The 144,179-nt window shown below is 43.1% G+C and overlaps 3 protein-coding genes across 3 annotated transcripts; 2 read left to right on the top strand and 1 right to left on the bottom strand.

Annotated features, from left to right (window-relative positions):
- Window positions 1-57,369: 57,369 nt before the first annotated feature.
- ASCL1 (achaete-scute family bHLH transcription factor 1) lies at window positions 57,370-59,575 on the bottom strand. Its single transcript, XM_066184645.1, has 2 exons — window positions 58,814-59,575; window positions 57,370-58,614 (listed from the first exon to the last, which is right to left on the bottom strand). Exon 1 carries the CDS (start codon window positions 59,484-59,486, stop codon window positions 58,836-58,838), a length of 651 nt encoding a protein of 216 aa, XP_066040742.1. The 5' UTR covers window positions 59,487-59,575; the 3' UTR covers window positions 57,370-58,614; window positions 58,814-58,835.
- Window positions 59,576-68,435: 8,860 nt separating this feature from the next.
- Window positions 68,436-102,325, top strand: PAH (phenylalanine hydroxylase). The gene is made up of 13 exons (XM_066183929.1): window positions 68,436-68,591; window positions 72,698-72,805; window positions 82,758-82,941; window positions 88,284-88,372; window positions 90,591-90,658; window positions 93,010-93,206; window positions 93,555-93,690; window positions 94,625-94,694; window positions 96,104-96,160; window positions 97,170-97,265; window positions 97,586-97,719; window positions 99,871-99,986; window positions 100,570-102,325. The coding sequence occupies exons 1-13, from the start codon at window positions 68,550-68,552 to the stop codon at window positions 100,611-100,613; spliced, it is 1,341 nt and encodes a 446-aa protein (XP_066040026.1). The 5' UTR covers window positions 68,436-68,549; the 3' UTR covers window positions 100,614-102,325.
- Window positions 102,326-105,587: 3,262 nt separating this feature from the next.
- On the top strand, window positions 105,588-132,838 carry LOC136290343 (tyrosine 3-monooxygenase-like). Its single transcript, XM_066184689.1, has 12 exons — window positions 105,588-105,764; window positions 106,644-106,818; window positions 108,682-108,770; window positions 110,939-111,006; window positions 112,197-112,247; window positions 115,811-115,956; window positions 120,292-120,427; window positions 121,076-121,145; window positions 122,888-122,944; window positions 125,574-125,669; window positions 130,944-131,077; window positions 132,679-132,838. The coding sequence occupies exons 1-12, from the start codon at window positions 105,588-105,590 to the stop codon at window positions 132,836-132,838; spliced, it is 1,359 nt and encodes a 452-aa protein (XP_066040786.1).
- Window positions 132,839-144,179: the final 11,341 nt, after the last annotated feature.

The raw sequence follows: 144,179 nt of genomic DNA, 5'->3' as shown, positions 1-144,179 counted from the left end.
AAAAGGAAACTCCACTTTTCAAGACTGTTCCGTTTGCATCAGGCCGAAGTGTGTTTTCGACCGAACAATCACTTTCTGTGCAGACAGTGACAGCTCAATTGGTCCAAGGAGGGGGGTGGGAGGGGTGCTAAGGTTTTCTTTCACTTCTTGTAGCATTAGACCATGTCAAATGAGACAGTCGAAACAACCCGGTTTGTTTGTCTTGTGGCCTGATCTGGGGTGTGAAATATTAGGACAGCAGAAAAGTGTTTGCATCTCTCCACAGCTGGAGAACACCTCCCACACAGCTCCTGCCCTTTCCTCATTCAGTGGGGACCTGAAGACCACCTTTCTCTTGACAAAAGCTTCCCTGGGTGCCAGGTTTTCGGTCTTGGATTCTCTCTTGAGCATCTGAACAGATCAAAGGCATACTTAAAGAGCTTGGCTAAGTTCTCACCCTTACTTGGGATATAAAGTTGATTGAAGTAGGATGCTCAAGTCTCAGGTTATGCCTGATAGTGCTTTTTCACTTGATTCTTCCTTTCTATGTGTCATTTCCTGAATGCTATTACTTCATCATCATCTTGATTGAACTGCAAGTATAAACCAGTGCAGCTGGTGAACTTGAGAGCAGGGGAGGGAATCCACAACTTTGTGGTTATAAGAAACATGGAATGCCTCCATATTTGCTCTCTCTCCCCATAAAATGCAAACTATTCTCTTTTCACCCAGTGTCTGCATTACAACTTCAGTTTTTATGTCCTTTTCCTGGAAAAGACAGTCCTGGTTTGTCACCAAACCTACTTTAGTATGGAGTACGTATTGCTTGGGTTTTTCAGATTGCCATCACTAATTATTTTTGGAGGTTCTAGGCATTATTAGAGGCTGATAAAAGTCTCTAAGAGACCAGTCCTCCCACTATTTAAGCTATTCTCCAGAAAAGTCTTTCTGTCTATCACTACAATGGGAGACAATTGATCCCTCTTCTGCTCTGACTCCTGGTGACAGTAAACAGAAGATTGAACACAAACTTTTAAGAGTGCTCACAATCCTACACCCTGTCCTACATGGACTGTTGAATCTGAAGAGGAAATGTTTTATGATGATCCTTTGAGGAACATATATTTTCAGTAGGCCAGTCTGACTAGGACAGATGATACTGGTAAAACTTCAAGCGTAATAAGAGAACAACATGACCAGATTTTCTCCACTGATCATATTTACTTACCTTAATTCATGTAAACCTCAAAAAGGACGTGTAAGGATCTATGGTCTAGAGGGAGCCAACCCAGCTGGGTGTGAGGCAAAGCAGGCCCAGACACTCAGCAGCTGTGTTAGAAGGTCCACAGTCGAATGTGTTCTGTGGAGGATGATGTGTGTGGACCCAGCAGTAGCACTGCCCTGACTGTGGATAAATTGTTCCCAAACCCATGGCAGTTGTTGTAGACTGTGGGGCACTGAAGCGTGTATAGCTGTTCAGGGCTACATCAGCTGCAGAATCTCTGCACTGTCCTCCAGTGTATGATGCAGACATGACCATCATCTCCCATGTGACTTGGATCTTTCAAATCTAGTAAATGTGCTATAGATTATGGTAAGGACTTTTCCTGTCAAAAGCTGGGTGCTCCTTATAATTAGCCAGGTAAGCACTGAAACTCCATGAGAGACAGCTGGGGTAAAAAAAAAAAAAAAAAAAAAAAAAAAAGTAACAGTCTTGTATTTGAATGACTTTTAAGTAAAAAGGTTTTGTTTGTTTAAAAAAAAGCTGTAAATCACATCAATTCTTGCCTGTTTAAATCTTTTCTTCTCTGTCTCTATGTACTCTCCAGAAGATCATAAAGCCATTTAGATTGTGCAGTACCTGTAAATAGCTGGTGTATCATCTCACGGAGAAAAATAATGAATATTAGTATCTCTGTAGGAAAACTGTAGTGTATTTTAGCTCAGTATAATGGAAAGCCATTGACAGATGTAAAATCCCTCCTTTCTTTCAGAATTTCTGTATATGCATAAAATTTTTGAATTTTCAAAGTTCTTCTACTACTACTGTTGTATTATGTATTGAGAAATGACTAATTGGTGAAGAAGGTGGTGTGGAGCCAAAAAAAGCTAAACTACTGTGCTTTTGTGTTCATTGAAGGGAAAGAGTAAGAGGTTTTGAGGGTTTCTTTCAACTCGAAAAATGAAAGCAGAGCTTAACTACGCATTGTAAAAGCCACACTCTGAGACACTGGAGTTCTGCCCAGAGGGAACTGTCTAATTTTCTGAAAACTAATATTGTGAGTGTCCTTGCAGGAGGATGCTGATGAGATGGGTACTTGAACCCCTAGAAAGTTTTGATGACCTTGAAAGAAGTTGCCTCTTTATTGACTTATAGTGTAAGTAAAGTCAACAGATCCATTACTGGAAAAGTGTGAGAAGGGTGGCAAAAATTTCCAATATTCATACCTTCATTGTTTGTCGTGACATTTGGTTGGTCAATGCTCCACTTGCATAAAGGAAAGCAACCTCACCAGCAGCATTGGCATGTGTGAGGCATTTTTTTATTAAACAATTCTATGCATAACCCACTAATAAATAACACACATTCCTATTCCGTCCAGTTTTGGAAGTAAGAGTAGTGCTCAAAGTCTGAAAGGCCTGGAGAGAAATCAGAGCTCTGAAGGAAGGGGAAGGTCAGAGGTCAGCAATGGAAAATGGCGTGTATGTCTTCATTTTTAGACAGGTAGTTTTGGCCAGGTATCCCAGTTGGGATAGAGAAAGAAGATAACACTAAGTGTGCAGTTTACTCATGCTACTCAATGTTATGTCTTTGCACAGATTTTTTTCTTTTTTCAATTGTTAGCTTCATTTTGAAAAGTGACAGAGGATTTGGGATCTGTCCCATTTTGGTCAGCCAACTTGGCATAATGTAGTGAAGTCTAAATATAGCTGTAGGAGATGTTGCTCATTAGGCAACTGAAACCAATACACAAGATAAAAATATGTCAAATACTCTGTGGATTTAATTTCAGATTGAGCTACTCTCCCTGTATAGAAACTCCACTTCTGTGGTAGTTGCTTTTATTTACTTCCTACAACACAACAAAATTTGGTTTTATCTTCATGTTTTGTAAGTGCTCAAGTATTAGTAAATTTTCCGAGTGTCATAGTAGTGCTTGAAAGTTTTTCATGTCCAGCATTAAAACACTTATTTGGCTCTTCAAATGATGCTGGTTTGTAGCTGATGCACATCAGTGAAGCTGTGCCAGCTTCCTCCAGCTGAGACTTTGGCCCTTCAGTGCTGGCCTTTTAGCAGTTCTCTTATCACGATCCTGTTTGAACCATCCAGCCATACAGCACAAACTCTGTTAATGCAGAAAACCGGTACTGGGAAATAGAGAAAAAGAAGTATAAAAACCTTCGTGCTTTAAACCCAACCTTACAAAGGCGTTGTTTCTTTGGGCACTTTCTTTGAAAAGACTACCATTTCAAACAAAACAGAAGGAAATTAGTAGGAAGTGATTATGGAGACAGGAAATCTGAAAGCCATGAAACTGTAAATAAAGTGTTATTTGTACTACTGTACTTGGTGCCCTGCTTTGCATTCCCAGCACGAAATGTTAGACAAGGCTTTAGCACTAGAGCAGGGACCAAGTTGTTTGAATGTTTAAAATAAAAAAAAAACAACAAAAGAAGTAAAAAGGGCCCAACCACATATTTCACATGATTAAAAGTAGAAAGCCTTCTGGACAAATATTTGTATGGAATTCTTATGGACAGATTTTTATCTGAAACTTGAAGCCCCACAGCCAGTCTCCATCACAATTTGTTCCTCTCAGCAAAGGATGTGACTTGTTTAGACATCAAACACGTATCAAGTGGCTCAATGTTAGTATTCTGAAGCATCAGCTCTGAGGCAGGCGCCAGTGCTAACATCATTACACAACTCATGTGGCACTATGATAATCCAGTTCAACACTGCCTGCATTTATTGTTTATTTTTATCAGGCCTATAAAGCTCATCTTTTCCATCTGTCAGCATTATCTTACATGATCCATTAATACAGCTAAGAGGGATGCATTACAGTATGCACTTGCATATCCATTAATGAACCATCTTAACCTATAGTAACAGCAATGAGTGAATGAACACAGATTTTAATTGCTTCCATTATGATGTGTTTTCTTTGGCAGTGGTTACTGTCATACGAAAAGTTAACCAGCAAAGTTACTCCTGCCTTTCCAGTTGTTTGTATATGTGCATTCAGAAAATATCCCTTTCCTTTTCCTCAAGTGCCATGTATTGTGTTTTCTGCTGTAATTTCAAAATTATTTGCTCAAAGGGGCAATAAAGCAAAGCACTTGAGCAAGAGAGCACATATAACTCCAGTGTGATCTGAGGAAATGCTCTGAAGCACATGAACTTTACAGGAGTGAAGGTCATGTGTTTTCGTGTTGTGAGAGGCCTCTGAGTCCTGTGGAGAGGAACTAGCCCCTGAAAGGCAGAGGGTTGACAGAACCAAAACTTAAAGGGTGCTTGTTGCTTCCCATTTCTCTTCAAGCAGAAATGATTTCCCGAAACTGCCACAAGACTTCTGATTCTCAGTGATTTTTCATGTCAGGAGAGTCTGGGGGTAAAATGTGTAGCTTGATGTAGAAGGGACGCCCATTTGGAGGAAGCTCCAAGGAGTCTGGTGGTGAGACCTTCAGTGTGCTTAGTCTGGCACATGCCCACATGACAAGGAAATCTTAGAGAAGACACCAGCTGGTAAAGTAAGCTCTGCAAGCATTTAGCCAGGGCAGCAAGGATAAGAACAGACAGAACTGGACAGAGCAGACTAAAAGTCAACTCATGTTAGGAGAATTTAAATGCAGCTGGGTGGCTCACAATTACTGCTGGTACAATTTTAGTGGCTGCAGAGGCAGTTAAATGAATATTATGTCTCCTGAGAGTGTTTTGCACCAGGTATTGTCAGGCTTTTTTAAAACGTGGAAACAAAGCAAGACAAATGTGAGGTGGCTGAGCCCTACTTGCAAGTCATCACTATTTTCTGATGCCTTAAAATGCCTTAAAATCAGCAAACATCTCCTTTGCAAAGGGAGGGGGAAGGGAGGAAAGGAAAAGAGTGGAATGAAAATATAACACTTACTTTCCTGTGGTACAGTAAGAGTGTGTTGTATAACACAGAGACAAAAATATTTGTGGTGGCCTTTACTGATTTAGTGGATGTTCTTAAATTGTCTTCAATGTCTACTTGTGTATGGCAATGCCTAAACTACAGCTGTAATTTTTCGTGGCCTCCTTCAGCTTTCCTGCCCTAAAGCATTTTTCACCACCAATTTGATGTCCTTGTCAACTTCTTTGGGGAAAGCATTAATATTGGGGGGGGGGGGTGGGGGGGGTGGGGGGGTGGGATTGTTTTCTGGCTGTGCTAATCGGGTTTGTCTCTGCTTCCATCAGGGCTTTTTATCCAGCCTTCCCCCTGCCTCCCTCCTTTCCAAGCAAGGCAGCAATCTGTTCTTTTTAAACCCTTCATCATCTTTGCTCCCTCCATCTCAGTTTCCCCAGATTTTAGAGATTGTTGACTATTATGTAACAGATGGCCTGACAGACCTCCGACTCTTTGCAGTGATGGCTAGCTTGGCGCAGAAAATAGCAGCACTGGAGTAAGCATTCAGCAGCATAGACGCTCATGAATTTTAACTCCTCAGTGACAAAGGAATTCAAGGGGGTAAGAGCCAATCTATCAGTAGCCAAAGTAATTAGAAGACTTAGATGGCTCTCTAGTGCAGAGTATCCCTTCTCTGCTATGGGCTGTTCATAGTAGATTAGGATAGTCTATGTCCCATTGATCTCTAAACCATAACTATGCTTCAAAACAATGGGACAGCTTAATCCAGAAATTGAGACATTCAAGCAAGCATCAGTGAGGGCTGTTCTTTTGGCCTGTAATGAAATGTACTTTGCAGCATCAAGCTGGGACAATGTATATTGAGCAGAGTTATACTTTGATTTTTGTTTCTATTGCATTCCTGGTGATCAGGGGAAATCACTTACACTAAATGACCAATATTCTGTCTCTAAACATTTAATACTCGGGGAATTAGATTTCTTGCCCTCTTTGCATCTTCTATTTTCTTTGTTCTTTGTCATTCTTGCTTCTGTATGTATATTGAAAGAGTTCTTGTAAGTGACCAGAGTTTTGGCACCCTTGTACAGCTTTTTTGTCATTTCTAGGAAGTTTCTGAATATATCATTCCCTTTCCCAGAAGTCTAGCTGCTTGCCTTTCAGAAACATTTCTGTGTCTGACCAGTCAATGGAAGCTTTTTCTTAAAGCTGGGGAAAAGTGGAGAAAAGGCAGTTCAGAAGAGCAAAGAACATCTTTAAAGCAAATCAGTCAGATATACAAACCATAGCTGGTTTATAGAATTTTTAAGTCTAGACTAAATAAAAATAACTGGATTAAGTTACTTCAGAGGCACAAGAGCAAAAGTGCTTTACCAAAGTAGGGATGAGGTCAAATGAGCCTCCAAGGAACTGAAAATAAAGGTAGTCTGTTGTGACTGTGCTGTACCTTTAAGTCACTCTGCATAATCTGGCAGGGTGTGGCTGAGGTATGTGTTGTGTGTCTCCCACAACAGGGTTACCAGCCCACTGGGGCACATCCAGAGTACTGTGTCCTCACACCCATGCTCACAGCAGAGACTCCAGGACTACTTTTATCCAGAAATGTTTGAATTACCTTGAATAACCTTAATTTTCAGTAGGAACCTTACCATTTACAGCAGAGGGGAAAATCCAGGAGCGGTACACCAACAAATGCCTCCCATTTCCTCTCTTAGATGTGCTCTGAAATGTCTACAGATGAGAAATGGGCTTTCTTTACATGTTCCTGCAATTTAGGAATACTTGTCCCATTGGAAGTCAATAGTTGAAAAGTTTAATTCCAGCCTGTGAAGAGTTATAGATCACTCGGCAAAATGTGTGCTCAGCCACAGTTTGCATTGGATCCTAGTCCAGAGCTAGTCCACTGCCCCAAACACTGGTAAATTATGTAGACTATCCTGTAGGCATAAAATTCTTTTTGAAGGGCTTGATTACTCCTTTTCCACTGCCCCTACCCATATGCAGATGCACGCACTCAGACACCCCCCCGTCCCCCCCCCCCCCCTTCCCTCAGCACATTTCCAACCTTGAGTAAGTGCTGTAGTAGAGGGAGGCCCAAGAGACCTTCCATTGCACCTTTGGGACACAAAAAATCACCCCTCCCCATGACAAATCTCTGTGCAAGTGCTGAGTTTCCCCAAGGATGGTGTATCGAGGAGAGGAGGCACATAGAGGTCAGACAGTCTCTAAGCTCAGCAAGAGGTAACGATCTGACTAAATTATATGAGCTCTAGTAATGTCATTTAGCAGCAATAAGTCTCTGTTTTAATTAGAGTGACACTGTCCCAAATGGCCGTTTTAATAAGGTTTAGAGATTCTGGACACGGAGCTTTCCTGCTTTTGCAGGCCATAATAACTAGTTAGTTGTGCATAAGGTCAAACAACAATATCTGGTCAGCAAAGTCTTCATTTTACAAAAACAGCTTAGAATGGGATGAACAAATTATATGATTGTAAAATTGGCCTCTCCATCTCCACCTGTTGTTTATCCAAGTGGCACAGCTAAGAAACAACTCCCTGAAAAGGAACTGAGCATCCTGTTCTTTTGGGCTAAAAGAAACCTTGGTAAATATTCCAACTGGTTGGAGATACCAAGCAGTGACACGACCCCACTGTCGCAAGCACAGAGGAACCTGGCTCCCGCAAGAGCATTGGTCCCTCACGTTCAAGGCTGAGGTCCCTCCTTCAGCAGTGGGAACAAGGATGGCTGTGATTTGAGGGTCCAGGATGCAGGAGGTCAGGAGCTCTGCACCCAGCATGGGGAAGATGCTGAGCTCTCCTCTGGTGAGGTCTCTTAGATGTGAAGTTGAGAGTAGTGGTACTTAGTCCTTCAGGAAGGCGTCAGCTGGGAGCTGTAAGGTGTTTGAGAGGAAAAGCCATAAAATCCAACAGAGATAAGCTTAAGAGTAAAACCTGCAGTGTTACTACCCTTAATGGGACCATTCTGCATCTCAAGTGAAATATTTGGCATCTTTGAATCATAACCAGAAATAGCCGACTTTTGTCTCCAACTTTTCTATGCAAGTATTTTTCATGCAATTTTGTACCTTCTTGTTGTTGTTTGTTTGTTTTGCAATAGCACCTCCAAAAATCTTTTCATGTAATGAAAATATAAGATAACTATACCTTGAACTTTAAATAGTTTGGGGAATTTTTCTTATTGCTAATACTGGGCGGCCCACTGAGAAACACAGTAAGATAGAAGTCTCCTGCTGAAATCATATCAGACATCCCAGGATTTCTCTGACAGTACCCGTCCTATTCTGGTTTATTTTTGCTGGGCTGATGGTTACATTGCCATGTAACAACAACAATAATAATAATAATAATTAAAAAAAAATCTTTTTGCGTTATTTATTGTTGACTTTGTCTTGTTTAGACAAGCAAGTTTCTGAACTTTAGTGAAGTAAACAGATAGAAATAGCTGGCATCTAAAATCAAGAAAAGACAAGTGCAGTGCAATTCACAGCTTCTTTGTGAGTCAAATGTTCCAGCCCCAAAATAAACATCTGCAAAAAAAGGTCATTTTGATCGGCGCCACATGTGAAAACTACCTGAGGGCAAATAAATGTGGGGATCACGTTCTTATCAACTCTTTCTGTTAATAATAGCCTGGTCACTGGGGACAGTCTGTTAGTGTTGGCCCACTGGGTCAGATAAACAATCCCGAGTCTCTCCCTCTCTTCCCCCGCTGTGACCTGGCCCATCTGCTTCTCTCTGGCCATATGGTACAGAACTATGTGGGACTGGAGACATTATAGTTTTATGCATCTCAATGCTCCTTGCTTTCATTGAAGTTTTGCTGACATGACATTCCTTTGAATATTCCTTGACAAAAGTGGGATTTGTTTTGGTGTTGGTTTTCATCTCAGAGTATAAATGCACACCAAGGTTTAAATCAACAGACGAGATTTGTAACAGATACATCAGGTAGGTAGGAAGGCTGGCTACATACTTACTACCAGCTTACCTTAAATGAAATGTTATTTTCCTGATCTTAACCACAAGACCAGAGTCCAGCATATGCAAAAGAGCACAGTTTGTTTGTTTTTGTCATAAATAAGCTCAGTCTAACAGACTGCCTGAGTGCCACGGAGGAAGCACAGTCTGACCTGAAAGCTGGAAGACTGCTTTAGAGAAAGTGAAGAAATTAAACCCCCTGGGACAAACTGTGCATAGATCAGACATTCCCTCTCCTTCTCTAGATGAGGCAAGGGGGTTTCTGGGATGCTGCAGTTCTCTGCCTTGCTGTTGCTGAGGTCTCAACCCCAACCGCTGCTCATGGGGCCTGTCAGCCACGCTCTGGCAGTGCTGGCCCTCAGAGATCTTCATCTGACCAGCACAATGGGGCCTCAGGGCCTCCCTGAAGGAGCCATCCCATTTTCCAGTCAGTCCCTGTGTACGGAGAACACACAGGTAGATCCTCCACTGAGGACATGTCACAAAAGTCCAATTAGGCCTAATGAGAGCTCAGCTCAGGCATCAAAGGAGGGAGAGACAATAGCAAATGCACAATATTCCTCCTCAGTGATCCCTTTACCAAGAGGAGGATGTAATTATTGTGTGGGTTTTAACATCATAAAGCCTATATGTTCATCCTGCACCCAGCATCCTGGGGTTCCTCTCTGCTGGGGCCTCTGGACATTGCAGCTACCACATGCATGACAGTGGCCTGAACTAGAAAAGTAAAATGGATTATTGTACAAATATTACTATAACAAGCTGATTTACAAATTCTCTGAGGCACGTACTCAATGGCACAGTTGTCTTTCAGTTTCTGTAAAACTTCAAATAGAAATAAACCTCCAAAAAGTCAAATCCATATCTATGTTTTCACCTGCTTTGTGTTAAGTCCCACAGAATGTGTCGTGTAAAGCTCCAGAGAATTATAAAATCAGTGATTGTCTTCAGAAGCATACAAGATTTAGGCTCTGTTTTCACTTCGTCAATCAATCCTGTTATTTCACAGTTCTAGGGAGGTGCCTAAAATTCGTTCATTAAAAAAATTAGAAATGTTATGACAGGCTCTACAAATCTAGAGATTTATTGTCTGAGGCTATTTTTAATGCCTAGAAATCAGAAATTAAAGAACAGATTTTCGTGGGACATCTGAAAATCCAGATGTGGTTGAGAGTCTCAGTGCTGGAATTTGATGTAGATAGGCTGCCTTTCCTGCCAGACAAAGAGCCCGACCACCTGCTGCCTCTGTAAAATAGATCCCCAACCTCATGATGTCAGAGTGAGTTTTGCCATGTCCTGGCCCAGCATTTAGTGGATCAAAATGTGTAAGTCCATCACCCTCTGCTGCTGAGTCTGTGTGTGCTGGAAGGATGCTAGCAGGACTGTGGAGAGAGAAAGGGTAAATAAAGAGGGAGAAAAGGAGGCAGCCTCATCTCCCTCTCCACCTGTTGATCAGTGAAGCAAGACTCTCACTGCCTGAAAAGTAACATTATTCTTTCTATTAATATCTTTCTGATTCCTCTTTAGCTGGGGAAATTTCACACTTAGAAATCAAGGATTAGAACCTACTAAGCAGAATGTCATTTCACAAGTTGTTTTGCACCCCAGTAGTGATTGTAGAACAATGCTTGCTGCCCTGCTGCTAAAGGGAGAACTATATTCCTCCCACAATCCTAGGCTTGACTGTCATTTACCTCTTTTCCCTTTGGAGAAACTAATACTCTGGGTCTAGATTGCATGTTCTGGGGAAAGCTTTCACAGCCTGATTTGCAAAGGAAAACATCAACAAACCCTCCACCCACCCCTGAACCCCCAGACCCACACCCCCCCACACACCCCCCTCCCCAATCTCCCATGACAAAAATTAAAAGCAGATAAGAATGTGACACATTTATTGAGTGATAGGATAGCATTTGCCATGCCATTGTTATTTCCTTTAAACAGGCTATTCCTTTCAACAGAGGTGAGAAGGGAAGAGATGAAAGAAAAAAATTGTTTACTTGGCAGTTGCATTCAGTGCTGCCTCAGAAATCCTCTGGACCAGGGACTTCTTGTGTTAGAGGCTGTATGGAGGTGTTTTAAGATTGATAGAATGTACTGATGTTATATTGTATGGATCATATCAGAGAATTCTGTAAGAAATATGAATAATTGCTGAAGTGAGTTGCTCAACAACCTGCAACAACCTTGTCATAGCCATGATCTACCTCCCTCTCTACAGAATCTTTGTTAAAATGTGAAAATAGAGTTATAAAAAGTTTCAGAATAATGTGCTACTAAGAGTTTATCTAATCTTATGTTTCAATCAAGAAATTTATTCTTAGTTTGTAGTATGACATATGTACACGTGTTCCTATATAACTTATTGTGGGACTAAAGTGGCTATTGCAGTATGCTTTTCACAGTTTAAGAAGACATTCTAACAAAACCCACAAGGCCAAATGAAAGTACAAATGTTAAATACTGATCTTCACTATTCTAATCACAGATGCACGTTGCTTGTCTCACCACTTCACTCCCTGGTGGGAGAATTTTCATAACTGCCCTGGTCTGTAAGTGTTTGGAAGCCATACTGTGTATTTTTGAACCAGTTTATACTATACTGTATCCTATACTGTGCATAGTCTATAATAATCTTCAGTGGACAAGATTTCTTGTAGGAAATCAGACTCTTGCTAATCCAATATCCTGATGCAAGGAGGGGCCATATATGTTGTTTCACTGAATGATGCAGCCAGCCGAGGAGCTGTTGATTAGGATATAATCTGCTCTTGGAGAAAGGCTTTTCCCAAACCCATGGTAGGGGATGATGCCCTAAAGCTAGAGTCCATGTCTCATTCTGACTTTTTGCTTCTAATGCTTGGTAGTTTGAGTCTGTGTTCTCTTCCCAGATTAGTACTGAGTGACCAAATGAACAAACCAGGGGTTTGAGCAAGGTTGGAGTGAAGTTGGATTAGTAGATTGTGTTAAGTACCGGGGAGAGAGACTGATGAAGGAGCACAGAAAATGGGTGAGTGGTGGCTTCCTTATGGATTCATTTACAAACATGTTAATAGAAGAGGGATTCTTTTTACTGCTCTCATTTCCATTTTCTAATATGAACTTCTTTGTACAAAATCTGTTCTTAATGCAGGTTTATTTGCATCCTCACACATAAAAATCTCTATTACTGCCTCAACACACAGTCACGATTTCTTACGGTTTGTGAATATAGGAACAAAACCAAAATCAACTAGACACCCATCATGTACAGTACAAAGACCAAGATGGGGCCCGAGTTTGAACTTGAGCAAAGCTGAGTAATACTAGACTGTTATCTTGTCATTAAGAATTGCTTTGAGTCCCTATCTGTTCAGCAACTCTAATTAATGATCATTTAACTGTACTGTCAGCCCTGTTTAAATCTGAGTGTTGCCAGTTGCTTCCTTCATGTGGGCAGCCAATAGGTGCTGGGGGAGTCGTTCATGCATAGCATTGTCCCAGTGGCGCTGGGCCTATAGCATCCCAGTTTAATAGGGCATTCAGGGCTCATTAGCGAGGAAACACATCAGGAGTGACCGCTCTACTGCCACACGTTGCAACTAATAGCCTCCCCGAACAGAATCGTTTCTGTTTCTGCTCACTTGTTTTTGAATCCTTTCAATGTCAACAAGTGGTCATGTCGGCAGGAGCCCGCCATTCTCCCCAACAGTTTTATCCGTTGCTCTCCTGAGCCAGACTTGTGTCCTCCTCCATTGTTCCAGCCACAATGGAGCCTGAGCAATCACAAAGACTTCACAGCCATTCATCATCAGCTCACGAATTCTGGGGTTGAGATTACCCGCCAAACTTTTGGGCCATCGTTTTGGCATAATGTGTGAATGCCCATGAAATACAAATAGTTTCTGAAGTTTACACTTTTGTTGCAAATGCATAGGATGGCGGTGGGGGGGCTGTGGTGAGGGGACTGGTTGGAGGGAAAGAAGAGGAAATAAAATCCAGCATTTCTCTGGCTAAAAATAGACAAGATCCTGTAGAGGCAAGATAAGAGACAATGAGATTTCTGCTGGAACAAGAGGTGTAGAAAGGAGCAACCAGGGAAATGGAGGTGTGTCCAAAAAAAAGTATAATCACACTTTTGGCTCACAGATTTGGAAACAATCCCTTGGCTTTGGCAAAGAGGCACGGGCAGCTCTTGCCTTGCTGGGGTCCAGGAAGTGGGCTCCTGGGTGAGCTCCTCTCCTTCCATTCATGGGAATAGCCAGCATTTTTCCTGGTTACTGGAAGCACCAATGGCAAAACTCTCCCCAGAAGCACACACCTGCTGCACGTTATTTGTATTAGGTTAGCATTTAGTCCTTGTTGTGCTAAATGGAGAATGAATGGATGCTTCACACCTGGAAACATGAGATTTGAAGATGTAGTGGTTTTACCACGGTCATGGCAGTAAAGTCAGAGATGAGAATCAAAGCTAAAACATGCATGTGTTTGCATGTTGGTCAGTTTATTTTATGTATTACTTCTATGGTGTCATGTTCTTCCCCATGTCTCCAGTGGCCAGGCTGAATCCCACCTGCTTGACTGCTAGGCAAATCAGACATTCATTTATTGTGTCCTGACTACACCCAGACAAACTGCATACACCCCAAGCATCCTCCAAATGATCCACTTGGGATGATGCAGAAAGCGTGCACTGTGGCCACAGTGTTTAACAGTGCCATCAGAAGCTAGCTGGGCACATGGCAGAGGGCTTACTGCACCCTTCCACCTCTTCTTTCCCATGTGCTCTTTCAGGCAGTTCACATTGTGTTGATTTTTCCTGAGTCAGTATTAATGGCTAAATTCCAGTTGAAAGAAATAGATATAGAAATTTTTGGAAACATTTGGTAATACCTGTGAGTACCCTACAGTCTCTTCCGAGTCATTTTAACATGCCAGGAAGTTACAAGGAAGTTCAAAAGTGTTCATAAGAAAAGTAAAGGTGATTTTTTTTGTCTGTCACTGAAAAATTAGGTTTTCCACAAACCACAATAACCAAAAATGCTTTTCAGTGCAAGCACTGAGAAATGGTCTCCTATTCCATTTTAAACTGTGTATCAACTAGAGACTTCTCCTTTTACCTCTTGCAATAATCAGAATGGGAAAAAATATGCCTGCCTTTACCCTTTTTTTCCTAACAGGTCAGTATCCACATTATGGCCCAGATTATTATAAAAGTACCAAGAAACATTACATGTGTATCAAACACATTTCCTGACAAAAGTTCTGGGTGTGGAGCTGAAGTGGTCTCCAACTTCAAAGGTAATGGAAAACACTATGAACATTTTTACACCATGTTTTATGTGATCATTGCCATTCAAAACCAGTCCACAAACCGCTGATTGTGTAAGTATTGTGTTTCCGGTTATCACATTAAGATCTGCAATCACAAAGGACTGGCTTTGGAAAGCGGGCTGTGTGTGAGATTCACGGCTATCTATTGGAGAGTTACACCCAACAGATACTGCAGCAGGGCAGGTGATTCTTCTTGCCATGCTGCATTTCGCACATTACTGGTGGGCACAGGGATCACTAATTGTCATGTTTTGCAGACAAGGTAAGCAGGAGAGCATCACAACAAGGAATCTCAGCAGGTTCAGGTGTAGTCTAAGTGCGTTCCAGACATCAGGACTTTATTGGGCATATCCATGTCAGCACAATATCTTTAGGGATTCTTAGAAATACTAGACCAGGGACCCACCTGTTCCTGTTAGGCAGGGGTTAGGCATCAGCTTTGCAGAATTTATGTGCACTTGTGTGTAGTGGAGTAATGGAGTAACCCTGACTGTGGTAAATCTGAGGGAGTTTTGGCCTCAGTGTGTTTTCAGGTACTTGTCCCAGTCACTCTTACCAGGCTCATAATGGTATACATCAATTCAAGCTTTTTGAGGACAGAATTTTTCTTTATTCTTTTCTTTCTTTCTCTCTCTCTCTCTTTTTTTTTTCTTCCCTCTGTAAAGCAGCTTAGGAAAGAGGTAACTGCTCCGCTCCTTTTCACAGTCAAAGCAGGATATTCTGAACAGAATGTTAACTAGACTCGGGGCCAGACTGAAGAAGGATTTGAACGGTTTTTGATCTGGGTTTTTCACTTCAGGATCATAAGTAATAATATAAAGGGGAAAGTGTATCTGGAAAATTTATAGATATTATACTTTGAAGTTACTTTAGTTATCCTAAGAGTTGGAAGTTTTCTGTAGGAGAAGGGAAATCATGCTGTGTAAAAAATATTACTTTTTTCTCTTTTTTTCCTCTTGTTGTTGAATTTTGCGACAATTTTATGAGACTGTTGATTAGTTGAATGGACTTGAAGGCTTTGCAATTAAAAATGTTCCAGGCTGGGTAGGCAAAGCAATCTGGTATTCTTCACAAAGCTCCTCCCTGAGATGCATGTAACACTCTACAGCAAGATACCAGACCTCTTAAGTTTGTTATATATGCATCTATATGCATCTGCCTAAACATAAACTGCTCCTTTGCTTAAAATTCTGCACTTTATGATGAGGTTTAGTTATTCTGAAAGAGAAATTCAGTGACATTTATGTGAATGCCTAAATTTGTGTATTTGGAGCATGCGTGAGGACAAAGTGGTAAACTGAAATACATGCTTGCCTCAAAAAATGGAGGTTTCTCACTAAAAAAAAAGACTTTTATTCATAGCTTCTAAAATCACATCTGAACACGTAATGTTTCACAGCATAGAGAGATGATGATTGGAAGTTGTTTCTTTTTTTAAATATAACTTATCATGAAAGTAGCTTGGAGGGAAGTATTCTGAACTACACTGAGCAACTGATTAGGAGTAAGCTTTGTCCCTGATGCCAACCACATCAGTGAATGATATTGATTTCTTGTACCAGATACCACTCCGGTATTTCAAAATGCCACATCTGAACTGTGGCTTCTTGTCATCAGCAGATACATTTCTCAGTGGGGAGTAAGCAGACTGAGCACCTGATATCTGACATAGGTAAGTAAAAATCCAAGTCCTCTGTTTCTCAGTCTTACTTTGCATTCTGCATTTGCCTGCAAGTGTTATTTTTAGGCCAAAAAGTTATATCTAGCTTGAGTCAAATCAAGATCTCCTTAGCTCTGTAATCATGCAGAAGTTCATCATATGTTCTTTTATTTCTTTGCTTCACATCTGAAACTTCTGGGTTTAAATAGTAATATTTATGCAGTGGGGTAACCTTAGATATAACAATAGTACAAGATAGTTGAAGAGCGGTTGTGAAATGGAAAGCTTTGGCTTCAGTAACAGTCCCAGGGAACTGATGAAAGGGTTAATATAATGATCAAGCATTATGCAACCCACTTTTCACTGCTGCATGCTCCTCTGAACATGGGAGATTGACGTTGGTGCAGAGATCTACGGCTTCAAAAGTGAAAATCCTTTCACAATTTCTAGGGATGTGATTTTGTGACTTGAGGGTAGTTCTGATTATCTGGTGAAAAACCAAGTGAGCAAAACCAAACCCTATGTTTTAGTGCAAACTTTCTGGTGTAGTTGGTACTTTTTCTTCTTTTCTTCTTTTTCTTAGGGCAAATGACTTAAAGAATAGCCTTTCCTTGTTGATTGCTCTACCATTCATCGGACAGCATATGGTTTTTGTCTTGGGAATCATCCAACATGTCACAAAGGCAGTGATACTGGACAGTTACTAGGCAGCTTTTGTATACTTTGGGGATAGGGGAAGATGGTATTTTAATAGATTTCCTTGGGGATCTCTTAGAAGGGTAATTTAATTGTTAAAATCAAATTTTGGGCTCCTGTCACAAATCATTACCTTATCTTTCATCCATCTATTCCCTTGTTGTTCAAACTAATAAAACATGCACACTGCTCTCCATTCATGTGACCCCCTTCATGCGTTTTTAACTGGTAACCCTGGTTAATAATGGGTAGGTGGTCTGTTTCTAGGTGAGGATATTTTTGAAGGAATGGATAGTTTCTCTAGCTACCACATCGACAAGGGTGGCAACACTCATTCACTCAAGATTAAAAGCTATAGAACCACATAAGTGTTGGTGAAATTCAAGCAGGAAAATGCCTCAAAGAGGAGGATGCAACCTGGGGCACTGCCTCAAATATTTGCATTTTGGACTCTGGCAGGCAAATCTGGGCAACTGAGTCACTGGTGAAGTGATCTTGAGACCCTTCTTGGTGAAGCCATTTGTCACCACTGCTGTGGTAGCATTTAATCAGTTCCAGCTTTCACTCAGTAAAGCTCTCAGAAGACAGATCACTGAATTTTCTTGCAGCTGTTTGATTGAGATGATCTAAGATGAGGTGCATTGGGATGGTGGGAAACAGCCTGTGGTCCCACTGCTCCAATTGCTCCTCACCCGATCCAAGCAATGTGCCACCTGCAGAAACATATTCAGGCAGCACCACCATCTATCCTTCCCCAGTCTCTCCATCCTCTGTAGTTTCTCTCATTCCTTCAAGAACTTGCAGCTCCCTGCTATCACTTTGAGTGTTGCAGCTCTCCTGAGGATGCAAAAGTGAGGATCTTTATTCCAGAAATTCAGACAGTAAAGAGACAGGGATGGGGGATGAGGAGCTCTGAGCTGGGAGAGACCAGTTAAGGCAGGAAAAAATGAGTAGACAGCAGAGTTGGGGCAACATACCCTATGAGGTTACTGATGTAGTCTCAGGGTATCCTTAAACCTTTGCTAAAGCTCAGCTGACCTTCAAACTTCTTAAAATTTGGAGCTTCTGCCTTCTAGTCACCCCTTGAATTTAGGAGTAGAGAATGGAAATAAATAATGCTTATTTTTCACTGCTCAAACACATTGCTCAAATGTCTCTGATTGTGTGAGTGATTGGGTTAAGTCATTGTGATTATTTATAGACAGGGTTTCTGAGCTTGGCCCAGCTCTACTTTCACGGACATAGCTGGAGTTTTAAAGAAAGGAATCACTGCATCATTCCAAAGTCCTCTTTAAGGCCCAGTGTTCCCTTTGCAGGCAGTACAAGCAACATCCATCCCTGCTGTTAAGTATTTACCATCTTAAAAAGCAAAAAACATAATATTAAGGAACATCAGGTCCAAAAATAAAAATTGTGTGTGTTCAGACCAAGGAGGTAATAGGCAGCAGCTGCATGCTCTTTGCTCACTCATTTATTTGCTACGAATCTATGGGTACTTGTTTTTCACTACAACATCCTTCAAATTCTGTTCCCTTTCTTCTTGAAAATATTCTTTTGGCTTTGTGAGCTCAGAAAAATTGTATTTAGAAACACAATGAATGACTTAAATAGCATTTAGATAAAACCACTGTCATCCTAGAATGAGAACCATTGCAAGTTTATAAGTGGGCTTCTAAGAAAGAGGGATTTTTTTCCTAGTTACTTCTGTGAAAATGGGAACAAATCTAGTGTTTTATGCACTCAGGACCTGATGCCTGCTAAGTGCAGTTCTTATACGTTTCTTTATTCCCAGTGCTAAGAAAACCCTAGCTTTTTTATTTTCATGTTTCATCAAAAATGTTTTTCTGGAACAAACCAAAACAAACAAAACCCAACAGGTCTTTTGTTGGTTGCTCCACTTCCCAAAAGGGTCCAGGGCACTCAGTGACACAGCATCTGTCTTAGATGCTATTGAAGGCATTCAGCCTCTAAATGCTCTTCCACTGACGTTCTTTTATGCTGAGGTATTTGAAAAACTTATACAACGGGGCTGGAGGAAAGAAGAAAGGCATCTTTTGAACAGGGTGGAAAATATTTAATCTTCTCTCCACCTTATTTATCCCTTAAATTCTCAGAAACTTGTCTGTGCTGTTTTTCTACTTTAGGGAAAGCCAATTATCCATGTATCTTTATTAAAATTGATGTTGGTCTTGCTATTAACAACAGGTTATCGGAATAAAAATAAAATCCTGTAGGATTTTAAATTGAAAACTGGCTGAGGTCTTCAAGCCCCAGTGTCCTTTAACTAAATGTGTTCAGGATTAGACCCTAGATTTGTGCTGCTTATTTCGAATTCTACGTTCACTACTTTTAAAGGAGAAAATGAATTAATGCAATTTCTTCCTTAGCAGAGCCTGTGGACTTTTGGTCTGTTCAAGACTGTCCCTTTAAACCATCTGAGGTGTTTATTTTGTGTATGAAGAAGGACTTTACTGCTCTGACTAACGTCATCCTGGCTGTGTGTAGAAATGGGGTGGGTGTGTGTGTACGTGTGGAAAGAGGAAGGCCAATTGTTCTTTTTGTTCTTAAAAACCAGTGTTCCTTTTTATAAAGAGATTTTACTGTAGCCCTCTGTATTCTTCCTCATTATAGAGAAATCCAGTGAAATTGTATCTATTTCCTCAGACTGCTGTCCTAGTTACCTTAACACCACATGGGCAGTAGATGTGCTAAATCAGAGGGGGTTATTTTTTTATCACCTTTGTGGAAGTGTTTGTTCTTGTATTTTTTATTTTACTTCACAAAAAGAAAAAAAAAACATAAAGAAAGAAAGAAAAAGAAAAACTTCACAGAACAGTAAACCTGAGACATGGATTCGAATGCCAGACAGTTGAATGAACAGGATAATCGGGTATTTTTTTTGACAGGTGCGACAGCCTGCCTATGACTGGCATTATAATCATTACCATTTTAATAAGGCTCTAATAGGGGGGCCGATAATTCAATGGGGTGTGAGGATCCTAATTCAACTCCCAATCCCACATGAATGTGCTAGAATTTGTGGGCTTTGTTTTCCTCTTTTGTACCCCTGAATGCAAATAATTACTGGCTATAGATTCAAAAATTCTTAGAACTGGAAGCTAAATTAGCTCTCCTAATACTGCACAAGAATGTCAATACTCAGGGGGGGAAAAAAGGAAGTAAGTGGTTTTTGGTTGTTTTTTTTGTATTACGCTTGTGGTACTGCAAAGGTTCTTTAGCTTAAGTGGTTTGGTTGGCAGTGTGAATAATACCAGCACTGTTTGTAAAGGACATGCAGCTCTCTTTTCCCTCGCTCTCCCCAAAAGGAAAAGTAAATATATTTGTCTGAAAATAATTTCTGGAATATCATATGCTGCTTTCTACCTGCCATTTTTGTTGATGTTGCCTTGCTCTGCTCCAGATGCGTCTGTCCTCTTTGTATTGTTTCAGCAGAGGCAAGTGGTGTGTTCAGGATCTGTGGCTGTGCTTTCACTGGAGCCTTCTGGGCACTAAAGCAGTCCGTTTATCCCATTCACATGATCCTACAACACAATTTCAAATCGTGAGGCAGCACCCCACACTGGGGTTTGAAGCTGAGTGCTGAAGGTACCCTGTGGGTGCAGGAGCTGCTCAGCACCTGAGAAAAGTGTTTCCAAATGTAAGAGAATACACCAATCTCTGCTTAGGACACCACTTACAGTTGTGTTTAATGGCATTTGAGTAGCCATTTTAAAACCCAGGTTAAGGGGTCAGCAGCCCTCCTTCCTTGCCCCTACTGACTCCTACCACGTGTCTGACTCTTGGGATGCAGGACCAGGTAAGGGGAAATGGACTCCTCTCTCTGTTAACAACCAAGCAGAACAAAAAACCCTTTTTCTTTTTTTTTTTTTTTTTTTTTTTTTTTTGTCTCTGCTGACCTATGCAATGAATTTTTCTATTAATTTGTCATCAATAATGCATATTATTATTTCTAACTAATGACCAACACTGCTACATAGGACAAGTCTTTGAAAAATTGAGAGGGACATTTCCATATAACCCCATGCAGCTGGAATCAGCTTCTCCCGCCCACTGTTTCTGATCCTAAATTAGCTATGGAATCTTGCCATGCTTTCAGTCCTCTTTCTCTTTCTGCACATGCATTGCCTGATGTATAAGAAATACGAGCAGCACTTAGTGTATAAGGGAGTAAAAGATAAATAAAGGCACTTTATATCATGTAAGAGTGGAAAATGACTGAGGTGGACAAACCAATCTGTGAAATCCAGCCTGAACCTTTGCCCCCAACTGAAATGCAGAGTTTTGGAGCTTAGCCAAAATCTGGTTAATCTTTCTCCCTCTCTGTCTTTTAATGGTATTTATGGTTTTGCAGCACTTCCTGGTTTCATCTAGGTCCAAAAGCAGGAGACTGAAATATCATCGAAGAGGCTATTCACAGTGTTTCCAGCTGGCTAGGACCATGGAATGAAAGATCTCTCACAATCAGGTCTGTTCTAGAAGGGCTTCTGCCCAATTTCTATCCTGATGAGGTTCTGATGAACAGCCAAACTGTTAGAAAATTATCCTAATTAAATTGAAACTTTGAAATTATGCCCATCTACAAAATAACTGACATCCTTCACCTGATGAACCTGCGCACAGAGAATTAACTTATTAGGTTTCTTTTTTTCCTTTTTGTGCAGAAGATGTTTTTTTTTTTTTTTCCCTTGACCTTGGAAGGCTCCACATGGACCTGATGTGTACACAGGCTATTTGTGCTCCTTTTGGAATAATGGTTTTTTTATGCATATCAAGTTTTCATGGACACTAAGATGCAAACCCAGATAGTTTCTGGTTTGATTCAGACATTGAAACAACTTCTCAATCCTGTGGTTTCTTTGAGCAGAAAATGACAGGACTTGGAAATGATGTCTGCCTTTCTGCAAGTGCTAGAAAGAATATATGGAGGCCTGTTTCCCATTGCACATGGTTTATTTTAGGCTGGATGCTGTTACAGAGCAATCTGAGATGCTGGGACAGGCTGTGAGGAGCAAAACGTATAGATGGAGATGGTAATCTTTCCCTCTGTTTTAGCTTACCTTTTGCTGCCATTTGTGGTTAATTATTGTTCCTGTGTGACGATTTTCCTAGTTTGGCTAAAAAGATTGTTGAGAAGTTTGTGAAGAACCAACTGAAGATGTTCCTCTTCTCCTTAGGCCTTATTCAATTCTCTGGGGGCCAAGGTAAAATCCAGTAGTTTGGAGACGACCTTGAGAGTATCCAAAGCTCTCCCTGCTGACTAGGATCACATAACGTGGTTGACTTTCTTCTAGGCACTGATCAATAACTTTATTCTTCTCTCTTAGACTCCACAGGAGGCTGTGCTAGACTGGCTCCTGTCTGGCAAGTGCTGTCCTTGGGAACTCTCTCTCTGACTGAGCAAATGTTCCAGAAAAAAATTCACAAATATTTTAAAGATTCACGATGGATGTGTACTTACTTGCTATTCCGCTTTTCTGTTAAATTTGCTACTGTTATCATCACTGTATCATCACCAGTTCCAGACGTGGGCCCAGAACTGAGCATGGCTCTTGGAACAACTGTCCTGCCCCAAAAAGTTCAGCAGTCTGAGAAAAACACAACATGCTTGAGGAACATAAGGGAAAAACATTTTTCTATCCTGAAAAACTGTTTCTAAATTTTGATGATTTGCTTAGGCTATTGAAAAGAGATTACAGGGTAATTTATCATGTTTTCTAGCTCGACACGTGCTCCCTGTTGCCTTTCTGAGTGAAATTTCCTCTTGGGTGATGTTTCAGCCATTGCATCTACACAAGACATTGAGGAAAATGCTCCAGTGGGTTTAACAAGAGTGGCTATCAGTCTGAAATCCATGAGTAGAGACCCAAGCCACCAGGACTCTTCCCACTTGATTCCAGCCCAAATGAGTCCAAACCCGCTAAGAAACAGAGAACAAAGAAAAGCTTTGCCTTCTCTGTTGAGGGACAAAGCAGGAGGGAAAAAGGGATGTTAAGGTGCTGAATTCCCTTTCCTTAATAGGAGCTAGGGAACTAGACAAGATTTAATTTTGTTGTTGTGCTTTTAATTGGGTAGCAAACTTTCTTGTATGTGGAAGATAAGTTAGTTAAAGTTGTCCCAAAAAAACAAAAAAAAGCAAACACCACCCAGTTCATAGCTTTTAGTAATGTCACCCAGATCCAAAGGGTTTTGATGCCACAGTCGAAGGAATTATTTCTGCCTATGTCACAGGTCTGCTGCCTGATTCCAGCATTTCACTTCCCTCTGCTGTAGCTTGCCCTTGTCAAAGCAAAATCTGATACTGAACTGTCCCTCAGCAGATCTGTTCAAGGTTGATGAAGTGTTTTGGAGAAGGGGCTGCTGCTAAAAAAGCTGCTGTAAAAGTTTTCACCATTAGCATTCACTTTGATGTATCAAAAGTAACCATTTTCCCTAAAGTGCTGGAAGTTTCATTGTGTGAAGAATTTAGATTAACATTAAATACAGAAGGTTTTAGAAATCATTCACCTTGAAAACTGGCAAAACTGGCATATTCACAGCAGAAGTGAAAGACGTGTTTTATCTGTGTTGTCCTTTGTAATTATGCTGCTGAATAACAGGAGTATTATCACACCAGGGTTTGTGCCAGAGGATTACCCAAAGTTTTTCAAATGGGATGGTAAAGTGGTGCAAACAGGTGCATAGACAAAGAGCAAAAAGAGGGGAGGAAAGGGAGAGAAAGAAAGCTGAAGCCTCATAGTTTCAGCCACATAGCAAAATTAATGGTTTCTCTAAGTGAATAGCATAGCTAGATTACTACTGAACCTGTAAAATTAGAGGAATGGGTCAGATTCTTCATTTCACTCCTGTTTTAACTTAGGCAAAGTAGGCCACTTCAACTGTGCTTTACCTAAAAAAAAATCTTTTTATTGGAATAATTTTGCAGTGGATAAAGTGACTCATAAGAAGAATGACTCTGAAAGAAGACTCTGAAATTCGCTTCTCAAGAACTCCCTTTGCAAACTGGATGCTGCAAACTGGGATTTCTTTTTGAATGTTCCACGTGTGTGTATCCAGACAGAGAGAGGAAGGCATTTCTAAATGAAGTTAAAATATCTTTACAAGTAAAACAGTCAACGTAAACACATGCTTATTATATTTTGGTGTCGCTTTTTTTTGTATATATTTGTGTTTTGATTTATTTATGTACATTAGAGTGAGATGGATATTTCTTAACCTCTTCAGAAAATAATGGTGTACATTTGCACAGTTCCTTTGCAAGATTAAACTTGGAGAAAGTTTTTGGTTCCACTTTTGAGTATGAAACATATCAAGAGATGCATTTCGGTATTTACTGTTAATTACCACAAACCAACCTGTTAAGGTTTTGGATATTGACATCTAGGATAATCTGGAGGGGGGAAGAATGGCACATTTGGATATTCTGCCCTCTTTCTTGAATGGTAGCTTTGGGAACATTTTGTGGTGGAAGGAAGCAATACTTCAGGAATTTGGGTCACTGGGGAAAGTGGCCCTTCTCAGATTTCTGTGTTACCTCTGTCTGCTGGCTGTCACTGAGAACAGGGGAATATTTTAGCTTATTGATTGCCCTGTTTTTCAGGTAAACCTCCAGGCAACTATTGGCTGGTTACTGCTTTGGTCCCCACAAGTATCTGTAAGAGTAATCGGGGGGTAGGAGGGGTCTGGGATGACATAGTTTTGGTCCCCCTGACTAATGCCTACAGTAGGATTTCTATGATTCCAAGCAGGACTTTGAAGGCATCTATGGCTTTGTTTAGTAATTAGAATGTGGCAGCCTCTGAAAGGAGTCTCCTTAGAATATTTGCTATAAAGATTAATCAGTATAAATATCTGTAATTGCTGGTCTCTGGATCACGTGGTGAGGGCAAATCATGGGCTTCATGGCTATGCAAATAAACAGCAGCCTTGCAATGCCCCATCCCCTCTGTTTTCCTGTCGTCTCTGTTCTTGTGCATCACTAAAGGGCATTGAAATTGCACAAGTCAGTCCTCTCTGTGGGCTTGGTGCCCCGCTGGCTCACAAGAAAAGGGCCAGCGGGGAGTTTAGGGGCAGCAGAGTACACATGTATGTGCTCACTCCACATGCACGCCCTGCCTGTCAGCCCAGCAAGACCCGTCACCCTTCTGATTGTTGTTTTGATCCCACTCCTTCAGCTGACATGCTCCGAGTCCTCCAGCCTGGGCTGTGAAGGACTGACACTCTCCTGTCCCAGGAAGAGCCCTGAGATAGCACACACAGCAGACTTTGTGGTCAATCAGATTCGGTTTCTATCTGAATTTAAAGCGGTGGTTTTGACTTGATGACAGTGACTAAACATCGTTATCTTACATTGTCTGTGTCATAACATAGCCAAGGGGAGACATCTGAGACCATGCCTAGGTTTAGAGGAACTCGCAAATCAGAAATTCATTCCCTTAGAGTTACTTTTTCATTTCTGTGTATGCATGAGAAAAAATAGCACTTCTTTATGTTTTAGAACAACTTTACTGAAACAAAAAGTTTTGATGCTATCAAAACAATTCTTTTTCCCTGTTCTTAGTAAAACAAGCAAACAAAAAAAATCAGTAAACTCAGTTTTGTTGATAGGGTCTGTCTTGCCTAGTAAGAAAGTATTTGATTTGAAAATTCAGGGTAAGTCTAGTTACATGGTTCTCAGGACAGTTTCTAGTGGGTGAATATTTCATGATCCTGAAGGTCAAACTCTGCAGGAAAATTTGTGCTTCTTGCGTGATAATGCAGTAGCTGGGATCAGCAGAAGTGTACAACATAAGACATTCTTCCATTACATATGGCTGGCAGCAAAACTTGCCAAGCAAAGTATTTCTGCCTTACTGCTTTGCCTGAAGTTTGATCCATGGATATGGCTATGGTGATGTTCTTTTGTATTCCTCCTTTTAGCCCTGCTCCCTAGGAAGCAGTGCATGATTAAGCTCGATACAGGTCTCAATTTTTTGAACTTGTCTGCTTGGCTAGAAGAGAAACAGTGAGATGAATATTTCTTACTGGAATAAAGCCTGAAACCTAATCTCAACTGTACTATTACTAGCAAAGGATCTAAAGAGGGGTAAGGAAAATGCAGATTCAAGTCTCCTGCAGGCCTGCTGGGACAGCATCAGGTTCCTTTGACCTCTTGTGGGGCATCATGTCTTTCAAGAATGTTCTACTAAGAAGGATGACAGTAAAATGGAGTTTGTTGTCAGCCTGAGAAATTCACTCCTAGTGTTTTCTGCACTATTTCATCTCATTTCGTATAAACCAGACTTCTAGGGAACACAAATCAGTGATTCTCCATGGATGATTCCACTTTTCCATTAGCAGAGGGGCCTGGCCACAGAACTTGCCTGGATTTTGGATTAGTGTGTTCATAGGGCTTATTAAAAAAAAAAAAAAAAGCAGAGTAAAGACTGTAGAGAAGATTTCCAGAGGCAACCCCCTCGCAGCTGTTAAACATTTAAGCTGTAACAAGTTCAGACACACTGACTACAAAATGACCCATTTAGAGCATGGAGAATTTTTCTTAAATAAATAAAGATGACTTGGTCAAGTGGGCTGGGGTGTACACCTCATACAGCTAATACAACATTCAGGTAAATTCTCCTTTGTAAAAGAGCTGTATGACTGGAATAAGTGTGAGGTGCAGAGCACAGCACTTGTTACCACAGTGGCAAGTGTCCAGAAGTAATGCAAGAGCCCGGGAAAATAAGGCTAAGGGGGAAATAGATCCCTGCAAGAGAAACGCTGGGTTATTTTCCAGTGGCAAGGGAATGAACAGGATGGGAAAAGTGCTGGCTGTCAGACTGACTTGTGTGGCACAAGAAGTCAGGTGTTCCAGGCTCTGGAAGCAATGGAGGTGGTGTTGTGCAGCACTGCCAGGGCAGGGTGTCAGCTTTGCTGACAGACCAAAGCCCCTGGCTATGATTTCTGTGGTCTGCTCAGAACCACAACCTGCTCTTTGATCACTGTGTACAGGGCATAAGCTGCAAATCCACAGGGATTTGGTTTTCAAGCAAAACTTTCACTCTTCCATAGCAAGGGAGGAAGGTTACAAAGGAAACAGGCTGACTTTAGATTTGTTTAGTTGTATTCTTTTGTTTGTTAGTTGGTTTGGGTTTTTTTTAATACCTGCTCCTCATTTTAGTTTGGTTTATTTTTCCTGGAGCCATTTTAAAGAATTCTAACATTTCTTGTCAGTGTATTTATTTTTGAAAGGGACAAAATCTAGAAAAATAATATTCTCACCATGGTCACTTTTACCTCTCGCAGCTGGCTGGAGCAGAGTTCAAAATGTCTTGAGGGCATCCAAAAGAGAGAAGATTTGTACAAGATTATGGAGATTTCCAAAAGAGCTGAAGAACTACTATGTTTCTTTGACGGTATACTTTATTTACATGAATTTGTTGAAATGTCCTAGGCTCTGGGGGGAAAAAAAAAAAAAGTTTCTTTTTTCTGCCACTATCAGATATATATTCAAACAAACAAACAAAATGCTGTTGCACAGGAGGATGATAATGCCAGGAACTGACATCTTCCTTCTACTCCATTTATCTCAGCAATGCACTCTTAGTCTGGAAACTGTGATATTGAATGTTGTCAGGTTGGGTTTCCACTAATTAATGAAAAACAGGCTGCAAGCACAAAGGATTAATTTGGCCTATTCAATCTGATCACAAACATTTTGAGAATCTGTTTAGCTTTTTTAAATGGTGTGAGGTAAACCAAGAGAAAAAACATCTTTTTTCAGCTAGTCAGCCAGATAAAAAAAAGCATCCACATGGATTTACCTAATGGGGTCAAAGCCGAGAAAAGCAGAACATTGTTCCCGGGAGCCAGACAAGGCGGTTATCTTATGGAGAGGGATGATTCTGAGGCTCTAAAAACTTTTGAGCTACTAACTAACCCTTTGAATTTAAGCAGGCAGCTTTGCTCTGCTTCAGAGGGAGTTTGCACTCCCAGTATCAGGTGGAACTAACAACTCCTGTGCTTTCTGGGAGCCACAGGCCCATTTACAGGGATTTTGCAATGAGTGTAGTACAAAGCATCTGAGTCAGGTTCTCAGCTGGTGAAATCAATGTACTCAGTCAATGAAGAGCCTGGCAGTCCATGTTCAGGTCCTGCTTGCGCGGTGTGGAGTGTCTTTGATTAAACTGTAATCAGAAACTAGCAAAGAGATAATTGGCATGTGTATTACTGCAAAACATGCATAAAACAATTCTGCTAAGGCTGTAAATATGTACCTAGGCTGATGTGCTAGCAATGAGCTGCTCGCTTGCTCCTAGGACTTAATTACATGTTACACTGATCGATGAAAGGTTAAAACAGTTGAATCAATATTTTATTGCACTGCTGTAAACTGTGGTTATAGCATATTAGACTATGAGTGGCTGGCAAGTTTAAAAGCATGTAACTGAATCAAAGTCTGAGTAAGTGTTGTGTGTGCAATTTAGGAACAGTTAATACCTTCCAATTGAGAGGATTTGTTTCTAATTAATATAAAAGCTGTTTATTTAAATCCTAGGCAGGCAGTATTTAAATACACAACAAGTCACCTGGGAATCCCATCTAAACCACTTTGTGGAAAGCTGTTATGCTGTGCTGAAATAAATCCAGCATGAAGTAACTGTACTCTCTTCATTCAGAGTGTAGAACAGTTCTCTGCGGGCTGTTTGCTTTTTTCTTCTTCCTGAATATGCTAAAATATTCTTGGCCTTATTCCACATTAAGGAATGATGAAAGTTACAGTGTTGCTACAGTTTCCTCCTGCTCTTATTGCCTGCATATCCTCAGTCAGCCATTGGCAGCACTTGTTTTGAAAAGGTGTCTTGAATGAACAAAATAAAAGAGCCCTGACAAAAGGAGCACACCAAGTCAATAAACAGAAAACATGCAGTATGCTGAACAACAACATTGACAGAGTTTACAAATTACAGTGTCTAGAGCTTGTAGAATACATGAGACCATGAATTTGTTTTCTTTCAAGTGGACTTGTTAAGATATTTTTAAAATATTTGCGAGGTTTGAGGGGTTATAGGTATTGAGGACAGCAGCATCAAAAGGTCTTATAACCTTGTTAGCAGAAGAGTTGCAGATTTCTTTGGTTTTAATTTTTAAATTTATTATATTTTTTCCCCTTGCTTGAAAGAGTGAAATAAATAATGCTTTTATTTTTGAAAAAAAAAAAAAACTCAAAACATTTAAAAGTTAAGAATATTTCTGCATAATCTGGAGTGAAAGAGTTTTAAAAACCTTCACAATTGCATGTGAGTCCATCTTTCAACAGCAGTAAATACCCGTCATTAATTTTCTCCAGGTAGCTTAATTTTTTCCCCTCCATTTTTTCCCCATTTTATCCAACCTCTTCATTCCCTATCTGTATGCACTGTGGTGACAATGACACCACAGCTCATCATGGACCACGTCAAAGAAGAAGCCTCCAGCACTGTGAAAGGTGGTACTGGTAACTTCCTGCTTCATCTGCAGTTCAGGGAGTAGGCTGTGAATTTTAGCAGTTTCCTGAAGTGAGGGAGTGGGTGAGGGAAAATTTGGTGGTCTGGACTAGATTTTTTACTGTGAGTTTGTTAAGCTGGGTCCATGTGAGGAGTCAGCAATGACCAGCTCCTTTGCTGTCTCATTTTTATCATGCCCATCACAGATTGGATGAGTTTGTCCCTTGCAAACTTGGGGAATCCAATGCCTTTATTTCATTTTCCCCTGGCATAGTTGTAAAATCAGCCTCAAATAACTTTCTCTCCTCGTTAAATATGTGCTAATGAGTTTTTTACTGAGTATTTATTCCTTCACACATCTTCTTCCAAGCCTGTCAGCTGAGCTCAGACTCCGGCACTGCTTGTCTTTTGCCTCTTCCCTTTAGCCCAGGGATGTCTGCCCTGCAGAAAAGCAGGAGTGATGTAAACAGGGATTTTTAACTGGCAGGTCTTTCAATGGCATGTAGCATATTTCTTTGAAAGGAATGAACAAATCAGCTGGTTAAGCTCTACTTCTTCAGGGCTTCCCTGATGCAGATGGTTTCCTCAGTGTATTTTGTGGCACCTCCATAATATGCAGTTTTAAAATCTCTCAGGAGAGTAAAACCTGATAGTTCAATCAGTAGGAAGGAATGCTGTTCTATCAGGACTGTGGAGCAAGGAATGTTTGCCATGCAGACAGTTGTAATTTACAGGCTGTAAATGAATCTATTTAGATAACAGAAAAATGAAGCCAAGCCTCATCTTTCTTTTTTCTCTCCTCTCCTCTCCTCTCCTCTCCTCTCCTCTCCTCTCCTCTCCTCTCCTCTCCTCTCCTCTCCTCTCCTCTCCTCCCCTCCCCTCCCCTCCCCTCCCCTCCCCTCTTCCCAATACAGGAGAAGTTACATTACCTCCTAACAAACTTGCTTCTGCACATCACTGCTTTTTTCCCATCTGCCGCACCTCTTGGCAGCCACCTCACAGTGTGTTTTAGGATGGATGTGTCACTTAGCAAGGGAAAGCAATTTCCCATAACAATGATAAATCCCACTGTAAATTGAGGGCCAATCTCTGCATGAGGACCTTATGGGTATTAACTACTCACTGAAAGACCAGCACAGCATTGAGTGGCTTTGAGGATGCCTTGGCTGTAATAACAAGCTGGGTGGTTGGTGGCATGAGGGTTATCAGGAAGTTAGATGCCATCTTCAGCAAGGCTTTGAACAGGCTCTCTATAAACCACAGGTGCATTACGTTGGGTTAAGCCATTTCAGATTGGGCAGCATGCCTTGGGGTGAATCCGGAAGAAATCACTGTCAGTGATCAAATATTGATATATTCTCATACTCACTGATGTTACCGTAATTTGAGTCTTTTATGAGTCTTTACTTAGCGAAGACTTAGAAGTCCTCTAACTTAGAGCCTGGGTTATCTCTGAGCCTGCAGAGCAGGTGGCCAGGCAGTGCTCAGGTGGGGATTATTGCTGCTGACAGTGCTAGAACGCTTGCTTTGCACCTGCCTCCTCCTCATAACAAGCACACTAAAGATTAAAAGAGTCCGATTCCCTGGCACTGCCAACCAACTCCACCAATCTTTCAAAAACAAATACTCAAGCTTGACTGTAAAATTAAAAAGAAAATAAGAGTTACCACTACCTTCTATTGCATGTTGATTGACCTGAGCACTCTCCAATGGCAAACATAAAAGATTAGATATCACTTTCCATACAGGTGTATGCAAACCATTTTTCGTCTAACTGGGAGAACGAATTGTTCAACGTTCTGGAAAATGTCCATGTGCACTTTTACAAGTGTACTTAGCAAAAGGAAGGCATTGACTTATGCCTTCAAAGGTGGTGATTTACAATGTCCTGTCTGGTGTTTCCAAAATCAAGAATTTTGTTTAAGCTTTGCAGAATGTACTGAAAGGAGATTTCTGTTGCAGAGTGTGTTTACAGTGCAAATACAGGAATGGGCTTCTTAGAAGTTAATTACTCAAAGTGATCTCACACAGGAAAGAGCCAGTACTATAAGGGATGGGGGAGAAAGAATCTTCTTCTTAGAGGCCGACGTAACCCACAAGAAAAAAGGTTTCATGAGGTAAAGTCAGTCTTGGGAGAAATAAGGGCAACAAAGTGAAGGCACAATTTCTGTTTGGAGCTGATGGATAGCATCCCTGACTGTCATAATGGTTTTGAATTCAAAATTCATTGATTGTCTTTACTAAGAAAGCTATGGTTTTGTTTGTTTGTTTGTTTGTTTTTAAGAAAAGGAGGGAGACACAGAGAGAAAAAGTCTACATTTCTGAAGAAAAGAAAATACCAAGACTTGGTAACAGTGTTGAAAACAGCTCATGAAAATTTTAAGATCAATTTTCAGCAAACATTGATAATTTATTTCACTAAAGACTGTTCTATATGCTTCCTAGAAAAAAGTTGAACAATGATATCTTACTTGAGAATGTGAGAAATGAGAATGTTTCTTGAATGGTTTGCTATTCCCCAAAATATGCGACTCCTCAATTTCTCTTCCAGTGCTAGTGAAATGAGTATTTTTTAAGAATTAGAGATGGAATTTTTGCCCCCTGCAAGAACGGGCCTACCTTTGCAACAGTTACCTCAGCAAAGAGAAAGTCTGTCCCTCTTCTTCCGTCAAGGATTAGTTATTTCAGAGGCTAATTGTCCTAGTCTGAAAGGATTTATTGATCCAACAGCTGAAAGAAAAAAAGCAAGCTGACATTTCTGCCTGGGCAAAGACAGCTTTTTTCCTAGTTGACAGAGACTGTTAGTTGGCTGCTGCTGCTGTGATCTATATCCTTGTGGCTATTTAAAATCAAGGACAAGATTTTCCTTTTCTTCACTGGTGTGTTCACATAGTGTCTAATGACACAAGGAAGCCACAGAGGAGGTTCTGTGTTTTAGTTGCTGGCGTGATTCAGACCATGGCCCAGCAATGGTCAGAGTCAGTGGGAAGCTCTGGAATGTACTGTGGTGGACACAAGGTTAGGTCCACACTACTTCATGAGAGTTTCCACATGGACATTCTCCAGGTCTGACAGACCACATATCTCAGCAGATGTGTGGCGGGTCTCGGCCAGGTGGGAGCTCTGAGGAGCTGGCCCTGGCACTCTCACATTTACCTGGCTCTGTGCAGGCACCATGATTCCCTCTGGGAATAAGGCAAGTGGGCATCACATGCCACCATCACAGCTGGAGTGGTGAACACCTTTTCGTATAATATAAACAAGCAATTTTACCTAGTCCTCTTGTCAGGTTCATTTCAGACAGCTCTACCTAAAATTCTATTTCCTCTCTTTTATGCAGTCACTTCATATATTACTGTGGGGAAGAATATTCCTATTGCATTACTGGGCATTTGCCTTTTTTCACAACTATTTTGAAAAGCCTTTTCTATGTTTACTCCTTTTGTGGAAAGTTTCCTGACTGATGATTTGGGCTGGGAGATGATAATTTGTCTTTTAAGGCCTTCATACTTCTTTGTCTCACTATTTTCCTTTCAATGGGCTCTACAAATCACAACTGCCCGCCCTCCCTTAAGAGGGTTTTTGATAATGTTTTATTGCCAGAGGATTACCTAGGCAGGAATAGATTGGCTCACATAATTGAAGGCTTTTTACATTCTTCAGGCTGTAATATTCAGGTTATTCAGTCCCAGCCAGGAGGTTCAAACTGTAACTAGGTGCCCTGTTTTCCAGGCTGCATAGGATCTGTACTCAATCTGGGACATGTCAGAGTCTGCATCACTAAGCAGTTACTCACCAGAGTAAAGTGTTGGTCACCTCCAGCTGTGCTCAGGCATCTGTTCCTCTGCCTTTGGAAGATGTGTGTACAATTCTCCTCTCTGAGAATGCAGAACAGACATCTTCTTCTTCAGTTTCTTAGGTTTCTGCTAAACATCCTAATTTGCCCAAAGTGTCTCTGCATCAGCAGGCAGGGGCTGGAGTCCTTACTGCACCATTGCCCCCTGTGCTGTAGCAGAGAGGAGGAGATAAGCTTTTTAAAGGACTGGGCTACTGCAAACTTGCTTCCTCTCTGAGCAAAGGCCAACCTGGGCTTTTCAAGCACATGCTGCATCTCTTGCTGCCCAGATCTGTATTGCCTGCATTCAGGCTCTGTGGTGATGCCATGAATTGGACCCAAATTCTGTTTGACAGCCACAAGGCTGAAAATAAAAATGCAGTAATAAAGCCAGTACTTTGTTACAGCACTGTACATAGTATCTGGTACTGTGTTTGTCATGGAGGATGATTGCAAAGAAATCTAAGAAGTTAGGATAGGTAATAAATGACATGAGTGTCTTTCCCTGTTGGACATCATACCTCACAGAACAACCAGAAAGCATGAAGGGGAGGGACAGTGGAGGGTCATTTACTCTGCATGCTTGGCTGAGCCTCAGACAGGGTGAGAGAGATCATGGCTGCATTGTCAGGGAGTTCAGTGAAAAGACACCCTGTTGGCTCTGAATTTGCTAGTTCAAGGCCATGCATGTGTTGACAGAGTGCTGAGCTGAGCCCAAGCGAATACTCCTGGCTGAGAGGAAAAGCCCGTGTGTGTGTCAGGCTGATAAAGCTGCTCATCCTGCAAGTGTGCCTGCATGGCAGCATGCTTTCCCATGGAGTCCCCCTGAGCAATGTGCTCCACTGGGCTCTGTGCACCACTTCAAACTGATTTGGGAAATGGACAATTCACTTGCTGTAAAAGGGTGGCTACAAGGCTTTCTTTCTCCTACCTGGTGCCCATTTATTGTCAGATCTATTACAGCTGTATCTGGCACATCTGGCACATCTACACACTTCTCATAAGCATTGCTAATTCAAGATATTCTGGAGGTGTTCATGGATGGTTGAACACCACAGAGCACTTTGAAGGGTCTCATGGTCATTCCATGCTCTGCATGGCACATTCACAAAAACTCAGAACACCCTTTCTATTAGACGTGTTTTAAAAATCCTAGAGGAATGACTACACATGGTATCTGAGAATGACAGTTTAACTGTGCTTTAGTCCCACATCGCCAGTTCTCCACAGCTCAAGGCTTGGCTGGGTGAATACTGCTGTGTAGCACCCAAAATCTGTTTCTTCTGGTATCATGAAAGGGGGTGTTGATACAGCAAAGAGTGTCTGTATAGTTGATCAAAAAAGATACTGGTTGATAGTTGGTGCTGAAGATGTTATAGTAGGTTTTTCACCTGAGCTCTGTGAACCTTGCAGTAAATCTAGACCAATGCAGTATGAGCAGAGCCTACAGCCAGTGGCTCTCGGGTTGCTGATGTTGCTCAGACCTGCCTGCCAGTCACAGAGCTAATTTCTACACATAGACTGTATGTTATCTGTCTATGAATCTGCTTTTCTAAATATGCTCAGTCTTGCTGCTGAAGCAGCCTCTTTTGTGCCCAAATAGCGAGCACTAAGATTGGAGAATTCCAGCTGTTGTGTCCCAATAATGCCAAGTGTGCTTTAACCATTACATGTTCAGCAACAACCACTGTCACATTCACCTCAAAGCTAGGAGTGTCACCTCAGCCAGGCCACCGCCTCTTAAGTCTTTGCTGGCTAAGGGAGAAGCTGTTTTGTGGGTTCATGCAGGAGCATGAAGAGGTGCAGTGTTGTTGTGGCTCATATCACCATGCTGCATACAAAGTATTAGAAATGTACCTGGGAACACTTGGCCATGGCAGGCAAAATGCCTGTGCCTTTGCTGTCCTGAGGTGCAGCATGGAAATAAAGCATTTCTTGATGTGCTCAGCCGTAGGAATGTTTTCCAGGTAGGCATGTTCCCTCAGTATTTAAACCAGGTGATTCTAAAAATGTTCCTTTTGAAACCGAAAGGACTCGGGGGGGTTTGTCTTGTTCCTGTTGCGGGCTCTAGGAGCGTTTCTCGGGCCGGACGCTGTCCGTGGTGCTGCCCGTGCGGGAGGTGTGCGCGTCCGTGCACCCGTGTGCGCGCACAGGTGTGGGCGTCAGTGAGGGTACAGGTGTGCGCAGACGGGTCCTGCGAGTGGGTATGGTTAGGTGCATCATGGAATCACAGAATGGGTTGGGCTGAAAGGGACCTAAAACACCATTTAATTCCAAACCCCCTGCCATGGGCAGGGATACCTCCCACTAGACCAAATTGCTCTGAGGTCCATGCATCCTAGCCTTGGACACTGCCAGGGATGGAACATCCATGACTTCGTTAGAAAACCTGGTCCAAGGCCTCATCTGTCTCTTTTTTATGATAAAATTTAAAAATTGTATCATTTTGATATAATTACACACAGTCAGGATCTCAGTACAAGTGCAACAGTACAAGTTCCTTAGTGGCCTGCAGTTCTCAAACCCTGCACAAGACAGATAAATCAGTGTGGGCCAGTGAAAACTATATGAGTTAGTATTGTCTTCATATCCCTTTCATATCCTCTTCATATCCCCTTACCCGTGTAAGAAATAACACCCGTGGTGTTAGAAATACCACCAGAGATCATTTTAAAAAAGATTGAAATATTTCAGAAACCTTTTGCGTGATTCTGCTGATTGGTTTTTTTTTTTTTTTCCTCTGCTTGGTTCTGGTAGAGAGCAGGACATGTCCCATTAGTTATTGTAATATTTCTGTCATCTGATAATAATGCTGCTGGTTATTTCAAAACTTGCTGAAAAAACCCATCCTTTTAGCTGCAGTCTGCCAAGCTTGATTCATTCATGTGACTATGGGCACAGACACCTCTGCCAATTGCAGCCCAGGTTTGGGAATCAATATTTAATATTTCTGCGATACCAGAGAACCAGTAAAACTGTTGGGCAAAAGCTGTCTTGCAGATAATATGTCCCATTGCTTCATTTCTGAGCAGCATTTCTTCTGCTGCTCATCAGCTAGAAAACTGTTGAAGAGGCATGATCGGCTCATTCTGTCATGTTCTGCTGATGGCAGGTACCTCTTGACGTTCATGCTCTCTTATAAATACGTTACCTGTGAAGAATAACATTTAGCCTAGCAGGCTTTTCACAGGTAGCAAAATAATGCTCCCCACTGTTAGAATATACAAATGTGGGTCTGAAATCCCATCACTCCTTGGGGTGGTGCGATGGTTCCTTGTGCAGACTTCATGATTCACAATGTTCCTTTGCAACTTACCCCAGGCAGAAGAGTCACCCAAACGCAATCACAGCTAAGCCTCAATGGAGAAGCCCAAAGCCTTTTTCTGTGTCTCTCTCCATGTGTTTTGATGGTGTCCTATGGTGTACCAAATCCTTTCCCAGGACCTTAGCGTAGGGAATGTAACAGAAACACTGGGGCTATTTTGGCTCACAGGATGCCCACAGCAGCTGCTCCAGCTCTGGCCAGCTCTGGAGCACCACAGAGGCAGCTGCTTTGCACTCACTGAGGATCTGGGGATGTTTTTTCCATTGCCTCGTGCTCTTGGTTTGAACCTTTCAGTGTCTCTAGGCTGACCTTTGCATACTTACCCTCCTCTTACTGGAGTGAAAGGGACGAGTAGCTCTTGCCCCTTTGTTTCAGAGAGCAGTTCATTGTCCACTCTGTTTTCTAACACAAAATAAATAAGGAAATAATTTCATCATTACTGGTTAGTTTGGCTGTTTTTTAATAGGGATGTAGGGCAGCTGCACGGAGCTTTGAGAGTTTCCTTAGAAAACCCCAGGCCTTAAATACAAGAAGGGAACTCTTGGATAGGGTAGAGAATGACAATGTACTTCGCTCTCTGTGTTTGGCAGGGCTTGCAAATGAATATATAATGTGTTTCCTAATCACAAGGAAATCTGCCATGTGATCAATTATTCTTTAATTTCATCACTTTAATAATATGTCATCTTGGATTTGTGACACTGTTGGGCAACACAAATGACCAATGAGGGGGATTTGACCTGTGTCAGTGAACAGCATCTGCTCAGCCCCATGACCGCAGAAGTGCCTGAGGGAAGGTGTGAGTTTAACTTTGCTCCCTTCCTCAGCAGATTCACATTTCTAGGCTGAAAACAAGTATAGGATGTAAGGAAAATCATACACAACTGAAAAATCCATTCTGATTTACAGTTCAATTCAGTTGGGTTTTATTTTTGTTAGAAATCAGGAAAAAGCAAAAAAAACCAAAAGAACAACAAAATCCTAGCCCTTCTAGGATCCCTGAATACAGGAAAGTATTAATTTAGCTACTTATCTCACCCATTGCCTAGAAGCCTCACACTCCAGTGTTTTCTTCTTCACCACCACCAGAGCACAAAATGGGTGATTATCCTTACTTTACTGACGGAATTCGAAATACAAGGAGGCAAAACCTGTAGGGTCAGATTGTAGACCACGACCCCATCTACTTGGCTTTCCCAGCCTGCCATTCACTATAACACACCTCAGTTCATGCCAACAGGACTCTTAGCTTCTCCTTTTTCCCCTTCCAGCTGCAACTTTTGTCAAAGTTTAGTAATAAGGATATGAAAGGTAAATAACACTTTCTACCAAAGATCTCTGTCGAGATAAATGCCTCTCCATGAATCAGACTGGCATCAGGAAAACAGCTGAAGACACAATCTGAAGCCTCAGCCCCACAGGATCGTTAGGAATATTACTGTCCCGACCTAATGAGCTACCACTGATCCTAAACAATGTCTAGGACAAAAGACTAGAGGGGGATTGGCTCCCCTCACCCCGCTGCCTGCAGACTACTGACAACCCATTAAGGTTATAGCTATTCAGCTCTGTTCAGACAGCCCTTTTTTCCTTCTTCTTTTTTTTTTTTTTTTTTTTTTTCCCCTAACAACTCCCAGCTAATGAGCAGACAGCGTTACTTTTATTTTGTGCAGGGAATGTATGGCTAAATAGGTGTCTGTGCATGGCTCTGGAAATTGGAATGAGATGAGGAAAGCAGAGGAAGAGAGACTGGAAATCTTTTAGAAATGTCCCCATCACCTTCATCTGTCAGACAGAGACCCTTAGCTGAGGAATCCTCCTCTCAGGGGTGGGTGAGGATTTGGGGCTGAGCCTGTGCCACATCGGGCTTGCAGAGAGACAGCACCCCGGTCCTGCTGATCCCTGGTTTTGCAGAAATGGGCAGGGGAGGCAAAGCCAAAAGGCATCTTGGCATGTGCCGTCGGCTCTAGACACTCCTTGGACGCTGCCCTTGCCGTGTGCCTCCATCTATTTTTACTATAAAAATTGCCGAAGGCGCCAGTCTCTCTCTCTCTTTCCCTGTGCCTGCCCCCCCCCCCCCTTCCCTCGTACTTTACTAAGTGATTGGAGTTGCCCTCTTCCTTTTGCGCCTTCCCACCTCCTTCAAGCTCCCTCTTCAGCGACAAGCAGCATCACTAATTGCTTTTTAGGGTCTCTTTTCTGCTCTCTGTTCAAAATTCATGGGGCATTCCCTGGCCCCATTATGCTCCTTTCTGAACCTTTTCAGCTTCTTTTACAAACTTAGCACTTTCTGTGCTTCTCTTAGCCTTTGCAAGAAAAAAAAAAAAAATTAGATTTTTTTTTTTTTTTTTTTGCAAGCAAGCCCCCTCCCTCTGCATCTCCCCCCTCCCTGCCAGAAAAGCACACGCACGGGCCCACCTCCCATTGAATGGCGGGCTTTGTGCGGGGAATTTCCGGAACACAGCCCAGGGCTGGAGGCGCAGTGTGAGTGGAGGGGCTTTGGGCAAGGAGCCTCCCTTAAGCCCACCCCATTACCACGGTCACTGTTTGCCCTGGGCTCTCTAAAAGGACTATTGTTGCCTGTTGCCAGGTATTCCCTAGCAACACTTAAGCCAAGCTGCCTCCTCTATTTATGGCAGAAACTTTTCAATGGTCTCCAAAACACGTGCTTGTCAACTTCAGAGAATACCTTCAAACAGACACAGAGGGGGAAAAATAATCCCAAGCACTTGCTTTAGTTGAAATATGTGTGTTGGGGGTGTTTTTCGATTTCTTGTCATTTACCTTGGATCAGAAATCCAAACTATAACAATTTGAAAAAAAAGAAAAGATCCCTCCTCATCACCTTCTCCCAGCCCCTGTCCTCTGCACTGCTGAGCCTTTCCACTGGCAGGTGGGTGGGGGTCATTTAGTAGATGGATGAGCTTTTGCTACACTTCGAATCTTTTTGCACAAAAGATTGCTTCATTATTTTAAGACAGATTTTGATTTCTTTGTGTGTGCCAGAGCCCTTACAGGGACCACCATACTTCTTGTGTTGTCCACCAGCACATGACCAATTACCAAGGGGGATGTAGGGTGGGAAGGGAGTCACTAATATTCCTGTACAGCATAGGCATGGCACCAACAAGTCACATCACCAAAGAGTTGAGGTTGTCCCATGTGGTGGATCCAAACACCTGCGGATTTATGTCCGGAATTACATATGCCTATGCTTGCATTTCTGCAAGTCATTTTGTCAGCTACAATCAGTCAGTTCAAAGAGGGGACCAAACTGCTGCATCTCCAAAAAGTTGCATACCTATTTTGGTGATCAAGTGTAATGATGTGTGAGAAAGGCTTTTTACAGCAATTCTCACTTGATAGAAACAGTCTTTGTGTGATGTCATACAAAGAGTTCCAGCATAAACTAGAGTCTTTGTTTCTATCACATTACTTGCAGATTGTTACTGAAAGCACTAAAGTCATTGTCACTTCTGGGAAAACCTTATCAGATACCCAGAAAATGTAAGTAAGACCAAGATTTACAAAGACAGCTGAAGCAATGTGGCACTCAATTCATTGTGAATTTCAGTGGACCATGAACACTCCTGAGCTGCCCACCCACATATCCTTGATAGTGGTGGGTGCATTCCTAGTGCTGTGGGGAACACACTGGTGTGGTGTCAGCACCATGTCTGGAGTAATAATCTGAATTTTTCCCATCTGTAAATTCCCTTTGTGTTTCCTAACATGTCCTTTAAAGCTTCAGTACATTAACGAGACATCCTGGCCCTGGGACTTTTTTCTTAGCTGTACCCTCCACGCTGTCATGGTGGCCCCAAGAGCTGAGCTTCCCAGAGCCATGCAGGAGGCCAGCCTGAGGCAGCTGCCTATGGTGGGAGCACCATGGAGGACTTCAGAGATGAAGCAAAGCCCCAGGAGTGAAATGGGACTGACTGACAGGGAAATGCTGTGCTGCCATTTGCTGCTCTCTCCCAAGTAGATGGCCAAGGTTAAAGTTGCCTTTCTTGCTCTGAGCGAGAATCGGAAAATATTGCATAGGTGTGACTCATTCTGTATATGATTTTGGGTTGTGACTCTCAGATGAGCTGTGTCAGTCTTTTAGAAAGATTAGAGCGTATAACTACATGGCAGTTCTCTTTTATGACCTGTAACTACGGAAGCTACTCAGTCAATGAGAACACATACTTACTCCAAAATTACATGTGGGTTTTATGATTATACATCTTTTCCCAGATGTGTGTGCCAGCATCTCCACAGAGAAGTGAAATATAGTATACCTATCTATCTGCCCTGGTGCTTCTACATTCCCATCTGCCATGGAATAGTTCCTGCTCTCAGCTCAACCTTCAGAACTCAGGTTTGTTTCTGTTTCATAGAAGTACTGCAATTAGAAGATGCTAGATTTCCTCTGCTAACATTTTCCCCTGAAGAGCTTGACATTACAGGGAATGTAAATGGTTTCATGAAGTGCAAGATTAGGGCTGTTTAAATAATTGTTGTAATTGGAAATATGTGTATTATTATCTGTCAAGATGTTTTAGATTAAATTAATGAAGTTCACATCTGGAAGAGCACATATTAACCCTTTATGTGTTTCTGGTCCTTTATCTAGGTAATCTGAAGTTCATATTTCTGGTCCAGCCTCTATAACACAACTGTTCTTAGCTTTAAAAAAATACTATGTTTTAGCCCTTGATATTTACTTTATCAATCTCTGGATTACACTGCTTGTCTTAGAACAAATACATCAAAACCTACCAGCTTGGTCTGTGGAAGGTCTGTTGCACAGTTCCTACTAAAACCAACGAAGTACATGAGACATAATAGAGATTTCTGCCTTGCCCTGCATTTAGTTAAAAACTACATAGCAAAATATTTCAGAAGGCCAAGATTTTTGTTTCTGCACTCACTGTTGCCCTTCTGCATGACTAGAGGCAGTTTAGGAAAGAGGCATTCATATTCCTTTTCCAAGTCTCTCCAAAGTTCTTAGCTATTTTAGCCCTATGACCCCATTTAACCTATCTTTAGCACATAAAGGTGCTCAAATAACTTTAAAAAAGGCATGGAGAAAGGGATTCTCTATAGAGGGACTGATCACTCAATACTTTCTATTTACTTAAAAGGGTTAACTTCTAGCTCCTGCCTTTGCACTGGCTGACATGCATCCTAAATGTGATTCTACAAGCTGGGCAAAAATGATGGTTCCCGAGTGAACAGAGGGATACAACAACCCTGGGTAAGCTGTTCTTCTGTGGGCAGGCTTACCTAGGAATAGCTGTGGTCATTACTGCCAGCCTCTCTCAAATGACACAATTTTCACTTTAAAAACAGCCCATAAAAATGGTGTTTTCAATTGTCAGTCACAGTTTGCCAACAGCCAGAACAATTATCCGTTACACCCATTTCAAATAAATGATCTACTAGCTGGGATAGTCACTGGGTGTTACTTTGGCAACTACTCATTGATACATATGCCAGTGCTTGAAGTGATTCTGGGGCAGATTTTTCAGCTTCTGATTAAACTCATCTTTCTTGTCTCACTGCCATGTGTAAAATTACACACTTGTCCACATTCTTGAGGGTACAAAATTTACTTTCATCAAAGGGGGAGTATGACTTAAGTCATTCTCAGATTCCGAAACACATTAGCTTGCACCTTGCTGACACCTGCAAAAGTCTCTAACTTCCTTGAGACTTGAATCCCAGCACTTAAACTCTGGCCCTCCAGGAATATTGAACCATCACTGAAGACCACAGCTTTTCCTCTTGAAGCACCTGGACTACAAAAAGATGCCATGAGCAGAGCTGGTGTGATTCTTATTTCTCCTGTGTCCATATACTAGTCATTCTTGGAATGTAAAGTGTGTTTCTTGCATACCCAAACACCATGGTCTTCAGCCCCCAAGATCTCTGGAAATCTCCATCCAGTTCATCTTTAAGCAAAGGTTGCCATCAAACTAAGGTAACTAAAGAAACAGGGAGGGTGAGAGGTGTGAAATAAGGTTGAGACATCACACTGGAGGTAGCTGACTGTCCCACAGGAAGCATGTCCCACATCTGTAACAGCTCGTTCCAACAGAAAAGCCAAAGACATGGCTGTGGTGGAGACTCTGTGTCCTTCTTAGTACCAGCTTAGACAGAGGATGGTAGAAGTCTGGTGCCAGTGGGGCCCCTTGCCTAGTTCCCATCCAAGTTATTATCCATATGGATGCAAATGTGTCGAGGAACTTTCACACACAGGAAGCAACGAAAGATGCTTTTAAATTAGCATTAATTTTTTGTTGACTTTTTCCTCTTTCTCAGAGTCACCTGTGGGCTCCCAGCCAAAATATTTCTTCTGTATAGGCCTGTTGACCCAATCTGACCCTCTTTTTATTGTGTGGAAAAGTGCATACTTTTGTTGCTTCTGGGCTTCAGTGAAGTCAAAGAAGTCCCAAACAGACTTGGAGACACCTCTACCTGAGAGGACAGTCACTGATTCATAGAGGTACAGGCAATGCTGAGAGCCAGAGGCCATGGCATGCTGAGTGAAAGGGCTCCCTGCTGCTTCCTTTGCTTCATCCCCTGAGTCAGGACAGTGGTTGCCTCACAAAGGCCAATGATCCCACTGCAGCAGCAGGTTTTTACCTCTCTGAAGCAGTATCTTCCAGCTATCAAAGGTCTCTGTCTAACCCCGACTTTGTGGCTGATAACCACGGGCTAGAAGAGCATCACTGAAAGGTTGTTGACTCTCATCTAGTCCAATCCTTTGCCCTGAAGGCAGTGTCAGCTACACAACCATTCAGAGATTAATAGACTTATATGCACAGCAACACTATCAGCAGTCAGCTGTACAGCAGTCTGCTCCCAGCTGATTTTATTTATTTATGTACATATTTGAGGCAAAGATTAGTTTTAAACCTATAAAACAGTAGGACATCCACAGTGCATAGCTGTGGGTTGACTCTTGGCATAAGGGTGAAAGCCTGGATAAAGAGAGGGTAAATGCTGCTTTGCTGTGTTCATAGCTGGATGTTTCTTACTCCTTTCCCCTGTCTGTAGGAAAGGAGTAGGAAACTGTAACTGCTCTGAGTCTTCAAGCTGCATATTGTATTTTTCCTGTTTGTGTTACAGTGTTAAAGATGTTTCTGTGAACAGGTGTTCCCTACCACACTGGGCTCTGAGCCTTGTTGCCTACAGTGGAATTGGAAAGGCCTTTTTCCCAAAGGCTTAGAGACATCTCTGTCTTGACTCTGGACATAAAATGAACTGTGATTTATTTTCTTAAGCCTGGATGCAGAGAATTACTTACACTTGTACTTAAATCTGGGACCATGTAGCCTCTCTGCAGTCAAGGTCTCAGGGCATTATGTACTGGACTAGGAGACAGCATTCTTCATGGGAACTCCGTGTTCTTATGAGGTTTCAATATTAGCACAGTGTTTAAAGCTCCTAAGCACTTTAATAATAATAAAAACAACAACAACAATAGCAATAACATGGACATAGATGGAGACGGGTGCATGGACATGCTATCTTGTTCCTCCAGTTCACAATCTGTCTTGCCTACTAAAAAGGCAGAAACTAAAACTAGATGAATTATTAAACTGAATGTGACTGCAACCCAGCTAAAACAGGAACTCTTTTCAGTCATGGCAGAATTTTTTGGGCTTTATGTAATAACTAACAATGGAAACAGGAACATATTTATCCTATCCTAAAATTATTTTTCAAAAGATAACTTATGTCTGAAAGACAGACCCCATCAGTAGCTTTCTTCACTTTTCCTTTTTACATTTACTTTTATTTAAAACAACCTTATAAACAGAAACTGGATTTTCCAAAACCACTCTTATCAAGGCCTATGCTTTAAAAAAAAAAAAAAAAGTTTGTAAAGCAGTTTTCTACAGACAGTTTTTAACTGGATACAGATCCAGTTGAAGTCTATAAATAAATCCCATAGCCTATTTCTATATAGAAACTGAAATGAAGACAAAGCTTTCACTTAAAAATCTGCTTGGATTTTCAGATTTCATTTATGGCATGGGTTTCCAAAGATTAACTTTTTTGCTTTCAAACTGCATTAATAGCATTAGGCATCAATTAATCAGATTCAAAATTTGGAAACAAAGAGAGAATTTTGTCTGTATAATCACTGAGAGGCCATATACCAAGATCTTTTCTTACCAGCCTTTTTAATGATTATTTCAGTCCAGATTTTTTTTAAAGGAACCGCTAAAATCTAGGCTTTGAATTTTGTAAATGAGCCTGCTGCCCAATGCACTTCTCAGCGAGATAAGGGCAGAATGGCATTTGCAGAAATGTTTAGCTATCTCTCTAACAATCCTGCTTGGTTGTGGGCCCCTTGGTAACAGCTTGGCAAATCTGCAAAAGGAATGCGACTATATAGTTTGTGTGTGGATTGTTGAGTCATTATAGCCTCCAAATTGCACAGCAGATCATTAATCATAGGCCAAGATAGGCAATCACTGCAGAAACCTGATGAAAAGGCTCCAGAATAATGCCTGCTAAATCATGTTTAACATGCAGACCTTGCCTGTGCAGATATGGAAAGGGGGAGGTAAGGAAAAAAATTATTCCCCTTTTAGGAAAGAAAACTTCTACTTATCTTTGATTTGCATTCAGCCCTCCCTCAATAGTCCTTAAGCCTGTTATTTAATTCATTTTGGTGCCAGGTCCCATCACAAAGCAAAAACCCTAACCAGGACCTATGCAGTCTATGACCTCCAAACCCCCTGTCTTTTCTTGTCAGTTCTATGTCATTTGTGCAGTTGAACTCCACCAATTTGAAATGCTGACCTCTTCCATAGACAACCTTATTCTCCTTGAGTGAAAGAAAGGGCCAAGGCCTACAAACCACTCAAGCGAGAGATGGCAAGAAAAGAGAAAAGTGGTTGACTCGTAAATCAATTTCCACAGCCCACCCAAAACCCACATGAACAATAACAATGGTATTTTTTAAAAGTTGAGTTGTTGTGGTTTTCTTAATTGAGCTTATTCTTTTTAGAAAAAGTTTTGAGCAAAGCAAAATTGTTTGTTCAGGGGGGAAAATTAGGCCAGATCTTGCTCCCAATCCACCTCAGACCAGGGTATATTTATATGGAACCTCCACTCCCACCTGTCATCTGCATAGGAAAAGAGCATAGCCTCACAACAGGTCTTTGTCTGCACTGGAAGACCTGGCAATATCTAAAGAAAGGGAAACATTTGGGTCATAAATATGTCTGTGCAGTACCAGCATGCAGGCAGGGTGGTGGTACCTGTCTGTGTGCCGCACAGCCTGCCCACATGGAGGTAGCTGTGCAGCTCTGTCTTTGGTCCCTGCCAGCCCCAAGTGTGTGACTGTGGCCTGTCCCAAGCCCCTGGTTTCCTGTGAATAACAGAAGAACGTGCACATGTAAGGGCTGCATCAAACCAAGCACAGGCACGGTGCAGTACACACACATGAGCAGCCGTGCAGGCAAAGAAGCCAGTGAGAAACCTGCCACCACACAGTGAGGCAAATTTTTAAAGACCTATATTACACTCCCTGGGGGTCTGATTCTGCCTGTGTTGCTCTCTCAGGAAGTTTTCCTACTCCTCAGGTGGTCTCATTGGATTCAATAGCTGTGTCTTTGAAGAGCAGATGCAGAAATTGCCTGGAGCACACCATCCCCAGACCCCCATCTCCATTAGCATCTTTATGCTTTTCAGAGGCCTAAATCTGACTTACTGCATAGTCACATCTCTGAGTCTAAGTCTGGGACATCTTTGAAGAGCTTTACTCGTCTTCTCAGTGGAAAATAGGCTCTCTTCCCTGCCAGACCTCTGTTTCTCAGTCCTGCTCTCCCAAGACCATAATTTCCTGGAGCATGGGATAGCTTGTTAGTCTCTCAGCAGAGGCAGGTCCAGCCCTTAGGTTAAATATAACAAATAAATCTTTAAAATTTTCTCATTGACTGGGTTTAGTTTTATATACACCCAAAGCTTAGATTCACAACATACTTATGTCAAGGCAGAAAAAAAATATCTGGGAGGAATTAAATACAGTATCACTGCTTTGGCTCCTTGAGCCATGTGACACTGAAAGTAGTATTAACATATGCTTCCCTTTTTTTGTTGTCGTTGTTTTGTTTTGCTTGTGTTGGTTTGTTTTGTTTTGGTTTTTTTTTTGTTTTGTTTTACCTCTGGCATTGGCCCTTTCTGGGCTATTGAAACCTTCCCTCCAGCATCACTTTCTTGAAACAGAATGCTGGTACTTTATGATCTGAAAATTTGTGATACTCTACAAGCAAAATACAGTGTCATGTGTTGCTATGAAGGTAGGAAAGTTACTCCATCAGAAAAGAAATACCTACAATAACAGACTAACTCCTCCAAGGAGCCTGGTCTATTGCATCAGATTTTCTCAAAATCTCTGTGAAAATGCTGGTGGGATATGGTCAATGGGAGGGATTCCTCATCTGGGAGAGCAGATGCTCCGAAGGAATCTGCCTGTGGAGCCTGCTCAGCCAACATGCCCCCATCGGGTCTGTGCCTGCTTGCCCTGGGGCTTACCAGCTCCGAGCCCTTGGGCAGAAGGGAGATTTGGAGCTGTTTATCCCACTTGACCCTCCATACAGATGACCTTCCATCATCTGGGGCCAGCTAATGCTAAGCAGTAAATTAAATTCAGTGGCATGCTGTCTCAGTTCTCAATGGCGTTTTAGTGCGAGTGTCGGAGCCCATAGAGCAGGGCTCATTACACGCTGCTGCAGCAGCTGGAGCTGGGGGGTGTCAAGCTCATTACCTTTTATAATATGCCCACCGATGGAGCTAGGTGTGCTCTAGATGGATTTGTGAGAGGCCAGCACTTTTGTCTGGGGGTGAAGCATTGCGTTAATCTGACAGGCAAGACTTCACATTATGCAAAAGGAAGAATTCAACAGGAAACAGATGCGTGTGGATAAAAATTAATCAATGTTTTTGCAACCTGCACCTCTGAATGCAGCATCTAGTAGCAGTAGAAAGAGTATATTCTCTCCTTCCTCATATCTTTTCCTCAGCAGACCAAAGCCTATGGTAAGCAGTTTGCAAAGTTTGACTCCAGTTCTGTGAAATCCTTATGTGGTACTGAAGTTCTCAGCAATAATTTTGTTGATTTTCTTGGTCAGCTTTGTGTACATCATTGTAAAGCCCAACAATTCAGAAAGATTTTGTTCCTGAATTTTTGAAGTAATGCAGGAAAATTTTTTTTTACTGCTCCTCTTACTATTCTAGCAACACTTCCATTCCAAGCTCACCTTCCAACACTGTTGCATTTGGAAAGCATTGCAACATGTTTCAGTAGTCAATGTGTATGCACCTAATCTGTAGTACTCCAGAAAAAAAATGTGACATGCCTGTAAGGAAGAGAAAATGGCAAAATCAGAGAAGAAAACTGGTGGTGCCCAGAATCCCTGGATAGATAAGGCATCTTTTGAATTCATTCATTAAAATCAAGATCTTTGAGCAAAAAGAACCTCAGATGTATAACAATGAAGTCAGAAGAACAGGGCCTGCAGAAAGTCCCTTGGTGGCTACTGTCCATACAGCACAGCAGTGGAGAACTAAACTGGAAAATTTGACTATAATGCATTTGTCATTGCAGACTGTCTTCCTGGGAGCTTTGTTTCTTAAGATTTTTAAGGATAAAAAGCTCTTTCTGAAATTCTGAGCTCACTAGTACTTATTGATTACGGCCACTGGGTTACTGATGGTGTACAATGTCTCTGCTAGAGGAGTAAGAAAAGTTTACAGGGCCAGGAGGAGGTGAGCTCAAGGGAATGCACTGACATTGTACACCTTGCCCTTCCAGCGGCCCCTGATTCACAGTTCTCACATCCCTGATAGAAGAAGTAGGCTGCTGTATCATAGGTGGGAACCTTACACAGGCCCAGCACTGGTGCAGACAATTTTAATTTCCTGTTTTCTTAGAAAGGGAGATGGCAAGGATATCTGTGAGTGGCCTCAATTACAGCAGCAGCTGCTAGCAGGCATGCATTTAACAGTGGTGTTAATCAGGCACATGCTCCTGGTCGTGTCTCACAGAAGTAGTTGCTCAGCCCCTGCTTCTTTTCATGCTGTGGTGTCATCTGGCACAGCTAGATCCTTGTTTGGGTTATTTAATTGCTTCTTTGCCTGCCTTATGCAAACTCCATTTGTAGCTGGGCTTTTGGGCACTCGGACCCATGACTGCACTGCATTTAGTAAGCACTCTGCTCTGTCTGTAGGCAGTATTTCATACAGTCGCCCAGTGACTTTATTCAGTTTGCGGGTCCCCAACGATATTGTCACTCTGCATCATTTACCAATACAATTTTCACAAACAAAATTAGTCATTGCAATGTAGGTGTATGGAAGCTGTCCCACTCTGGAAGAATTCATTAAAATTCCCATAATAGTCTCCTTGTCAGGACTCTTGCCTGCTGTCTGGGAAGTATTTCAACAAGTCTGTCCTACTGTTGTGTTAATTAAACATTGTTCTATTTATAAATGCTCCGTTGGTCAGTAGCAGTTCTCCACACAGAGAGAGAGGAGTAGTGGTAACTAAAAGGGAAGTGCCAAGAAGATGGGGGTTGACCATGCAGAGAAGCCAAGGGACAACCCAGACTGATCAAAGTGCCCCTCTTGGATCTGTTACTGTCCTCATCACCTGCCCTGAGGCTGCAGTGGTCCTCTGATATTTGACTTGGAGCAAGGGAGGAGGGAAGGAAGTTTGCTCACTTTCTCCAGCAACTGTTTCTGTTTGTCTGTACATTGTAATCTCTTCACAGTCATTGCCACAGGGTCTTGGAGAAGGTGAAAGTACATCGAAAATACATCTGCCTTCAGAAAGAGACCAAGTAGCTGAATTAAGGATAAAGCCATTGTCCTCCAGCGTTTGCTTCACGCTCCTGCCAGCCCTCTCTACAAGCTTCTCTACTTGCACAAACACATCTCACATATGCAAGAAGAGGGACCTGCAGGAGCTCCGGGGTGCTGCTGGCTGCCATGGAATAGCCTCCTGGGGCTGACACTGCCTGGGTGTCAGGAGCTCAGCATTGCTCTTCCTACATGCTCCCATTTCACTCATCAGAGCCCTGCTCTGTGCTGTACACAGCACTGCTGTTTGGTAGGGCCCCCTCTCCCTGTCATGATTTCTGTGACTTTCTGCCATAGCATCTTGCACTGCATCCTCTGACACTGCAGGTCTATGACATCCTCCTTTCTGCACATGTAGAGACAATTGTCAGCATTTTTACTCAGCATTATTTTCGACAGGTTTGCTGGCCTCAGAGGCAGAAGTTGGCCACCATCCTCACCAGCAAGTTCTTAAGGGGCAGAACCCAAATCCTTGTGAAGACCAGGGGTATTTGGGATTCAGTTAGGCAGTACCTGCTATTAGATACTTCTGAAGGCTTCATCAGTGCTTTCTTCCTGGTTTCCTGATCTCCTTCCAACCCACACTTGTTCTCAATATACAGTGCTAAGGAGAGGTGTGAGAATGTCTACATGAAGATGTTTGCAGATGGGTATTTACCCTGGAAGCTTGTTCAGGCATAACTCCTAAGCTGGTGCAGCCCCAGATATGAGAAGTGGGAAGCCAAAGAGGAAGAAGAGAAGGAAGCAAAAATGAGAGCAAAAAGTATAAAGTGCTGCCAGGCTCATCCATGGACATACATCTGTCTAGAACCTTAAATGGCTGCTGAATTCCAACTTCAAATCATTGAGCATGCAAAATCTGTGAGAACCACATAAGACTCTGGAGTTCATCTGAGCAGCAACACAGCCAGGTAGAGATAGAAGTGATACTCTGGAAGTATGGAAATTGTGCCTCCTATTTTTTTTTTTTTTTCATAGGCACTCTAAGTGTCCTTGCTAAGTCAGGGCTCATAACTAGGTAGGCTCACATGATGTGCATTAGAGTAACCTAAAATGTGGTTTGCTATGAAACTTAAGATGAAGAAAAATGTGTCCCACTGCCTGTTTTTCAGAATTTTGGATCAGCTGCTCCAAATGGAGTCTGCATGGCATGGAGGAATATAGACACATATATGTGTGCAAGTAAAAGAAACTGCAAGTAAAAGTCTTGGATCTTTAAAGAATGCCTTTCATCTGAAAGTTTCAAATGGCTGGTTATTAGTGGCTAAAGTGACCCTTTGCTTGTTAACCAACAGTCTGATATAATTCCTTTTATTGTCTTAAAGCTACAGCTATCCCACAGAGACACAGTAGTGAATGTAGGCAGGACTTGTGGGTTCTGTTTCAGCTGGTTCTACTATCATCTGCTGTATCCCCTGAGAAACAAAAGTGAAGATCTCCAGTACAAGGACCCTAAAGTATGTGCCTCAATGTGACTGTCACTTAGGAGGCAGGCTGGCTTCCTGCCTTGCTCAGGGAAACCTCCATCACCCTCTCGCAGGCCCTCGGCAAAGCAGGGTGGGGAACCTCTGTGCTGTTGCCCAGGCTGTGTTTGTCCTGGATGTGATACAGGACTTTGCTCTCCTGCACTGTCAGTCGGTTGCCTTTCAGAAGCACTGTGTTCACATCTACAAGTGCACACATGAATTATTGTTTACTCAATAACAAATCAAACAAATTCTCTCCTATTCAAAGCAAACCACAATGATAAAAGAGAGCTGATTTCCACTATTATGAGCACCGATTGATGTCTTCCCTTCTCTTGACTGTCTTTATTTCACATACAGGTGGCTTTTCTTTTTCTTTTTTTCTTTTTCATTTGAATATGTCATCACCACTTAATTAGCAATGTGTTGTTACCTGAAAGTAAGAGCAAACCTTAGGCCATATGGCAGGGTTTTAATCTGCACTGTCACGGTATAATCATGTCAAAATGGCTTCCCTTTTCAGTCAAAACTGCATTTCACACTTTACTAATATGGGGCTTTTCCCTTTCTGTTCCAGACTAATATAGCCTTGTCAGTCCAGCAAGTGCAAATTAAAATAGCTCCAAGCTGTGACCAGCAGCAGGAGGGGAGGGTGAGCAAGAGTGGTGTGACTGGTGGGGAGGGAGGAGGACTCCATCCAAAACTGGAACCTGTGCTCTTTCTATGATCTGCTTCTGTGAAATTGGACCAAATGAGTTTGGGCTCCATTTAGGAAGACAATTCCCCTCCTCAATAGCAAAGGCCTGGATTATGCCGCTGGACCTTTCCTCCCCCAGTGCTCTTGGGAATATACAGAAGCAGAAAGCAAGAAAGCTACATGCTTGTGCAAAGCAGGAGTGATCAGCAGAAAACTTTGCAATTTGCTGTAGTTGTTTACAGGGTCTAAGAGGAGATTGAAATACATCGTTTGTTGGGTAATATTTTCAAAGGAATTTTACTCCTAAGTAATTTACAGGTAACATATTGTACAACATACAGATGTTTACTCTGATGTTTTAGGATATGTAATTGTCTTTTTCCAGGTGTTAGGTAAAGACCAAAACCAGAATCGAATCCTGTTTGCAGTGCATAAAAGGAAACATGGGTTGTTTTCCATGAAAAAATAAGAAAAATAAGGCAGACTCTTAGTATGCACTAGCTCTTCCCACAGCACCTTGCACGAAGCAGAGTCTGGATCAGAGACCCCCTCTCTCTTGGAAATTTTGTCATGTTTTCCCAATGCTGTTTATCCCCAAGCATCTGTGAGGAACTACTTATGGTCTCTGTTTAACACTTGTGGATCTCAGGCTAAAATGGATTGAGTCGGGACAAAGTCATAGCCATCAATGAATCTAGATAGCTTCAGTCTGCCATCAACACCATTAGTTTCTCATCCTGCATTTTTACTCATCTTATGCCTCTGTGATTAGAATAGTAAGTACCAGGTATACAGATAGAGGGAGACAAGTATCTCTTTAAACTTCTCCCCTCTCCTACCAGTTGCTTGTGTTTCTCCAGGACAGAAGTGTCAGAGCCAATGAAAGTCCCAGCGCTATGTGAGGCTGTTCTTTTGTGTACATCCTTCAAGGCACAAGCATCCTTCTGGCTCCAAAGCCACAGGTAATCCCTGCCTTCTCTGAAGGAGAGCAGCAAGTACCATTTTGCCTGGAAGTACTGTCCTGCTCTGGGGTGTGTATGGGATGAAGGTTCCTGTCCCCAGGGTAAGAGTTTCCTCCCCACAGGACATATAGGAATCACACAGCTCTCTAACCATGGGCAGTCTGATGTCTTTCACATGCTGTCTAAATTGTGTTGCTGTGTCCCTTTACAGATAGAACCCCTGGAACATCACAGATTGGATGGTTGGAGGTACTTCTTCCCCTCAGTCACTTTGCTTTTTGCTGGAATTTCATTTTTTCAACCCCCATATGAATACTACAATGCACAGTAGTAATCTCCCCCACTCTTTCCCACCCAGCAGAAGGCTGAATATAGAAGCTGCTCAGTGCTGATCTGCTCCTTATCAGTGGTTAACATATACATGTATTTGCAATGAGACAACAAAGGCAACAAGGGCAAAAGAAAAAGAATTTAAGTGATGCTCTGAGGTTTTACTCACAGTAAGAGACGAAGCAGAGCTCTCTTGTTATTTAAATGACTGGTAAAACTCTGCTTTCGTCAGGAAAGTCAAAGTCTAGATGTTCACTTACAGACATCAACATCAGTGCAGGGGAAGATTTAAAGATTTTAGTGTCCTCATCAGTAGGTATTTAACTAGGGAAAAGGACTCGAGCATATGGGTAGTTGATCTGGCAAGTTAAAACTGGCCATTTGAAACAGATTTTCCTAAAAAGTACTAAAGAATAAGATAGCTCTGGTGCTATACATAAGCACAGCTTCTCTGACATGAGGTCTTTCAGCCCAGCTGCAGGTTGGCCACACTGGACATCTGCATGGTTACAAACACGGTCACTTAGAGATGAGACTGGGGAGAGAAGAAAGCAGAAAGTGGTAACACCTCTGCCAGGCTGCTGTTTCACCAGGTACCTCGTGTACTTGGCAGGGCTGATGCAGGAAAGGGTTGGAGGTGTAAAGGTGTGAGTGAATGCATGCGCATGTGTGTGTGTGTGTGTGTGTGTGTGTGTGTGTGTGCAATGGTCCTGAGAACAAATAAAATTCTGGAGCATGAAACAGAAGGATGAATATCAAGCGAGAGCATCCAGCTGCAGGTCCTTTCCCCTTCTTTTTCCAGCTTTTGGATGAACTGCAAAGCCAAGGCGGACTGTTAACTGCCTGGGCCTGTCCATTTGTCTCTCTCTCTTTACTTCTCTGTCCCTAACCCCCCCCACCCCCCACCCCTCCCTCCTGCAGCTCCGGAGGGTGGAGGTGCAATTCGCTATGCCCGTTTTTTATTTCCAGCACGCTTGACAGGCTGGGCGAGGAAGGCGTTAATGTTTTCTGACAGGCCCCCTCTAATTGTTGGAGCTTTTCTTCTCTGCCTTTTCTGTGAAATTCTGACTTAGGCGAGCAGCATAACAAAATGCTCTGGCATTGAAATGTGCGCTTGCACTACACTGGGCTCGGGGAAACAGCATTATTCATGAAGATTTTCAGCTGTTTTTGTCTTTTAACTAACCTTTGAGTTTGATCAGAGGCTAGCCGGGCTCCCTTTCTCAAAAGGCGGTCTTGGCAACCCGACAATGGAGCCAAACTGTTTTCCCTGTTAAAGAGATAACTATGCCGTTGAGTTGGTACATGGGGGAAATTAATCTTCGGGCGCATACAAATGATAGCTTTACCTCGGTCTGCAATCGCCTGCATGGGATTATTAATAGGACAGGGGTAAGGAGCAGGAGAAATTCAGACTGGGGCAGGGAACCTAAAAAAACCAAACAAACAAAAAAAAAACCCACAAAAAAAAAAACCTCAACCCCAAGCCCATCATTCCTTTTGATTGTATAGAGCCTGCGATTGATTCTTCACCACTTGCCTTTTGCAGCAGGAATTAGCCCCGCATTGTGCGGCCTGACACGCTAAGAGCTCGCTCGCTTGGGAGCTCGAAGTTGCTGTGCGCTGGGACGAACCGGGGGGAGAAGCGGGGCGGGGGGCGACCGGGGGGGCGCTTCTCCCCTCTCCCCTTTCCAAGAGGCGAGGAGCAGGGAGACGCAGAATCGCCCCACGCTTCAAGCCGAGCTAATCCCTGAATGCACTGAGTTATACGCGCTGCATTATGGAGCGGCGAGCCAGGGCGTCCCGTGTGTGCCCCCCCCGGCCCCGCCCGGCCGCGCCCGCCTTTCCTTGGGCAGGTGCCCGCTCCCCTCGCGTGCTGCCGGCCCCGGCCGCCCTCGGCCCGGGCAGCGCGGAGCGGAGCGGAGCGGGGCGGGAGCGGCGCGGGGCGGGGAGCGCGGGCGGGCGGGCGGGCGGCAGCTGCGGCGGGCGCACGCCGCCCCCGAGCCCGGCGGGCCCCCGCCGCGCCGCCGCCGCCGGGATAAAGGCTGAGGCACGACACGCGCGGGGACAGCGCTGCCCGCTGCCTGCCCGGCCCCCGCCGCCCCCCCGCCTGCCCCTGCGAGCCCGCACACAAAAGGCAGGACCTGCGCCGCGGGGAGGGGCAGGGAAGAAAAAGGAAGAAGGAGGGGGAGCAAACAAACAAATTTAAAAAAAATAAAAAAAAAGGAGAGGGGGGAAGAAAGGGATTTTTGAAACAGGGAAAGAACCCCCGGGCTCCCCAAAAGGGTGAGGGTCGGCGCCTCTCTCCGAGGGGTCGGCACTTCTCTCTTCTTACCTGTGCGGGAGGGGTGGAGGGCGCGGAGGCTCCGCGGGACCAGCGCTATTCCCGCGTGAGGAAAAAAGTTTGGGCATAAGATATCATCACGGGGGGGAGGGCGGGGAGGGGTGTGGGGAGGGGGCAGCGGTGGTGTAGGAATGGGAAGTGAGGGTAAACCCCACGCCGCGGGGAGGTTCTCCCCGGCTCCCGCCCGGCTCCGCGGGCGCGGATCCCGCGGGCCGTGATGTGGGGAGGCGGGGGCAGCGCTGCCCACCGCTGCGGGCCTCGCCGTGCTGCCCCGCTGCCCGAAGGTCTTGGCTTGGGGGGAGGCACACACTCTGGGACAGGCATTTGTTAACGGGACACTTTTCGTGCATTACGGTAAATAAACACACAGGTAGCTAAATTAATGAATCCATGGCCAAGCAACCTTCATCTGCACGCATACCACCTCCGCGCTTCTCTTCCCCCACCCCCCACCAAATCCTGAGTAGTTCTAAAACTTATACTGCGCCCAAAGAAGTCCCTGATTTATGGAGTTTACTAATGCTAACTGAATACTGTCTGTCAGGCAGCGCTGAAAGGCTCTCCGCGCTAATACAAGAAAAGGCTTTGTGTTGCTAAGCGATTAGAGCAGATGTAATGAGATTTACCCCAATCCTGCTTTGCCCTTTCCCTATCTTCAGTAAAATTGTGTGTGTGTGTGTTTTCTTTCTTTCTTTCTTTCTTTCTTTCTGGAGGGGGCTGAGGGGAAAAGGGAGGGAGGAGGTGGTGAATTTCTGAGCCTGTCTTATACATTGTAGCGAACAACAGCGTAACTTTGCCTTTAGTTTAATGAGTCTGGATATTTACTATTCAGAAGTGAGCAAAAAAGAACACCTGTCTACACAAGGAAGAGAAATTTCGCCTTTGTAACAGAATGAAACATTATCCTAATGTTATATTCATAGCTATAAATTACTCGCTACACTTTCTTTGCATACCTTATCTGTACACTTGCAAAAGTGGGTAAATAAAAAGGGAGATGCTGTAAAGGGAGAGCGGATGGCGGCATATAACGGTTATTATTTTCATAACTAAACATTAGTTCCACGAGCGGTTAAAACAATGAGTGTTTGTGCTAAAGTAATGAGGGATTTCGTGACCCCACCGTGTCCCGTCCTCCCGTCCCGTCCTCCCCCTCCTTTTCCCTCCCCCTCCCCCCGCGATTAAATCACGTATTGATCATTTCAGGGCCTGGGGGGAGGAGGCGAAGGGGTCGACGTGTGTATACTTTTAAAGCAATGCAGGAAGGACTATGCATTGACATACACACGTAAAAACGTCCACGTGTGCATATGCGTCCGTGCAAATGTATATATATATATATATATATATATATATATATATATATATATATATATATATATATATATGTAGTTACACATACACACAGAGGGAAAATTCCGGGCTCCTCCACCAAAGTTTCTCCCTCTTCTTTTTTTAAAAATCCCTCTCCTTTTTTGCGCATCCCTCGCAACTCGACGGCACATTTGTAGAGAAGCGGGCTAGGCTTCTTTTTCCTTTTTAACTCCCTACGACACACTGGCTCTCCCTTTTTTTTTTTTTTTTTTTTTTTTTTTGTAAGATGCATTTTGAGCTTTGCTTTCCGCTTGGCTTGGTGCACGCAAACTGAATTTGCAAGTGATGCAGGAGCCAGGCGAAAAGAAGGCGAATTCTGGTCACGTCCTTGCTAACTGACAACAAGCAGGCTAGCCAAAAAAAAAAAAAAAAAAAAAAAAAAGCGGGGAATGGGGGAAGAGTCCAATTTCTTTTTGAGTCTTGGTAATTGGGTACTTTTACAGGCAGATCACGCTATTTAGGCAGAATAACAAGTTTGGAAAGACCAGTATCTCTACACTGCCACCGATTTCTACTACTTTATTTATTTAATTTTATCTCCCTTCTCTCGCTTCCCGTCTTCCCTGCGACGGTTTTATTTACCCAGCCACTCTCTTGGCAGAGGCAACACAGCGCCCCGTGTTTTGGGTGGCGGCGGCTGTGCCATCCCCCGTGTTTTCCTGCCCCGTCAGGTCAGAGCCGCGGAGGAGGACAGGGTCACACCGCCGAAACGCGGGATGGAGCGCCCTCTTTTTTTTAATACTTGGACTTTGGGGGGAATTCTGTAATGTGCAGTGCTTTCAGGAAGGACAATGCAATCATTAATCATTCCCTCGCCTTTTGATTTGGAAATACATTTGCAACACAGAAGGGCAAGAAAACAATGGTGATAGCGCTAGATCTTTGCATATTTATATAGAGATAAAAATATATATGTTACATCCATCAGATACAAACACTTCATATGCAACTTAGCTCCGGTATAACATCGATTAATATTCTGTCCTTACATTCATCGTTGTCAATGGCAGAAAGAAAAAAAATTGCATGCGGTAGGCAGCTGTTCATTTTAATTAAAAAAAGTTTTATTACGAAACTAGTTTTTATAAAATAGGGTTATACAGGACCTTTGTAAGTTTGCAATAAAACAGTAAGAAAAGGCAGTGGTGGGGGGCTTGTTTGTTTGCTTGTCTGGATTTTTTTTTTTCCAAAAGGCAGCATATGAAAACAAATGGCTACCGTTTAGCGTTTGGACAATAGCTGCATAAACTTTGTTCACTTTGAACATTGTTTAATGACATTATTAATACATTAACAAAGTTTCTATGAAGTAAGACACATTGGTGCTAAAGTACATCTGGAGGAAATCCAAATCCTTTACAAAACCACATACAAAAATGGCAGTTGTAAGGTAATGTTGACTACGAGTCTAAACATGAAGAGGTAATAAGCATTACATATTAAAAAAAGTATCAAGATATACACATTTTAAACCATTTGTACAAAACCTCTATAAATCTCTCTCTCTCTTATGTACAAAAATAGCTTAATATATCCCCAAACGGGTACGATAGATACAAATAGATTTTCTTATCATAAAAAAATTCACAAAAAAAAAATTGGAAGCATTCTATGATGGAAACGAGAGGAAAAGCTTGGATTGAGGAGAGGGAGAGGCACAGGGACCTGGGGGAGAGACGGGACTCCAAGGACTTCTTTGAGTACAGCATAGCTTAACTTCAGCATCTCCACAGACATCGGGAAACTAACTGTGTCCACAGGTGGTGAACGCCAGTCTCTGAAGGGCTGCGGCGGGGTGCGAGGATGGGCCGCCTTTCTGCTGAGGAGGAGGAAGAGGAGCTCCACCGCCGGCCGAGGAGCGCAGCGCCCTTTCCCGGGGCTCCCCCGCCGTACCCCCGCTCCGCCGGGGCGCAGTCCGTGGCAGTGCGACGGAGTGCAAAGGCCGGCCGGTCTCCGGGACCGGGGGCGACCGCCCCGACCGCCCCCGCGGCGCAGAGCGCTGTGCCCGCCCGCCGAGAGACGTGCCCGCACCGCCCTCCGACGGCAGGGAAGCTGGAAACGCAACAGGTTCTTTTTCTGCGTGGATTTTTGTCTCTCTGTGTGTGATCTGGTTTTGTGGGTGTTTTGTTTTTCTTTCTGTTTGGGTTTTTTTTCCCCCCCTTTTTGCAAGTGTCCTGTAACAATAAAAGGGAGAGGAGATCAGAGCCGCACCGGGACTAGCGCGGCGTCGGGCCGCAGAACCGCTCGAAAGTACCGCGGGACCCGGTACTTATGGGGCAGTCCGAGGGACAGCCCCGGCTGCGGCCCCGCACCCCGCGTCCGTCCCCCCGCTATCCCCCCGGCCTTCCCCGCCCTCTGCGGGCGCTTACCCACCTGCCGGGAGGGCAGCCGGCGTTCAGAACCAGCTTGTGAAGTCGAGAAGCTCCTGCTCCTCGGGGCTGAGCGGGTCGTAGGAGCCCTCGTCGGAGGAGTAGGAAGAGACGGGGGAGCCCGCCATGGAGTTCATGTCGTGGGAGTAGCTGGGCGAGATGGTGGGCGAGAGGACGCCTGCCTGGAAGGCGGCGCTGACCGCGTCGTGCTCGTCGAGCAGCTGCTGCAGGGCGCGGATGTACTCGACGGCGGAGCGGAGCGTCTCCACCTTGCTCATCTTCTTGTTGGCAGCGCCGTTGGGGACGTGCTCCCGCAGCGTGGCGAAGCCCAGGTTCACCAGCTTCACTCGGTTGCGTTCCCGCTCGTTGCGCCGCGCCACGGCCGCCGGCTGCTGCTGCGGCAGGCTGTACCCGAACCCGCTGAAGTTGAGCCTCCTCTTGCAGCGCATCAGCTCCGGCGAGGCCGAGCGCTGCCGCTTGGCCGCCCGTGGCGCCGAGGGCTTGCCGCCCGGGGAGGGCTGCCCGTCCGCGGGGCTGAGCTGTGGCGGCGGCGCCCCCGGGGGCGGCCCCGGAGGGGCAGCAGCGGCGGCCACCGCCGCGGCGAAGAAACACGCGGGCTGCAGGAAGGGCGGCTGCCCGGCGGCGCTGGACATCCTGGCGGGGCTGCCGCTGGCCATGGGCGAGGGGGCGTCCTGCGAGGCGGGGGCGCCCGAGTGACAGCCGGTCCCCGTCCCCCCACCACCACAAAAAAAAAAAAAAAAAAGGAAAAAATAAAAAAAAAAATCAAAAAGAGAAAAAGGAAAAACTTGCGAAGTTCAATTTAAAATTAAAAAATAAATGAATGAAATAAAAAGAGCCAGGCGATGGACGGTAGGGGAAAGGGAACCGGGGACCGACGAGAACGGACGGCGAAGCCGGGCGGGCGGCGGGGACGGCGGGCGGCTCTGCCCGCCCCCCTCCCTCTCGCCCTCCGTGCGGCGGCCGCGGGGAGGCTCGTGGCGCTCGCGTGTGCGCAGGCTGCTTTGCAAAGCCCCTTTCGCAAAAAAGTGGCTGAGGATTGTGTCTCTTATAAGGGGCGGACGGGGCTCGCCCCCCCCCCTTCTCCTACACACACACACACACACACACACAGAGACACACAGACAAACCTCCCCCCGCCACCCCCCGCGCTCACACACACCCACACTCAGCACCTTGCGCCTTCCACGCTCCCCGGCTTTGCCGGCCGCGATGCGCGGAGCGCCGCCGCCTTTTCAGCGTGGGACACCCGCACACACGCACACAGACAGACAGACACACGGACACACGCACTCAGACAGACAGACGGACAGACAGAGAGACGGACACACGCACACACGAGCCCCCGCGCCCCCCGCCGCACACGCGCTGGCGGCCGCGCGGCCCCGCCCCCCGCCGCCCCCGGCGCCGCTCCCCCGCCCCGCGCGCCGCCCCCGCCGCTCGCGGGTTTGTTGTCGCAAGTGCGTGCGCCCGGCGCGTGCCGCGCTCCCGGCCCTGAGCAAACACCCGCGCCGGGGCGCCGCGCGGGCCGGGGGCGGGGCGGGGGCGGCGCGCGTGGGCGCCGCGGGGGGGGGGGGGGGGAGGGCGACGCGGGGGCGGGAAAGCGTGAGGGAGAAAGGGAAAGGGGAGAGGGAGCTCTGCCCGCCGAGGAGGGGCGTCCGAGACGGGCTGCGGGAGAGGCGGCGGGTGACTCCCGGCGGAGCCCCGGGGTGTGCGGGGCATCCCCTGCTGGGGCCACCTCGGCGGCACCTGCCGGGGTTTGGAGGGGAGGGAGAGCCGCGGTGCGGGATGTGGAGGCACGGAGGCGTCCCGTGGCGTGGGCAGGCAAAGCGGTGCGCGCCCGCGGGAGAAGCGCCCTTGCCATTGCGGGGCGCGGTGCGTTCGGGGAAACTTCGTATGCGGGACCTCGGCTTTTCCTTGTCCCTAGAGAGCAGCAGGACCCCCTGGTATCGCTCCTTTCGCTGACCGAGCGCTGCCAGGCTGAGCTCCGTGAGCGTCCGAGCCCCACCGCCGGAGGCTGTCGTCTCCCCCCGCTTCCAGCGGCCGCAGCCGCGTGTGCGCGGCACCGCACACGCCTCGCGGACGGCCTGATGGCTCTATTAGGCAGCGACAACCGCGGGGGAGCCGGGCCGGGTGATAGGAGGAGGGCGGCTGAGAGCAGAGCAGGGTAGAGACTTCTCGGGAGAAGTCACCTCGAATTCCCCCTCTGGAATGCTGAGCACCACAGGGTAAGCCTGTCAGAAGAGAATGAACAAACCACTCTTGGGCACGTCCCACGTGGACGATCCAGCACAGGGAGGGAGGAGGTTTGCCTGATAAAGTAAGGGTGTGTTGAGCAGAGCTGCCAGGTGCGGAGTCAGCCCACCCTTCACGGCCAGATCCCATTTCCCAGGCCACACGGTGCTTGCTGGGCCCGGGGAAGCCACTGACCCCCTGCTCCTCCCGTGACACCCTGCAAACTGGAAGCAGGTCACCAGCTTTCCAAGCAGGCAATGGCATTGGCCTGTGACTGGGGAGTCAGGATGGACCTGGCCTATGCAGGGGAAATTATCACTGCTCCCAGGTGAAGTCTCACTTGTCGTTCAGGACCAAATGAGGAAAAGCAGCACTGAGAGTTTGAGGCTGGGGACCACACTGACCCTTGGGGCTGCAGAGGTGTAGGCAGCCTGGGAGGCATGGCCAGGCTCAGCACCGGAGAATGCTGATCTTGGCATTCTCTCCCTGTCCTCCTGCATTTCACATGTCTGTGCATTTCTGAAACCTTTAGCACATTTTCTGCCTTCTACTCTGTCTGTTTCCACTTCTCTCTGCACCTTTCCACTCGGTAAACTCAGATGTGTGTGCTCTCTAACCCACTAAAAAGAGCAGAGCCATGGTATGACAGCCTTGCCATGATGATATTATGGCTCTAAGAAGCCCCTGGCAGGTGGCTTTAATCCCTGGTACTCACACCAGCTCCAAAGCATGGAAGGAGGGGACCTGCACAGTCCATGTTAAGGTTTCAGTGGAAATGACTGCAAAAGTTAAGTCCTGTGCTGTTGTTGACCTCAATTACAGCAGTCTGGAGCTGTAGAAATCACTTCTTCTCATCTGCCACTGGATCTCTGACCCTGGCTGTGTGTGTGAATCTAAAAAGTGCTAACCAGAAGCACAGCTCACGAGAACATCAATATGCACCTGCTAGCTAGTATTTTTAGAATTTTTCAACGTGTCAGCTTTTAATGCACGTGTGATGAGAAATGTGAAGTAGTTCTGTGTGGTCATATTTGTTTTGGGGCCTCTTCACTGATCACTGACCAGTTTCTGACTTCTAGCCTACTGTGTCTCATCACATGGGAAATGTTTTAACTTATTTTATCCACTCTTGGGCAGAACAGCAGGATAAAATGTTTGCTTGTATTTCCTGTTTGGCAAGCTCTCCTTCTTCAGTTCCAGGTCTCCTGGATGGGTTGTTCAACATCCCTTGTGTGATGTCAGAATGGACTGCATTGGAAGAAGTTGTTGCATCACCAGTTTTGCAGTGTGACTTTGGGAAACACTAACAGAAATATCACAGTAATTGCAGCCCTGTAAACTATACATATATATATATATTTAAACAGACTAGTTCTTCTGGAGCAGCTCACTTCCAGAACTGGTGTAGAAACACTATATAGGGACATTCCTACCATTTTCCTGGAAGTGGCAGAATAAGACTGGAATTTCTGGGTCCCTTCTTCTCCAGTCTCAGAAGGCTCTTAAAAAGGCAAAACTGGTGATTCCCAGAGGTCACCAAGTGTAACTCATGTGTTTGTGCCTCCGTGGCACTGTACCCATTTGGCCACCCTGGGTCATGGTATGTGTTTGTGTGGAGGATGGATGAGGGGAGCAGAGTTTTTTCCTCCCTTGCCTCTTTCCTCCCACTGCCACCGGGGAGTGAACGCTCATGTCTGAGGTAATTCCAATCTCACCAGCTCCTCTGTGTGCTGACTGTGCAGAGTAAGGGCTCTGGGGCTCTGCTCACTGGGCAGAGTAAGGGACCAGATTTCTAGATAATAAATATTGTCCCAAGATCCCCCGCCTCCACCCACTCCTGTGCACAGTCCTGCACCTGCGCCTTAAAATTCTTAATTCTAATATAATGATAAATAGCCCCTGCCCTTTTGATTTGGCACTTTTATTTTGGTTATTTATTTATTTATTTAATCTTGAACTGTCATTATTTTCTAGTGACTTTTTTGTGTGCCAAAATTGTAGCCACACTCATGAGGTCTTTTGAAGTCCTTGCCTTAAAAAAAAAAAAACAAACCCAAAAAACCAACAACAACTCTGGTATGCTTTTTTTTTTTCCTTGCCATTTCTTTTCTTTTTTAAAGGCCATTTACGTTATGATTAAATGCTGTCTTGGAAAAGCAGAACGAAAGTCGTTAATCTATATAGATCTTCAAAGAATCGATACATTTGGGACTTCTGTAGGATTTGTTACACTCCATTTTGTTACAGTAGGCAGCTCGTCTGGATTTAGGCACATGTGTTTCTCTCCCTCCCCTCGCCCTCCCCCTCGCCTTTCCAGCTTCCCCCCCAAGAGTGAAAATAAAGTAAAAGGTCTTTCATGGTAAACAAAACCAGCTTATTCTCCACATAGAACACATGAATAGCTGGAAAAAAAACTTACAATAAATGGTGCATTTTTTTCTCTGCTGGGTATAGCATTCAAGATCAGTCCAGTATTCAAGAAGCAGTCCATTTTTTGCTCAGCAAGAGAGTTTAGAAAAGAAGCGTGGGGTCTATTCAAGGATCTTTTCCCCCTTCACAATTGCTGGGCTTTATGAAACCTATCTTCCATGCCTTGTCAGAGTATTTCTGGGGACCAATTAGTGCTTTGTTGCAAGGCTTCTTTGCTGAATCTTTGAGCAGCAAGAAAAAGCTCTCTTGAGTCTCCCCTTATTTTGACTATTTCAGTCATTACTCAGTGTAATAATTAATATGACAACTGGACGCTAAAGTTTGTATAGAAACACCTCGGCTGCAGGAGAGAGCGTGCAGTGGGTGGTAACAAGCTACAGATCAGACCGAGAAGCCACACACACAAGGAAGGGGGAAAAAAAAGAGAGAGAGAGAATAATGAATGAAAAGAAAGAGAAAAAGAATAAAGATAAATAAATAGTTGGTGTGGCCCGAATAAGCATAATACAGACTTAGAAGGGGGAAAAAAAAAAAAAAAAAAAGAGCACTTCGAATGGAATGGGGGGGGGGGGGGGTGTCAACCCCAGAGAGGTAAATTTATTTTGAAACAGTTTCCATGTGAATATAATTTTCGAAATTTGGTACTTTCAGAAGTTAGGAAACTGATTTTCTCCTGAAAAGGCAAGATGTTCCTTTGAGTAAGTAATTTTTACGGACCATGTGTTTGCACTTTTGCATACTTGATAAAGTTTAATGCCACTTCCTAAGTGTCCCTTTATGAAAATAAGAACTTAAACCTTATTCTTGAGTAATTGTTGCCTCTCCTGCCCAGGATGGAGAAGGCTGGTTGTCGGGCTAGCAAGCTTGAGTTTTCTTGGTGTTGTATCATCCACAAGAGGAATCAAGCCTCTGCCCCAGTGAAGAATTAAAAATGACGTTTGACCAGGGCCACTGCTGAATTCTCCTCAAAAGGCGTCTTGGGATGGACACTCATCACTTTGCAGACATTTCTTGGGCTGCCAATTAGGGCATAATAAATAATTAGAGGTTTTAAGCATATTAGATACAGCTCATGCTAATGAGCTACATCAAGTCTTGTGCTAACCTGAAGTGACAGTTTGCATATAGGGCTGCAAAAAACCCCTCCCCCAAAAACCAAAAAAACCCAAAACAACAAAACAAAAAACACCACGGGAAAAAAAACCCCACAAAACCAACAAAAACAAACCAAAAAACCAAACCCCAAAACCAAACCAGCCGCCGAAGCAGCTTCCCCCCCCCCCCCCCCGCTGCCCCGTCCCGCTCGCTCCTCCGCGGGTCCCGCGGGTCCCGCCGGGCGGTGCCGCCCGCTGCTCGCCTGCCCTCTGCGCCCGCGGAGCGGAGCCCTCCGCTGCCGGCTCTGCCGGGTGGCCCCATTGTGCGGCCACGAGTTGTGCGTCCGTCACAGCCCCGGGGGATAAATCACACCGGGCTGCCCTCCCGCATACCCTCAGCGCTACTTTTTGGAGAGCCAACTATTTTGCGTGGGGGGTGGTTTGTTCCCGGCTCCTCCGAAGCGCTGGTCCCTTGGCAGGAGGGGTAGCAGAGGGTTTGGGGGATGTCTGCGCGGGCTGGGAAGCGGATCCTCCGCTATTCCCGGGGAGGGCAGGCAGCCAGGATAGCCAGGGTCCCCCCTACCGCCGGCCATCTCTGCCGTGAGGACACAGTGCCACCTCCCGGCCACCCGCGCCCAGGAATGAAGGAGCCAGGGAAATCCGGGGAGGGATGGATGGGACGCAGCCTTGAGGTCTCGAGGAGCCCGGCACTGCAGTAAGCCGGGAATATGGGCGGGGGGCTTTGCTAGCACGATGCAGAGGGAGGTGCGAGGAAATGTTGCCTGTCTGGAGTGTAAAGGAGAGGTACAGCACCCTGAGATCTCTAGTAAATGCATACATGATATTGATAAGAGTGTTGTCCCCCTGTCATGCACACAAACACAGAACACCTAAGATACTCATGGAATCCTCATCTGGGAATTTTTTCCACCAGCTTCTGTTTCCATTTAAAAATCCCCCTTTCACTGCTCACTGCTCTGTCACATGCACGGGGACATCCTGAACCAGCAGGGAAGGCAGGGAGCTGCAGGCCAAGGATAGGCCCAGTGTCCTGGCACAGGAAGGGACATCCTCATCCAGACACAAAGACTCACAGCTCCAGGGAAGCCGCCACTCTGCAAATGAGTAGCAAAGAGCGCTCTGAAAAACAGCCAAAGTCCGTGGCCCCTTGAACTTGCATCGTGCAGGCCAGGGGAGCCTGCCAACTTCAGTGCAAAGAGCCCTGTGAGCTGTTGCTGAGAGCACAGCCAGAAAGGACTATATGTATGTGTGTGTACCCAAAGAAAGTGTCTTTTGGATGGAGAACACATGCTTTTAGGGAAAGGCGAGGTGGGACATCAGTGCATATCTGCATATAGTTGAAAGGCGAGGGGTTGCATGGTACTGCAGCAAAAGCCCAGAGCAGGACTAACAGATGTAAAGCCCAGGTGCTCACGCTGGCCAGGGAATCAGGCACACGAGGGAACTTGAAACTCAAGTGAGAAAACCTGGTTGGCAGTTTCACTGCATGGGGATGAACCCATGCTTGGTATGCTGAAGTAGTGCCTCAAAAGGGACAGGGAAGCTCCAGCAGTTGGGACTCTGAAATGGCCCAAGGTAACAAATGCTGATGCAACTGCACATTCCTAGAGTAACGTAACTAGACACACACATACACATCCCCACACACCACTTTGCTCCAAAACAAGAGAATTTGGGAATTCCTCCTGGCAAGAGAGAGCTTTGTTTCCTCCAGCCAGTGCCTTTTGCTACCAGGCAGCCTCTAACAGTGGAGACTGATGAAACAGTGAACTGGTGGCAATACACTGGAGATATTATTATGATTGTGTAACAACAGGGGTAAGAGATAATCTTGCAAAATAAATACAAAGAGCAGAGGGTAGGAGGCAAAATAGATAACTACAAAGATTTGGCATGAGCAGTATTTTGGGTATTTGATATTTCACTTTGTCTTGCCATTACCGTTGGGTAGAGTGAACATATATAAGAAAAGGGATGGAGAAAGGGAAGGAACAAAGACCAAAAGCATGTAAAAGCCACAAAGAAGTAAAACAGAGATCAAAGAGGAGCGAAAAGAAATAAGGGAAGAAAGAGGAAGACAAAAACAGAGGAAATAATAGTTTATCTCACTGAAAAACACGCCAGGTGGCAAGGCATGGTGTGTGGGGAAAGTAAACAAGACTAGTTGCTGGAGTCTGTCTTGTCCTGCACAGGGGCCATAATCAGATTTGTCACCATCCTCATCTCACTGTTACTGTTTTCCAAGGTGGCCTTCAGTCTCCGTATCATGGACAGGGCTGTCCCTTGTGCTGCACAAACACAGGACACAAAATATTGGCTACTATATTAAATTTACTGTCTGAGTAGTTAAAAAACCAGTAGTTTTTCTACTGCTGGTAATTACTGGGGATACTTTCCTCTGGTGCACTGCCTTTCCTTGCCCCATCCTACTGCTATGTGAGCAGGGTCCAGTGTGTTTAGTGTGCATCACATTTGGCTATCTTGACCTGTCAGCCCATACCACAGGCTTGCTGATCACTTCAGAAATAATTTTCTATCCCCACAGGCAGTTTCAGGATGCACAAAGTAGCAACTCTTCTGAAAAAGGTATATATTTACACCCAAAGCACTGAGTTACTTCAGACGCATGTTGTGTAATTGATAATTTCAGTGGAATGAATTCTGACTGCACAGCCATGGGGTGCAACACGGATTTGGACTGAGATGGCTCCATCCAGTTTCCCCCCTGTAAGGCTGCTGGGTTTTGTAGGTATGAACTATTTAGAGTAAGTCTTTGCTAGGGTTCACCACTAGCACATGCAGAGGTGTGTGTAGTAGAGCTTCCCTCAGGGACAAAATAACTGTAAAGAGAATTTGTCTTCATCATGAAAATATAGCAAAATGACCTGCTTTAGCATGATTTGTCTCTGTAAGACTTCATCTTCCCAAATAGCAAGATAGATACTTGCCTAGTTGCTTCATTTTTTCACCTGCCCTCTGATATTGGACTACAGCTTATCAATTTCTTTTATCCCCTTAAGTGATTCTTATTAAGCCAAACCTGGGCTCTTTTATATCAATACTTTACCAACTTTTCCTGAAATCATTTATGTGTCCCATCCTGTTCCCCTTGTGCTTTCCATGGCTGACACTATATGCAAGCACACTTACATCATCTGCAGTTCTACATCTTCCTGCCCTGGAGCTCTGACCTGCTCTTTGCTGCTCCTTTTATTCCTTTACCTTCTTCCCTTTCCCCATGCTCAGGCTCATATCCCAGTGTGAGGTTCATGCACCTAACTCCTATCTTATGCTTTCCTTGTCTTGGGTGTCTCTCTTCAGTGTCCGGTGAGTGGAGGTGTGTCTCCTGCTCTCTGACCTCTTTGGGAGCAGCCCCAGAGGCCCTACTCAAGGACAAATCCCTCAGCTGCTGTGCCTTGCCAGGGCCTTCTGTGCCTGATGTTTGACATCCAAAAAACACATCCTGGGGAACGCCTGACGTTTGGTCAAGGGCAGTGACCCCACGCCGATGGGAAACCCACCTGAGGCTGGAGACGCAGCTGCAGCGGGAAGGAATGGGCCGGAGGCTGAACTGAAAACGATGTGTTGATGTGAAGAAATGAAAACAGCTGATGTTGATCAGGAGGAGGAAGGCTGTTAATTGAGAACATGCTGCTCCTCTACGTTGGGTGCAGATAGAAACAATCTGCTGGAGAGCTGCTCCACGCAGGCGTGGGGCGGCCGGTCCGTGTGCCGGGGGCGGGTGGGGTGGGGTGAGCGTGCAGGGAGAACGCCCCCTTGGCATGCTGTCCAGGGGAGGGAGCTGGGGAGGGGTGGGCTTTGCCTCGCTTGCTCCACTTTAAATACCTTTGCACCAGATCTCTGGCCACTGCAGTTAAGTCAGAAGGCTTCACCTGCTTTACTGAAGAGGTCTCCCTGTGTGGGCATCGCTGCCTCTGCAACATGGACTCACAACACTACAAAATGAATGGTGACTCTTTCCAGGTAAGTGACAGGGTCTGTGCCTGCATTTTGCAGAGGTGGAGGGGTGTCCTGCCTCACTCCTATGCTTGTCTTCCCCTCTCTGAGAGGCAGTGTGACCCAAGAGGGGAAGACTCAAGGTGGCCTGTTGCGATGCCTTGCAGTACCTTAACAATTTTGGCAGTCCCCATACTTGCCTGCTGTTAATAGTGCTCACAAAAAGGCAGTGAGAATGCACAAAAACATTGCAACGTGCAAGTGTCCTTGTATACATGGCAAAAAGGCAAAGAATCAGAAAAGACCAGAAGCTTATTAGAGCTCTCAAATGTGTGTGATGAAAAAAGCTGTCTTCTTTTGTTAAAGGAAAACAGATGAAGTTATGTGCTCTTCTGGTGGAGCTTTTTGTTAAATTTTGGGGCTCTCTTGTCCTCTTTTTTTCATGTTTACTGGCTGACTTTGAACTCTGTGCTTTGGGAAATACAGGAAAGACCTGAAGTTCACGACTTTTGAATACCGGCACTGATGTTACTGCAGGGGCAAGTGATGTAACCTGAGGCCAGCATGGTTAATTATTAGGACAAAATTCTGCACTTATGTGTCCTATGCAATGCTACTGAAGCCAGAGACAAGCTGCATCAGATGTGCAAAAAAGGGCTTCTATTTTTTAAAAGAGCAGAAATGCTAAGGAAGCCTCTATTCCTACTGCTTTGTGTGCTGAGGCTGGACTACCACAATACTTCTCTAGGGTCTCACCTTGCTGCTTATCCAGGTCATGTAATTGCTTGGCTCCAACTACTGTGGTGATCAGCATTTAAATACCTTAAGAATTCTGACTTGGAAACTAGTTCAATTTTCACAAGTAACTTAGAAATCTTTTAATTTGAAATATTTTCCCCTTCCCCCCCTTTTTGCCTATCTAGTAAGTTCGAACTTTACAACAGAGAGGTGAGAATTTTATATCCCTGAAATTGCAAGAAAAACTTTCTCAGGCTTTAACAGTGTTGGATTCACTCTGAAGGGCTTTAGTTAAAGGTCTCAGCAATGGATTAGAATGTTGATAGGATTACGTTATTGACCCCTAATACTACCACCTGTGTCAGAATGGCAATGCTGATCTATGTGCAAAGTGGCTAACAAAAAATGCAGCTGTCTGCTCAGGTAAACCTATCCTTGCATCTGCATAACACTTTCTTTGAGATTGTATTAGGTCCAGGGATGGTTGTTCATGTTCATCAACTAGTTCTATTTTTTAATTTCCTAGGAAAAAAAAAAGAGAGCTGGAAGAAAATTAGAGCTGAATTTATTGCACACTGTAAATCACTTACATGTATCACAGAGACAATACTTCAACACAATAAAATTATTTCTTCGACTCTGAATCATAATCACAATAGTAACAGAACAGTAGAACTACCCCAAAGCTGCAATTCCTCCATGTATGTTGAGGAAAGAGAAGTTAAAGTCCAAAATGAGAATGGAAAAACTGATTGACAGTTAGAACTCTGCATAAGTACTACAAAAAGCTCAACAATAATGTGAGTACCTGTGTTTTTACTGCAATAACCTCCAGTGCATGTGCTGAGGTTTATTGTCTGCACTGTGTATTGATGCAGGCTACCTTCATGTATACTGATAAGAACTGGGTACCAAGGAAGCAATCATTTTAGTCTTCTCCCCCTTTGCAATTAAAGATGTCACCTCTGTGACAGGCTGAGGCATGGACTGATGCTTGTTAAAAGACTTTCCAGGGAACTGAGGGCATATGCAGATGTGCAAGAAGTTAAGCAAGTATGAGGCTCTGTAGAGCATTGGTGCCCACTCCCTATTGCAATGTGTCTTTCTCCTAAGCACCAATATAAATTCATTTACAAGAGTGGGAAAATGACTGAGGACACATTGAAAGCAGCTGATCTCAACAAATCAAGGCTAGTGACCAATGAGTTTGGAAAATTTTTTGTGTAATCTCATTGTACAAAGAGATTTATTATTATAATCAGAATTACCTTGCAGGACTTCAACTTTGCATTATATCCCCTGCAAGTATCCAAACCACAAATTCTTCATTTGTCACACACATTTGAGTCAATCTGTCCTGTAAGTTGGTCCTCACACCATGACTTAGTAAGAATATTTTAAATACACAACAGCATGTCTTTTAGAGCAGTTTTATTGCAGACAGTGAAAACCAAAATCTTGATCCACTGGACTGACAATGATGGAGCTAGTTCTGTCCTTATGATCAGTTTTGGCTGTGGTGGGCAAAAACAGAAGGAAAAAGCAATGGGTGGACAGTATTTGAGATGACAGTTTTGGTCACACTGCCATAACATTTCAGTACTACAGACATTTGTTTTGACTTTTGCCACACTCCTGTCATCGTTTTCCTTTGTGGTTGCTTGAGGTGTAAATGGGTTTCATTAGCCAGCTGATCTATCACTTCCAGCTGCTTTTCCTCATGGTCCTTCCCATGTAAGAGCTGGGCTGACTCCCTGGTTGGATGAGGACTCAGGAGACAGAGAGATGCTGCAGGAAGTGTCCCAACTGAACAGGTGGCAATCTTCCATCTGGTGTGTAAAGCCAACACTTCTACTACAGTTCCCACTCGAGGTCCCTCGTAAAGCTGGAAGACATTTGGAAAACTTCTGCAGCCTCTGGAAACAAAGCCAGATAGAAAAATGTATGGCCAGTCTGTTACAAGCAACCTTGGAGGCAGCCTTGGGGATGACTTGAAGGATCAGCAATTATTTACTTTACAAAAGAAGGCCACTCTTCATAGCTCTGCCTCAGGAAATGTAGGCCCACCAAGAACTTTATGGCTTCAGGGCAGTTGGATTTGATTATTAATTTGTCTTCTACAAAGGCTATCTTTACTGAGGACAATATTTGGGAACTGGGACTCTTTTTACTCTGATTTATATGTTCAGTTGAGCAATAGCCATAATGAGGGAAAGCTCTGCCCAAAAATACTGATCTTTATAAGGAATATTTGAATGGGTGTCTTGAATCAAGCTTTAGCCCAGGACTTGTTACACTGGGACTCGTCTGTGTTGCAGATGGTGTGATCTTTGAAATACCAACCATAGGCAATTTATCTAAGGCCAGTAGATGCTAAAAAAAAATAAATAAAATGAACAAGCAAATACAATGTTAACGCGGCCTCCAAAAGTTTGTGATGGTTGTGCATCAAATTTACTCTGATACCAGAAAAATTAGGGGATTGAAATCTCAACAGGCGTTTTCCTGCCATGCCAAGTACCCAGTTTTTAAGATCTGCCTCCACTCTAGGGCTCAGTTTCCTCTTTCTGAAGTGGTGAAATAGCTCTTCCCTGCTTAACAGGGCTTTTGTGAAAAGAAACACATGTAGAGACACGCAAAGACATTTTAGTAATGGGAACCATGAAAATAAACCTTTGAGAGTACTGGGAATTGCCTTTTGGAATTTGTAGAGCAGAAAATCAGTAAGAGAAAGTAAACAAACGTAAATGAAAATACATCTTGCCCTAACTGAGTCTTTACTCATTATGGGATTTAGGGAAGATCTAAATATTTGCTCCAACATTTTTCTTATTGTTTTCCTTTTATTTATTTTGCTTGATGTTATTTTGTTTTAAAATCACCTTCCATATCCTTCCTGTGAATACTACCTCTCACCTGGGGATACCTGGAAGGCACAAGCAGAACTGAGGGCAAACACAAACCATGGTCTGGATCTCTGCACAGAGCTCTTCTACATTGCTCTGCTTAACCCTGAGTGTTGATGAAAAGGAAGCCTGAGGGAAAGACTCTGCACTGTAGCTGAAACCGAAGTGCAGTAATATTTCCAGTCATCCCTGAGGGGTGAAGTGAGGCAAGAATGGTATTAGGCTTACTTGCACGTCCTTTTTGGCTAAGTTGCACTCATGAGGGCTCTACTTTGAGAGAAGGGATTTGTGCCTCTACCATCATAAATCAGAGCAGCCCCAGAGCTACTCTGCTTCTTGCAGCAACAGTTGCCTTGATTCCCACTTAGAGCTATTTTATACCCTCTTTACATCGCTGGTGCCATGCAAAAGGGAAATGAAGGAAGGCAAAACTGACTCCTAGGGTGACTGGTAGTAATTTTTGGTTGTGTATTTTTTCTTTCCTTTCAGGAATCTAGCTACATTGAAGACTCCCCCAATAAAAATGGTGTGATTTCTTTGATTTTCTCTCTGAAAGAAGAAGTTGGGGCATTGGCTAAAGTCCTCCGCACATTTGAGGTAAATATTTTCCTTCAGGTCTTTAGATTTGTATTGCAGCCACATTTTCTCAGGGTCTTGGAGATTGTGTTTGCGATTCTATTTCATTGCTATTACAGGGGAAAGCAGCCTGAATTTCTTTTCTGGGCCTAAAATCCCTTGGAGAAGAAGTAGCTTTTTTAAACTAAAACTTCTACCTTTGACTGACATGAGGGTGGGAAAAATGCATTTTTCCACTTAAAAGGGAAATATTTAATCATAAGGGCTGTAGTAAGAGGTAGGGGTGGGTTGGCCCGTGCCCTAAAATCGACTTATAATCAAATAATTTGCCTTATAGCTTGTAAGCCAAATATGAACTGCTGTGTTATATTTGAGCTATGTTACTCACAGAGCACATTGCACAATGTACTTCTGCTGGGGGCAGCTCTTAGATCTTCTCCACCTCAATAAATCTGATATAAAAAATTCTACCATCTCCCACCTGCAGTACTTCTACAGAGTGGGTAGATGGTGCCTACAGAACAGCATAAAAATGACAGCACTTTTTTTTTTTTTTTTTTTTTTTTTTTTTCACCAAAGGAACTCAGTAACTTATGCTGAGTGTTTTGGAAAGTTTTTGGGGAAACAAGGAGCCATTTACCTTTCAGGACATTGTGTGCCTATTTATTCTTGTAGAAATATTTCCCAGATGTCATGAATGTTGTTTGAAAAGCACGAAATCCTTGCAATTCAGGCTGGTTGTGTTGCAACACACCCAGCTGCGTACTTTGTGCTTCCAAGCAAATACACTTTTATATTGGTTCTGTGGCTTTTTTTCTTTTTTAATGTAATAGCTGTGCCTGAAACCAGCAATTTCTTTAGAACATTCTAAGAAGAAGTTGTGACCTGCATATTTTCCATTCATAAATTGAAGTTACTAGGAAATGAAAAGTTGTGTGTTATGGGTACAAAGGAAAAATAATTAGGAGTTATAGGACATATTTGATTTATTAAGATAAAAGAAAATTCACACCAGCAACCGAAGACCAAGTCTAAATTTGTGAAGTGATCAGTAAAGTCCTGCAAAATGTTCACATGTCAGTGATGTGCATGTCTGTAAGTGAATTAATGAGACTGTTGATATTCTCTTATTAAATACATTGCTGTCTACTAACTAAATTGCTGTCAGATCTAAAGAAAAATTTGTAGAGGAGTTAATATGGGAAAGAGAGAAGTAACCATTTCTTGGATGTGACTTCTCTTGCCCCCAAAGCAGATACCTAAACTAAACCATCTGAGTCATGGTTTTTCCCAGTAACCACAATTGCAGCTGAGAGGTTGGGACTCTGTTGGTTTTCCATCCCAACAAAGCAAATTCTTTCTGTGCTAACTTGCAGCCTCCTCCAGCACCAAGGCTTGACAAGAGACCTGGCACAGGTGCTCTTATATCAGTTTTAGATTTGGCATTGTAGTGGGGAAACAGATGGATGGCAATTAATGGTACAAGAACAGCTCCTCAGGGCTGTTGTTAGTGAATTCCTGGTGTAAACCAGAGCTGCCTTGGCATGTTGTAGCTCCATTCCAAGAGCTGCACAGAGGTGTAAGTCTTACATACGTGCACAGCTGAGATGACCCTCCCCCTTTTTCATCTGGGCCATTGCTATAGTGCCTCAGAGAAACAGACCTTGTGCTCAGTGGCATCGACAGCACAGACAGGGAAAGTGGTGATATGCAGGTGAAGAGTGGAAACAAACTGGAAGAACTTGAGGGATTTTTTTCATCTTGTACTCCTTCACTGCCTGATAACGTTAACTGTGAGATGCTACAGGAGTTAGCTCAGACTCTCTGTGGGTGGGCTCCTTGGACAGGGAGATACCCAGCCTTGTGCCCTTGTTTGTGCCACCAGCTTGTTGCTGGCTTGTGGAAATATTGATTTGTCTCAGAGCAGCCTCACAAGAGGAGATATGAGGATGGTTGCTCCAGCTGTCATTGCCACATGCAGAAGGAAAAGAGAAAACTGACAAGCCACAAATAGGATCAGGCTGTTTTCAGGAGTAGATGTGGTGCCGCAATTGTTGACTTCATGGAGGGGGTCTACATCCTGTGCAGCTGCTGGTGTTCATGGCCACGTGTTGCATGTCTGTAAACTTTCTGCTCCTTGCTGAGGCTGGTAGCTGCCCAGACTCCTGGCACCTCTCTGGGCACTCATGCATGGGAATGCAGGCAGAGAGCACAGCTCAACCCTCCCCTCCCAGCTCAGATTTGGGAGTGATTAAGGGACAGTGCCTCCAGCACTGCCTTTGAGGATTTTGCCTCTTTTCTAGACAGTCTTTAAAGCTAGTCTGGAACATGAAGGGAAGAGGAGGAGGGTTGAATGAGCTGTAAATATGCAAGAGTTGAAAATTTGCCCTCTTTCCCAGAGAAGGAAGCATGGAAGCAAGATCCAGATTGAGTCATGGGAAATTGAGGGGATACCTAAAGAAAGGAGAGATCCTGAGGTGCCATCAGCACATAGGATGTCTTTCTGTGGCGGAGTTTTTTCTGTATTGACCTGAGAAATTCCATACAAACCTTTCTTTGGTTTAAGAACTGCAAAAAAATTACTCTGGGAGTATTGTTCAGCCACTCGAGTCCCTTCCTGGGATGCACTCCAAGGTTCACATCCTGCCCATATCCCACTCCTGTGCTGGGGTGAAACTGTCCAGATTTAGCCCCTGTCACAACTTGTTCTCTATGGGCAGCAAGAGCCCAAAGGGTGTGCTCGAGCCTGGGTCTGCCCCTGCATATCATGAGGTCCAAAACTTCAGACTCATCAAACATCATGGCAGGTAAAATCTCTACTCTCCCACAGAGCAAACCACCCAGGAAAGGAATTAGTGTCCAAGCACAGCCCAGACAGAAGGGGTAAGCCCCCATTATGGGAGCCTGGACTGAAGGTAGGGGACCCTCCTCCAGGGAGGGGAAGGCTCAATGCTAAGGGCTACAGAGTGCCCATAGTACAGAATTATATCCTCTAACTGAGACACCAAGTTTAAGAGAATTTCAATGTGTTTTGTCAAAAAAGTATGTTTGTCCTACTCCAACATCCCTCAAGATCGCTCATGCAGTTGGCAGAGTACTGCACAGTCTCACTTCTTTTTTTTTTTTTTTTTTACTCAAGGACCCAAACTCTAGTTTTCTCTTAAGGTCTCAGTTGCAGCAAGTATGTGGCTACAGTAACAACTCTTGGTTTTCCTATGTAGTTTGAAGGGCTTTTTTTCCTGAGTTCCTCAGTGAACTCAGCTCTTTTTGTCTGCTGGCTTTATGTCCAAAACATACTTGACTATTTTCACTTTTTTCTTATGTTTACTCAGGTAGACCCATCTGAACACCAGACCTCAGCAGATTTCTAAGCTTTTCTGATCCCTGGATCTTGTCCCTTTTCTTGGTTCGCAAATCTTTGCATGACTGCATCAATCTGTTCCTCCTGGACTGCTCTATGCCACTGCTGGCAGTACAGCCCCTGCAGCCCCTTCTTTACCTGTCCTGTGGAGAAATGTGTCTGCAGGGCCAAATTCACACTCTGATGTGCTGTAAAGTGTTAGGAGCTCAATCATGCTCAGCAGTAAGCAGATTGCTAAAACTGAATCCACTTTGCTTCCACACTAGCTGCTCTGTTTCTATATTGGGATGTAGCAGACATTCACGTTTTGCTTGTCAAATCCAGTTGTTTTGCAATTGAAAAGCCCCTTTGTCACCTCTGTCCTTATTGCAGGCTTGAGGGTGGCTATAGGGACAGCAGAAACTCACCAGAAGGGTCTTTACACTGACTTCATTTTAATGGGATCTGCTGTACACTGAGGCACTCCTTGGTGCAGCCCTGTGCTGTTTGTTTGTGTTGCAGAAGATGACAGCTAGGCAGCCAAAACTTGAAGAAATACCTTCTTCTGCAACAGAACAGCACACATCAGTAAAATATCATGCTTAAAATCAGAAAGACAGAGCAGTCATCATGAAATTGTGTTTCTGTTTTGATTCACTGGGCACATCAAAAATGTTCTGAATATAAGCTGAGCCCAAATAAAGAGAAATCTTCCAGGTTGCTTATCAAAACTGAAAAAGGAAAACTAAGCACTTTGGATTGACCCAAGTGTTACACTTGGTAGAAATATTTGTTTCTGTGTAGTGATAAAAGCCTATTGAAATCGATACAGCTTTTTGAAAAACAAAGTTCATTCTGAAAGAAAAAAAAAAAAGAAGAAAAACCCACGTTGTTCCTTCTCTAAGATTTCCTTTACTGTAGTTAAATTATCATTAAAAATATCAGAAATAAGAATTTCCATATACAAAAAGGATTGCCTTCAGTTTCAATTGCAGTTTTTCCACATGAATTTGTGAATATGCTAATCTTCTCTGAAGTTCTTTTTGTGATGGATTTATGAATAGTAGATCATCAGCTGTTTTAAGTGGCAAACATTGGAATACATTACAAGCTTGCACAACCCATGGTCAGAAAGCAGCCTTCTATCTTTTTCTCACTGATGGGACCTTCTCAGATACAGAGCAGGACTTCACTGCAAGGTGCAGGCATCAGTAGGTAGGGTTCTGGATCAAGAGCAAAAAAACCAGGTGATTTGCACCAAGTACTCGTGCTCCCACAGTAAGTTACTGTCCCATGGGGGTAAGTTAGTGCTCCATGGAAGGATGGGATGGGAGTAACAGGCTAAATGAGAGCTGGCACTTTCAGAGTCAGCAGAGGTAACTCTGCTGTTTCTGTTTAGGAACTTTATTCCACAGAAAGTCCTAGGTGACTGTTATCTCTTTGTCCCCTGGGAAGCTATTGGCTCTGCAGTGGTTGGGGTTGTTTCCAAATCAGGGGAAAAAAACCCCAGTCACTTTGCCCGGGGGGTGTTTTGGAAGCGTCTACAGTGATAGGTGAACAGGCCAGGCTTGCCTCTACCACAAGATTGTTTTTCATTATACTGTACATTTGCACAGCAATGATCATCTAATTACCTGCTCCAAATCCACATATTTGGTCTTATCCCTCCTCTTCCATCAGCCACAAGAGCAGGACTTCTTGATCTAATGAACCAACGTGAGTTTAAAGAGAGGAGTGTGCTCTTCACAGGTGCTTGTATAATGCCACACGCTGTCACGTGGTTTTGGTTTGTCCTGCTCCACGTGTTTTGTAGCCAGATTCTGCTGCAGTCCTCATGCCAAATTTCAGGGCTGAAGCAGAAGTGCTGAGTGATGGACACCAGGGGCTGCTCCAGGGTCAGCTGCCCTGTGGCACTCTTTGCTGGTAGGGAGCTGCTCTGAGACACTTTTCCTCCATGAGCTTGGAAGGAAGACCATAGCAGTTGTGAAGGAGAAGATGAGGAAGCACTGTCTCCAGCTGAGAAGCAGGCCCTTGGACAGTAAAGCTGAATCAGATGGCTGCCTTTGCCATTGCTTTGTGAATCCATGGCTGAAGGCATCACTGTAACTTCCTAAGTCCTCTGATCTGTGAAAATTGAGCACTGAGCTTATACTTGTGCATCTGAAAGTGTCCTCCTTCACAAAACCCTGAACTGTACCATGGCAAAGGTTAAAAGAACATCTCATCTTTTTCTTTTTTTGTTGTTCGTTTTGTTTTTGTTTTTGTTAGGTTTTTTTTTTTTTTTTTGCTGTTGGTTTTTTTTTGTTTTGTTTTGGTACCAGAAAGTGCAAGTAAACTCCTTCTTTTGGGAGGTTTTACCCAAATTCTCACTTAGTGGCACCGTAGTGTTGTCAAAAGTTCTTCATCCGGTAACAATGTGGGGTCTCCTGATGAAGCCAAACTTAATTAATGACAACAGTCAGGAAAAAAAGCTGCAGCTGGATTTCACAGCTGTACTTAGTTTTAGAACCGTATATAGGCACATTTAGTAATTAGTGGACAGAAGGATGAGTGTCATGGGAAAGATTAACTCCTAACATTTTCAGAAAGTACCAATCCCTACTGAAAGCTTCTCTTTGTAGCTGTGAACACACAACTTCCCTTTTCCAGTGACCAGGCCATTAAACACAGCGTAGGACTAAATTCTCTTGCCAGTGAGCTCAGCAAGACTGCTGGTGTAGTGCAACACCAGTCTGGTTTTCTCCTGCTGGTGTGGGGCAGCTGCAGCATAGGTGGTGCTCAGTTAGGATGGAATAACTGGAATAACCAGGGCAAGGGGCTGGTGCTGCGTCACAGACTCTGAGAGGGAGCCAAGGCTGAGATCCAGCACTGTGAGGTAAGGCAGGGAGGGCCATAGGTGATCTCCTCCCTGCATCCACTGTTTTCTCTATTTTAAATTGATATTTGTGTCGCTGCCCCCTTCTAACTCAGAACTAATTCTAGCTTGATTTTTGAGCACCGAGAACATGTCTTGAGACTTCCTTCTCTAATGGGCAGTGATAGAGGTACAGCTGACTTGGATATTATAATGATAAAAGCTGAGTTGTTCCCCCCCCTAGAGTGGAGGTTTCAAGAAAGGTTTAAGAGAAGAAAAAAGCTACAGCAGACCCATGGTTGTATGACAGAATGTGCCCATAGGGGAGAGACTCCCTAGTCATAAACCTGTAGAGAAGGAGGGAAGTACCAACCTGCTCTCGAAGTTCCTTGCAGCTGCAATGTGTGGTGGGGTAAATTTAGCAAAGACACATCTAATCATCAAGTCCATGGGCTCCTCTGATTCCAACCAGCTTTTAAATAGGAAGGGCAGAAGAGATCCATGTTAATAGTTCAGGTGGGAATCCAGCTGCAAATATGTGACAGTTGAGATCTTCCAAAGGTGTTAGGTTAGGAGATAGGTTCCATCAACAAAAAATAGTTCATAAAACTGGAATAACTTTTATTAGCTGACTTTTGAAGGCATACATTGTCAAGATGTCAATCTCTACTGAAAAACAGATAGAGATTGAAAACTGCTTAAAATGTACAACTAAATAAAAAAAAATGCCCCCATTCTGCTTTCTCAGGTAACTACTTGACTCCAGAAGTTGGAGCTTTAAAGAAAACACCAACTTTTGGTAGAAACCTAACGCAATAGCAAGATTTGGCAACATCAGGGATACGAAGTTCTGAACAATGTGAAACTATGAAGATTTAACACTAGATGGAGTAGTTGGACTAGAATGAAATTGAGCTTTGTAAAGCAGCTCTAGTAACAGACATTGTAAATGTTTTGAAATCAAGGGCTTAGTAGCAAGGCACAGAATACCAAGAGTGCCAGTTCATGGAGTTGGACATATGCTGCTGGATTCTTGCTCTAAAAACAGTCACCAGAAGGGTTCTCCCTTCAGTTTCTCTGTTGTGAAGTCCTGAAGCCTCAGCACAAAGAGGTAACAGGTTGGCTCTGCACGTTGCTGAGTGGCAGATATCCCTCAAATGAACAGCAAAGCAGTGTGGCACTTTGCTTCTCTCAGGTATAAGAAAGGAGGTAACTCTCTCCATGGGCTCCTTCCTTCATCTTCTTTTTTCTCCTCTCTTTTTCTCACTGTCTTAGGTTGTGATAGCTTGAGAGGTATTGATACTCCTGCTTCGCTAAGCATGTCTCATGCCCACTCTGCAGCTTATCTCTTCATTCCCCACCCCTGCATCATTCCATTCATTCTGGGGGCATTGTTGTCTGTGCAGCTGCTCACTGAGCCTAGCTGGAGAGCTGATACAGAAGGGTCACCTGATCAAAAAACAAAGGGATGTAGTTTAAGGAGCCTTCAGCCCAGAGAAGAGAAGGTGCTGGGGGGATCTTATTGTGATCATCCAGTACTCAGAGGAGTCCTAAAAGAAAGAAAGATGGGGACAGAGTTTTTAACAGAACCTTTTGTGATGGCACATGGGGTAATTGTTTTAAACTAAAAGAATGTAGATCCAGAGTAGACATAAGGAAGAAAACTTTTAGGATGAGGATACTGAGACAGAGCAAAGGCACAGCAGCTCCCTGTGCCTGCTCTCTGTCAGAAGCTCCCAGTGCCTCACCCACACGGATGGGACAATGTGCAGTCTGTTTGGGAAACAGGGCTTTGGAGGCCTAAAACAAACTGTCCCCAGGGCCAAGGACAGTGCTGGCCATTCTCTCCTGCAGACGGCCCTGTGAGGACGGCATCTCTCGAGAGCAGCAGTTGGTGAATGTGCTTTTGACCTTTTCAACTTATTGTATTGGTATCTAGCCAAACAATTTGAGTTCATCTGTAGTGTGCAATACTCAGGAAGCAGAGTAATGACATATATGTTTCCTAGCAAGGAGTCACTGCCTTTTGTGGAGGAGTAAATCAAGCCTCTGCTGCTGATGGCCAGATGCTCTCCCTTGCTGTGCAAGCACTGAGAGGAGCAAAGAAAACCCTAAAGGGGCTCAGAAAGAGGGATGCATGGTTAAAAAATCTTCCCCTTTTCTTCCTTGTAGGTCAAAAGTAGATTCTTACAGCGTTATTTTGTGGATGAAATTCTGACCCCACTGTAGCAGGGGGTTTGACAGTGACAGCAGCAGGGCCATCACTTCACCCCGTGTAGTTTGGAGTCTTTAGCTTGAAAGATGAAAACCAAAAGTTTCTCCAGGGATGCTGATCACCATGTGTCAGCTTCTCTGACTCTTCTGTGGGTAATGATTCTATGATTGTGTGATCTTCAGTCCTCCTCCAGGGATTTGTATATTCCTCCCAGGGGACAGAAGCCCAGACCTGGCCATGACATGCTGTGTCTGCAGCAGCAGTATGAACCTGACAAGATGGTCAGGTGGCAAAGCCAATGTCCATGGAAACCTGTTTAAAAGCATTTTCTCAAAAAAAAAAAAAAAAAAAAAGAAAAAAAAAAAGAAAAAAAAAAAAAAAGAAAAAAAAGGAAAGAAAGAAAGCAATATTTTCGTATTCAAATTATAGTACTCAAGAAAACAATTGAATTCAGTTAACAGGAATGAATGTTCCTGGACTTTTCTTTTGGACCTTTTTAATTTTTTTTTTCCCTGGACTTTTTGTTTGCTTTTTGTTGGAAAAGTAGGATTTTGAGCTACTTGTTTCTTACACATCAACATGGCAGCATGTCTGAGGCCAGCTTCCCACTGGTTATAGTCATCAATATTATAGTCATCAGTTGCCAGTTATCTCTTTCTTCAGAGCTAGGAGACACTGCTGATGGTCAGCAAAGATATTTGGTGAGACAGAACTTGAATTTCTGAGCTAAAGAAAATAATCTTCTCTAAGGAAAATGACCTCATCTTCTCTGTGAGGGTGATTAGGCTTGTGAGCTGTTGCCCAGAGAGACTGAGGAGCCTCAAAACTTGGACATAGCCCTTGGGCAAACTGCTCAGGCAATCTGATCAGATTATTGTACTTGCTGATCTCCAGAAGTCCCATTCAACCTCACCAACTCTGTGATTCTGTGATTTAAAACACCCATCTTTTTATTTACACAAACTTGGGCTGCCTTTTTTTGGTGCAGATCCATGTTTCCCTTTGGATCTTTGCCCAGCAGCTGCTCACAGCCCTGGAAAATGTGCAGGTGGCCTTGCAGGTGACTGTGCAGAGTTTGGCAGAAGCTTATCTCACAGGGTGCCCAGCTGCCTGCTCATCCAATCTTCTATCAAGATGCTCATCAAAACAGCATTCAGTTTCCCATGAAGAGGGTACTCTGCAGGTGGAATGGCTTCTTCCTGTGTTGATCCTGGGGAAATATCTCTGTCAACACAGACAAGCTCTCATTATGTGCTTGAGGTACTGGAGTTGCCATTTACAATACAAAGCCGGTTTACAACTTGTATGCTGCTTCCACCTTTCTCTCAGCCTTCAGTAGTGCCTAGTCTTTGTGATGGTGCTCTGTGCAAGGGTGAATCCCACATATTTCTCATTCTTCCTTTCTGTTCCTCTCTCTGTTGTGAAAGTCCTCAAGTCCAGTGGCCACTTTGGAGTTATTTGGATGGTACAGCATGGTTTGTTGACTGACACAGGTATTTATCCAGTCTTTATGTCATATTCCTTCCCCTAAAAACTGTGGGACCAAAATTTCTCTTTCTCACAGGAGAAAGGTATAAACTTGACCCACATTGAGTCCCGACCTTCCCGTCTCAACAAAGATGAGTATGAATTCTTCATTAACTTGGAAGGCAACAATGTCCCAGCACTGGACAAGATCATCAAATCCTTAAGAAGCGATATTGGAGCAACAGTCCATGAGCTTTCACGAACAAAGAAGAAGGACACTGGTAAGGATATGCTGACAGGGTTAACATTGACACAGGCTATTTATGTCGCATACTGAAATTACTTATTTTTTCCGGTAGTAAAGGAGATCCTCTTGGATCTTTATGGCTACATTTCTCTCTCTCTGTCTATTTTTCCTATACTGTAAGCCGTTTCATTTGGAGATTTTCTGTCAGTGTAAATTTTTGCCATGATTCTGACTAGGTCTCCTGGGAAACTAGGGAGGCTCTGCCACCCACTTTGGTGAGAACAGGACTAACTTTCCATTACTGTATGAAATCCTAGACAGGTCAGTTGCAGTTCTGCCTTTGGACAGAAAGAAGGGAAGATTTTGTGAGCCGTTCATGCTCCTAATTATCAGAGATTTGCTGGAGTTGAGGCTGCTTGGTGCAGTGGTGGCTGCCCAGCAGATAGTCTGAGACAGATTTAAATGCCTCTTCAGATAACAGATGTGATTTTAATAGGATTTCAGACTTTAAATACTTTAGGTCTGGATCTTCCTCTTCCTTCCTAGGAGCAACATGAAAGGGCATTAATACCTTCTTGAGATCAGCGCTGGTAATCCTTTTACCATTTCCTTTGTGTCCTACCCATGACATTACATTTGAAGATAAAAAAGAAGAAAGCAGATTCTCTTTGGAGTCAGTTTTCTCCATTCATAGACAAAGGGACAAAAGGTTGATTAGGTGATTTATGATCATGTCAGTTGAAGGGGCTCACATTTGGGGGGCTTTTTTATTTCCAGAAGAAAGCTACAGGACCTACCAGGTCTTAACATTAATTTTTCTAGTTACCATGAAAAGAGTTAATAATAAACTTTATTAAATAATAAAGTTGTCTATAAACATATGCCAGAGTCAGACAGAGATACAGCTCTAAGTATCATCCAGGAAAGTCTTGCGTGTGAAATTCTGACCTCGCAGAAGTCAAAACTCTTGTGGTCAGCTGTAGGATTAGGATTTCATTGCATGTCACTGGATTGATCAAAGGAGTTTTTTGAGCTAGATTATCCTGTCAGTGCTTCAAAAAGGGACTTGATCCTCTTCTGTCTGAGAGGATAACTTGTGTTTGTTTGTTAGTTTCAGCAATTCAGAAATAGTATAAAATGGGAACAATTTATTGCCAAGGAGAGAGAGGAAGATTGATATTTCTTTTTGCCCTTTCTCATTTTTTTCAATTTCAACTCCTCTCATGTGTAATAACGGTCCAGTCAAACTGAAATCCCCAAAGGACCATATTTTGAAAGGTCAAACAAGCCCTGCTTAGGGGATGAACTATGGGTGGCAAATCCTGGGTGGAGGCAGCTACAAGGGCAGTGTGAAATGGGAACAGCCCGAGCTGTAGGAAGTGTGGTGAGATGCTGTCCTTTATCAGCGATGGCATTAACAAATTACAGGCCTTGTGGTGCATTTCAGGCCAGCTTGTCTTTCAAATGTATCCTCCTGGCAAGTCTGGTCACAGTCCACAGATGTGCTTGTGTGAAATCTTATTCCCAAAACACAGAACAAGAGCACTATGCCTCCAGGGAGCAAAATCTCAGACAGATGGTTTATGGGGATGTTGCCACACTTGTCTCAGTGGGCAGGTAAAGGCTGGGAAGGTTTTCTTCCAGAGCCAGTCTGGAATCCTGTGGGACTGATTTCTTTACTGCTGCCTAAGATGCTCTCATTTCTTCCCTGCTAAGGATTTTGCTCCTGCCCATGATTAGAGAAAGAAAAACCTTATTTTTCTGTTTCCGGTGGGAAGCACACAGTCCCATTCTTGGGACAGTGCTTTGTGGGCACTTAGAGGAAACTTCTTTATTCTGTCTCTTCTGTATAGCTCAGTGTTAAACACTGTGTGTATGTGCTTTATTGGACAAGGGATGAAGAAATGGCTTTTTCTTTTTTCTTTCTCTTTTTTGGGGGGGGGTCACTTTAGCTGCTTTTAGTATCTTGTCTTAACTAGATGCAAAAACTAATTGACACATTCAAATAGTTATAAATATCAGGTTTGGATCAACAGTGTAATTTTAAGTGACAGCAGGCCTGCAAAATGCTTTAAATCCAAATGTAGCTTTAGAATTTCAGATGAGAAGGGCTGGCAGTTGCTGGACCAAAAACTCTTTGTGTAGATGGAAAGATTTGTTGTAAAATCACAGTGCATCTCTTAGTGTCTCTTTTTGGAAACAAGATGGGTATCTGCAGTCCACTTGGAGCCCATGAATAAAAGTAATTAAATATTATTCTGTTGCAGCATTAGGGAAATGCAGACAATTTATTGCATTTCTGAAACAAGCTGGGAGCTGGGGATCTGTAAGGGCCTTGTTTGCTAGACCCTGAGGCTGGCCAGAGCATTTGAGACTGTTTAAGAAAGGGCTAAACCTGGGCCTTGAACTGCTATAAATTGCATAGACCTGTCTTTGACCCTCCTCCAAATGGTCCAAGTGGAGGATTCTGCAGAAGTCCTCACTGGCCCTGCTTTGCTGCCTCTCATATAAATGGCTTATTAGCATTCTGCTCAGCATTTGACCCCACGGTAATTTGGTCACCACTTGGGTGTCCAGCACCATCCCATAAATGCTGCTGTTTCACTTAGAGACAAATCAATATTTATTACTGATCAGCCCACGTTTGCTCCTCAGACCTTCACAGAGGCCCAGTGTTGCAAGAGCTTGTCCCGGCAATTCATTAATGGCTGTGCAGACAGACAGCGAGTCTGGCAAACGGGCTGGAGGAGGATGTGGCAAACAAAATATGGGATAGATTCAGCAGGGGTAATTTGATTTGATCTTGTGAATAGTTTCTGGGAGGGCTGGGGACAGCATCCTGGCACACCACATCTAGGCAGAAGACCCACCAGTAGCCTTTTTTCACCCTGGCCCTCGATGTGAGGGCTCTATGGACTTAACGTGGTGTTTGCCCCAGAATTGTCCTCAGAGTCTTTGATTGTTTCTATGAGAGCTGAGAAAGCTCAGCACTTTCCAGGACCCAACTTAATGATTTATGCTGGTGCAAACACTAAGTCTCCTTGGGATTTCCCTTTCACAGCTTGCCACTTTCACCTAACTCTGCAAGCTCAGAGCTGCTCTCGTTTAGCTACTGCTGGTGTTTGGGTAGGCAGGACCAGGACTTCATGCCAGGAGGATAAGTTTCTTCTCCTGTTTAGGGAAAAAGCAAGCCACCCATCTCCACACCCAGGACTGACACCACATCAGCCTGGAATCAGTTTGCTTTGAGTTTATAATGAGGTCTGCACCAAGTACTAAAGTAATCTTGAGAATAAAACATTTAATGAAAGTAAGTCAGTATGGAAAATAACTCAGCAATGGTTCAAACCCTGCCCAGAGAGACCGTTCTTATTCAGGCCAGCAAAGCCCTACAGACATCGCTGCCAAAATCCAGTGCAGACTTCAGCCCCCACCAATTTTTCTATACAGCCTGGACCCTTCAGGTCATGGTGCATCCCTGAGAAGAGTGGTTTTCTCGCTAACACTGACAAATCCTTTGCTGTGGGGCTGCCAGGCAGCTTTTTTCCCCCGGTGCCTAGCATAAAACCATTCACCAATGTGCCTCACCCCAGGCTGGTAGTGGGCAGTCTGAAGCACAAAACAGTGAAGCAATTACTCACCATCACACAAAGCTCAGTGATACAGCCAGGAGATAAACCCAGACAGAAAACGGGCAGGACACGGTGTAAGCAGTGACCCCTCTCTGTGAATTCAACACACCTTTTTCTACTCCCCCTAGTGATTAGTTTAAGTGAAGGGGTTGGAGGTGCAGGAAACTTTCTATCAGCGGGGGGCGAGAGAGTTTCTGGAGCAGCTAATAGAACCAGCGGTGCATCCAGCAGCAAAGAAACCCATTTGGGACCTTCCTGCGTCTGCTGCTGCCATCTAGTGACTTGCTCAGGTCCGGTTTTTAGGGCCAAGAGAAGCGTGCGCATCCTGGAGAGGGGCGGACCAAATCCCACTTCTGCCGGGCGGGAGAAGGGGAGGCACCGCCGGGGGTACCGCTGAGCGCCGCGGCGGGTCCCGGCATCCCGGGATTTTCCTGGCCAGCAGCCGCCACCTGCCTGCTGGAGACAGATGTGAAGGCGCCCACCACGGAGCCCGGCTGGCGATGGGACAGCAGGCAGGGGAGTGGGCTCTCTCTCTGCCTGGGGCCCCCCAAAGCGAGTCCTGTAAAGCTGCTGTTGCTGCTCCAGCGCCTCGGCGCAGGTGCCTCGCAGAAACCCAGTGCCACTAGCGCCCTCCGTGCTGTGAGGATCGGCACAAAACACGGCTGAACAGTCCTGGAGACGGAGATCCTCTTATCCTGTAGGTGGTCCATGAGGTCCGGGATGAGCCCCGTCACCAAGGAGCTGCAGGGAATTCATTCAGCAGCTGCTGGCCGAGGATCAGGTTGATTTGGCACAACCCCCAAAATAAGATGGGGAGGTATGGCCGAGCAGCAGCGCTCCCAGCTGAGCAGAGAGCCACAGAGGGAAATCAGCCGTTTTCCAAGCACTGGCTGAGCAAGCAACACCCGTTTGTACAAGAAAGTCTCTCAATGAATTGAAAACTTTTTACTGATAGAGGCTGCCCCTCTTCAGTCCTTGTACTGAATTGCCATGAAGACGCTTGACTTACTGGTGTTTTTATCTCAACGCATCACATCTGGAAATCCATGTGATTCTTCCTTGTCCTTCACCTCATGTCCTTCTGCAATGAGAGGGTCACATGGGCATTGCACTGTGTGGTCAACACAGTCCTTTCTCACGTGCTGGCTGTGCCTGAGACAGCGTGTATAGAATATGAGTTACAAGGCAATGGAGAACCCAACCAAGAAAGTTAATCAAGTTAATGCATTATTGTGTAATGACTGCAGTGATACATTGCTAGTGTGAGGTATTAGGATGCCTTTTATTGTTTTGTTTCAGAATCCTACCTCAAGTGGAGCCACCAAGTAGGTCTAAGAAAGAGTGACCTTAGAAAGGTCCAAAAATTCTTTATCTTTGTTGTGGGGTTTCTTGTTATTCCTTTGAAAGGGATGATTCTGTCTCATTGTGAAAATTTTCTGCATTTTGATAAACCAAGAGACCAGAAGTAATAAACAGAAAATCATAAACATTACAAGCCAGCTCTGCACCAAGGTTCAGATGCTCTTGATTCTCTGTATTTTTCCAACAATGTAAAACAATCACAAATTCAAGACAACTTACTGGGTTTGTTCTAGTTTCCTGCTACAAGGAAAAGGATTGAAAGAATTTAGCCTCTTGCCTATGTTTCTTTTTATATATGATGAAAAGATGAAAATGTCAGAAGAAGGCCCAAAATCAAGTAACAAAGAAGGATACCAGTCTCTATTTCTTTTCTGTTTTGCAGTGCCATGGTTCCCAAGAAGTATCCAGGAGCTGGACAGGTTTGCCAATCAGATCCTAAGCTATGGAGCAGAATTGGATGCCGATCATCCTGTAAGAATTATTTTTAGAATTTTTTCTAGTTATTGGCACCGATGTTTCTCTCACTTAAATTTGCTCTCCTTCAGTACAGATCTAGTAGACTAAATCTCACATGGTACAGGACAAGAAGGCTACTACATTTCTAGGGTTATAATCAGCCCAGTCCCTGGTCATGGAGTAAATCAAACCAAAGGTTGCTGTAATTGAGCAAATGCCAGGAGATCTTAAAAGTTGTAGTGGTTTTTGGAGCACAGGGCCACCACAAGGACACATCTAGTCTTCCGAGGAGGCTCTGATGTAGTGATTTCAGGCTCACTTTGTGTATCACTGACAAGAAAAAGAAGCAACATGTCGTAGTCCAGAGAAAGAAAGGCTTTTTTTCGTCATTGATTACACAGACATGATTTAGCTCAGTGTATTGTTATGTGGATGCTAAATCTGATATGGTACTTTTATGGTGAGACACAACGAAAGAAAAGGTTCTTGGTTCAAAAAGTTTGTGGTTTAAATGGTAGCATCAGAAAGTTTTGTTCATTGACTTAGCTGATAAAAATATTGTTTAGTGGTTTTTCAGTTTTGTTCAGATACAAGAATATTTTCTGCCTCTATTCCCTCTCCAAGTAAACAACAACTTACTTTCATTTGTCAAAACACACTGAGTTCCATGCAGTGCATCAGAAATTGCTGCTATTAGTTTAATTGAGATAGGGTGATTATAAATAAATTACATGCAGTGCACCAAAAATTGCTGCTATTAGTTTAATTGAGATGGGGTGATTAGTCATTCACTACCTATTGCTTAATTCAAGACGTGTTATGTACCATGTGCAATGATTCATGATGTTCACTGTGGTCATATGAAAGGCAGAATGAAAGGAGGTACACTGAGCCAATGGCCCCCTTGTGTGTCATGCAGGAATAGACCAAGACTGTATTTGAAAAAAGAATCAAAAAAAAAAAAGGAAAGAAAAATACATAAAAAGGAAGGAAGCGTCTCTCCTCCAGTTCCTAGAATTAGTGAGCCCTTGTTTCTCAGAAAAGAAAGCCAGCTGCTGGGATAAATAGGTGGGACAGTCCATAGAGTGCCGAGAAAGAGAAATTAAAAGAGCCTATGTTTTTAGTAGTTAAGTGATGCACGGGATTTATTCACAATGACCTCCATGACAGGTTAACCTTGGACAGTGCATTTTTTGGGCCATTGGCTACCTCTTTTTGATTCACACTCTTGAATTTACACTCCACTTCAGCTGCCTCCTGTATTTGGCTGTGTTTTGTGGCCCCTCAGTCCAGTTGTGCTGTTCACCACTAAGAGATGTATTTATGGACTGCCGCAGCACCCAGGGAGCTGTTCCTACTTGCCCTGCAGAAGGGGATCCTAGCTTGAGAGGAGGATGTTTCTGCACTCCAGGTGGTGAAGGCACTCCTGGTCCTGAGGATCTTTTAGTCTAAACAGTAGGCACACTGGGGTAGGAGAATGGTGATCCAAGATGAAGATTTAGAGGTTTTATTTCTTATCCTTGGTTTTATTGCTAATTAGCTGCAAAGGTCAAGCTCTCAGCCACAAGGTCTATTAGACATTCTTTGTAGTCATTAATTGCCTTCAAATGGTTGAATTTGTACTACAAGCAGGGTTTTTTTGGCCTGCTAAATGGCTACTGATCCTCTAGCAGTTTGAAAATGAGCCACACTTTTAAGTGTGGTTCATGCTGAAAATCTGCCTAAAAGGTCTGATTGGGTTGATGAATGTGTTTCTAATGTGTTTTGATTCTGCTCCTCTAGAGCAGCCCAGCTGTGTGCCAGCAACAGCAATAAGCTTCAAGGGAAACCAGAAGGGCATGATTATCCAAGTACTGATAATTTTGGGTTGCTCTTACCAGGAGCACCTTGTTGTTGCTGTAAAGGAACAAGTTTCCCTATCTCATAGGAAGTGGAAATGAGAAAAAAAACCAAACAAAAACAAAAAACAAAACAAAACAAACCAACCCAAAAACCAAAAAAAAAACCAGCTTGGGGTGGGGGTGGTGAGTGACTGTAGCTGGGAAGCTTTGGTGGCTCTGCAGTCTGGGAAGAGTGGTGCTCTGGGTGAGTGGAGCCTGGCAGAACAGAGGCAGCTTTCCCACCGACCTTGCTGCACGTGGATGCACCAGCCATGCCTGAGGGTGCTCAGTGGGAGGAAGGCTCTGCACCTTTTGCACTTATGCATGGGCTGCCCGTTGCTGTTTCTCTTCAGGGGTTCAAGGATCCTGTGTACCGGGCCCGGAGGAAGGAGTTTGCTGATATTGCCTACAACTACAGACAGTGAGTACCCACTGCAGGGGCAGAAAGCAAGCCCTCATCTCTTGCCCTTTCCTAGGGTGCTCAACCTGCTGGCTATCCCTGCTTTTCCACAAGCATCCTCCTGCTGTTGGCTTTTCTCTGCCATGTGTTTAAATCCTCCTGTTCACGCATTTATCCTCAAATTGCAGCAAAACAAAAGTAAATTGTTCCAGGCACATGTTCAGAAGGGACATCATCTCCCTTCTCTCCCCACAACACCCCTCTTCCCCAGCTTTGTTGTCTAATTGAGCAGCAGACTGTTGCTACTACAAAGACCTGAGCATTGAATAAATCTGGTATTCGCCATTAAATCAGGGCTGGGGGAGGAGTGCCTATCATTAACATTAAAGCAGGATCTGCATACACTATTAAAATAATGAATAACTTATGGTCTGATGCTAATCCAGTGTCTATTACCCTACTTTTATCGTGTCTAATCCAGCTGCAATCAGCAATTTAGGCTTCCATTTCCCAAGAAAAATAAATTAATAGAGATGATAAATTCAGTCAGAACAGGCTTATTTGATTATTTTCAATGATAGACCTGGAGGAGAAAAAATTCTGTTCCCAGAGACACTCACATGTATAGATCAGTACTACTGGGCCTGATTCTTGCTGAGACAGGTAAAAACTGTGTTTGCAAAGAAAAAAATTAGTGTATATTGTAAATGTTGGTCTACACTTTGCACAGGATCAAAAGATAGCCCCTGAGCCAAAGAGCTAATAATGTAATCACAAAATGAGAGATGAAATTGGACTGTTTGATGGAAACTACAAAATGTCAGGTGAAAAAAGTCAGAAACCCAGTTTATAGCTAGAAACTTTGGATAAGATTTTGTGTCCAGATTTGAACAGATCAAATGTCTATTCTTAGATATCCCACAGAAGATACAGAGAAGTGGGCAGGAGGAGAGGCACAACCAAAGTTATCAGGCTTTACTAAAAAGGCAAGGGTTCTTAAGTTGGGAAGGTGCTACACAGCTGCAACAATAAGATGGGTCAGTGGTTGCTTGCTTTGTATTCTTCCTAACATTAGTTTAATCCTTTTCTGTATCCCTTCTTTTACATCTGTTCTTTCCTCTTTCTTTGTGCTGATTGCCTCTACTTTGCCTTTGCCTTTTTGCCTCCTTTCATGATAGATTTACCAACTGCTTTTGTTGAATGCTCAGTTTCCCTGATTTCTCTTTTCTTTACTTTTAGCTTGCCTGTTCCCTTTGCCTTACTTTGCTTCTGGCCCATTGATCCCTAGAAATTTTTTTTTAATTGAAATTTGAAAGGTTTTTAAATAGCTGCCCCCCGTAGCCCTGGAAGATGATTGAGGATTATTTAGGAGTGCTATAGGAACAAAAATCCCCCAGCAATCCTCATAATTCAACATGATGTTTAAAGCTCCACAGATCAAGGAGAGCTGATACGGAGAGACAGAAAGTGATGGTTCCCCAGAGGAGCTGCCCTGAGGCTCAAGGAAAAGTGAGGGAGTGGGAGATGGTGGGGTGTCATCAAGAGTTTAACAATGGGTCTCTGGGGCTTGGAAAGCTTCAGCATTATTCCAACAGTGTTGTTAACCCTATTAAGTTACTTAAACCCCTTTGATTTTTCAAAGCTGCTGGATTCACTTATGGCCTTAACATTATTGCTAAGGAATTGGTTATTCACAGGAGGCCAAACTGCATTGCTTGTGAAGTATAACTCCTGTTAATTTCAACATGAGCTAAGCACGTGAAGGCCTGAGGGTGGGATTTAAATCATAATTACTCCTTACAGTTATAAGAAGTCAAACTGGCTGAAATCTGCATCTGTTGCGGCCCAGAACACAGATCAGAATTTCTTGCCACTGCAACAGAGTTTTATGGAGCTGATGGTTTCATGGTTTTTTACAAAAACAATTAATATAATGCTCACTAGAGCATGAAGTAAAACAAAAAACCAAAAAAAGATATGATTTCTTTCATATCTAGAAGGAAAAATAAATTGAAACCAACAGCCAGTGAGTATTTTTAGAAGAACACCTTTAAAAGACAAATAAACACTGATTTACTTTTAACACAATAATGCAAGGAGCTGTCTAAAGGCCATTATCTCAGCCAAGGTCAGTAGAGTCCTTTCCAGCCAGTGCCTAGGCACAAGTGAGGCTCCTTTTGCACCTGCCTGTCAGCCCAAAAGCACCTCCCCTCCTGCACCAGCATCTCCTGGTCAGGTCTAGTAAAGCTCAACATGAAACAGAATAAGAAAACTGTTTTGAGAATAGCAAGTGGGAGAGGACAAAGAGCATGATGTTGGTGGCATAGGATATTTTCTGTGGCTGATGTTGAGGGTATCCACTTTCTTTCTAGTGGCCAACCTATTCCTCGTGTCACCTATACAGAAGAAGAAAAGAAAACTTGGGGCACTGTCTTCAGGGAGCTGAAGACTCTGTATCCAACTCATGCTTGCTATGAACACAACCACGTGTTCCCACTGCTGGAGAAGTACTGTGGCTACAGGGAGGACAATATTCCCCAGCTTGAAGATATTTCAAATTTCTTGCAGAGTAAGTTAGAAGCACCTAAAAGAACCAAATTAAATGAAAGGCCTCAGCTATCAGTGGGGGTGGTGCTTCCAGAAAAGGAAAAACAATCCCTGATTTATCAAAGGCTCCCTATGATGTTTGGGCACATCAATTAGACTGTGTCCTGGGTCCTTCTCTAATGCTTCCGAGGGTACAATGGGACAGATGCTCAGATACTGTGCTGCTGGTATACCTGGGCAGAAAATAGCTTGCAATTAAACTCTATTTAACATAAGACCGTCAACAAACTTTTCCCACTGTGAGGAGTCTGGATAAGGATAAATCAAGCATATCAGCTGTTTTCAAGGTGCTGTCTTTCTGTCCCTTCAGGCTGCACTGGGTTTCGGCTGCGTCCTGTTGCAGGCTTGCTCTCCTCCCGGGATTTCCTGGCTGGGCTGGCGTTCCGAGTGTTCCACTCTACGCAGTACATCCGCCACGCCTCCAAGCCCATGTACACCCCAGAGCCGTGAGTATTCTGGCACACAAAGGGTGTAAGGCTGCAGCACACCACCAGCAGGGTCAGTCCAACTGGGAATAACTGTGTGGGACTCTACAGCACTCCTGGGAACAGAGCTAAGGGAGAGCAGTCAAGGGACCGCTCTCTTCTGAAAATGTTTATGGAGCGTTTTTTCTAGTCCATTTAACAATCTGCATCCACTTCTGCAAGTCCTCCTGGGGCAGATGAGATAGTTTTGCTAATGAAGGCCTGCTTGTGTGGTGGCTGGGATGCAAGAGAGCAGTGTACAAAGGCATTTAGCTAAGCTATTAGCACCCAAGTAGTGCAGCAAGGACTCAATGTGCTGCAAGCAAGCTTCTGGCAGTAAGATAGGAGAAGCCGAGACCATTGAACCCATCTCATTTTCATTTTGGAGTGTTTCTCTCTGTCCCTGTCCATTGTCCTTTTCCACTTGCCATTTAAGGAACAGATTTCTTATTCTGCTTCATATTGTTGCAATTCTTCCTTGGTTTTTTTGCTTCCTACTTTCCACAAACTGTTTTCCCTTTCTTTTTTCTATTTTTGAGTCTTCTGATTTTGCTTCCTGCTTTTGTTTACCCCACTGCCATCATACCAGCCTGAAATGTCTTCCACAGACTTTGCCATTTTTGGACATCTTATCCCCTTCCCCTTTCCATCTCACCAAATCACTTCTCTGTATTTGAAAAACCTAACAGTCCCTGCTGCTGAGGGATGTACGATGCAAAAGCACAGAAAACCTTGGGGCTTGCAAGCATTTCCATCACAAGAATAATTTCAGAGCAAAATGTTTTCCTGTGAATGATATCTGCTGGTAGGTGCAAATGCACTGTGCTCTTGAATGTTTGCTGGCTCTAGGGCATTCTTCCAGCATTGCTGGACTTTTCCTGAATCACAGTTATTCAGATGTCATGTTTTCCTGCAGTGATATTTGTCATGAGCTGCTAGGACATGTGCCTCTTTTTGCTGATCCCAGTTTTGCTCAGTTCTCCCAGGTAAGTTACTTGGTGGTTATATTATTTGTATAATTAAGCACACAGTAATTCAGAGGATGATCCAAGAGCTGTGAAGGGTGGTGCAGATTCACCTTTAAGCATACTGTGTAAGAGTGGCTGAGATGGTTTATTTATTGCTTGAAATCCTGGATGAAGTTCACGTAGGTGAAATCATAAAGTCCAACTCCAAACATGATCTTGTGTGAGTTGCTTTTTGACAGGCCCTGTGAAGCCATCATCTTAAAACCTTCCTGCAGATGTTGATCCTTCTGAGTGAAGTCGTAGAGCTCATGAGTCAGATGGATTATTACTTCACCATGATATTCAAATGTTAGGGAAAGTGGAGATTTTGTTTTCTGCTGAAGTGACATTGGAGGCCGAGTAAAGTGAGGCACTGTCTCAGCTGTAAGCATGGGAGAAGACTGGAGAGGAGATTTCTTTTTGGTAGTGTTAATGGCTCTGGAAAAGAAGCCAAGCCCTGGAGAAGCAGTAAACTTTTGGCTGCATCCTACCAGAAAACATGGAAATACACAGAGAAAGGCCAAAGACAGAAAGACTGTCAGAGAGAGAGAGAGACAGAGAGAAGGGGAGAGAGGAAGGAAGGACAGAAGGGAGGGAGAGAATGTAGGCTTGATATAAAATCTCAAAAGACAGTTTGATCTAGTTAGTAAGTTCTTATTATTGCCTTCAGGCTTTGCCCTTTCCTAGAACTGGTGTTTCCTTCCAGATGAGCCCTACTGTACCTTGACTTACTAGGATGTGACATGGTGATAAGATGCTCCAATGCCTTTGCTGTGTGGGGGGGAGCCCGCTGATTTTTGCACTATGCAGTCCTCACTAGAGCAAATCAAGAAAGGAACCTGATTATATGTAGTCTCTTGTGTCTGTCTTTTGAATCCAACTATTGCATGTCTCCTGGAAAAATCCCCATTAGCTCCCAAGGTATGAATAAGCTCTTTCAAATCATGCCCTGTCATTCAGAAAAAAATAGCTCATTCAAGGCTCCAGGAAAACTCCTTTAATCAGGGCCCATCAAAACAAAAAGAAATATATAAGGTGTGTAGGTGTGATTGATTTGCCTCCTTTTATCCCTATCATTCTCTCAGATGTTCATTGTAGACTTGATCAAAAGCCTGTCAAAGCAAGAGGAAAATTTTATTTGACCTCAATGGGCTTTGTACCAGGCACAAAGGATCATGCCTTGTAAATGACATTTGGAGAAGACCCTTTGTTCATTTTTGGAGAGATTTCTTGTTTAAAATTGATCTTGCATGATAGGAACATGTCCTGTAAACATTTGTGTGTGGTAGTAAGCAATGGTAACATTTAAAATGTGAGCAATTACATAAGATGGGGCACGAAGAATGTTTGCAATAAACAACTTGAAGAATAATGGTTTATTGTTACAGGAAATTGGACTGGCATCTCTGGGAGCTCCAGATGATTTCATCGAGAAACTGGCTACGGTAATTTAATAGATGAGGGCTCAATTTTCCAAAGCGCCCTGCGTTGTCTTAATTCTGCTGCCACTGAAGTCACTGATAGAACTCCCATAGAGCTGAATGGGATCAGAGTGAAGACCATGATTGGAAAACCCCACCCTGAAACAGTTGCACTAAAGGAAAATAGCTTTGGCACCCCTTATTCAAAGTGACAGTTGTGATTAAACACAGAAGCCCAAACTAGATTTCCTCTAGCAAAAACATATTGGGCAAGAAAAGATTATATGTTACTACATCCCCACAGGAAATTCCAAGAGGCAGCTTCTGTAGCTGTTTTACCTTCAAGCATCTCTTCCACTTTGTCAGGAAGACAATATCCTCTGTAGTCAACACAGATTACCTGGATGCTACTCTGAGACTACTGAGACCCAGAGCTGCAAACTTTGAATAAAACTGGGGATATTCCTCTGAGATTAGGGTCCCCACTGCCAAATGGAGGCCACCTGGGAAAAGAATTCCACCAGCTTTGACACTTCTGATAGATAGGGTAGGTTTTTTTCTGAGCCAGGGCAGGTATCCCTTCAAAAGGGCAGACCCAGGAGAAAGGCCACACACACCATCTTCCTTCCCTACTGCACCAACAGCCTGTTCACGCCCCTGCTGCAGTCAGATGTGTGAAGCAAGACTCAAACTTTTCAAAACTAAGGTTCAAACTTCCACTGGGTTGGCCAGACAAAGTAAAGCTTTATTGCTATAATTTCATTGCCCCTGCTGACAAAGATAAGCACAGTAAAACACAACTTTGTTTGTCATGGAACTGAACTGATTCTCAGGCACACAGAATCTTGTGCTGTGCTTCTCCTAGGAGAAGAATTTCAGTCTGAAGAGACATTTATTGCATTAATACCCTTGAATTTGACACATAAAAATATTTTATGTAGAAATGAAAACTCCAAATGTATTCAAATAAATGGTGTACACGTATTACTTTTTTATCAAGAAATCATATGTTTCTGTCTCATTTTATTTCCAGGTTTATTGGTTTACAGTTGAGTTTGGACTATGTAAGGAAGGAGATTCTCTCAAGGCATATGGTGCAGGACTGCTGTCTTCATTTGGGGAGCTGCAGGTGTGTTCTAGAAAATATTTCAAATATGTTTATAATTATTCAATTTTTTATTCTGAATATCTTCGGATCTTTGCTTTTGCTTCATACTTTGTGCACAGAAGTAGCATGAAATGTAGTACTTCATTGCAGAGCTCTGATAAATGTGTAGATGTATGGATACACAGGGAACTCTCACCTCCTCCTTTCCCAGTAAGTGACATTATCACTGTGTACCACAGGAGCAACTCCTCCCTGTCTGAAATGGGGTTGCTCTTTACTTCTTTCACAGCTCATTCAAACACTCTTGCACTGAAATAAATTTCTTACCTTTTTGTTCATAGTATTGTTTGTCAAGTAAGCCTGAGATTCAGCCTCTTGTCCTGGAGAAGACCTCTGTGCAGAAGTACCCTGTTACTGAGTTCCAGCCTGTCTACTATGTCGCTGAAAGTTTTAAAGATGCAAAAGATAAGCTAAGGTATTCCAGCCATTCCAGAGAAGAACCCATTCTTGTCTGCTGCAAATACAGTGGATTTCTGCCATAACGGGTCTTGGGTTGACAATCGTGTTTTGAGAGGCATTAGAAAAATTTGTGCAATGCTTAAAGATAATAAATATTTTAGATTCTCAGAATCTTGGGCAAAAATGAGTAGTAACAGGAATATATCTTATGCATGAAGTCAAGAATCTGTGCTTAGTGTATCTAAGAGCTTCATTCTGTTTAACGAAAATGCAACAAAAATAATTATCTGTTCAATTGCAGTGATGCCAACATTTAAGGTCAAATCTGGGTAAATAATGCAAACCAAGCAACTTTACCATTACTAGACTTAACAGTTCTTGTAAAAAAAAGAAAAGAAAAAAGAAAAATCTCATGCTAGCTACTCCTTTTCCTCTGAAGTTATGTGCAAGTTCAGGTCTGATTTTTGGAGCAGGAATGGCTCAGCCTGTGTTGGGGTTCAGCTTGGCTTTCACCTTGGCAGTATTTCTATTCCTGTTAAAGCACCAAAACACAACCATATGTTAGTCAAGCCACTGGGGGTTTGCCTTGGTTCACGCTCAACATATTTCTCACTTGGAGATGCCACATACGAAGTTGTCCCAGACCTGCTGTCCCTTATCTTTCTACCATTCACAGACAAATTGTGCTACATCCTGGGATATTCTGCTACCTCAGGCCCCCCAGCTCTGAGGCCTTCCTAGCTCTCTCCACTGCTGCTTCCTTACTTGTCAAAAGTCTGCAGCTTCTCCTTGTGCCCTTTTCTCTGGGGAAATACCTGGGAAAGATGGCCTTCTCTTCTGGGCTGTGCTATTAATATCACGCACAGAGCTTCTATCCTCTCTGTATACATCTCTAACTGAGTAGCGAGCTCCTTGAGGAAGATGCTGCCTTACTTAGCTGCAACAAAGTATCTTGGAGCTTTTTTTATTTGCTTCAGTGACCAAATTCAAAAAGTGGTTAAATTAACATAGAGGTTCTGGGGGTTGGTCCAGTGACTGTGTTAGCAGCTTGCATCTGGACATGTGTGTCTGTGGGTAACAGGATACCTTTCTGAAAAATTATTCTGAGACTGGCCTAAAAAAATCTCAGCTTAAGGCATTCGTATTCTAACTGGCATCTTGCCTTCAAATGAGATTTAGGAAAGCCATTTTCAAATGTGGTGTCTCCTCTTAGAAAAACCGGACGCAATGCTGCTAAGTTCATCATCGTCAATGTAATATTTTTTCACTGTCACACCTTGTGGCCTGTTCATACTGAATACTGTTTGAGACAATGTCCTTAGCTGATAATAATAAGGTTGAAACTGAAGAAGCTTTGTGGGAGTGGCATCCAGCATATTCCACTGTTCTAGGAGTATGGGATTTACCCTGCTGAGTCACAGTCTGTGTAGTGGGGCTCCATAATCAACTCCTACGTGCTTCCCTTCCTCTTTCAGCAATAACTTCAGTAATCCAAAACAGATATATAAGCCAGTATCCTGCTGGGATCCACAAGGAGCCTGAAACAATAGCTCTGACCATCTCATCCCATTCAGAGCACTTCTTTCCGCAGTTTTGTGGTTATGCAAATTAATATTTTCCCAAGACACTAAAATCTTAATGCTTCTGACATGGGATTAACTATTTTGCAACAGAGAATGCTGCTTCACTCCATTAGCTATTGTCTAGCTCTGAAATTACCTGGAAGCTACCAGGTAACTTAAGAGCTAGACCATGCCAGAAGTTAGGTCTCTGCTTGCTCCTTGGCATACCAGTATGGCATAGATCCTTGACCTTAACTCCCCACAAGCTCAGCCTTGGATTAAAATTCCCACATTTTTCAGTAATGAAAGGAAAATGAGGCTTACAGGGTTGGCAGATTCCAGTTGCTATATAGTTGGCCCATACCAGGAGCAGTGTTGCCATGCCAATACCTTAGTTAGTCCTGTTCAGAAAAGAACAGTGGTGATAAAGACAAATGCAGTTTCAAGTGTGTTGCAGAACATTGTAGGTCTTAGATCAGTCAGTAGGAATTTCAGTTATCTCCTCCCATAGATTTTCTTATCCCCACAATCAACAAATGCACACAACTAAGAAGAGTTAATGAAAAAAAATTCAACTGTACATTTGTTTGTCTTTTTTCCCTCAGGAAATTTGCTCAAACAATCCCTCGTCCTTTCTCTGTTCGATATAATCCCTACACACAGAGGATTGAAGTCTTGGACAATGCAAAGCAGCTGAAGAACTTAGCTGACACGATCAATAGTAAGGAATTGCAGATTTTTTACCTTGAATTCCTCAAAACTTGGTCCAGAAATAGGAACCACAAGGCGGATTCCATCTGGTTGCATGTAATGCTCTAAGCCTATCCAAGATAAGGCAGCACACATCTTCTTTCTCATGAAAAAATTACTTCTCAATTCCAGCCAAGCTTCAACAAGCATTTCCACTTGAATGTAACTTGTTAAATCTGAAAAAAAACATTTTTGGTGGAGATGCTAGGAAATGCCAGATGGCCTTGAGGTGGATCCTGATGTGTGGCTCTAGCTGTTTTCAGTAAGGAAGAGGAGGAGAAGCATGGCTTTGATCCCATTTTCCCCCTCACATTGGGTAGCCTGCTGAGAGCCAGCTCCTCTGATCCTGTGAGAGCCATCCTTCTTATGGCTAATGAGGGCAGAGGGATGACCTGCAGACCTAACTCCAGTAAGACCCTAATAAATGTGTCTAGTTCAGCACTTCTCTGCTCACCTTATTCTTTAAGAGAGGGAATATAAAGGGTAAAAACATACAGGAGTGTTAGAAATGGGCTAGTTCTGGAATTAACTGCTCTGATTATTTCCTTTTGCAGGCGAGATTGGGATCCTTTGCAATGCCCTTCAGAAGATCAGATGAAGATTTGCTGAAACTTGCTAGTGACTAGAAGCCATCATGTGCGAGAGCCAGTCTTGATCTAGCCTCAGTCTATTATCTTCTAGTGTACTGCATTAATACTTACGTTATATATCTTAATTATTAGAGATTAGCAGAGAAGCGGACATCCATAGGTGATCCTCAACTCTTCAGGCCTTCAGACACTAATCCATTTTTTTCTCACTAGCATATAAAAATTACCTTATTCCTGGGAATCTTGGGGAAGTCTGTATATGTTTTGTGACAAAGGTTAGCAGAAGGAGATCTTCACCGTGCAGAGCTTTGATCTGCTGCACCTGTGAGGTCTGGAACCAGGGATGGGATGTCAATTATTAAGTGATCTACCTTGCCTTCTCTCAGTCACTCTCCCCTCGGTGCCTCCCAGTTGTCCAAGGTTCCTATGAAACTGTACACCTTTCAGAGTATACAGGGAGATCTTTCAGGGTACAAAGGGAGATTTCCCTCAGCAGGGAAATCAACTACTCACAGTTGATGGCTTATGTGTGAAGGCTACATGTTTTCTGTGTGTGTCCTTCCCTGAGAGGTGTCTTTTAACTTTCTGGTCTCACAACCTAAAAGATGGATACCAGCACCTTGGAAATGGAGAGGAAGTGCCTGTTACAATGCAGCTGAAGACGTTGGAGCCTTCCACTCCTAACTCACTGTGTCTGTGGCTAGAGTCCCCACCAAAGCCATGGAAGACCTGGATCAGCTGTGTCCCAGTCCAACTGCATTCAAACCCAAACGTTATGTTAAAGGCAGGCCCTAAGTAATGACATCTTTTTGCATCTCCATTGCCCATCTGGGCATTAATCTCCCTTTTTTTTTGGTGAAAACACTTTTATTTTTCCTGTAGTATGTGTCAACTGAGTCAGCAAATGGAACCAAAGGTGATTCCAGCTTAACTCAATGGCTGGGCATGGAGAGAGGGGTTTTGCTGTTCAGGAAGCTGTTTCTCTATTTATCCAATAAATTTCACTCATATCAGCTAAATGCCCTCTTGGACTAGTCCATATTGTATAATGCCGCCTCATAGCTCACTGATAGGAGGGAACTCAGCATTGGAACATTGATGTAGAATAGAGTAGAGCAAAGCAAAGCTGAACAGTATTTCTAGCTTGAAACAATTTTGCATCATGACACTAACATGACTCAGGGGTCACATTTCTGTTAGAAGATTGAGAGGTGGAGAGGGATTTGAAAGCCCATGAGTCTCATACCTACCATAGTACTAATTTTGTATTTATAGTTTGAAAATCAATACTGCTTTAATGTAAGCATCATCCTTTAGGAAGATAGAAACTACAGTCCTTTTCATTATATATATGGTGGGTAATAACATTAATCTAAGGATACCCGCTGGAACCCTTTTCAATAGACATATACTTATGCAAAATGGTATAATTTTGGTGCTTTGAAGTAATCTTTTTTATCTCAGTATCTTTTTATTCCTTTTTTTTTTTCTCATCACAATGTCTCTCTAGATCTTTCAATCCCACTTGACATGTATTTTCAGTGTGAAAGTAGCCCATATTTTTCTCTCTTAATATAATAGGACCCATGAGGTAACTGTATACTACGAAGAGACAATTTCATCCCAAGGGTAAAGTCTTTCACACTAATCCTCAGACAGCTTTCCAAGCTCCTGTGCTTCTGGCTGTTGCTATGAATGACAGCAGCAGTACTTCTATAGTGATATTGAGAGCCCAGGATTCATGATTTTCTTTTATGTGCAAGTGGAATAGTTAGAGAATATTCATGCCATGTCTGATTCTCTGTCCCTTAATGCAGGTTTAAATGAGCAATAGCTCCAGCAAAAGCAGCATAGCATGGCTGCTCAGCAAGACAGATGAGAAAAAATTAAATGTTCAGCATTTTAAAAGCAGAGGAAATGTATGGAAAGTAGATTTTCTTGTGGAACAAATAATCTTGTCCATTAGTACTTGAAATACTACAAATAAATCACATTTTAAATAGTACTCCTTAATGGGTGACTTCCTATTTCCATACTTAAGGAAAGTTCCAGCTGTGTAGGAAAATGCTTTTTGCATTATCTGACCAGTGTAAACCCTCCTTGTATGGTAATCACACAAGTCAACCAGAATAAATACCCAGCTAGGAGAGAATGCCCATCTGAGGTGTTCCCCAGCACAGAAAAAGGCTCTTTTGCACTGGTTGACTGTCACTCATCCAGCCAAAATTATGAGACTGATATAAACATTTCCTAATGTGGGCCATTACTTAGAAATGCACAGCAAAGCCCAGCTTGCTCTACATTTGCATACTCCGTAAGTCTTTGAGTGCTACTCTGACTAACCTATCCCAAACTAATCTTTTAAGTTACCTTCCTCTCTTCTATCCCATTGTGATCACATTTCTTGGTGTCCTCATCTCCAGCGTGGTTTCAGGTGATTAAAGAAGGTTTAGGTGAGGCCCTTTGCTTTGCAGTGACCTTGGCCCAGGTCAGTGACTGTGGTGAAGGGAGGGCTTGTTGGCACTGGTGGACTTCTCTGGGTGTCTTAAGATGCCTACATCTGACAGCAGTCTCAGAGAAGAGACATTTTATTCCCCAAAGAATGCAGAAATTGTTGAAGAAGGGATTTAAGCACAGGAGCAGTCCACCGGAATGAATGCATTACCTTTAAACCTCCCTCTGCTGCTTCAAACCATGCTGGCAGCTGTCAGAGAAGACATTTTGATGTTCAGATACAACCATCTAAATAAACCTAAATAAACTAAAAATACTCATGCTGCATCCATCTCAAATGAGTGATGCTCCGCTCATACAGAGGTACCTGCTCATACCTGCAATGGTACCAGATAACAAAAAGGGCAGGTTGTTTGTGGTGATCAGACATGGCCTTCTTCTCCTGTGCCCAGCCTTGCCACCACTGCTGGGGGAACATGGGAGTGGGAAGAGCTTTTTTTCCTCTTAAAGGCCATCTCTCCACCCTACTAATTCAGTTGCAGCTGCCATTCAACCACATCTGCGGTGCCCCCTTGCCCTCCAGGAGTCACCTGGGACACAAGGGTTCTGCATCAGGGATGGGCTCTGTGTGACAAAAAGTGACCTGCTCCATGGCCCCTGGGCCCAGGCTGAGCATGGCTGGGACACCCCTCCTCCCAGGTGTAGCAATGGGGAACAAAGACACACAGACCCCCCCCTGGCATGCGAAGGAATTTGCTTTATTGTCGAAAACACCTCCCTTATATACCTTTAATTTCCACCAGACATAACCGAAACTTAACAGAAGGGCACCCATTGGCTGCTCAGCTGCAGGGCTGCTGTACCACATGTCTCACCACCCAATCAGCTTCCTGCTCACATGCTATCTGTGTGTCTCACCACCCAATCATGTTTCTGCTCACATGCTGTGTATGTGCCTCACCACCCAATCAGCTTCCTGCTCACATGCTGTCCATGTGTCTCACCACCCAATCAGCTTCCTGCTCACATGCTGTCCATGTGTCTCACCACCCAATCAGCTTCCTGCTCACATGCTGTCCATGTGTCTCACCACCCAATCAGCTTCCTGCTCACATGCTGTCCACGCGTCTCTCCCCACAGCTGCCTCTCACCCCCCATTCCACTTCTCACCACCCAGCCTGTTGCTGTGCCCTGCTACAGGGCTTTCTAGTAAACCATCAGCACCTTTAGCAAACACAACCCCCTATCCCACACCCAGGCTGCACCTGAGGGCTGCAGGAGCCAATGTTCCTCAGGATGCGAGACCTCTCTCCTGGGCAAGGTGCTGCGAAATGCACCTTGGGTTTGTCTGTCAGCATGGAAATAGATAAGGAAATCAAGACTTTCCCAGTGCTCTGTCTTGGCCCAAGGGAAAATATGGTGCTGTCATGATCCCTAGAGAACAAAAATTTACCTCCAGGAGAGAGGTAAGAGCACAGTAACACTTAGGGGTGTGACCGAGCCAGGATGAGCTAAGGGGCACATAAAAAATGGCTCGATCTGCAAAGGGAGGCCAGAAGGGTGGTCTTATCTCTGGACCTACAGGATGACCTTCACAGGGGGTCAGGGCACGCTGTAACTTGGGGTATGAAGATGTGGGTGCTCATACAGTTTTTTGATGTCAAGTGTAAGTGAAGGGAAGATGTGCCTGCCCTGTCAGGAGCAGAGCTAAATCCCCCTGGAGCTCCCCTTTCTTGTGGGAGCCTGCCACCCATGAGAAAGATGTGACCCTGGTCTTTTTGAGAGCCTGTTTCACTGGAGATAAAGTCATGACAGAAAAATGTTCCAATGTAGGAATGTAGCCTGAAGGCAGCACTCCTGTCTTGGAGGGGTAGGGTAGAACAGGTTCAGATCCTGTGGGTTGGAAAAGCTCAGCAGTAGGCAATGAATTCTGACTCTGGCTGAGGTCTCTCTGGCACTCCCAGAATTGTGTCTCTGCAGAGCAGACAACACTCAGATTGGGCTATGATTTGGGAGAAGACCATTTGGTTCTCTGGGGATATAGACAATACAGAGAGAGTCCCAGTGAGGTAAGAGAGAGTGGGGATGAAGGACAGTCTCAGACATTGTGCAGGTCAGTCCAGACTGGGAGATGTAAGTGGAGCTTGGACTAATTGATTGGTTCTTCACAAAGAAACCCCTATTCAGGGCTGAACAGCTTGCAGACACCTTCAAACAGGGCAGGAGGACTGCACTTTGAAGTTACCCAGGGGAGGAGGGCCATCTTGAGCTCTTGCGCACGTTCTACACAGGCGGCTTCCCTTGATGTGGCTGGCACTGCCAACATAAATTTTTCTATGCCTAACACACAAAACCCAGCTTGTGTCCCTGCTTCGGGCAGCTCTGAGCTCACCACACACAGACACACTGCATCTCCAGTCCCACCAATTCCCCTGGCCATTGCTTCCACACCCTCAGGTGGTTTCCACTCAACATCTGGCTGTTGCAATCCAGTCCCCTGTCTCCCAATGAAGACTGATTTGGTGGGGATGTCAGGCCCAAAAGAAGATGCCAACAAGGAGAAGGACATGTGTGGCATAGAGTCATTGAACAACCAAGGCAGCCTGGACTCCAACAGGGAGGATGACAGAGCTTCTCTCATCCTGACCCTCACTCTCTACAATGTGAGGAAGACTGAGCTTTCTAAGGCAGCCAAAGTCTTCGAGGTACAGACCTCAATATCCCCTTCCTTTGCTGAGCCCTCTCTTCTGTCCCTACTGCCTTCATGTCTCCCAGTCTGCATCTCTCCCCCTCTCACCCTTCTCCTGCTCCCTGCCTGACTTACACCTTATGCTGCCTTCCCCCTTTCTCACTGTTTTGCTCCAGCTGCTCAGAGGTTGTCTGGTCTCGTGGTGAAGAGGGAGAATTCTCTGGAGGGACGGAGCACCTGGGCAGTGTTTTAGAGGGATCACCATTTCATGCAAGGGCTGTTTAGAGCAGACACCAATCAGTTGTTTCTTTCTAGCAGTAGTGGTGGCTGGCATTTCAAGGACTCCGACTGTGGGGATATAAGAAGCCAGTGAATTTTCTCTGCTTATTTGGCAGGAGATACAAAGACTGTAAGAGCTGTGAACCACACAGGCATTATGTAGTCTGGGCACTTGAAGCACCCCTACCAGGTGCTCACTCTTATCTGGGAAAATGAATAACTCTAAAGAAAAGTATTGTACTTGTTACTTATTTTTCACAATTATTTAATGATTGTGGTGCTATTATACATCAGTAGATCTGCTTTCATTCTGACAAGGTTTTAAGTTACCCAGCCACTCATTTGGTATTTCTGCACAGATGAAATTCTACAGTCAACAGTATCTCATCTTTCATCTCCTTCTTTCTCTACCCAATGCTACAGTGTTTAATCTTTAGCTCTGTCTGTATTTTAGCTCTTCGTAAACCAGATATTATTGGACTTCATTGCTTAACATGCACTTCTAGTTTATACCTTTTTTAGTCACCTTTTAAAGACATTGTAAAAATGTATCTAGGCTTACCTGGATTTTCAGTCTTTGGAGAAGCTTCATCAAATGAACACTTGGCTCTTGCAGATGTTTGAAACTCAGATCTATCACTTTGAAACCCGTCGAGCCAAAGAGTGCAAGAACTCTGTGGATGATTTTGACATTTTTGTTGAATGTGAAGTTCACAGTGCTGATGTTGGTATCCTTATCACCTCCTTAAAGAGAGTAGCAAAGGATGTGAAAACCAGCAGAGAAGACAAAGGTAAGAAATGTATGCATCGCTTAGTGCGGTTCTTTTGGAGTAACTTTTTTTAGTTTTAGCTTCAGCTTCATAATAGTAATTCCATTTGTCTGAAAAGCCAGTGTGTGCACTCATTTTTCGTCTCTGCATGGCTGCTTTCCATTGCCATTGGTTCAGAAAGAGAGGCACTTCATCATAGCCAGTGGAACTGAGGTGAGATGTGTTCCAGCAGAGGGGGATGAGAAGGATAGAGCGGCAGAACAAAAAGCGGAGGAGAAACTAGAAACTCCTCAATGACGGGAAGATTGTGTGCTGAAAGCTGTGCAGAGAACTGATTGTTTCAAGACAAACACATCGGCAGACAGGTATTTTTTCCTGTTTGCAGGCAGGAATGGGTGAATACAGATGTTAGAGACCTTTAATACAATCCTGAGGATGATAGATGAGAAGGCTGAGGGTCCAGCTCACAGATTGAATTCTCTGAATACAGAGTTGCCATGGGTTTTTCCTCCCTTGACAAGGCTAGACAGATATTCCCAGAGCGCTTTTAACTTACTCAGTCCTGTTTGAGCTCCTTTGGGTGTTTGAAATTCACTGTGGCCATATCAAAAGGGCATCACTCTTATCAGGGAAACTGGAGAGCCAGAGGATTTTGGAGCTGGGGGAGCATTTCTTTAGGATTTCCTTGGGAATTGAGAGGTTTCAGAAGAGCCAGGACTTGGAACTACAATAAAAACAAGAGACTGTTAAAAGAGGGTGGTTTATGGTTTGTTTTTTTCTGTAGGGAAGAGGCAAGATGTGTATGGGGACACACTGGGGCAGCTGTGATCAGCTACAGGTTTTGAGGGGATATGGCAGTAGATGGCAAGAAAGGTACCTTGCATGCAGAACCACTGGTATAGCCAGAGACAAGGGCTCAGAAAAAAGTTCTGGGTGCACATAAGGCATCTGTCAGACTGGTATTTCTTCCTACTTATCACAGAATTAATCATAATGCATGAAAAAACTATAATTTCCCCAACATCTGTGGGTATTTTTAGATTTGTACTTCTCTAAACTTGATGTGTTTGGATGTGATATCATACAGCAAAAAATAAATTTACCGTTCAGTAGAGAGATATTTGATGTCTTGTCCAGTATGAAATTGTGACCCCAAATGGACCTTTCTGAGCTGCAACTCAGAAAGTCTGATTACAGCATCAGTCTAACCTCAGAAAGCAGTATCAACTTTGTTTTCCCAGCATTTCTTTTTAAAATTAATTTCTCATAAATTCTGGTATTTAAATTAAAATGATCACATTTTATTTTAATTTTAGTCACAGGAAAAGCTTCCCACTTCATGAGAAGGAAGCTGTTTGGAAATATAGCTAATGAAGAATGTTGCTGGGAAAAATAATGAGCCAGAAAGAAAAATCTGAAGATGCTTCTTCACCTGTTTGGTTTCTAGAAAATGTAGAAATTTCATGTTTTTCTTTTAAAATATTGTTTCACTTTTAAAGGTATGAAAATGTAAGACTGCTTTTTAGACAAGATCAAAATATATTCTTAAATCCAGGATGTAGGAATAAATTTGTTGTCCTGTGTCAAACAGAAAACACATTTGAACTAAAAAATATTTTTGCCTTTAAAAATTGCTTCTATGAATTAAAACTGAGACATTATCACATCAAGTTAATTTCAGATAATTTTTCATCCAATCTGCCAATTTGGTCAGGAAACAAGTCAACTACTGAGATGTATGACAGTTATGGTAACATGTAGATATGAATATTCTTAGATCTTGATGAAAAGAAAGTTTGTAATCTTCAGCACAGCTTTGATTTTCTCTGTGTTCTAAAATTTATTTGATTCTCTCTCATTTAACTCCTTCTGCTTTCTCTCCAGTGCCCTGGTTTCCCAGAAAAATCCAAGATCTGGACAAGTGTCACCATCTGATCGCTAAATATGATCCAAGTTTCGACCATGGTCACCCTGTAAGTTTAGCATGGCTGTTATTTCACCTTTAAAAGAGAAACTCCCTGTAGAGAGACTGTTGTAAAGGAAACTTCAGGAGTAAACAAATACTCATGAAAAAAAGAAAAAAAAATATGAGCAGATAAAAGCTCATCCTCAGTGGAATTAGGAACTGTATGGGTCCCTGCAGGAATGGACCACAAAAAGAGTTTTACTGTAACAGCTTTATGTGTGCACTCTTATCCATGCCCTGGGCACAAACTCTAGGAGAGGGAAAGAAGAATGCCATATAGAGTCCTGCTGTAGTGATGATAGTAAGGGAAAGTACTCGGAACAAACAAACAAACAATCAGACACCTGTTTCTCATCAGTTTCCCAGCTTTAGTAGAGATGAGATATGAGTTAGGCACAGACACAAAAGGGGCTCCAAAGGGCCGTTTGTCCCTTGGCAAGGCAGGTCACAGAAGCATTTTATCCTGTCAAGCATCACATAGAAGGGATGCGTGGAAAGGAAAAAAAAGAAGACATGCTTCACTCTGAGAAATGCAGTGAAGATGTGGATGTGTGTCAACAGAATCTACAAGAAAGTTTTTGTCATTCCCTTCTCTTCATGTCTGAATTCTGTGTCAACAAAATCTACTAGAAAGTTTTTGTCATTCCCTTCTCTGCATGTCTGAATTCTATGTAGTCCCTTTCATTAACCTATACCGTGTTTTGTTGTGAGCTATGTACAGTCCTGTGTAATATAAAACAGACCTTTCCAAGTCTATAAGTCTATCTTCTGCTTTTGAGAATCTCTTATTCAACTATAATGCTCTAGGAGAACCTCATATCCTCCTTAACCAGGACATCTTTCATTCTTCCTTATTTTTTTCTGATACAAACAGTCCAAGTGTTTGTAATTTTCCTGAGCTAACTCTTAGGCTGTTTCTCATTAGATAAATGAACACACATAGGGAATTCTTTAAGCTGGACAAAGTTTCCCCTCATCCTTTGCCAAATAGAAGGTGTGAGCACTGAAGAGGTTGAGAGAAAGCAGCAGTGGTGCTGAGTTACTGAAGCACTGAGTGGGGATAAATCTTAATTGAAGAATGTAGTGCAATTTAGAAATACCTAATAAATTGAAAACAAGTTACCTCAGGAACTGAACATCACTTATCTGTGGCAGGAGAGAGAACAGCGTGGGTAGATTTATCAGGCTTCTGAGCAGGGCACTAAAATGGAGAGGCTGGAGGAAAGCACCAAGGAAGCTGTTGTACAGGTGGCTCAGCAAAGATCTTGCATATACATTTCCTACCAAATAGACAGTTTGGGATGTTTATCTCCACACCTTCAGTTTGTTCTTTACTGGCCAAAATAATCAAACTGATGTCACAGTGACTCCAATTTCTGGGCTACCGTGTCACCAGCTGCAGGTCCCCCACGGAGGCTCCTGCTGCCACAGGGTGGGTACAGAGCCCTCAAGGACAAAGCTGGGATGTCACAGCATCCGTGTGAGTCTGGCCCAACAGCTTCTAATGAGCTTTGCATGGACTTGTTACAGCCACTGACAAGCAAGGCTGGCACCTGAATGAATGTGTTATCCACAACACATGACAAAATAAACATGCTCTCAGGATCCAGTCCTTTCCTCAGATTCATGCACACAACACTCATTAACTGCAGGGTTACTGGCATTATTGCTACACTGAAAATTATGTGAGTAAACCTAAGGGGCAAATTTGGCTTGTAGTATGCGAAGTGGTTCCAGTAAATTCTGAATATTTTAGAATAATAAGTATTTGTACAGTGATGATGATCAATGCTGTTTTATGAGTTGTATTAGCACACAGTTCCAGATTTAAGTTTTAATTCCTATTTTGAATGATGTAAAACTAGAAAGAATGTGATTCCATGTCTGTGTGCCTATTCAATAGCTAGCAAAGCCTGCTTGAGGTTTTAATTCTAGTAAACACAGAAGGAGCAGAAAGTAAAAGCTGGTGTTCAGTAGGTAAAGAGATAAACAGATACCCTTTAGACAGATACCACTGAGTCTGTCTTTATAACAACACATTAATAAATGGGCAGTGAGAATTGGGTGGGGAGCCTGTACTTCCCACAGATCCAGTGGTGGTTTTGATGATTTCTACTTATGCCCACAGATCTCTCATAAAGTAAAATTCTTTTACCTAATTATTTTCTAATCCAGGGATACTCTGACCTGGAGTATAACAAACGGAGAACATTCTTTGCTGACCTGGCCTTTAATTACCGAGCGTAAGTACAAGGCTCCTGAAGGGAAAGTTCAGTGGTCCACACATTCTTTCAGATTTCATGTGCAAGAAATGTCAGAGATGCAATTTTTTTTCAGTGTATCAGTGGGGCCACTTTTGAGACAACAAAATTCAGCCACAAAAGCTTTTACTCCATATGAAACAGACTTTTGTGATGACACAGCAAATACATTTTAAGACAAAAATCTTAAGATTGCATTCACATATCCCAGTCCAGTGCTGGATTTTGTTTTAGCAGAATATGACCCTTTATTTCAATTTTCAAGTTCTTTTTAGTACTTGGTCCTGAGCTGAGGCTAATCTTCTTCAAGGAAATTTGAGGAACAGCATTTACAAACATATTTTTGACAGTGGAAAGCGATTTACTATTTTTGTTATTTGCTTTTTTAAATGTCTCTGTCTATGCACACCAACTACCTAAAAACATAAAAAGTCCTCAGTTTTCATGTAAGTGATGGAAAATGTTTCTACCTTTGTGTATAAACCTTCACCAGAACTACACTGCTTTCTGGTAGGGTGAATCAAAGGTATAGGTACAAATGGTCATGGATTATCAGCCTCATGGTGTCCAAGAACTGGTGAAGTCTCTGAAGTCTTGTGAGACTTCTGCATACAGTTTTCTCTCTTCCATCAAATATCAGAGTCAGCACAGCTCAGAACAGCCCAAAAGCAGAACTGGACTTACTCAGAGCTACAGAAGAAGCAACAGTGAGGAAGAGGAGAAAAGACCACCCATCAGAGAATCAGTGCTAACCACACAGTGGATGCCTGGGCAGCTCTCTGCTCATGAGTTTATGAAAGCTTCTCTGTAATGGTACTGTGCTGATCACATCCTCCAGGGAGGGCCCCTCCAGGAACACACTGTGTTTTGCTTGCTAGATTGCCTTCAGCAGAGGTGATGGCAAGCCTGGAGGTCTCTTATTCCATCTGTGAACCAGAACACAACTCCCTTTCTTACATATCCCTCTGTTTCCTCCCCACATTGTAACATAAGAGAGAACACCCACATTAGAGCCGAACAAGACCAATAGATGGGTCATTATTTATTATTTTGCTGTTTCTATTTTCATTACGGCAAAATTTGATGGTGCAGGCAAAAAAACCCAAAAAAACAAAACTTGGAAACTGAACTTGAAATCTTGAGATGTGTCATATTTCTTCTTTTCATTACAGAGGAGACCCTTTACCTCACATTGAGTATACAGCACAGGAAACAGCAACGTGGTGAGTTTGGTACTTATGCTGCAACTCCTGGGCCATTCCATAGCAGTCCCCGGAAAGACTGGCGGTGTGAGATAGCTATAACCTTTTTAAAATGTTGTTCATCCACCTCACATTGACTCTTTGGTTAAATGTCATCTTTTGGTCCTTTGTTTTGCAAAAAATCATTCTCAGGGCTGGTCTTAACTATTCACTTTCTAGAGCAAAAGGGATTTTCCTGACTATCTCCCTGCCTGCTGATCCCATCGAGATATCAGAAGCCAGAAAACACCTGGAGCCTATAGCATAAATTCTTCTAACTGACCTGTAATTTACTGTAACTGTGGTGTTCGCAGAAATATCACCTTTTCACACCAGTTAGCAGGGGAAAATGCCCCCTTACAGGACAGAAATTCACTCAGATGACATGGCTAATTCAATGTTTACAGGACAGCTTGATCTCCTTCAAGTATTCATTGCTTTTAATGTGAATATGTATCATTTTCTCAAACTGAAGGTAGAGAAAATTTGGAAATACCCTTCCAGCATACATTATTTACACAGCAAAATGACTTTAGATATCATATGAAATGAGGGTAAGTTACTTTTACAAGGGTGCAGAATTTCTTCACTGGGGCTTTGTTTCTCCTGAAGGTTTGCCATTCCAAAAAAAAAAAAAAACCAAACCATCAACGCAAAACACAACCAATGAATGAAACTATATTAATTCAATTCAAAGTACATTTTTAAGCATTATGTGAAGTATGTGGCAGATTTGAATGAGAGCAGAGTTCTTATTTCAAATCCCTCTGTTCCCACTTTCTTCCACTAACTTTAAAATGTATCAGTAAGCAGCAGTAATTCCACATTTTTGTGATACTACAAAGCATCGATATGTCCAAATGTCCCAAGTAAGAGCAGGGTCCTGGGATTGTGCAAAGTGCCACATGTGCACATAAGAGAGAGTCTGTGTTCAGAAAGGTTTACAATTTAATTGGAAAGAAGGTCTAAAGGTGGGGGAAAGGAAGAATGAAGACCACATTTTCTAACTGTGCAGCTGAAAACCCCTAGAACTCAAGTATTTTGTCCTAAATCACATGCAAAGTTCATTTCAATGCCAGGATTTAAATCCATAGAACTAGATGTCTCATGCCAGAACCTCAACCACACTGCCGTTCCATTTCTTTCAACTTACTTTATTTTAAATAAAATCTACTGTGCCACAGAAATGGCACAGTAGATCTCCATGACCACATAAAAATCTTGCATCCAGCTCATCCAGGAGGACACATTTTTATTAAGCTCAAATAGGTTTTTATAGCGTCTTTCAATAGTCAAAGATTGATGGTCAGTGTCATGCTCATGATTGCTACCACCAGCCAACAATCTTGGCATGGGATGGCGTGTGGGAATGTCCTATTTAAGAAAATTTAATTTTGTGTTCTTTCCTGTTTTTCTCTTTTGTTGCCAACCTTCGTCATTCCAGCTCTTCTCCACGTAGAATTAGATCCATTGTGGCAACAGAATAGGTTTTTAAAGGAGTATCTGCCCATTTCCCTAAACAGCCAACCCCAGCAACCCAGGTTGTCTTGTTTTGTAAAGCTGTTTCTAAAATTAGCCTTCCCAATTGTTATCACAGCCCCCTGAGGCTGTGCCCTGAGGTCAGCTGCATTACAGCTCAACTTAATTGAGCACTGTGCAATTGCAGGGGAAATTCGCAGCATAGACTAAATTCCCTTGGTGTCACTCTGAGGAGTTGCTGGATGCCTTCAGTTTGTAGCAACATGGTTATAAAAATGAAAACCAAGCCTGCGAAGAAATATGACTTTCAGAAAACAGAGGGTACAGATGATCTGAGCTTTTGTTTTCAAAACAAGTTCTTGGAAGGCCCTGAAACTAAGCAGTCAGAGATGCCATATGGGTAAAAGCTATGTAAGAAAAATGGAGAATTCAGGAGAAAATTATGGAGATGCACCTGTCACATCTTCATAATGAAGCTGAATAGTGCCACTTTTTTTTTTTTTTTCTTGAACAATAAGGAAATTTACATAAAATGAGGTTATTGCCTTTGAAGTCTTTCAAGCATCTGGCTCCATCTTTTGTTAGGATGCTCCTTTCTAGAGTGTTTCATAAAGTGTGCTTCCTTTAGTTCTTTCATACCTGCTACTCTCTTTGACGATTGTCTTAGAGGAACACTTAGCTTTTGGATAATTCATCACTGGTCTCTGGGACTGCCTGCACTTCTGTGGTAGCCAGTGTTTGGACACACAGCAGAATGACACTTTGATAAAAGAGACCATATGTGCAGAAGTGTAAAGAAGCCTGCTCTCTCTAGACTCCAGCGTGGGCATGAACCCTGTACTGGTTCAAATCCCACACGACCTCACTTAAGTCAGTAGTATTCTATGAGGAAATAAGCCAGGGCAACACTTGAGCTCTAGTCCTCCTCATTTTTTCCTAATTCCTCCATGGAAATGGCCCAGTCTCCTGTGGCTTTTGCAATAGTGACAGCAGCCACTGTTTTCCTCTGTTCTTTAAACTTTTTTCTCCTCCTAAGGTTTTCCTCCACCACTTCATTCTAGTTCATTACTCCCACACTGTGTAAGACATCCGTAAAAATAAAGAGCCATTACCAGGGACTGGCTATCACCTTCATAGCAACAAGAGCATCACAAAAAGGAGAATAATAATAATAATAGAAAAAAAAATTACAAAACCAACAAAAGGTCATTTCCCGTACCCAGAATTTCCAAGAATGATCTCAATTTTCATAAAACAATGTTTATAAAGTTGTTGACAGCCTAGGGCCACGTCTGAACAAAAATAACCATTTCTATAAGGTTCTTTGCCATCCTATTACTACTTGCTTATTTTGCAACAGCTAAATATATTTCATACCACAACTCTAAATCCAAGTACCACCAAGTTTGTGAGAAGCTTAAAGCCTGTGCCCAGATCAGGTTACATATGGTGTTTTCAGCTGGTTTCCTTTTGTGTACTGGGATAAATGCTTCAAGAAGCTGGCATATCTTTCAAATACATAGCCCATGCCAGGCATTTTGAACTGCAAAAAAACAAACCTCTTCACCTGTCTAGATGCTACTCTTCAGTATCAGAAAAGGTGCTTTTCCCAGAGGTTTTTAAGAGGCAAATCTAGGCTAGGTTTCAGGGTAGAAAAAGAGGGACCAGCGTTTCAAGCTGTACCCAAAAATAGAAAGGAGGGGAATACCTGATTCATTCCATTCCTAAACTGAATAACAGACTATCCCACATTCAGCTCTCTCCCTGGGATTTCCCTGATGCCTCCAACACCCTAAGCAAGAAGGTGCCTAATCAAGAAACACTTTTGTATCAGAATTAGAGTTTTGTGACATTAAAGGACACCTTCTGAGGGAAAAGTGAAACAAAAAGCCCTTATGGTTTGCTACATCCAACCAGCACCAGCTTTCAAGTACCAGGTGTCTCGAGCTTGGACTTTCAGACTACGATGTGTGCTGGGGGTTTACACCTCTCAGTCCATCTGTAGATGGTACAGATAAGTACTTCTTTATTTAGGTGTCTCGTGCTATCCAGTTTTTGATTTCCAGGAGAGAAGTCTACAGGAAGCTGAGGAACCTTTACCCTACTCATGCCTGTACACAGTACCTTGAGGCTTTCCAGCAGCTCGAGAAGCACTGTGGCTACAGAGAGGATAACATCCCTCAGCTTCAGGATGTCTCCAGATTTTTAAAAGGTCAGTCATTATAAACCATGGTTTATTCTAGGGTTCCCTGCATATATTTGTGCACTACAAACCATTTCCTAGGAAACAGGCTGGTGAGCAGAGCTGATGAGCTGTAGCATTCTCGCATGGAGGAGGAGCCGTAGCACAGGGCATTCATACCAGGCACATCGAGGGACCAAGCTGTAAGTTTGTCTGTTCTGTGAGTGGCAGCAGCTGGTGTAGCACTAACCAGCTAATCCCAGTACTAGTAGCTCTACGGTCACAGCAGACCCTGCTCAGCATGACTTCCACACAGCCTTTTAATGGGTTTGGCTCTGTTTTGTGCTTCTATAGCTGTGCTGGTAGTAAGACACAAACACAAGTACAGGTACATACCTCTCAAGTACACTTTTTTCCTGATCCACCGGGCAGGATGGGGATGTGTGCTAGAGAAAATGATTTTGAGGAGATCCTGCTAGTCAATCATCAGCTGCCTTGAAACAACGCTGCTTCTTTCTGTCTATGTAGCACCACTCGTCAGACTAAACTTTTTGGTGCCTACCACATGGCTGACAGGAGAACACAAAGGCTATGATGCTAGTACATAAAAGCTTGAAGCAGTGACCTTAGAAAAAGGACACACAAGTTTGCTAGGCTGACTTGTTAGCTGGGGGCTGACTAGCATGGAACAGGAGAGTAAGCAAGTCTGCATTATTTTTATGAAGTCACAGGCTGCATGGATTTCCAAGGGCAGGTGCTTTGTGTGAACCACCTGATTGTCAAGAATTACTAAAGAAAGGTAATCTTTCAAGCCTCCTTCTCAGTGAAAAGATGTGCCAGAGAGAGGGCAGCTTATCACCATGCTGAAATAAACAATAAAGTATATGGCTAAACTTTAAATAAATTGTATTTAAACACAATACACAGGAAATCAAATGACCTGCTCTGTATAAGAGTAGGGGGTGTCAGTTAGCTTGAATAAGCTTTCTCTATCTGAAGAGTTTTCTAAGATTTTGGTATTTCTCATGAAGATTAAGCTGTCTGATAAGAAGGTTTTTATTGCAGGTTTAGTGTAAGGGAAGGGAGGGTTGCCATGTGAAGGCCATCTTCTGTGAACACCATTACACCCAGCTGTAGGAATTTTTCTGTGTAGGCATTATGTATTTTCTCATGTATTCTCACTTCTATTCAGCTACCTGTCTTACTTCCCTGTTATAATAACTGGGCTGATAATCTTTTGTCTCTTGAAGTAGTTGATCTCATTTAATTTACACAGTAGCTGACAGCAGAGAGCTCCAGGAATTGTGATTCTGACTTGTTTATCACAGATATTCATGCCCTTTAAGTATAGGAGAATTTAGGATAATGTAGGAATATCATCATCCTGTTTGCATTGCTCATGTTAGTGGACAGGATTTGTTTTCCTGGAGTCTGCTCACTTCCTTCACAGGCTCTCCTTCTAAATTTTCTCTGTGTCATAAACAAAACAAAACAAAACAAAACAAACTAAACAGCAACTCTGAAAAACTGGCGAGTAATGTTTGGAAAGACGTTCTCAGTGAATTTCAACTCATTTACTACAAACACAAGGTGTCTACTACGAGCTAATTGTATGAACTAACTGGGAATGAGTATCAAGCATTTCAGAGGCATTTTATTCCATTCCGAAATGGACAGCTAAAGAAAATGTTGAATAGTTCTTGGGACCACTGGTCCTACCCTCATGAAACTGTAGATTAAAATTGGATTACTTTAGCCTACAGGTTATGCATGAATGAAACGATTTTTTTCAGAAGAGCTGTGTTAACAGCTAGACAAAATTAAGAGTGAGGAAACTATTTTAGTCCCATTATATGAGGCTTTGAATGGATATCTTGGTTTTCTTTCCTTTGACAAGTTCATTTCACTATGCAGAATACTTCTTAGAATACCATGAACACTGACATCATTGCAAGGCCCAAACTCAGTCTGAGTCAGAAGCATCTGCAAGGTCTAAAATCTGACCAAAAGTTAAAGGATGTTGTTAAGGGCATTGTCCAAACTCTTCTTAAACGCTATCAGGCTTGAGGCATTGACCAATTCTCCAAGGAGTCTATTCCAGTGTTTGACCACCCTCTCAGTAAAGAAATGCTTCTGAATGTCCATTCTAAACCTCCCATTGTATGGCTTTGAAAATTATAAACCATAGCAGGCAGAAAGAGGGAGAGAGGGCTAACCTGGAAAGAAAGTGATCATGCTAAAACCAGCTGACACAGCCAGATACACTTCCATCTTGTCTTTAACTTAGCAGTATCTGTGAACATAAGAAAGCAATTCCTTTTGTTTCGGTATGAGATCTGTCTGTTATTACCTATTAGTGAGGCTGGTTTGAAGAGAAATGAACTGTACTTCAGGAGTATTTCACAATTACTTAAAGGCAATTAAGTGGCTAATAGGGTTAACTAGATGAACCTAGGCACATCTTTCTTTCTAGGAAAGATGTTTGGATTTAGGCAGTCATTGTGCTCCACAGCTGGAAGAAATTACAGCCAGTGAACTCAAGCAAGCTCACACTACAATGCACAGGCTGCCTGTATACACCAGCTTTTAGGCCAAGAATTAAGCCTTGCAGATCACTTTAGGTCAACTGCTCAAGACGTTCTCTGCAGCGTGCTTTGATTTCCCAAATCTTTGGGCAGCAGGTCCAACCAGCCACACCCCCAATTCTCTACTGATTGCTTTTATTGTGCAGTCATGAACTAGAAGTTCAGATTTTGCAGATATTACCTTCAGCAGATAACTGTTTCCTAGGGCTTTTCAAGGCAACTGTCCAAGTCTGTTCCATCAGCAGACTGTCTGATTCACTGGCCTCTATTTAAGAGGACATCTCAGGGAACACAAGCTGTTATCTTCATTTTTCCCTTCTTCTCCTCCAACATGGATGCTAAAGCTATATAAATTTCCCTTGACTCTTTCATAGTCCTTCCAAAATTGAGTGACTAAGGTCTTGGTTTTCATATAATATATTTTTCAGCTAGTGCAATTTTCACTTCACTCAGAATTCAGCCCAAAGATCACCAGATTCTGGAATTTTCACATTCCTCTGGATTGAACCAGCAAATAGACAAAAGTAGATACATAATCTCTGTAGGGTTTTTTTAAAACTGTTCATTTTGGAGGCAGTTCTATAGATGTAGAAGATAACTGTGGCAAATGCCCACCACCTAGTCCATCATAATGTCAGGAAGAAGCATTCCTTACTGTCCTGTCATTCCTAAATTTCTTCATGTATTTTGTCACTTCCTTGAATTTTTTTCCTTTTTTTCTATCTCTGGGTGATCTTTTTATTTTGTTTTGTTTATTTTTGTTGTTTAATGGGAAAAGTACTAATAGCCTGACAGAGTAAGACAAGAAATTCTGGAAGAAACATGAAAAAACAAACCAAAACAAATCTTGTAAATGGCTTGGTTTCTGGGTGGGATTTTTTGTTTGTTTGTTTACATAAAAAAGGGAAAACAAAAGGTTATAGGCATCATGACACAATAGAATATGGATAAAGAATTGAGAATAAAGCCATTTCTGATTTTTTTAAAATACAGTTTAGGCTTTAAAGAAGATGAGATGTCATTTATGGGAGCTGAGAATGCAACACAGATTTTGAATATAGGACTTCAAAAAGATTTTCATTGGCTCACTTTGAAAGCAAGGATTTTCAATTTTCTTAGCTTTGCAGACCACCAACATGTTTCCCATGGAAATGTAGAGTGTGGGTTCTATTGACCACCAGACTGGGGTTTTTTTTGTTGTTGTTGTTGTCTCTCACAGACCTTTTATGGTAGTGCAGGGTGCTCTGGGGTAGCACTGGATGTACAAGCTGAAATCACAGTGCAAAAGTGTTGCATTCTTCTGTCCTGTTCTGTGGATATGCGCAAAGCAAAACACCTGTGATCACATCACTGGGAGGCTGTGCAGTGAGTTCGAGATAAACATAATGGTAAAAAAGAAAAAACCCACATGCAGGTTCTGTTCCCTGCCTGATTTTAAGGACGATGTGTGACCTCAGACACACGACTATCTTGTGGAGCATAGACAATTGTGTGTATATGCGCAAAAATATGCACTGGGGTGGGCAGTACTCAGACACCTCATGACTTTGCTATGTGAATACGCAGGGGATGAATGGATAGGTGATTCCATGTTGCAGGAACCGGTCCTATACCAGCACAGGGGCACATCAATAATGATAAACCAAGGTGTGCCTGCTATGCTTGGTGGAGGGAACTGTTCCAACAGAGCAGGAAGGATCCCTGAAACTACCAGCTAAAGTAAACGTGCTGTGTAGTTAACCCTAGAAACAGCTGAATTTGGTGTCCCTTCCCTTTGCAGAGAGAACAGGTTTCCAGCTGAGACCAGCTGCAGGACTGCTGTCTGCTCGTGACTTCCTTGCCAGCCTGGCATTTCGTGTCTTTCAGTGCACACAGTATATAAGGCATTTCTCTTCTCCTATGCATTCCCCAGAACCGTAAGTTTGGTGCCCTGGCATAATTCCATCCTTCTGAATGTGTTTGGGATCATTCTCTTGGGACTGGCTCTGGAGTTCCATCGAGTAGTCCACAGAATGAAACAATTTGAGAAACTGGTAGCTGGAGAGTTAGAAGGGGAAGTCATGCATGAGAGGGTGTGGTTCTCTGTCTCTCTTGCAAAGCTATTTGGGGAAGGAAAAGACTGAAGAATATCTGGTTTAATCTTTTCATCCTGCCTTCAGTTACCATCTGCTGGGGTTTTGTTTCCTGCTGCGAAACTCTCCCAGTAAGTGCTGGCCAGACAAAAGCAATTACATTTCATGAGAAATTACAAGTTCACACAGACGCTTTTGTTGTAGGCTGGGACAAAACAGGGACCTTTCAAAGATGTTGTGACATAGAAGGCTAGTGCCCATACCATCCCCAGGAGACAATAGACAAGGTGGCAGGAGGCAGCTGCCTGCCTGGGAATGCAGGAGGGAATGCTCTGATCCTTGCAAAGCCAGGCCAGGTATGGAGGCAACCACTGTGGAGAAGCACTCACACCAGCCACCTTTGGGGTCTGCTGGCTAAAGTCCTTCACAGGGCGTTCATGAACGGCAGGGAAAGAAGCCTTTAGTATAAAAAGAAGGTCACTTATTTTCCAGAGACTGCTGCCATGAGTTGTTGGGTCATGTTCCCATGCTGGCTAACAAGGAGTTTGCCCAGTTCTCACAGGTAAGAACATTTTCTGCTGGCTCTATAATCAACTGCTCTGGATAGCAGGCCAGAGGTGCCTCAAATACAGGCAGCTCACCATGAAATGCCTAAGACTGGATTGTGCCTGAGTCATGACCTCCAGGTATGTGGGCTAGCAGCGACCTGGGAGACGCTCCCATTCCTCCAAGGGAGTGGTAGCACTGCTCCCTATGGACACAGTGTGAAAGGAAGGGCAGGCAGAGCTTGTGGGACTTCTCTGTGGGAGGGCTGTGTCTGTCTGGAGAAGGATGGCTCTGTGTGGCTGGAGTCTGAGCTCTGCTGACCGAGCTGCTCCCCTGGTTTCCTGTCCTACACCACATGAACCTACACAGCCCCAGCTGCTGAGCCTCCAAGCTGGTTCTGTCTCTGGATGCACATTCTTGCCTCACAAGAGACTTTGTGCTAATCACCATGTCATTCATCAGAGTTGTTTTTCCCTTTACAACTCACCAGATTCTCACAGCATTGCTCACACTGGTGAGGAGGATCCAAAAAAGCAAACAAAGGTTCTTTGTACAATAAGGGGCTATCTAGTATGAGCAGTCAGTGTCAGACCCAACTGAACTCAATGACCTCTCATAATTAAAGACTCCAGAGCTATGAATGTTCCTCAAAACCATAGCAGAGGGAAAAAGATATCTCATTGTCCAGGCTGATCAATCAGCAGACAGTGTGGAAACTGGTGATAAGATCAGAGGGGTAACATGATGTAGGCCAAAACATGACATAGGTCCCTAAAGAAATATCTTTAAAAGAAAATCAGCTCACCTCATATGATGTGGTTTCCAGTTGTGTCAACTTGAATACATGCCAGCTACCATTTTGATCATAAATATTGGTTCTTAACAGAATCAGAAGAATAGTATTTTAAGTATCTTAGTCATCTCATCTATAATCTCTATAAGGAGATGGTGACTCATCTAAAATCCATCAGTGCATATCCTCTTGGGGGAAACCAGTTCAGTTCAATACTGGAAGTTAAGACATATTAGAAATAAGAGATTATAGCAATTTCAAAGCTTTCAATTTTCTTCTTTTCCTACCAATAACACAGACTGTACAACATGAGATCACATTCAGTGAATTTTCACATTTCACTTTTTTTGTCCCCACAAAGTGTTTTCACAGTTGAAATTCACCCCATGAAGATTCTTTTTTGCTCCATTCAATATGAGAAGATGAATGGTGAAAATGCCCTAATTTTGTTTGTTTGTTTGTTGCATGATATGGCTCCTGGGATAGCAAAAAGAGACATCTGCAGATCCCTATTGTGAGAATAACATTTTACAAGGAGCACAGATGAAAATAAACAGAATCATCCCTGCACAGACATAACCCGCTCATAAGGGCTGTCAGAGTGAGGGACAGAAAGGTAATGACAAAGATAAAAGCCACCTTTCCTGTCCTTCCTTCTCATGCCTCCCTGCAAATTTTTGCCCTGTGTAGAAAGTCCAGCATTAAGACAAGAGATGGTTAATTTTACACAGAGAACACTGAGGATTAAATACTCATCTACTGTGGCTCCCAGTGGTATGTATCTGGGGGCCAGGGAGAGGTAGGCATCCTGGAAGCCATGGAAGGTCATTTTGGGTGACAAAACCAATGAATAGTTCATGCTATTCATGCTAGAAATGATGTGGCCCTCCCCCTTCCCCTCTTTCTCTCCCTTGGGCTGAAAAATCACACTAGTGTAACACTGTCTGCTTGCTTACTTGCTTTAGGATATTGGACTGGCTTCGCTTGGATCATCTGAAGAAGAGATTGAGAAACTGGCCACAGTAAGTACAGATGGCAGTTTAATATTGGAGGCAAACCCCAAACGATTCACTGCATATCCCTTGCTGTGCAGGAAAGGTTCTCTTTGTGTTTCAGATTATTACAAAAATGGAAGCATCAGCGGGATTGTCTCTTCTTCTCCACAGGTTAGGAGGGTGCTGGAGCAGGGGCTGGAATCCCTCTGGGGGAGCCCAGAACGGTGTGATTCCACCTAAGGAAATGCTTACACTTCTTGGTTTTATAAGAATATATTTCTTAAGCTGAGCCTTTACAATTTCAGACACAGGATAGTCCCACCTCACATTCCAGATTCACCTAAAGCGCTAGATACCCAGTGTGATACCTTTGTTTTCTCCTACACAAGGTGCGGAAAACCAGCAGAATTTGGTTCACCTCATATTCATTAACCTCACCAAATAGATGAACACTTACAAGCAATTTGAGAGCAGGTACTGCTGTTCAGTTCTGAGTCACTAGGCTGTCTAAAACTGTCAAAACTGTTTGTGCAGTCCCTTACTATCATCTTAACTTGATGGCAGCCATTTACCAGTCTTGATGATTTTTTCAGAGGAGGAGGGGAGCTGTGTGAGACCCATTTGGTACAGGTAGTGAGTGAAAAAAGAGTGTCATCCTGAAGTTCCTTACCCAGTCCACAGTCCCACTCAGGAAGGAGGTGGTGACTCACCTAAAATCCATCGGTGCATATTCATCCTTGGGTTAGAACTAATTAAGGCTACCATTATTTTTGAAGATTGCTACAGGTGCTGAATCCTTTGTAGCTTCATCCAGGACTGGTGATGTGAGGAGACAATGACAGTGACAGTGCAGATTTTCTCTTCCACTATCTGGGTCTAGAGAGGCTAGAGGGATGTTAAGACCCATGCCTTTAGTAGGGTTAAAAAATTCCAAGTCCCAGAGAGCCATTTTGCAGCATTGCCCAGGTCTTGGTGAGATTGGGTTAAAGCTTGTGGTTTATAAAGCATTCCTCTGCAAGCAGCTCTTCCTGACCCTGAACTGAGCAGGCCTAGACAAGAGATAGGTTTAAGAGCAGAAGAATAATGGGTCTCCTGTCTGAAGCTTTCTTAGCATCATCTAGGGTTTGGGGAAGTAGAATAAGGGCACCTTTTTGAATGGGCTGCCTGCAATTCAGGGTCTGTGAGAATGCAGTTTTGCAAGTGCCATTCAAGTATTCTGAACAGTAAATCTATTTTGGATTAACATACCAATATTCAGATGTTTAAAATTTATATAGCTAATCTAGGCTTACTGTTTTTGTTCCTTTTCTAGAAAGTGAAGATAGAGGAGAACCTGAAGTGTATTCATTATCCTGACATGAAAGTCCAACATGAATTCTATGAAGCCAAATACTGGATATCTTAAGAAACACTAAAAAGAATTCCTCCTCCCAAGTCTCATTCTGAAAAAAAAAAAAAAAAAAAAAAAGCCTCCTGCAAAATGAGGAGATACTAAAAAGACTTTTCACTGTGAAATAATTAGAATCAAGATTATTAACTGAATATAAACACGTAATTATTTGCTCAACTGTAGAGAAAGCAACTCAGGATCCTGTAAAAAGAGAGATCCTAGCATATTGTTTCTTCTGTGATAAATTTGAAGGCTAAAACCAAGTTATCAAAATGAAGAGGTATATGAGAGAGGCTGGGAGAAGAAAGAGAATGTAGGAAAGAGGCAGAATAGACAGAATAATACAGAGCTACACATTATTTTACAAATTGTCAGTGGTTCTTTAAGAAGGGTCCTGAAAATGCCATGCTTGTGAAGCCAAGGTCTATCCTTGTGTATGAGGCAGTAAAGTGCTCTGTGTCTCTAAAGGAAACTTGAAGAGTTGTGGCACAAAGCCATATTCTTGAAATGCTTCATTTACCATGTTTTCCCTTTGCACAATGCCTATCCAACTTCTCAGGGCATCAAGCTGTGTCCAGAACTGGTCCTCCACTGTCCGTTTCTTTAGATTTTTTAATATGGTAGCACTAAAAGTTTGGCAGAGCCAAGAGTTGCTTTCATGCCACTGTTGTCCAGCAGGTAAAGGAAGTTGGCCCTAAGTATGCTTTTATCACAAGAAAAGCCTAGAGAAATGTATCTTTATTTTCTGCTGGAGCATGATTAAGATATGATTGGCACAATATGGAAAAGGTGTTCTTCAATTCTTCTGAATGAGATCACATGGACAAAGAAAGAGGAAAACTCTCTTTTCAAATAACTGTCCAAAGGTCTTGAATCCTCTGTCAGGATCTACCTGTCCTTCTGGGGACTGTGGGTGGAAATCTATCAGCTTCCACTGACAACAGTCAGGCTCTGGACTAAGAGGTTGCAGGGTAATTTGTGACATCTTCCAAAGAAAGAAAACGATATGACTTTATTTACCCTTGTATTATCATTCAAAATTTTTATTTTTTTTTCTAAGTGGGACAACAACTTTGAAAAAATACATGTTATATTTAGTGTGTGTTATATGCTGAGGGGAAAAAAAATTCTTAAAATATGCAACAATAAGATTTGAAGATACAAAAGAATTAAGGAATGAGGATTAAAGAAAATTAAAAGAATGATGAGAAGCTTAAAAATTCCTGCCTTTTCAGACTGTTTTTCACAAGTTGTTCTTATTTCCAGCTTTACTGGTTCACTGTGGAGTTTGGCCTCTGCAAGCAAAATGGATTGATCAAAGCTTACGGGGCAGGACTGCTTTCATCTTATGGGGAGCTGAAGGTATGTGTCAAATACATAGTATTGAAAGATTTCTATAATCCACTTTCCTGAACTCTGGTAAAAACAAACCATGTTTTTCTACAAAATATTATTATGATTTAAAATTCAGATTTTTCTTTTACAAAGAAATAATTCTCCCTTCACAGAAGCCACTGAGTAGGGGAAAAGCTACTGTGAGACGAAATGCAATGGAAGCATTTATCCCATAAAACATTAGATTTGTTTCTTCTGACAGTAGTAATGCAGCTGACTTTGACACAAAACTCACGTTCCTTTCTGAGTTACTCACTAGAGGGCAATATTATGCCTATTATGAGCTTGGCTATTTTGTCCATGCCACTGACATTCACACACACATGAACCAGAAAGGCACCGATTGACTGGACCAAATGAAGAGCAAAGAAACTGGAAATAGCATGGACGCTGACAAAAATAAATTGCTTTAGTATTTTTTACTCCTGAATACATTTCAAAACTAATGTCAGCTCTAGTTTTAATAGATCAAAATCTGCAAACACAGGTTTCATACTGCCTTGCTTAACTGTAGAAAGAGGACTTGAACACTTCTACAGAAAGTGGGTTTCCCTTCCTTTGACCAAACAGCTGATAGGAGAGATATTAATTTCTCCCTAATTTTGAAAAGCACTGATGCAGGCAATCACTTTTTAATTGCAAAAGCCCTAAACTGGTATCGGCAGGGCTCAAATGCTTCAAGCTGTGTAGATATTGGATGGGTTTTTTTAAAATTGGTAAGAGCCAAAGGAAAATAAATACCACTCTTTTCAAGCATTTTTATACACCCGAACCCTTTTTTTTCTTTTTTCATGGGGGATAATATTTTAACACATAAACTCAGCAGCCTAACAGCCAGATATATGATACATTTACACTGAATTGTGGCTGAATTAGCATAGCTTGGACTCCCAGAACTGGAAATACTTGGGTTGTCATGACAACAAACATTTTACAAAACTCTCCCAATTGTGTACGGGGTCATCTCCCAATTGTGTACCGGGTCAGCCCACTTCCCGGTGAATTGACAGGAGGGAAAACAGCATGTATATTGTTTTGATGTATCCCAAGGCATTTCAAGTAGAAGTCCCCACAGTATGACAGCTGAAATTAACACACAGAAGGGGGAACCTTCCCAGACATCAGCCTTCACTTTTACCACTTGCTGAGTTTAGCACTGTTTTTCCTCACACTCGCAACTTGGAGATTTTTGTGAGGTAACTCTGTGGGGAGCTTTCTCTCTTGATAAGCTGAATGATCTGCATGTTCATTAGCCCTCTAGAGGAATAACCATGACTTCCTTTCTACATAGCAGCCTGATCTTGGCCTGATTGCTCATCAACTTCACACTATGTAATGCTGAAGCTACTGTTTATCTGGGAATCCTTCAATACTTCTTATATTCACTGACAACAAACAGGAAACATAAACTTGCTTTCATTTACCTAATAAAATCAGAAATATCCAATCAAAGTACAATTCAAGGCAACTTTTATTCTACTCTGCTAGCCTTAATACTTAAATCAAGTTCATTTACGTATTAAACAGGATACTAAAGGGCAGGGGTAATCATTGCTGATATTTGTGTAGCTTTTATAGCAATATGCATGGCAAAATCTATCTGATGTGGTTACCTCCTTTTTCTGTTTAAGTTTGACTCAAATGAAGGTAAAAATCTCATCAGAAATGCTCATTTTTGGTGTCTGCAGTCAAGAGCACCAGACTTGTACTCTCTCTCCTCTCTTTCCACCCTTTTCTTTCTCAGACACCAACAAGCTCTTCTGCTTTTGGTTAAAACCGTAGGCGAGGACTGCTTGTGCACAGAACTGTGCTATATAGAACAAAAAAGTACAACTGCATCTCAAACTCCCTACTTCTGTGGCTGAGAGTGGAAGTCCTGACAGTTCCTGAGCTGATAAATGACAGTTTCTTGTCATTACTTTTACCACTGGTATTTGCAGGGTAAACCTATTGGATAAACTTTTGATAAAGCTGCCTCTGTGTTCATCCATCATATTACTGAAAATACATGCAGGAGTGATAGCATTTATATTCAACTAGTAATGAATAGGATTATCCCCCTTTCAGCATGTTGATCTTGTATTTAACACCTAAATTGGAAGTTGGTCAAGCAGTTAACCAGCAGTTCTGCTATGCATCCTGCAGAATCCTTTTGTGAGCTCTGCAAGTTCCTCACTGTGCATCTTTTGGGATAGTGGCTTAGTGGTTCTGTGCACTTCACCTTGAGCTCCCAAAACTTGTACACAAGTTAATAATATCCATGAACTGAAGTGCTGAGGCTTCTTTCTTGAGCTGACTGATTTCATCTCATGGATTTTTATTTAGGACAAAACTGAAATACAGAGATATTTCCATTTATTCATTCTAGTCTGCCTGAGCATCTAACTTCAGTATAGGCACTGGCAGTGTGGGTAAAGTGGTGAGGTCCAATGCCTAAGCACCTGCTAGCAAATTGCAAACCTGTACCAACTGCTTCTTTTACAGCTGAAGAGGGAAAAATGTGTAGTTCAGTGCCTGTTTCATAGAGGGGATTTTTTTAGAAATATAGCAGTGTCTAGACAGATCTGTTAGAGAAGATGAAGACTGGAAGATAGCGAGGCTCATGACAGACTTCAGTTTATTCCTCTAGATAAGTTTCGCTGCTGCTCGGCAGCCATTATCCAACCTGATAATTGTCTGCCAGTCTTCTCAGTGGGCCCAGACACAGACTTCTGCATGGAGGTCCCAGACTTGATTCCCTACCGTTTAGCTGATCAACGTATTTGGTGCAGGCAGTGAAGTTTTGGCACTTTGTTGGCAGTGAATATAACAAATACTGTAGGAATCTCACTGCAGGTCGTGTGCTGAAGGAGACACACTGCAGCAGCCTGGGAAAGGGAGGGGTTTCCTTTTGCCTGAAGGCTTCTAGGCCAGGAGTAGCAGAATGGTTCAGTCAACAAGGAGGGAATAAGGGCATGAGTTAATAAGGTTAGATGGTTGGCTACAAGAAGATAACTAACCAGTGGGAGAGGGCAAGCAGCTGTCATCCAGCTCATGTTATACGAGAACTTAGCATCAGCAAGAAGCCTGGGAACATCCCTGAACTGCAGCCTGGACTGTCTGTCTGTGGGTGTGTGAGTGTAACCAAGGGAACCACATCCTGACTGTGAAATCTTCAAAACATTTCCCTTTTCTCCACAGCACCCACTTCTACCAGTCTGAACTTAGCTTCAGGTAGATACTTTCTGTGGATGAGTTGATCCTGCCCAAACTCAGGTCATAATTTGTGGTAAAGACAGAGGATGAGAGGTACAGCTAGACACACTCTGTCTGAGTCTTGCACTTGAATCCCTGTTATCTAACAAAGCATTTAGTAACAGCAGCTAGGTATCAGAAGGATAACCATCCCCAAGTCTAAACTGAGCAGTTGTAATGGGTCTGACTGCTGGCCAAACTTGCCTCCTCTGAACTGTAAGAATTCCTCCCCAAAAGCTCTCAGTATTGCACTGTTTATTTCACTTTATTCTGTCAGCTGTTCTACATTATCCCAAATGCTTCTTCTGTTAACACTCAGCTGGACTCTGTCCTGCATACTGTAAAATCTTATGGCTCATACCACACTTCTGGCAACACTCAGTGCTACATATGCTTTTCTTGCTGCACACCCGGTACTTAACTTGTAGAGGCCTTTAAGGCCATCCTGTTTCGAGCTGAACTTCCACTGAAATCAATGGGATTTTAGTTCTGCTTCAACACTGACAGCATAGTGGGACCCCTGTAAGGTTTTGAGTTACTGAAATCTTTTCCCGTTCCTTCCCCAGAGCTTCTAAGATTCTAAGAGCAGCCTCATGTTTGTATACCAACCATCTTAGATTGTATGAGTGCTATCCAAGGTTTACTCTTCAATTACACACTGCAAATGAAGAGCAAGAAAAACACCATCTTTTGTAGTCTTGGGGTTTTTTTTTTGTTTGTTTGGTTGGTTTTTTTGTTGTTGGTTGTTGTTTTTTTTTTTTTTTAGCCTGGTATTTATTTCTGCACCAGTTCATTGAAATGTCTAAATATGTGCTTAGGAGTACTGTCTTAATTTTTCCATCTAGCAGATTGAACTGAAAATCTTGAGCAGTATCACCTACTTTTACCAGTTATTTACAAGCAGTACCCTGACAGTTGACATTTGGGTTACAAAATGGTGAAGGGAGCCTTCTGAAGACTGGGGAAGAAGAGAGAAAGGGAAAGAGGCAGGTCTCAGAGAAGGGTGGGTACTAAAAGATGGTCCCTCAGTGAATGGGTCTCACTGTCCAGTCTGAAGGTGGGAAAAAAGGTCTCAACATTGATGGGATGAGTTCCTTTTTCCTTTTGGTTTTTACCCAGTACACCTCACCAACCTGGGCAGCTGGAGGCCCAACCAGCCTTTAAGCATATCCGTGATGCAGTACAAATGTCACTGGAGATGAGCTAGATTTAAAGTACCTCACCTGGGTTTCAGGGGCAGACAAAGTGTTTGGGAACTCACTTTAAACCTAAGTAGAGCTGCCTTCCCAGGACTCTGGGCAAGTGCCAAACTGGTTTAAAAGGCATTTCCAGTAGATGACAACAAATTATATAGAGGTACCTATGGACTGCAGTGTGGAGGGAAATGGCTTCTATAAGCCTCCTGCTTGCCTGGGGGGACAATGTAAAAGAACTGGAGAAGAACCTCTGTGGATTCAAAAATACAAATGTGCACATGCAGAATAGTGTTTATTTATATCTTGGATTTCAGGGAAGATTTTAGGCTGCTATACTGGCCTGGGAGCTGTGCATAAAATACCAGAAGCATTCTGTCTTCTGTTCTTCATTGCAGCAGGAAGCATGAAATTTGTAACATAGGCTAGGGGACTCTAAAGTTGTGTTAGACAGGACTGTGAAACTTCTGTGATACTATTTGAAAAAAAGCAGCATATTTTCTTCTTCTGGATATTTATAGTTTGAGGGGTGGCATAGACTTTCCCCTCCCTGTCTGAGAACATGGCTGTGCTATCCAGTTGTACATCACTGTAATATAGGAAACATAGATTTCTTCTTTTTTTTTTAATCTAAAAAAATAAAATATTATTTGGTTTATTAGCTGCTAATTATGAAAATCAGCTCTGACCTATGAAAGAACAGGACTTTATATTGCCCCTAACTATTCTCCAAGGAGAATTTCACAGCTCAGCAGGGTCTAATTCTTTCTCTGTTCATTCACCTGCTCTGACTGGTGTTGTTCCTGCTACAAAGTACGCTTTGTCAAACAAGCCAGAGTACAAGCCTTTTGATCCAGAAGTGACTGCAGTTCATCCCTATCAGGACCAAGCCTTCCAGCCTGTCTATTTCATAGCAGAAAATCTGGAAGATGCCAAGGTCAAGCTTCAGTAAGTAAAGTGTTTGTGGGTATTTTCATTGAGGAGGGGCACACTGGGTTGATTCTTAATCTCAAATGCATCTATTACTATTGCAACAACTGTGCCAGGCTATCTCGCTGCATCTGCATAGTGGCTTTTGTACAACAAAGTGAAGCATGAGCTTATTTATCTCAGAAAAGGTTCACAGAAATTCAGAATTTATTTTTGCTATGCCCTATCCCATGCTTAATCTTAGCAATGCTTCATTTTAGCACCTTCTGAAGTAAATCCTTTAACTGAACTGCGAGAGTGCAATCCCACCCTATGTGCTAGGCCATACAAACGGGATAGTGAAGAACTAATTTACCCAAGGTCACATGGAAATTTTATAGCAGTCTCTGGAATTAACATGGATCAGCAGGGGGCTTAAAAACAAGATTGCCTTCTCCTCTGATTATATCTGCACAAGAATCCAGAATCAGCATTCATGGGCAATCTAATTTCTACAAAGTAGCTGTCTGCAACCTAAATAGCATTATTTCAAATTAGCTTGAGGTGTTTCTAAACACTTTTCCTTAACTGTGTAATGTTGTGCAGTAAGGATGGTTTTTTTGTTTTTTTTTCTGTTGGCTTTTTTTTTTTTTCCCCCATAAATAAGCAGAGTTTAAATTCTGGCCTTCATCTCCAACAGTTAGAAAAACATGACCAATTCTGGCTGGAGGCAGGATGTTGGTTGTGGAGCTACTGGGGAGCATGTAGGAGCTGAAATGAGGAATTTATTAGAGTAAGAGAACCTGAGCCAGACTTCTTCCCTACTCTCCCCGCCTCTTCCTCAGAAGCACTGTCTGCTGGGGCTATAGCCATGGCTAATTAGGCTCCTCATCTTATATCTGAATGTTCACATTAAATTTTTAATATGTGAAAAAACGTGGGTGAGAACTCACTGGCAGAAGAGAGAGGACTTGCGAAGCATTTGACTCAGGCAAACCTGCAAAGAACGTACGAGGACAAGGAATATACCACTCTCAGGCATGAAGCTTTTTCATACATTTTTTCAAGACAGTTGCACAGCCAAGACCGCTCAAAATAACTGAAGGCACAAGAATCTGTCAGCACGGAAAACATAAGGCAACATCAGTACAGGGGGTTTCTACAAGTGTGTACTTAATGGAAATATTGTCGAAAGTGGCAAGCAATCATGTTTTTCTTTTAATAGAGACAGAAAAATAGCCCAGGATGCCTAGTATCAACAGGTTTTTAGAATATTACACAGAAAGAGCTGCTCCAGGTTATTTCTTGGAAGTGAAGGCGGCAGACATGCTGTGCTCCTGCATTCCTCAGCTTGTGGTTGTAATAACTCTGAATTGTGTGAATGCAGAGCTGTGAGAGCACAGACGGGTCTCAGCCAGCCAGGCTGAGACGAGGCACTGCAGATCTTTGGGGCTGCAAGTGGTTCAGCTGTGGGCAGGAGGTGCTGCACCAGGCAAAGCTCAGGAAAAGTAGTGAGGAGGTGTCACAGCATTCTCTGCTCCCCAGTCAGGCCATGGCTACACCCTGAGAAATGAGGTCCTGCAGGTTTTGCACTTAAGGAAATGCCATTTGAACTAGAACTCTGTCCTCCCTCCCCACAGGAACTACGCAATGAAGATCAAGAAGCCTTTTGCTCTGCACTATGACCCCTTCACCAGCAGCATAGAGGTTTTGAACGCACCACAGAAAGTCAAGAGGGCACTCCACCAGATAAAAGAGGAACTGAAAAATTTCTGCTTGGCCCTTGAAAACTTCTCTTAAAACCACAGCAGTACATCTCACCTGTCACTGACATACTTGTTGGTAGTGCTAGCGCTTGAAGGCTTAGTGATGAATTTGTACTCGCAGGCGGAAATCTTAAATGCACAAACCGGCTCAGTTCAGGTAATCTTTTCACTGTAATTTAGGCTGCTGACTTAGATGAAATAATGAGCTCCTGCTTAGAATGTTTCAGTGACAAACAAGACTTACTCCTGGTTTTGGTAGGTGATATGAGCTGCACTTCTTTGTAGCACACTTACGTGTCTCTTACAGATTTTTTCCTTCCCTTGCCACCTTTTCAAGTTACCTGTCACAAAATAGCATAGTAACTTTTCATCCACACAGCGTTGTACTTGCTGCCTTAATGACATGATCACAACCTCTTAGGCTGGCTAGCTGCCTACAGTTAGCAGTCCTTGCAGCTAACTCCTTGCTCCTAGCAATTAGCATCAGCTATTGCCCACAAACTATGAATGGCTCCCTAAAGATATGCAAATGCAAGAGTTTGTTAGAGGAACACTTCTGCTCGCTATTTATTTTTAAGTACTCATTCAGTGGCCTTGAAATATGACAAAACAATTTCTTGTCATGTTTAAGATCACAGAATATTTTATGTTCATTGAAAGAAAAGACAGAAAATAGAAGGTCCAAGATACTCAGGCTCTGTCACATACAGGGATGCTGACTTTGAATAGGAAATTTAATTTCTGGGAAGGAAATTCTTGTGTAAGGAAAGATTTGTATAAAGCCATTTAGCAAATAGGCTTCCATTGCTTTTTTTTTTCACGGAATTCAGATTCCCCTGGATACTATTAGAAATCTTTGCCTCTTACTGATGTCATGATAATTGTAGCAATGATCAAAAGGCCAACTCTATGGAACACCTAGTGGGAAACCTAAGATCAACCATTAGCAGCTGTATAGCCTTGCTATGGAAAAAAATATCTGGTATGTTCTGCAATTCATCTCGTCTCCTTCTCCAGCTCCTGAGATGTGCATGAAATTTGTTTACATTCTACAGGTCACATTTCCCAGAACCAGTCTTATTATTGCCTATTCCAGACTTTAGCGCCGTTTGTGTTCTCTCCCTTCCTCTACAATGCACAAATAGAGGGTAGCTCAGGAGAAGATGATGTTCCTGACCAGAACTGTTCCCTCTCCTCTTGGCAGCAGTGCAAGCAGATGGGGTCGATGCAGGTTACAGGCATGGCATGAGAAGAGAAAATGTGGATCTCATGGCTCAAGCTGGGTGGTAGTTATCTACAAATGTAAAGGTTTATCCTGTAGATTTATCCTGTGCCACTTAGAAGCTCTACTTATTAATTCAAAATTGTATTTAGTACGCAGCTGCCTCATCCACTGCTACCCCCCAGCTGCCAGTGTACCCAGTCTGAGCTCTGAGGAAAATGTGAGGTGGTTTGGCTCTTGATGGAAAAGGAGTTACTGGAAAATGAGTTACCATCTCTGCCTGAACTGCTCGCTGTGGGATAGGAACACGTACACAGACAGTCAGCACAGAGCAACCCACAGGCTGTTATTTCATACGGACCTTATCTCACTGTAATTTTTCCACTTGTCAGGCTCTATAGAAACTGTCTTATTGAAAGTTAATAGAATGTTGGTTTTTAAAGCTTCCTGTCTACAGCACTTCTGAAAATTTTCCCATGAGCAGTAATATTCAGGACCCATGAATCTGCTGCAACTGCTCCATTTTATTAAAATGTGGTGATGCCTGAAAAATTTGTAAGTATCTTGGCAAAAATGGCTATGAGCCCCCCTTCCTCTTGACAGCAAGAACATCCCAGGCTCCTTTTTTATTTTGATTTTATAAAAAATTCTACTCCAGGAGAACACTTGCATATCATAAACCCTGTTTTGCTAGAAATACAGCCAGGAACAGAACTGAAGTGAGTTCCTTTGCTTCCAGTATATTTCTGCTGTGATGGAAGATGATCTCTCAGCATGCTTTTATGGGTTTAATTCTAGTTATCCTGCTCATAAACACACAAATACCATTCCTCCTCAGGGCAATTTGTTTTCTTACATATTGTAATAATTTATCTGTCTGCTTCCTGCCAATTGGTGCATAGGCAAAAATATTTGATAGCTCACAACAGATTGTTTTCAGAAGTATTATTTTCATCAATCAGTTCTTTTACAGTGAAAATTGAATCATGTGCTCCAATTCCGTGTGTTTTCCTTTTCTTTCTTTTTAAGTGGAAGATAATGCCAGAGCGGAAGAGCTATCAAAATATTTTCTATAGACAGACTCTCTGGGCCATAGGGTCTTTTTCATGTATTCCCTCTGAAACAGTTGAATGTGGAATTTAGACTTGAGTTTGGCTATTACTCAGAACAGACCTATATTTGGAAGAAATGAGAGACCTGATGGATTTGTTTTGCCCAAGGCCTCACACTTTCTTTGGAGGGACTCCAGGCCCGCCCACACACCCTTGTCTTTTCCAGGTCCTGTAGCAAGGAGAGAAAAAGAAACCATTTTGGAGCCAGATTCTCCCACCCTTACACATGCTGGGTAGTACCCAGCCTCTCAAGCAATCCCAGCGACAGCACTGAGCCTGTTTAAGGTGCTGCACACAGGCAACAAGAGCAGGATTATCAAGACCACTGTGGGTGTACTTGCTTTTTCCTTGCCTTAGTGATAGTTAGCTGGCATAGAGGGCTAGGGTAGGCTGCAGTGAAACTTGGTGAAGCTGCAAAAGTCGTGGATTTGACTAGCTGAACTTTTAAGATGTGTAAAATTTTTTCCAAAGGAGGTAAATCTTTCCCTCCTTGCTCAGGCAGAACCTACCCCAGGCTAGCCACGTTTGACACTCCCCTCTGAGAAGGTCCAAATTCTTTTCTTTTGATTCAGTGTAGTGACAAAACAAAAGCCTTCAGGGTTACATCCTTATGAGTTACACTGGTCATTCTGCTCTTCCCAACAGTCATTCTTTCATTTCCTCACAGAAGCCAACAAGTACCTCATCCTCCTGTCAGTCTAAGGCAGCAGTGATGGGAAAGGCAGCGATGGGGCCTCCCGATGAAAATAATGGCACAGAGGAAAAAGCACCAACCAGTAAAAATATGTCTTTTTGTCAGTTTGCGTTTCAGCAGTTTCGTATTAATCTTGCACAAAAAGGTTCTAAAGCCAAGTAAAACACATCTTGTGACTTGAAACTGAACTGATGAACTCCCCATGGGCCCTTTGCTTATCCCGATAAACTTATTTTTCCTAGATGGAGTGCATTTAGAAGAAAATAGTGTATGTTATTAAATCTGTATTGTGCTGTTCAGTTATACATGGGAGAGTTAGTAAATTCAGTTTGTGGGTTTGGGTTTGTTTTGTTTTTTGGCTAACCAAGTCTGTCCTCTACCAATTTTGGTCCACCTTCAAGCCTCCAGCTGCTTCACTGCTTCCCTGCAGATTTGCTAGAGATGCCAAGGGTACCACTGTGTAAGGAGAATACACAGTTATGCAATTTGGGGAATTTGGCAGGACAGCAAGAGGAAATTTAGGCAGGCCTCCCACCCACTCCCATGAGAAATAGTATTGTATTACAAGGCAGAGCTGTCATCCTCAGAAAGACCTTCTCAATCATTTCCCTCTGGTTCCCTTAACATTTTGATCTTTATACTACCTGGTGAATATAAACCTTTCTTAACCACTTCAAGAAATGCTGGGGTGGGGTGCTGAGGTGAAGGAGGGGTGAGTAGAGAAAAAAAAAAAAAAAAAAAGAAGAAAAAGACCTTCCAAGCAAGGAAACTTCATTATCTTCAGTCTTGTCTCTGCTGATCCATGAAGAAAACAAATCAAGCTTCCATGGAAAAGATAGTGTATTCCCAAAGAAACCTACATTATTAAATTCTTCCATGTACAACTTCACGCATGAAGTTCACTGAACTTCCATCAGTGAAATGCCATAACTCCCCCGGTGAATCATGACCACCGATTAACCGTGCACAGAAGTGTTACACGACTTCTTGAGTCAGGAAATGAAGCTACCAGCAAAAACCCTGCAGCAGCTTTGCCTTGCTCACCTACTGCAAAAACAGAAGGTTCTCTGGAGCCTGCTTCCATAGATATCCTACAGTATGGAGAAATTCCAGTTGGCACAGAAACAGAGGGGTACATACACACATCCCCAGTAATCTCACCCACCACTAATCAGGAGTTTATACGTGGGCTTTGAGATTTAGTCAGAAGACACTACTTTGCAGCATTCTTCAGCTGGCACGTGATCAGAGGTTGGCAGAAAGGGTTATTGGCTGTATCATATTAAATATACATTAGGTTTGGGTAAAGCTGGTGGCTGAGGCCCAAAGTGAAAGCAAATCTCTGGCACCCTCTCCCTCCACACAAATTCCCCAGGGGAAAGAAAGACAGACTAGAAAAGGAGCAGAAAGGCTGACAACTGGCAGAGCAAAGGGATGAGGAACAGAAAGGACCAGTAGATATGCCTGAAACATGTTTGCTTTACATAGGCTGCTTCATTACATTTGAGAAACATTTCTGTCTGAACGGGAGCTTTTTAGCATAAAGGATGAAATTTTGTACCTGTGAGAGTGTGGAGGAGTCAAGGTCACTTGAGACTTTTTAACCCTGCCTGAGGAATGCTAGCCTTATCTAAGGCATTTAACTTTTAACATGGGATGTAAAAAGATAGAGAACAGAAAAAGAGATCTTTAGAAAATAAGTTTTTATGTGGTGTGTGGAAAACAACACACCAAAGAAGGGCAAGAGGTCTTGTGAAGAGTCTACACAACATCTTATGAGGAACAGCTAAGGGAGATGGGTTTGTTTAATATCAGGAAGAGGAGGCTTGGGTGGACTTGGTCTCTCTCTACAACTCCCTGATAGGGGGCTGTAGAGAGGTGGGGCTCAGTCTCTTCTGCTGTGCCTGCAGTGAGAGGACAAGAGGAAACAACCCTCAGCTGAGACAGGAGAGATTTAGACTAGATATCTAAAAGATTTGTTCCCTGCTAGGGTGGTCAGGCATTGAAACAGGTTGCCCAGGAAGGTGATGGAGTCATCATCCCTGGAAGTGCTCAAGAAGTATCTGGATCTGGCACTGGGGGATGTGATTTAATCATTCAGGGGTTGCAGTGGTATTGCTGGGTGGACAGTGGGACTGGATGATCTTGAAGGTCTCTTCCAACCTTGACAATTCTATGATTCTACAATTCTGTGAAAGTTGAAGCTGACAAGGTCTTGCTGCCTTGCAAGTCACAGGAGTCCTAAATTTTGAGTGAAGGCTGCCTTAGGAAGGAAAACTGAGCTGCTGGCCAAGCACTGCCTTCTCAGGAAAAGACTGTACTGTTGCTGTAACTGTATGCCAGGTGCTGTCTTTTACCCTGTTTAACCATTTTGTCAAGAACTTTTTTATTTCCTTTAGTTTGAAATGTTATTTATTGATCCCTTTGATTTGTGCTTGCAAATGGGGAAAACTAGCTCATTGAACAAGAGAAAGTTCAAGATTATTTTCCCAGGGTTTTGTGTGGAACTTGAGCAACCCATGGACATTCTTAAACTTAAACCTGGCTCTTGATGAAGGCAATTAAGACCTGGAAAAATGGTTACACTTGGGTAAAGAAGGTAACAGCTACCATCTGATGTATCCAAAACAAATCTCTACTCCCATCCGCAACCAGTGGTGTTAATCTTCAAAGTATGTCTTTCACAACATTAACTGTGATAGATTTAAACATAAACATCTAAATATAAAACATAGCACCTACCACTTTTCAGGTACAGTAACTAGAAGAATCCTGCCTTAAAAAATTTTTGGTACCTTTTACAATAGTGTGTTCTATTTCAGCTCTTGCTGTAGTTGTGGAGTTTGGGCATGGCATGCAATAAAACAGGATGTACTGCTGACTTTAGTGAAGCCAGTCTGACTGATCATACTTGCAGACTCAGAATCAACAGCTAAATTTCTGTTGAGCAGGCTAATAGCTAAAATGTGGAAGTAAAAATAGAAGATCCATTTACAGTCTTATCACTGTACAGATTTAGTACTTTCCTATTATATTTACTGACAGAGAAAAAAACCCCAACTGCCAGTATTATGAAATATTTCTTGAAGTGGTAGACTGGCACACTTTAGATACTCTGAAATAAACAGACAATTAAAATGAATTCATAGAAAGAAAATATCTATTAATCTGTTAATAAACAAATGCTATCTTTCAATAATATCTCACACGATGACACAGATGATCAACGTGTTTTGTACAAGGTTGTTAGGAACAGTCTTAATAGAATATGTAAAATAAAAAAAAAAAAAAGAGAGAAAAGAAGAAAGAAAAAAAGAAAAGAAGGGAAAAAGGCCTGTTTTTAAGTATTTCCTGAATTAATCCCAAAACTGATGGGTTAGAAATGGAATGTGTGTTGGATGACAATATGAATTTTGTACAGTGTTTAATTCTTGTACTTCAGACATTTCAATTTGATTCTGACTCTTGAATTAGTTCATATTTCTTGGTTTAAATCTGAGTAAACAAAATGATTTAACTCAATTCCTGTGTCTCTAGTGTCCTACAAAGGCAGTCTTTGCAACTGAATCTGGGGTTTAGCCCCTTTGTGAAATACTGTGTGAGCTGCAGGGGGGTTGAGGAGGAAGGAGTGTTGTTAATGAAACTTGCTAGCCACTGTTGCTTAGTAACTTTCCTCCAATTATAATCTTTATCCTTGGGTAGAAAACGAATTAAAGGTCACCAGAGTGGGTTTTCTGTTACAAATGTATCATCCAATGTCACTATCATGTGCATTCACAGTTTGGGAATAATTCCACCCCATCACTAATGTGGTTCTGGCTTTCTGATGATATTGGCTGTCTGGGCAATTTCTCTGTACTTTGTGATACATCATTAATTTCTGTATTGGTATATTACTTGGTTTAATGGAGCTGAAGATGGATTAAGAAAAAGATATTAATGGAAAAAAATTGACTTCCTATTGCCTTGACATCTCTATTTGTCCAAGAGCTAGACTGAAAACATGAAGCAAAGAAGCAATGATGTCATTATACAGAAAGCTAGAGAGCACATCACTCTTTACTACTTAAATGGAAATGATGAACTCTGCAAAGACTTTCCTGATGAGCTTCTGCAAATTCTTCCTCACATTCAAGAAGTTTACCAAAACCTAAGAGTGTTGACTAACAGTCGAAGACACTAAAATTATTGCAGATGTCTGTGGGGCCCTGAATGATTTGTACTGATGGCTTAGTTCTGTATTAAGCTGATAAAATGTAGTATTGCAGCAAAATTTCAGAAGAGCTCTCTTAGACTATGTTATATGGTGTGTTATGTTGCCTGAGAGTTCAAGCAAGGAGGTTCAGTTCTTTTGCTTTCTAATACAAAAGATTTGAGATTATGAAATCCTGTTTACATTTGTGTGCAACTCAGAGCAAGGTAAATTGTATCATTTAGGAAACATGGAGCAAGAAGAAATATTTTTTTTTACAGAAGGAGCAGCACTCATATAAATGATGAAGAAGGTATTCATGTAGCTGAGGGCACCAACAAAACCCATCAAGAACTGTTTTACTCTGAATTCCTCCTACAACACCATCACAGTCTTCTGCTAGCAATTTCTCTCCAGAGAAACAGGTTCACCATTTGTCACATTAACAGACTTCCACCCTCAGCAAAGGAGTTATTTTGAGCATGACATGAAAATCTTTCACTAACAAGATCTGGGTAGATGAAATTAGCACATCTTCAAGATATGTAGTACACAACCTGTTACTCCACCGCAGCTCTGCTATTTCACACTATTGGTCAGTGGAAGAGAAAAGCAAAAGCACAGCAGGTGGGAAAAAATGGTAGCGAGTCCTGGATGCATGGTAGTTCTGAGCAGCAATTTTGCTGTGCGTGAAGCAGAGTAAGGTGTGTGTGATCTGTTCCTGAATTAGAGGACCACTCTCACACAGAGCTGGAGTGGAAGAGCACCTGCAGTGCATGTACTGTTCCTCATGCCTCAGGCATATCCTGTGCTTTTGCCACATGAAAAGATAATAAATACTTTGGTCTTTTCCATGTCCTTGTAAGACAGAAGATGGGGACAGAGATGAGCTGTGATGATTCAGTAAATTTCCTTGGGCAACAGGAGAAGTAGGGCACAGAAAACTGCTGAAGAGAGCATGAGGACTCACTCATGTCCCACAATAACTGTGGGCTGAATGTTATCCTGAAAGCAGAATCAAAAGATGGAAATGTTTTTCGTCTCTGCCAAAAAGGGAAAAAGAACTTTTACATAGAATCATTAGTCCTATCAGAATTGTGCTTGGAAAAATAAATATGTTACTGTACAGAATCACAGAGTTTGGAAGGGACCTCTGGAGATTGTCTACGCCACTCCAACACCCTACACAGAGAGGGTCACCAAGAGCATGTTGCTCAGTATTGTGTCTAGCCAGGCATTGAATATCTCCTGAGATAGGACTGAGACTACACAAACTCTCAGGGAAGGCTGTTTTAGCATTTGACCATTCACAATATTTTTTAAAAAAGCTTCTAAAATTTGAAAGGAATTTCACATATTTGATTTTGTGCCCATTTTCTTGACTCTTTTCACAGGATGCTGCTGAGAAGACTATTTACCCTCTTTACTGTCTCCATCAGGTATTTACACAGACTGTTCAGATCCCACTGAGCCTTCTCTTTCCCAGGCTAAAAACGTTTTCAGCTTTCTCATTGTCTTTCTGTATGTCGCATGCTCCAATCCTTGGATAATCTTCATATTCCTACAAATCTTCATGTTCCTTCATTAGACTTGCCCCTGTATGTTTTTGTCATCATCTGTGTGGCTGGAGCACTCCAGATGTTGTTTCAACACTGGTGAGCACAAAGGAAAGTTTACCTGACTCCATCTGCCTGCAATGGTCTTCTTCATGCCATCCAGGATGCTGTTGGCCGTCTGTGCTCCAAGGGAAGATTCCTGGCTCTGAAGCAAAGTCAGTTTGTTGTTCACCAGCACTCGCAGGCCATCAGGCCCTTTCTGCCAAGCCCCTTTGCAGCTGGTGGATCTCCCTGGTCTGTACTGGTGCCTGGGGCTAATCATCTTTGGGTGCACTGAATTTTCACTAAGATTCTGGTTGTCCCATATCTCCAGCCAAGAAGTCATCAGCATTTTCTATGGTCTCATTCAGCAGCAAGCCTACATTCCACTCCCCCTTCCCCCCCCTTTTTTTTTCTTTTCCTGTAAAAACACTCATAGAAGCCCTTCCTGTTTTCCTTTATATCCCTCACCAGATTCAACTCCAGCTGGGCTTTCATTTTCCTAACCTCATCCCTGCATGATATAATGTGTCTGTATTCCTTATGGGAGATCTGAAACTAATTGCACTTCTTGCATGTTTCTTTTTTTTGCGTGAGGTTTGTCTGGAGCTCCTGTTTTATCCATGCAGGCCTCCTGCCGTCTTTCCTTGGCTTCCTGTCTGTCAGGATGGATCATTCTTGAGCTTGGAAGAGTCAATACTGGATTAAATGCTCAAACTGTCTTATGAAAATGTAGAGGATGGAGGAGGTGAGAGAGAAGGAAAGCAGAAAGAATTCTACTGCCTTCCACTGAGGCAACCTGTAGTCATGCTGGAGACCCAAGTTCACGTGCTTGCTACAGCAGTCACCTAATTTACCATGTGAAGAGGACTGCTCTAAATGAAGAACAATTGAGAAAGGCTTGTTCTGTAATACCAGATTAACTGGGCCTATTAGACAGATTCCCTGGATGTGGAAACCCTCAATAAGATTTTGCATCACATGCCGCCTCAGAATTTGGCATCAGTATAAATCTGGAACTCTGGCCTGTTGTCTAGCAGGAGGCTCAGTTCCCCAAAAGCTTTTACCTTCAGCCAGTCACAGAGTCATAGTACCATTAAGGTTGGTAAAGACCTCCAAGATTCAGCCTTTGACCAGCTGTCACCATATCAACTAAAGCACAGCACTAAGTGCCAGGTCAAGTCATTCCTTGAAAAATGCCAGAGAAGAATTTAACAGATGTCAGAGAAACACTTGTTTTTAAAATCCCTCTGTAGTTATGTGTGAGGAGGCACATCAGACAGTACATCTGATTGTGCAGAGTCTCAGATGTTCAGAGAGATTCCTTCAGTTTTAGAGAAAAGGAAGATAATGTTTTGAATACATCTTCTGTTGGAATCTGTTAAGTGCCATGGGGTACTAAATCATGAAAGGATGAAGAGGCTACCAATAACATTCTTATTAATAACACATTCAATAACTTGACTTTTAGGTGGCTTTTTTATTTCTATTCTTCCCTGAAGGACGGCACTGAAATTCAACAGAGCTGCAGCAATCCTGGAATGTGGAGAGAAGACCATGGAGGTGTTGGTACTCAAGGCTACACACTACCAAGGGACTTGTCAGTGGAGTTAGCAGGTGGAAGCCAGTCAAGGAACTTCTAAGTAGCTCTGAGGATTGTGGTTAGGAGCAGGAAGATCAGAAGAGTTTCTTTATATAAATGCATTGGTACTCTAGTATAATGGGAACATGATTTCATCCTACTTGCTTCTCTTTATATCCTACAGGAATACCATACTGTCACATCCCTTCGAAGGGTACCCTTCACCTGCTATCACACTTCAGAGCTCCAGCAGATTTTCACAATCTGCTCGGCTTCTCTTGGCTGCCCAGATCCCGAGCTGTCTCAGCGTGGAGGAGGCAGGCTGTGCCGTCCTTGGCGAGCAGAGCGCCCGGGGTCCCCGTGCCCGGCCAGGTTCCCTGTCCCTGCGTGCCGGGCAGCCCAGCGCGATTTACCTTCTGCCCACAAGGTGGTAGCGCAGCATCAGTGTAATGTAAACACGGGGCTTGCCTGAGCTCCCGCCCTCTTACCTGACACACTCCTGCCGCTGGAAAAATGTGGGCAATTTTCTTACTTTCCACTTACTTTCTCATTAAAGAACAGCGTGATATATTAGGCCAAAGGCCTAATACATCTATAAGAATAAATATTTGAGAATAAAGAAGAGATAACTATTCCATGCCCCAAAGGGCTGTGTGGAAAGAATGAGTGATAGGGATAACATCATGTAATCCAGCCTAGAGATTTTGACTTGTTTCCAGAACTGGGAAGGCCAGATATTATCAACTGCTGCTCCGGGGGGATTAACCAATCTGGGCTGCAGTGGTCCCAATCATCACACTCGAGTGGTTGCAGAGTGTGTGACAGATTGCCCTTTCAAGGCCCACCAGAATCCATGTCCAGCAGCTTGTAGGACAATAAGTTGGGCATCTCTCTAGTGAAATATTTGAGCTCTTTTCTAAAACTAGTTTAAGTGACAGTTTTGTCCTTGGCACTACTACTACTACTGGTTTCAGACCA

The sequence above is a fragment of the Chamaea fasciata genome, unplaced genomic scaffold, assembly GCF_029207755.1.
Source record: "Chamaea fasciata isolate MVZ Bird 193981 ecotype frontalis unplaced genomic scaffold, bChaFas1.0.hap1 SCAF_5, whole genome shotgun sequence".
In the NCBI taxonomy this organism is placed as follows: Eukaryota; Metazoa; Chordata; class Aves; order Passeriformes; family Sylviidae; genus Chamaea; species Chamaea fasciata.
Note: the sequence above shows the minus strand (reverse complement) of the source record. Positions and strands in the feature narration are given on the sequence as shown.

Bases quoted from the DNA above. Each gene is read 5' to 3' on its own strand.
- ASCL1 (XM_066184645.1), bottom strand. From the start codon at position 59,486: ATGGCCAGCGGCAGCCCCGCCAGGATGTCCAGCGCCGCCGGGCAGCCG.
- LOC136290343 (XM_066184689.1), top strand. From the start codon at position 105,588: ATGTCAGGCCCAAAAGAAGATGCCAACAAGGAGAAGGACATGTGTGGC. The intron at 106,819-108,681 runs GTAAGAAATGTA...CTTTCTCTCCAG, and splicing joins AACCAGCAGAGAAGACAAAG to TGCCCTGGTTTCCCAGAAAA. The intron at 120,428-121,075 runs GTAAGTTTGGTG...CTTATTTTCCAG, and splicing joins CCTATGCATTCCCCAGAACC to AGACTGCTGCCATGAGTTGT.
- PAH (XM_066183929.1), top strand. From the start codon at position 68,550: ATGGACTCACAACACTACAAAATGAATGGTGACTCTTTCCAG. The intron at 82,942-88,283 runs GTAAGGATATGC...TCTGTTTTGCAG, and splicing joins AACAAAGAAGAAGGACACTG to TGCCATGGTTCCCAAGAAGT. The intron at 90,659-93,009 runs GTGAGTACCCAC...CTTTCTTTCTAG, and splicing joins ATTGCCTACAACTACAGACA to TGGCCAACCTATTCCTCGTG.